Source organism: Bufo bufo, chromosome 2, assembly GCF_905171765.1.
Source record: "Bufo bufo chromosome 2, aBufBuf1.1, whole genome shotgun sequence".
Taxonomy (NCBI): domain Eukaryota; kingdom Metazoa; phylum Chordata; class Amphibia; order Anura; family Bufonidae; genus Bufo; species Bufo bufo.
In genome coordinates this window covers 723,416,980-723,541,404 of record NC_053390.1, presented here as the reverse complement: position 1 = coordinate 723,541,404, position 124,425 = coordinate 723,416,980, and the positions used below count along the sequence as shown (strand labels likewise).

Below are 124,425 nucleotides of genomic sequence, written 5' to 3'. Positions count from 1 at the left end.
CCACAGCCACCCTCCATTAATCACAACTATTGGAGTTCCGAAAAATAGCCAAGTGCTGGCTCAGCTATTTCCCGCAGTCCCATAGCTGTGAATGAAGAGGTGGTCATGCTTGCACAGTGCACTTTTCATTCACTGGTATGGGACTTTAAAAATAAACAAGCACGCTCACTTTGCTATTTTTGGAACTTTTATAGTGCTAAATAGAGAACATGCCACACATGCTTGGCGTGTTGTCCTAAATTTCTGGGGCCCCATTCTCTAGATGGGAACTGGTCCCAGAGATGGGACCCGCAACTTTCTGACATTGGTGGCATATCCTAGTGATATACCATTAATGTCCCAACCCCCTGAAGGCCTGGTAACACACAGACAGTTTTTAATATGCAGTGAGGTCCGTATAGAGACAATTGTCTCAAATAGTATCCAGGCCTGTGTTCTGAAACACGGAGCAGAACATTGATTGCCCTTGGTTCATTTGGAAAAATGGAGGTGTGAATTGCACTTTTGGCTTGTATAGCTTCATATACAGTCCATTGCGCACAGGACAGAAAACACGCCTGTCTGAATCAGGACTAAGTTTTGTTTTAAATCCTTGTTTTTAGGGATTCATTTGTCACATACCAAAGAATTTAAAGGTTACCCCACTTGACAGAGAGATAAGGCGCTCTCTCCCCAAGGAGAGATAGTACCCCCCCAAACAGTGTCCCTTAGTTTATGGAGCTTACACACCACTTATAGGTACATTACCACACTTCATTCAATGGCAGCTTTACTTCAGAACAGCTTGTTTTCTGGATGACAAGGCGCTGAAAAGATACCTGTTGGGAAGATGTGCTGCAAATTTACCACATTCTAAACAAGCTTTGTTGGGTAGAGGTATCATTACTGTACAGGTCACTGGAGTGGCCAAAAGTCAAGTTATCATACTGGAAGCATCCATTCAGATTGTAGTCATAAAGGGGTACACTTGCTTGACAATAGGTAGTTTGTGGCATTCAAACCATGCTAAATTGGTATTAAGAGGCTTAATGTGTGCCAAGAAGAGCTCCCTCTTGCCATTACCCTACCACCAGCCTGAACTGTGGACACAAGCTGGGATGGATCTATCCCAAATTCTGATCCTACCATCTATACAGTATAGCAGAATAGATCTTTTTCCTCGTGCACAGTGCCCCTTCGTATAGACAGCTTATATCACCACCTGTAGGTACATAACCATCCCTGAGCAGGAGATTACTTGCTTTCATCAGTTTTGTGATATGTCCACTATTGCCTTAGTTTCCTATAGACAGAAGTAGAACTTGTTTTGGTCTTTTGGTATTATACCCTGTCCAAAAGGTTTAATGTGTTACGTCAGGGTTCCTCAACTCCAGTCCTCAGGGTCATGTTTTCATGATTTCCTTAGTATTGAGCAGGTGATATAATTAGTGTCAGTGCATCAAGGACTTACCACAGGTATTTATTCTGTGGGATATTCTCAAATCATGACCGGTCAGTGGGCCCTGAGGACTGCAGTTGAGGAACACTGTGTTAGGTGTTCGGTGATGCTTCTCTGCACACTGCTATTGTGATGCATGGATATCGCAGATACTGTCTGGCTGAATACGTTTGATTATTCTCCATCATTAAAGAGGCTGTGCCAAGTTATTAACTTATCCTCTATCTACAGGAGCCTCTGATCAGTGGGGGTCCAACTGCTGGGATCCATATCAATTAAGAGAAAGGGTGCCATTCCCCTGAATAAATGCAGCAGCTGGTGGTTCATGACCACTGCCGCTCAATGGCACTGCCGAAGATAGTCAAGTATAGTGATGTACTCAACTGTCTCAGGCGGTCACACAGAGAATGAATGGATCAGCAGTGGTCCTGCCTCTTTCTTAATTCAGGGGACCCTTGATTTTGTGATTGGTGACCTTCACTGATAAGCCGCTTATCCACAACAGTGTGGATAGAGGGTAAGTTAATGACTTTGCACAACCGCTTTAACAAGGCATCTAGATGTTGTCTGTTTTGCACCGCATACTCTCTACATGAAAACCACAGATTAGGGAAGACACTGAAAGCTCATCCGACATGTTTCTTTTAGTAAATGCTCGTATTTCCATGAAATAACAATTTTGATGCATCTTTTCTCATAATGCCTCATTCACAAGACCATATTTTTGGTCCGCGCCTTATCTGCATCTTTTACCAATCTCACGCAGACCCATTCATTTCTATGGGACCGCAAAAAAAAAAAAAAAAGAACATGTCCTATTCGTGCGCCATTTGCGGACTGCAAAACGGATATGGCAGTGTGCTGTTCCTGGCCTTAGAAATTTATGAATGAATTGACAACTGGGGAATAACAGTCACCTTGTCTAGCACTGTCGGCACTGACTGGACAATGTCATACTGTGTAGACACCCCCACAACTGGCAACACTCTGTTGTCAATGCATTCAGAAATTTCTACTAGGAATGAGAGGAAAAACAGCACAATACAGAGGGCTAAACCTCCAGAATTGTTGGGAAAGACTATGATTCATTAAAACTGACAGGTCCTCTTTAAACCCCACTGTCCAGCACCAGCAGGCATCAAAATCATTCACATTTCATCCCCAAAGGAGGAGGTCACTGGACACATATTACACACAGGTTCAGATTATCTTGCTAGTACTAGAAATTGTGTTTAGTGCATTATCAATTCTCTCTTTGGGTTTCAAATCTAGGATGAAAAAAAAAAAGTCATTACATTCACTATGTAACAAAATTGTGGCACATCTTATAACATGGCGAGTTAGGCCTCTTTCACACTTGCGTTGTTGGGATCCGGCGTGCACTTCCGTTGCCGGAGGTGCCTGCCGGATCCGTAACAACGCAAGTGTACTGAAAGCATTTGAAGACGGAACCGTCTTCCAAATGCGTTCAGTGTTACTATGGCACCCAGGACGCTATTAAAGTCCTGGTTGCCATAGTAGGAGCGGGGAGCGGGGGAGCGGTATACTTACAGTCCGTGCGGCTCCCGGGGCGCTCCAGAATGACGTCAGAGCGCCCCATGCGCATGGATGACGTGATCCATGTGATCACGTGATCCATGCGCTTGGGGCGCCCTGACGTCACTCTGGAGCGCCCGGGGAGCCGCACGGACGGTAAGTATGCTGCTCCCCTGCTCCCCGCTACACTTACCATGGCTGTCAGGACTTTAGCGTCCCGGCAGCCATGGTAACTATTCAGAAAAAGCTAAACGTCGGGTCCGGCAATGCGCCGAAACGACGTTTAGCTTAAGGCCGGATCCGGATCAATGCCTTTCAATGGGCATTGATCCCGGATCCGGCCTTGCGGCAAGTCTTCAGGATTTTTGGCCGGAGCAAAAAGCGCAGCATGCTGCGGTATTTTCTCCGGCCAAAAAACGTTCCGTACCGGAACTGAAGACATCCTGATGCATCCTGAACGGATTACTCTCCATTCAGAATGCATTAGGATAATCCTGATCAGTATTCTTCCGGCATAGAGTCCCGACGACGGAACTCTATGCCGGAAGACAATAACGCAAGTGTGAAAGAGCCCTTAGCAATGCACATAATATATTCTACAGTCACACTTCTAATGATAGTTTTTCATTTATAAATGCTCATTACACATCTAGAGTGTATTGATTTTGTACGTTAATAAGATGAACTAGTAAGTCAGATAAAATAATCAAATGTTGACATCCTTGAAAACTATTCATATTACATGTAGAGACGAGCTGGGGTTGTTTTTACTTTTTGATCTTCAGACAATTATACAGTGGATATACAAAGTCTACACATCCCTGTTAAAATGTCAGGTTTCTGTGATGTAAAAAAACGAGACAAAGATAAATAATTTCAGAGCTTTTTTCCACCTTTAATGTGACCTATAAACTGCACAACTCAATTGAAAAACAAACTGAATTCTTTTAAGTAGAGGGAAGAAAAAAATATAAAAATAAAATATTATGGTTGCATAAGTGTGCACACCCTTAAACTAATACTTTGTAGAAGCACCTTCTGATTTTATGACAGCATTCAGTCTTTTTGGGTAGGAGTCTATCAGCATGGCACATTTTGACTTGGCAAGATTTGCCCACTCTTCTTTGCAAAACCATTCCAAATCTGTCAGATTGCGAGGGCATCTCCTGTGCACAGCCCTCTTCAGATCACCCCACAGATTTTCAATCGGATTCAGGTCTGGGCTCTGGCTGGGCCATTCCAAAACTTTAATCTTCTTCTGGTGAAGCGATTCCTTTATTGATTTGGATGTATGCTTTGGGTCGTTGCCATGCTGAAAGATGAAGTTCCTCTTCATGTTCTGCTTTCTAGCAGAAGCCTGAAGGTTTGTGCCAATATTGACTGGTATGTGGAACTGTTCATAATTCCCTCTAGCTTAACTAAGGCCCCAGTTCCAGCTGAAGAAAAACAGCCCCAAAGCATGATGCTGCCACCACCATACTTCACTGTGGGTATGGTGTTCTTTTGGTGATGTGCAGTGTTTTGGTGCCAAACATATCTTTTGGAATAATGGCCAAAAAGTTCAACCTTGGTTTCATCAGACCATAACACCTTTTCCCACATGCTTTTGGGAGACTTCAGATGTGTTTTTGCAAAATGTAGCCTGGCTTGGATGTTTTTCTTTGTAAGAAAAGGCTTTCGTCTTGCCACTCTACCCCATAGTCCCCATAGCCCTACTTGCTGGTAGAAAGGTGATTAGCATATCATAAAAGTACGTTTTTTGCTAAATCTACTGAACGAAAATTATTAATAACATAATGTATGGCAATATGGCAGGATAGGGATTATCACAAAAAAAAATAATGAGTTTAGTGGGGTGACAGAAGCCCTTTAATGTTGCTGTAGGCCTCTTGGTAGCCTCCCAGACCAGTTTTCTTCTCGTCTTTTCATCAATTTTGGAGGGACGTCCAGTTCTTGGTAGTGTCACTGTTGTGCCATATTTTCTCCACTTGATGATGACGGTCTTCACTGTGTTCCATGGTATATCTAATGCCTTGGAAATTCTTTTGTACCCTTCTCCTGACTGATACCTTTTAACAATGAGATCCCTCTGAAGTTTTGGAAGCTCTCTGTGGACCATGGCTTTTGTTGTGGGATGCGACTAAGAAAATTTCAGGAAAGACCAACTAGAGCAGCTGAACTTTATTTGGGGTTAATCAGAGGCACTTTAAATGATGGCAGGTGTATGCTGACTCCTATTTAACATGATTTTGAATGTGATTGCTTAATTCTGAACACAGCTACATCCCCAGTTATAACAGGGTGTGCACACTTATGCAACCACATTATATATATATTTTTTTTTTCTTCCCTCCATCTAAAAGATTTCAGTTTGTTTTTTAATTGAGTGGTACAGTTTATAGGTCACATTAAAGGTGGGAAAAGTTCTGAAATGATTTATCTTTGCCCCCCCCCCTTTTTTTTTTATATCCACTGTATATGTGCCTGTCCTGACCAACAGTCTAGATGGCACCACAGGTAAATGTCATACCGAAATGTAATGATGTATAGTGTCTTCTATAAACCTATCAAAAGCCTATACAGACAAACTAATAGCCCAAACAAAATAAGGCAACAAATATATATATAAAATATATCAATATTTATTAAAGGTGAAAAAAACGAAAAAAATGAGGGGGAAAAGGGGACAAGATGTAAAAATCCCACTGAACCCTGCAGAATGGAGGCCACACAGGTTTACAGACAGCCACTATGGGTATATATTGTGAAAAGAATCAGGCCACCAAGGGCCCCTAACCCCTCAAAATAAATAGCCTGGTTGTAGAAAAACTACAAATATCATAGCACACTGAGCACAAGGGAGATATAAACCCCAAAGATATTAGCTAATAATGCTGCAATATTACGTTTGCAAGACCAGTAACAATATCAGCTAAGTACTTGCATATCATGGTAAAATACACCTTAATCAGTTACTGGCACTAATATAAATAAGGCTACTTTCACATTAGCGTTTTTTGGGGATCCGTCATGGATCTGCCAAAACGCTTCTGTTACAATAATACAACCGCACGCATCCGTCATGAACGGATCCAGTTGTATTATGTCTTCTATAGCTATGACGGATCCATCTTGAACACCACTGAAAGTCAATGGGGGACAGGTCCGTTTTCTATTGTGTCAGAGAAAACGGATCCGTCCCTATTGACTTACATTGTGTGTCAGATTGACAATGAATGGGGACAAAACTGAAGCATTTCCTTCCGCTATTGAGATTGTATAACGGATCTCAATACAGGAAAACTAAAACGCTAGTGTGAAAGTAGCCTAAGCAGTAACTCTGCAGCACAAAGTGGACAAGTGTCTATATTTATGGGGTGAGTCGGGAAAGATAGCTGTTGGTCAACAGCTATTGAAGTTGCATGGGCAACTTGAGACTATTGATAATTATAGGGGTATTCCAGTTGTGACAAGTTATCCCCTATCCACAGGATAGAAGAAACTATATCGGTGGAGGTCCACCACCGATCACCAGGATGGAGGCCCCATACCCCTCAAATCAGAGCGGTAGGTCGAGGATGCGCACTGCCACTCAATTCTTCTCTATAGGAGTTCGGGAAATAGGCAAGAGCTGTACTCAGCTGTCTCTGAAAATGCCATAGAGTCGAACAGAGTGGCAGCACGCATGTTCCTGTGGACAGGGGATAAGTTGTCACAACCGGAATAGGACTCCCACCGACCTGATATTGACCTATCATAAGGATAGGCCCTCGATATCAAACTCCTGGAACGCCACTTCAAGCATGACACGTCTCAGTAAACAGGTTCCATTGAGTCTCATACACTGAATGCTTAAGATGCTCCCTAGCTTTCATGATCCTAAACTAAACTATAGATATTTTCTTTATACAAGACCTAAAACAATAGAAACAATTGAAGAATGAGCATATTCTAAATGATGAGAATGATAGTCATGTTGCATATTACCGTATACTCAATCCTGATAGAGGTTTATCTTTTCTTTTTTTTTTTAATCACCTGAGATCTATTTGGCATGAGCTCCGTTCAACGCCAGTATAAAATGCTGAAGTTGTATTACTACCGGATTTTAATGAGGCATCTCATGCCCGTGCACAGTACCATTAGATGTCCTTGCCTCCTTGTGTGTTCAATTTTCAACTACACTTACAGAAGGGATGTCAAACTCGTGACCCTCCAGCTGTTGCAAAACTACAATTCCCAGCATGTCCTCATAGCCGGAGGGCCACGAGTTTGACATCCCAGACTTACAGCAATAATACAGCTTGGAGTGAACAGCACATGTCCAGATTGTTGGTTTCAATCATAACCCTGTGGTCACACCTAGGTAAAAAAAAGAAACGGCTAGGTTTGCATGTAGCATTTTTTGTTATATAAAAAAGAAATAAACACACACATCCAGGGAAGTGATGGATATCCTCTATCTCTATTCATTGTAATGCCGTGGGCTTCTATGACCAGTGTTGAAGAAAGGCAGGGACACAACAAAGTCACCTCAACACGGTTTATTGCTTGTTCCAGCCAACTTACAGTTCAGTACAGCCAGGTCAGGTAATCAGTCCATAACATCTAAAATAAATAATGCAGGCTCGGGTCTCCTTTAGATCCGTACACAGGTCCGTGTTGCTCTACACGTGCCTTGCCCTTAGTGATCTGTAGCCTCTCACTCATACAGACACACCTTGCATCATGCTGCTGACTTTTAAACACAAAACCTGTACAAAAGCCACGTACAAAACCTGGAGTGAACCGTGGGGAGTAAGCACCCACCCAGCTCTTTGCTCACTCCCAGTAAAAGCCAGGCCCGGATTAGCTGAAACCAGCTATGCTAGTTAACAAGAGCGTCCACCATCTATTCTAGTGGACGCACAAGCTAACGGCTTTTACTCCACCAAGGCCGGGTACCTTGGCGGCACGTCTCAGGTGAACCACAGCAAACCTCGATATGCATCTCCTTAATAGGTTTCTTGCACCATTTTCAGAAATACATTCCGTCCTTTATATTTGAGGCCTGTCACTGCCTCACATCATGTACAAAGAGGACAACCCCTTTATATAAGTGGCAATTACTGCATCAGAAAATCACGCCAACACACAGTAAAAACACATTTGGTTTTTACAATGCAGTTTTTTTTTTTTTTTTACTGGGCCGTGTACATCTAGCCAAAAGATCTTCATGTACATCGATTTCTTCAGCTTTTATAGAAGTAGAGTCTATGACAGTATGACTTGCATGGTAGGCAGAAACTGGGACTGGTATATTCAGTTCAGATAGGACTCACTGGTAAAGTAGAACACACAACTGCATGAAAAACATTATTATTCTTAATATACACTAAATTAGGCACTTATAAAAATTATAATAAAGGTATAACTTGGACAGAGTATATACTGACTTGAAGCCTTCTGTCTATTATGCACCAGATCAATTAGGCAATAACAAATAAAACCAGGTCTGGCAATGAAAGTGTATAAGTCACAACAGGAATCTTATGCTACTTTACATATAATATGGCCATGTAGAATTTAAATATAAGGCTTTTTGCTACCCTTTTGTTTTAAAGCAGTTTTCCATAAACAACACTGAATCCGAGTTCCCTGTGTCAATGGAGCAGTGGTACACATGCATGACCATTGCTCCGTTCACTTCTATGGTACTGACTAGTGTTGATCGAGCACCAAAGTGCTCAGGTGCTCTGGCCGAACACATCGGGATGCTCGGGTGCTCTACCGAGCACCCGAGTATAATGGAAGTCAATGAGAGAACCCGAGCATTAAACCAGGCACCCCCTGCTCTGAAGAGGAGAGGGTGCCTGGTTCATAGGAAAAGGTCAGAAATTGATGGATACACCACCGAAATGGTTCGGGAACAGCATGGGGAGGATGTCTGAATGCATCTTGGACTCCCAGGTCGCTGCTGGGAACAATGTTGTCCAAGTAGTACGCCACTTTTACAGACTGTCAATAATACGCACCAAACCGAAGATAAAATCGATTTTAGAGGAAAAATTGTTAGGAAACATTATTTCCTGTATATTTACTTGTATATAAAGTGCAAGTCCTGCCAAGAATTACAAGGAAGAGGCACTCCGATACAGCCTGTATATCACATAAATGAAAGCCTCATTCACATTGTGGTACAATTGTTCAGGTAGTGGGACTCCTACACTCATAAAGCCTATGCACGAAGTGAAAGGTCTGCCAAAAATTACAAGGAACCGGCACTCCAACACACCCTTTGTTACACATAAAGGAGGGCATCATACACAGCCTTAAAAAATTATGATTGATGGCCTGCTGGTGACCCTCAAAAACATTTGGAGCAAGGGCCTGGTGATCTGACCATCTAAAACATTATGGGCAAGGGCTTGCTGCCGCTTTGGTGACTCTAGATAACCTGGGGCCGATCGCACGTCCCTGTGACGGCGACGATCCATTCGGATGTCTGCCCTATCAACTTTCGATGTTATTTTCAGCCCAAACAATGTAGACCATGGGTAACGGGGGAATCATGGTTCAATTCCGGAGAGGGAGCCTGAGAAACGGCTACCACATCCAAGCAAGGCAGCATGTGCGCAAATTACCTATTCGGTATAATTAGGTGAGGGCCTGCAGGTGAGCTGACTTTGTAAAAGATTGTAGATGCGGGCCTGCTGGTGAGCTGATCCTGTAAAAGATTTTAGGTGAGGGCCTGCTGGGGAGCTGACCCTGTAAAACATTATATGCGAAGGGCATATAGCGAGGGCATTATATGTGTCGAATAAGCATGTGTTGATATGATGTAAGAGGAGATGGACGATGAGAAAAGGAAGATTCAACCATATACCCTTGTTTGTGGTGGAAGGGGTGCATGGCAATACAGTGTATTCAGTACATTATAAACAACACATTTAAAGTGCCTTTATGTTCATCAGCTTTCCTCTGGTGGAGTCGAGAAGTCATGGTCAATCCAGGCCTTGTTCATTTTTATAAGAGTCAACCTGTCAGCATTTTCAGTTGACAGGCGGATACGCTTTTCTGTTATAATGCCACCAGCAGTACTAAATATCCGCTCAGACAAAACGCTGGTGGCAGGGCAGGGCAGGCCAGCACCTCCAAGGCGTAGAGCGCCAGTTCGTGCCACGTGTCCAGCTTGGACACCCAGTAGTTGTAAGGCACTGAGGGATCATTGAGGACGCTGATACAGTCTGCTATGTACTCCTTCACCATCTTCCAAAATGTTTCCCTCCTTGTGACACTAGGCCGCGCATCAGGGTGAGGGTGCTGGCGGGGTGTCATGAAACTGTCCCAGGCTTTAGAGAGTGTTGCCTGTCTCTGTTGGAACTGCTGTGTGTTCCCCTTGTCTCACCTGCTCGGTTGGCCAAGGAACAACGGACTCTGCCACCAGAGTTGTCAGATGCAAATTTTTGGAGCAATTTTTCAAGAAGGATCTTCTGGTATTGCACCGTTTTGCTCGTCCTCTCCACCAGAGGAATGAGAGATGAGAAGTTCTCTTTGTAGCGGGGGTCGTGAAGGGTGAACAACCAGTAATACGTGTTGTCTAAAATGCGTATAACGCACGGGTCGCGGGAAAGGCAGCCTAACATGAAGTCAGCCATGTGTGCCAGAGTACCAACAGGCAAGACTTCGCTGTCGTCATTTGGAGGATCACTCTCAATCTCCTCATCCTCTTCTGCTCACCCACGCTGAACAGATGGAATTAAACTTCCATGGGTACTACCCTCTGTAGCGGAGGAAACAGTCTCCTGCTCCTCCTCTTCATCATCCAATTCGCGCTGAGAAGAGGAACTGAGGGTGGTCTGGCTAACATCCTGTGTAATGTCTTCCCCTATTTCCACCTCTTCCACATGCAAAGCATCGTCCTTAATTGTGAGCAGCGAGCGTTTGAGTAGACACAGAAGTGGGATGGTTACGCTGATAATAGCGTTATCGCGGCTCACCATCTGTGTTGATTCCTCAAAGTTTCTTAAAACCTCACAGAGGTCAGACATCCATGCCCACTCCTTGCTTGTGAATAGTGGAAGCTGACTGGACAGGCGACGAACATGTTGCAGCTGGTATTCCACTACTGCCCTATGCTGCTTACAAAGCCTGGCCAACATGTGGAATTCCAGCGCGTGCTCACGTCGCACAACAGCCAGTGAACTGGCAATTTCAAGCACTGCTGCAGCATTGACAGACCAGCTGAAGCTGTCGATGACTTGCGGAAATGTGCACACACGCAGCGCATCTTCACCGGTAGCTCAGGCAAATTGGGGTAGGTTTTGAGAAACCGCTGAACCACTAAGTAGAAGACGTGGTCTAGGCATGGGTTATGTCTGAGCTTGCCGAGCTCCAAAGCCGCCACCAAGTTACGGCCATTATCAGACACAACCATCCCTGGTTGTAGGTTGAGTGGCGAGAGCCATAGCTCAGTCTGGTCTCTTATCCCCTGCCACAGCTCTGCAGCGGTGTGCTGTTTGTCCCCTAAGCATATCAGCTTCAGCACGGCCTGTTGCCCCTTCCCCACTGCAGTGCTACACTGCTTCCAGCTACCGACTGATGACTGACTGGTGCTGCACACGGATAATTCGGAGGTGGAAGTGGAGGAGGAGGGGGAGAAGTGGGGATTGGCGCCACTAACGTAGGTGGTGGCAGAAACCCTGATGGAATTAAGGCCCGCAATCCTTGGCGTTGGTAGCACCTGTGGCATCCCAGGGTACGACTCACTCCCGGCCTCCATAATATTCACCCAGTGTGCCGTCAGGGAAATGTAACGTCCCTGGCCGAATGCACTTGTCCATGGTTATGTGGACCTTCCCAGTAACTGCGTTGGTCAGGGCATGTGTGATGTTACGGGACAGGTTGGTGTAAGGTGGGCACGGGACACCTTGAAAAAGAGTGGTGGCTAGGGACTGCGTAACGAGGGACGGCCGCCGACATCAGGCTGCGGAAGGCCTCAGTGTCCACAAGCCTAAATGGGCAACATTTCCAGGGCCAGTAATTTGGAAAGCTGCGCATTTAGTGCTATGGCCTGTGGGTGGGTGGGTATTTTCGCTTGCGTTCAAAGGCCTGGGGTAAGGACATTTGGATGCTGTGCTAGGACACGAAAGTGGATGTGGTCGCTGATGGTGCTTGCGAAGGTCCAGGGCGTGTCCGGGCCTGCGCCTTTGACAGGGGATTGACCAGCACATAACATAGGGGAAGAGGAGGCAGTGGTGTGACCTGCAGACACAGATTGTGGACCCAGGCATTCACCCCACTTAATACGGTGCTTGGATGCCGCGTGGCATGCTGGTGGTGGTGAGGTTGCTAGTGTTCACTCTCTGGGTCATTTTCGTATGGCACAGGTTGCAAACTACTATTCTTTTGTCATCCGCACTTTCCTCAAAAAAGCGCCATACTGCGGAACATCTACCCCTTGGCAAGGGAGATTTCCGCAAGGGGGTGCTCTGTGGAACAGTTGCGGGCCTGTTAGGTGTGGCCCGCCTTCTCCCTTTTGGCACCCCACTGCCTCTTCCAGCCTGTTGCGGTGCTGCAGATCCCTCCCCCTCTGCACTGCTGTCCTTGCTAGGCTTTTTACCTTTCCAGGTTGGGTCAGTGACCTCATCGTCGACCACCTCCTCGCTCTAATCATCCTCCTGATTTGTTGACCTAACCACAACCTCAGTGATTGACAACTGTGTCTCATCCTCTTCATCAACCTCTTGAGACCGTAATTGCTGTTGACTCATTGGCAACTGTGTCTCATCATCGTCCACCTCATTAAACACTAATTGCCATTCCCCATCATGTTCTTGTGACTGTGGATGCTCAAGAGGTTGGGAATCAGGGAACAAGATCTCATATCCCTCTTCAAGCGTGCTTGGCGAGAGGGCCAAATCAAGTAATGGCGATGAAAAGAGTTCCTCGGAATATCCGAGTGTGGGATCTCTTGTTTGGCCAGGCTGTACATGGTGGGAGGAAGGAGGATCAGGGTGAGGATTGTGTTGACCAGACTCCTGGCTACTGAAACTGGACTTGGTGGAAGACAGGGTGGTGCCTAACTGACTGGAAGAATTATCTGTTGCAATCGCACTGGGCTGACTTCGAGAGCGTTGTCCTGCGCCGCCCTGCAAACTGAGACATGAAGCTAGGTATCATGGATGATTGTTTTTCTTGTGCTCTGTCAGCAGGCACAGTTTCTCCGCGCCCAGGGCCACGGTCTCTGCGTGCACTATCAGCATCTCGGCCACTTCCCCGTCCCTTACTGCTCCCCTTCTTCATTTTAAATGTGATATATGTTTGAAAGTATGTCACACGTACAGTAGCGTAGGATTTTGAAGTGTATGCGCAATTTTTTTTACAAAGGTATTTGTGATGAGGAAACGTTATATAGGACAGGTACCACAGGTAATGTCACTGTTCGCAGTGTCTACGGAAAAAGTACACTGGATGTCACTGATATTTTAGGGCTGCGCACACTTTAAACAGGAGATGTGGCGCAAATAATTTAACTGTCCACAGAGGCGTATTACACGGTATTTAGCGCAGGATGTGCTAAAAATATATATTGCTGCTGTTACACACAATAGTCCTTAAAAGGACTTTTGGGTCTCTGAAAAGTTTTTTGTATAAAAATCTTCCTATTACACTCCCTACACTGTCTGTCCCTTCCTGTGCACAGCTCTCCCTAATACTGAGCAATTTAGCGGAGATTGCGCTACAAACATATATTGCTTCTGTCACACACAATAGTCCTTACAAGGACTTTTGGGTCTCTGAAACATTTTTGTACAAAAAAAATATTCAATTACACTCCCTACACTCTCTGTCCCTTCCTATGCTCAGCTCTCCCTGACTACGAATGAGCCGAACATGAGTCATCTGGTATTATATAGCACCCCATGACGCGTTGCGGCCAGCCAATGACTGTAATGCCAGTAGCCAACATGGTTACTGGCATTACAGTGAGGGCAGTACTTACCTACATATTTATTGGCTGCGTAGCAGCCAAGAAACATGCTGGGAGGAGACTCGAGCATGGCGCTTGAACACATGCGGTATTCGGCCGAGTACCGCCATGTGCCGAGCATAGAGATGCTCGAGCCGAACAGGTGTTCGGCCGAGCATGCTAGATCAATACTAGTACTGACATATGGCCAAGAACCTTACCCGTCAGTCCCATAGAAGTTAATGGAGCAGTGGTCGCACATGTGTACTACCGCTCCATTCACAGAGGGGACTCTGCTCTCCTGATCAGTGGGGGTCCCAGCTGTTGGACACCCAATGATGATCCATTTATCTCCTATCCTGTGGGGGTAAAATCCTTTTAAAGGATAACTGTCATATTTTCATCAAAAAATCAATTTTAGCATATGTTACTGCTGCAGCAGCATTATGCATAAAGCAATCTTTAGTTTCTTCACTTACCACTGTATTCCTTGAGTTTTTCCCCTTAGTTACGGCTGTTTTGAATCCTACATTGTGAGGATCTTCTCAAGATGGCTCCTCTGCCAGTTCTCTAAAGGCCAAAACTGCATTCCCTTAGGTCACATACAAACTTGCTCTAGCCATCAGCTTCCTGCCAGCCTATCAGATTGGATTACTGAGAGACACGCCTCCTCACTCTGAAGCCTAATGCAGGCATGCAGTGTGAAGGACCGCCCCTCTGTCTTCCTAGCCGGAGACAGATGAGCCATAGCAACGGTCTTTTAAGGGAGCAGTGGAAAGGGACAGGAGGCATTAATGAAAGCTGTTATTATAAGGTAATTACAGATCTTTTGGCAATCATTGACAGACTAACTCAGGTATACATGCCTAGCTCTAATAAACTAGCAAATAAAAATATATGACAGTTATCCTTTAAGTCTTATGATTTTCAATCCAGTGGTTTCCTGTTGCTTCTCTCTGGTCAACCAGCTTTCCTGTAATGGCAAATCTTCCTACATGGACAGTGCTTTCACTATACTGTCACTCACTTACTTGTATTTAATGGCATTTTTTATTTTATTTTAGAGGGAAATGTTTTGTAACATCTCTGCATAATGGAAGCAGACTTTCTGAGAGCTGCAGTAATAGTTATTATCACCAGATTTCTACTATACTCAAATCTCCTCTGTAAATACGCAGAAAGTACTTGCAAATGACATCTATAGTCTGTGAATTACCATCAAGCTTGCATACAGATAGCACAAGCAGAAAAAAAACATGAAACAATAGTGATCACAGACTTCTCATGTAAAATACAGTTCAGCAGATAACACTGCTCTCATTTTCTCTGGACAATACCAGTCGTGTGGGACACACAGTTATCTTTTCAGTTTAATAATACCGTCGTGTATAAAGCTATTAACATGTAATGTTGTGCAGTTTATGTTGTTATTGTATTTTTTTTTTATTTTTCAAGTACAATGGTTGGTTTCTTATAAAATATCAGTTTGGACTAAATTATTAGCAAGCAAACATTAAAAAGTACATAGTCACTGTCATCTCCATATAAAATACGTTGACATTCAGGATTACGTTTAGCTAAACTTTGTGCAAAAAGGTGTTTTGGAAAAAAAAGTGCAAGCAAAAGATATAACAAAATTCTTATATGTGTAATTTCTATTTCAGTTTTGTCTGACTGTTATAAAGAGGTCCTTAAAAAAACACAAAAACTTCAATAAAAAGTATGAACTTTTTGAATGGATGTTTCCTTGTATCTTTTAATACAGTAATATAGTTATACAATGTAACAGTTGTAATACTGCAGTGCCCTGCTAGGGGCCATGCAGTAAAACTGACCGTACACTGGACATGAAAGGGAGCAATGTCTTATGTGGGTTCTTCACCAACAAGGATGAGGTGACTGAATGGACTTTCAATTGCACAATCCAATTCTATACTGCTGCATACAAAAATACTGCACCTTGATCTGTCAATAACTATACCCATATAATAGACTAAAATTAGGATTACGTTGTAATGTTTGACATTTAAAATTGCATAAAATATTAAAGGGGTTGTCTCCCTTCAGCAAATTCCATTTATCATGTAGAGAAAGTTAATACAAGGCTCTTACTAATGTACTGTGATTGTCCATATTGTCTCCTTTGCTGGCTGGATTCATTTTTCCATTATTTTATACACTGCTCATAACCAGGGGTTACGACCACCCTGCAATGGTGGCCGTGCTTGCACACTTTCGGCTAAGTTCACATCAGCATTCAGCCTTTCCGTTCTCCTGCTTCGTTATAGGAGCAGAAGAACGGAAAGGATGGATTTGGCAAATAACTGAGCTGAACGGAGCCTACGGGCCCCATAGACTATAATGGGGTCTGTTAGGTTTCTGCTCAGAGGAAGATTTTTGAAGCGGACAGAAAAGGTCCTGCGTGCACAACTTTCTCCCGCTTCAAAAATCGTCCTCTGAGCGGAAACCTAACGGACCCCATTATAGTCTATGGGGTCCGTAGGCTCCGTTCGGCTCAGTTATGTGCCAAATCCATCCTTTCCGCTTTTCTGCTACTATAACGAAGCAGGAGAACGGAAAGGCTGAACGCTGATGTGAACTCAGACATAGAAAAAGGTGCCGGCCTCTCTAGTTGCCGGTACCATGGGTGTGCGCATGGGCCTGCGCTTTTTCCTATAGTGTGCAAGCCCGACCAACACAGCTGGATTGTAGGGTGGTCGTAACCATGGAAACGAGCAGTGTATAATGTACTGAAAAAAATTAATCAAGTCAGCAAAGGAGGCAATATGAACAATCACAATACATTAGTAAGTGCCTTGTATTAACTTTCTCTACATGACAAATACCATTTGCTGAAGTGACAACCCTTTTGACTAGTGTTGGTGGGAAAAATAAGTACAGCACACAGACGACCTAAGGACAGACAGACCTCTCGCTGACCGCTTCCCGCACATTTGCTACCAGTCACCGTTGCCCTGTTTAAGACTAGGGTTCTACTTTCACATTTGATTGCAAGTTAGTTTCAGTAAAATTGCAACATTTGCACGGGTTACGTTCCTTATATAAAAAATTCTGTAGAATGGAATCTTAGGGCCTTCGTGACAAATCCGGTCATGTCTTGCAACTTTCTTTCACATAAGGAATATTATAGCGATTCACATGTCCACATGAAATCCAAATTTTACAAATTACTTGACATTCACGATCAAGTCAAAACAGTAAACTAAATTGTTCCTGCAGCCAACCACCAGTCGGCTGCCATACACAACGGGGGAAGAAAATATCTCTCCGTCCAGTGCATGCTGCAGGATCAGAAGTCCTGAGTGAGCATCCAGTATCCACAACTTTCCATCTGTAGAAGGGACAGCCAGCAGCTCCGTGTTCCCAGTGTGTGGGTTGGGAAATGTCAATGGAGTTGCATACACTGGTGAGCTGGTCCTGTATCTCCATAACAATTCACCTTCAGCACTACAGCAGTAGATGAAGCCATCGTGTGAGCCGAATGTGACGTGCCTGGCGAGAGTGGAGATACAGGGGGAGGAGAATATCGGCCCATCGGTAGTCAACCGCCACAGCTGAAGAAAGGAAGAACATTTGATGAAAAGGAGTATTTGGTAACAATTTACTTATGTATGAACCGGTCACTATTTCCTCCTCTATGAAACAGAGTATACAGGGCATCTCGACAAGGCTAGTCATTTGTACACAATGCTTCATCATCACATCTCATGGAGAAGACCTACATCTACATTCTCAGCTTTCTAGTCAATAACAGCAGGTAGTGGCTCGCCCACCATGTGATTAGACACTCGGCATGTCTGGCAGGAATCACAACATGTCTCATTTGTATAGCAGTAAACGTCCATGTCTCATGGACAAGGGGAACGGTGCTTCCCTTGGAGAGGGGCTCCCATATTCTTTTTTGTTCATGGGAAATGCAAGTGTAAAAAGTAGTAAAATGAAGACAGGTCATGAGAGATGACCGCTCATTTTAACCATGGGGAGCGAGTTGGACATCTAAAATATTTCATGCTGTGTTTCTACATTAGAAACAGCAATAGAAAGGAAATTACTGGGGCTGTCTCATGAAGACAACCCCAAATGCCCTATTAGGGGATATGGTTGTCAAAGAGACTCCCCCGCTCTGGTGGACTCAAACCATCCGGATATGACTTTCAAGGCTATCAAGACCTGACTGGACTGCTGCATCTTCCCTTAGAAAAATCAGCTATTTGTTGGGGGTGTCCAAAGCCAGATACATGCTTCCTATCAAAAAGGGGTTTATCCATAGTAAGGCAAACCCTTAAAATATCCTGCAGTGCGTGGACATTGTTTCTTAGGAAAATTTTTGCAAAGGACTGTCTGGCAAGTGGTTTTAACGTCTTTCACTTAATGGCTCTATTATATCTTCCACGCGGTAACATGTGGAAGCGCATGAAAGGGCTTCTATGTGGCCGCTCCTCAAAAGATGGGACATATCCTATACTTTGCCACAACATGCGGACCACTGACCCATTGACGCGGCGTGCACACGGTTGGCATCCGTGTTTTGCAGATCTTTGGAGCGCAAACCACTTATGGTCATAATATTTGACATGCTCATTGCGTCCCTACTAATGTTTTCATTTGTAAACTTGGTTATCCATACGGATTCCCACATTACTCACCTTTTCACCCATATGACTGAAGCAGTAGAAATTTGCATCAACACAGCCAACAAAAACGTGATTCTGGTTACAGGATGGTGAAGAAAAGATGGGCTTGCCTAGCTCAATCTTCCATATTGTTTTTCCTGTGACCTATAACAGTAGATGCTCAGATAACTTACGTCACCAATAAATACTAGTAATGTCAGTTACAATTAGTCTATATGCTTCATAAAGGGGTTGCATCAGTTCAGCAAATTGCATTTATCATGTAGACAAAGTTAATACAAGTCACTCAGGGTACTTTCACACTTGCGTTGTTTGATACAGGGCCTGAACTTGCCTGATCAAACTGAAAAATGCATTGCAATACCGGATCCGTTTTTCCGGTGTCATCAGGCAAAACTGATCCAGTATTTTTTCTTCTTCACATTTTTAAAGGTCTGCGCAATACTGGATCCGCCAATGCGGCAATTTGAATGCCGGATCCGGGACGAATACATTCCTATGGAAAAAAAATGCCAGATCAGGCAAGTGTTCTGTTTTTTTGGGCCGGAGATAAAACTGTAGCATGCTGCAGTATTATCTCCGTTCTGAAAAGTAAAAAAGACTGAACTGAAGACATCCTGATGCATCCTGAACGGATTGCTCTCCATTCAGAATGCATGGGGATATGCCTGATCAGTTCTTTTCTGGTATAGAGCCCCAAGGATGAACTCAATGCCGGAAAAGAAAAAAGCTAGTGTGAAAGTACCCGTAGTAATGTATTGGAATTCCATAACCCTTGGATACGAGCAGTGTATAATGTGATGGAAAAATGAATCCAGACAGCAAAGGATGCAATATGGATAATCACAATACATTAGTAAGTGCCTTGTATTAACTTTCTCTACATGATAAATGCCACTTACTGAAGCGATGTATGGTCTCACATTGCAATGTGGAACAATTTCAAGTAAAACACGCGGCACTTAACCCCTGCCTTCCAGTCGTAACATCTCCTCCCCACGTGAGGTGTCGAAACCATGAAAAGATGTTTTCTTCTATGTGTCTAATGGCTTACATTTATAACTGCCCCATTTGATAACAGTTCCATTATGGGTTAACTACAGTGAAAACCTGATAATTAATACAATTTGGCTCTGATGTTTGCCAAGTGTCAGTTATGCCGCAGCAATATTGGTGCAGCCATATATAAGCTCTAGTACGTCAGTAATGTGTCTCTCTCTATAATGCCTCATTCACACGTCAGTGTTTTAGTCAGGGATTTCCCTCCGTGATTTTGGGTCAAAACCAGGTGCGGCTCTAAACACAGAACAGGTGCAGATCTTTCCCTTATACCTTATGTCTGTGGAGGCTCCAATCCTGGTTTTAGTTCTCAATCACTGATGGAAATCACTGACCAAACACTGACGTGTGAATGAGGCTTAAGAGTGTTTGAAGAAAACTGGGCAGTATGGTAGCTCAGGGGTCAGCACTGGTGCCTTGCAGCGAGGGGATCCTAGGTTAAAATGGGACCAAGCCATCTGCATGGAGTTTGTATGTTCTCTTCGTGTTTGTAGAGAATTTAGATTTAGAGCCCCATTGGGGACAGAATTAATCTAATGTCTGTAAAAGCGCTGTGGAATATGTCAGCGCTATATAGTGTAAGTGAGCAAAATAAATAAAAACTGGAAAAAATATTCCAGGTCAGGCAATTTGAACATTGACTTACTGGGTTAAATGCCAGAACTCGTCCTCCAAGTGTAGCTACATATAAATGATGTGGTTCTGTACTAATACAAGGAGAAGAAAACACTGCTCCCCCGTCACAATGAGCTTTCCAGACACACTGCTTTACCTGAAACAAGACACAGTCATAGTCACAACTCATCAATGCACTGGTCAGATTTCATTTCAAGCCTCCCCTGGGCTCCTTTCTGAGCTGCTCTCCACGTATGCTCTTCTACTTGGGGAATCACACAGCGCCAGATCTGCCTTTAGTTTAGGCCTCATACATTAATCATACTTCAACCATTTATTCCTCACCTGTACAATTATTAAAAAGATGAATAAGGAAGGGGAATTATGTATAGGGTTTGTATTTCAGTGTCCTACGCATGGCCAGGATAAAAAAAATGGCTAAAAAGGAGGGGGTGAAATAACCCAAAACATTTTCCTTAAAATAAAAAAAAATGGAACACAACTGGTCTGTCTGCCATGATTATAACTGGGTAGAACAATGAATGATCCATTTAACAAGTTAGATGAGATATCCATTAATTCATACCTCAACGTCCAAAGCGTAAAAGTACTGATCATGTGACCCAACAAACGCCAGCCCCGACACGGGATCTATGACAGGAGAGCTCTTCACGGCATTGCCAGTGGTGAAGATCCAGTGGTTTTCCCCGCTGGTCCTCCTCATTATATAGATACCGCCATCGTAGCAGCCTGCAAACAAACCATAACGACTGGCTAGTAACCACCATCACATCCCTTTCTTAAAATGTCCATTATACCTAGAGTAAAGACTATTAGCAAGAACTAGAGAGCTATGGATTCTTGTCTCATATACTTCTCATTATATAACAGAACATTAATGAGGTGCAACTGGAGAAGCTCTTTCCAGCTAAAGTAAAAAGGATTGCCTGTAATTATAGCTCCAGGCCCTCTACTGTCTAAATGATAAAAATCTTCATCAGCCATTAGTTCACATTAGCGTCATAGTTTTCCCATTCATAAAGAGCCATGACCGCTCTACTAGATCCATGTACACATGGCTCCCGATAAATGCTAATGAACCTTGTCAACTTATAACGGGGTCCATTAGGAGTTATGCAGATTGTACTATTGTTTCCATCCACCAGAACCTTCATTTCCCTCATTTCTGGGAAGGCTGGTAGACAATGTGGATTCCACTAAATGTCACACCAACTTTCCTAGAATCTCAAATCACACGGATGATGAGGAAACATAGGTGCAGGAAGGATTATTGCATAACTGAACACATATGCATTTGGATAACCCTTATACCACCCCATTTTGGTTGACACCCAACTTCTCTAGAAACAGATGAACTAAAGGGGCTTTCTCATGAAGTCAACTTCTTTCTATATGTCTTATTAGGGCATATTGATGTTATGGAGGTGGGTCATCCAATCAGGAACCCCCTCTATGAGCTAGGCGAGCCAATTGTTCACCATGTAATGCCGTTCCCCTGCAGCTGGTTGCAGCTTTAAAGGGGTTTTCTGTGAATTCTTCTGTTGTTGGTTAAGCCCTATAGTGTGTATAAACTTACCTGCTGTCCTCTGCTCCAGTCCTGTACCCTGGCTCGCCTTCAATCATCTTCTGGTGCCCTGGCTTGTTTACTTCTACCCAGGGCACAGGCATGGTCATGTGAGCTTTTGCAGCGAATGATTGACTTCAGTGGTGATGTACCCCAAGTGACACATCCTGCTGGGACACATGCTGCTTGGGGACACATCACCACTGAACCCAGATGTTGCATGCAGCAGCGCACTTGACCATGTCTGTAGCCTGTTTGGAAGTAAACGAACCAGCTGGAAGATAGCCGACTGGAAGATAGCTGAATGGAAGCCAGGGTGCACGACTAAGGCCCCAGGGACTAGGTGAGTAAGACCCTTTGATTAGGTCATACATGCTACGGGGCATAATTAAGAACAGAAGAATTCCTGGAAAACCTCTTTAAGGAACCGAGATCAGCTGTAATCAGCCGATCATTGCTGTAGTTTCAAACTGAAAGAGTATGTATGATTTAATAAATGACATTACTGCTATTCTCTTTACCATTTGGAAGATAGCCTGCACATATGGTATAATCTCAATGACAAGGTTCCTCTCATTCTTACCTACGAGGATGAAATTTCCACATTTAGACACTGCAGCAGAAGATTCCACACGATCTCCCAGGATTCTCTCCCACACAACTACACCTGTGTCCAGGTCAAGGGCTTGCACTCTATGTGAATGAGATCCAATGTATACAGTCCTTGTGGACTCTTTATTTGTTGATATAACAAGGAGAGGTGAAGCATCCACACATTTATCTGTGTCTGATGCCCATCTTTCTTGTAGAGTAATTTCCAACTCAGAAGATGCAGTTGGCTTTGTCCGCTTAGCTCCTGAATTACTGAATTCTGAAAACCCTACTAGATCTGGACTTATCCCATGTGCTACTTCACACTGCCGGCCAACTTGTTCAGAGCACACATTTATGAACAGTCTGTTGCCTCGGCTCAAAGATACAAAGGGTGTAGAATCCATTTGCAACCTCTGAGCTTCAGCTTTCCTTTTAGTCGGGTACTCCTCCCTCCTAACATCTACACTGGGATTACCATGGTTTTCTGTGGCATTTACACTGGTGTGGTTCTGTAATTTCTCCATGACTGGAGAAGTATGTTTAAGGATGAGTCTGTGAACATCCAGGAGAGTATCACTAAGGATGGCTTCTAAAAGTCCTGGGACAGATCTACCAACGAAAGCCTCCACTTCTTCATGGAACCGGATCGCCTTTAAAGAGTCACCACCACTGAGCAAGAATACAGAATCTTCAGAAATGTCAGAACATCCTTCAGGAAGTCCCAGCGCAGACTAAACAGGAAAGGAGTGAGAATATTTACTGCAGAACTCTGATAAACTAGAGGAAGACAAGCAGGATACAAAAAATACAAGCCAAACCTTCCATAGGTCCTGCAAGCCATGCCACAAGTCATCTACGTGTGGCAACTGTGAGTCCATCTTTTGCCGTAAGTGGTCAGCATAAATTAGCTTTAATCTAGAAAGGTCTATTTTACCTTGACAGACAAAAGAAAAAAAATTTATGTGCCTTATTTTACATAGAAATACGATTCAATCACAAAACACTTCATGAAATAAAAAAAATTATCCAGCACCCATTATCAGTATGAAAAAAGAAATGCCCCAGTTATCTGGTATACAAAACCCATTTCCAACTACCCTTAGGACATTCAGGGGAGAGCCTCATGCATAACCATCATCTATTCACTGGAGGACTCTGCTTTACATGAACAGCCAAGTGATTTCAACAGGCACCTTGTTATGTACATCTTAGGGAGCCATTTTTTTTTTATTAGTGCAATATACTCATTAAGAGCTAAAAATATTTTTTTCAATTGGTCTTTATTACAAATATGAGTCATTTTCTCTGTACAGAACTGAGATGCTCTTCTAGCAGGATCTGAATTTTCTCTCTGCTCCATCAGGCAGGGAGCTGACAGGCTCCTTATCTAAGCTCTCTGACCTTATAAACACTCATCAAAGCTCAATTCTTATCTTATTGTTTACATAAGATACTTACATACATTTTTATGACCTCTTAGAAAATTAGAGATAAGGATTATTAGAAGACCGGCACAAAGTGAAAGTAGGATGCACACAGCTAGAAAAACAGTTAAGCCTTTGTGACAGAACAGCTCAATATTTTTAATCAAGTCCAACTGAAAAAAATATTTTTAGCCCCAAATGAGTAAAATGCAATCATAAAAAAAAATTGGCCCCAAAGTGCCCCATATCCGTTAAATCCTCAAGATAAAAACTCACATTTACAGAGGGGGGAACTGAACGCCTACGTGGCGACCATCTTAGCTTTTCAGCTGTCAATTCCAAGGATCTTACTTTGCCATCAAGATGGCCGCTCTGCTTCTCAGATTACCTGATGCACACTGTACATTTCATACTCCAAAACACTATCTGCTGCCCTCAGATTGACCAACACTCTCATCCAAGAGCAGGGCTGGAAAAGCAGGAATTGGCTTGGACTAACAATGCACAGTGTGCATCAGATAGCCCAAGAAGCAGAGCGGCCATCTTGGAAGACAGAAAAGGAGCCCAGGAATAGGTGGATCTGTAGCTGAATAGATGCACAGGGAAAGTGTTCTATTTGTTACCAGGTAAATATAATTTTTCTTCTTAAAACAGTCACTTTAAAGAGGACCTTTTACCAGGATACATGTATTGAAATAGTTATATTACCTTACAGTGCGGCCCCCCGTGATGTCTTTCCGCTTTTTGGGCATTCCAGTGTTGTTTACAGAAGGACTGGTCACTAGACCCCCATTTTTGGTTTGCTTTGGCACGTGTGGTGTTATTGTGACACCACCATATGTAATATGTATTACAAATAAATGTTAAGCTGTACAGGATTGAGATTTACAGTGATGAATAATACTTAATTTAGTGCAAACCACCCTTCTCTCTTTTTTTCAGGGATTTGCTCCACCAGAAGAGTAGACACTCAGCTTCTTTCAGGTGAAGGATAATATCATCCCCTGCAACGCTTGGGAACATCTACTGCTCATATGCCAATAGGGTAATCTGCCTGGCAGGAGCAAGCTTACAGGGCCAGAGGAGATGCCTGGCTCTGTCGATCAAGGAGGTTGTGGGGCATAGCCATAAGTGCCGAATGGAGGAGCGCTGCTGTGCCAAGGGGGAAAGTGCCCATCCCTCAGTGCACCAAAGACCTTATTTACAGAGCAACAGATCTGAATAAGCGAGGCATTGGTTTACTCGGCAGGCTCAACCCCCCATAGATTATGTCTGTTTAATAGGGTTGATGCTGATGAGAGATGTTCTTTAAGATACTCCATGGATTTGGAACAAATTTTTGAGGCAAAGTAAGCACCAATAGGTTGAGTAAACCTAGAAAAAATATCTAACAATGAACCAAGTTTATCATTCTTGAAGTTGCATTCTGAAAAATGTCTGTTTCTTGCAGCACCAAATTAATACTACATAAATCTATTTACTGTATCTATCTATCGTATCTATCTATCGTATCTATCTATCTATCGTATCTATCCATCCTATCTATCTATTTATCTATCTATCGTATCTATCTATCTATCTATCTATCTCTACATGCACACATGTAATTGCTATGCACTTTCCTGCACACAATATTTAATGACCAAACAAATCACGTATGGTGGCCACAGATCCCACAAAAATTACTGGGATCAGCAAACAAGTATCCAATGTCTCTGCACATTTATATCCCACTGCATACAGTAGGGTAGGTAAGGTAAGTAATGAGGAGCACTTACCATGCTTTGTATGTGGCAAGGAGTCCACCAGAACCAAATCGTCAGGCAATGCATAACTCAGAAGATCACTCTGCATAAGTCTCCATAAGGACTTTATTTCTAAGGGTCTTTTCGGCACAACGAATATGACTAATAATTGTTTGGCCTTAAACCACATTACTGCGCATGATTCCACAGGTTCAAGCCTTTCTACCACCTGAATCATGAGGGAAAGAAAAGTCACTTCTACATTTCCACATGGTGCTCCCCAATGGCTTTGTATATTGATGCAGCCCTTTCATACAGAGCAGACTGCCCACACTGTGACTGGAGCCTCCTCTTCCACCACTGACCCAAGAACACCATTCTGTACCAATGTTTAACAGAAAATACTTTTAGAAGTTGTAGTGAGGGAATGACATGTGTAGTCACTAATCATTAAACACCAAGGCTTTATGAGTGTTTCTGTTCCCTCGTCACACATGGAATAGCCAACTGATGTGTTAGGAACAAGCACACTCCTAAAACTAAAAGTTGGCCAAACCTTCCAATTTCAGCAGTGCCAGCCAAACATCTAATGAGCAAGGCCATCTTTATGACAGGTTTCCAGAAGGATCAAGATTTTAACATGCCCGATCTTTTTGTTCTCAAGTAATATTCCCTTCTCCCTATTAAAAACATATGGACTCTTGGGAAACCCAAGTGTGCATGTGAATGGGGGGCTCGAGAGGAATAGCTGTTGGCCAACAGCCATCTAATGTATGTGGCCATCCTAAGAGCTCATTTGTAGCTTGATTCAGTAAAAGTGGAGGACAATTGTGACTTTTACCATTACAAGGTGTCATCAAAGGGGTTCTCTGGGATGTTCATACTGATGGCCTATCCTCAGGATAGCTCATCAATAGGAGATCGGCGGGGGCCTGACTCCCAGCACCCCTGACAAGCAGCAGATTATAAGAAAGCCATGGCACTCACTGAAGCTCAGCACCGTGGTCTCCTCACAGCTTACCAAGCATTGGGCCGTCCATTGGATAAAGGCTTTCCATGGTATCACAGCTCAGCCCCATTCACGTGAATGGGACCGATGAAAGTGAGTGCCATGGCCTCTTCATACAGCTGATCGGTGGGGGTGCTGAGGGTCGGACCTCTGCCAATCTGATACTGATGGCCAATCTTCAGGACATCAATATCAGAATCCCAGAGAACACCTTTAAACAGGACCGGGTAACTCTAGAAATGGATAACAGTAGAGAGCAACCATGTGGGATTTTATTTTTATTGTACAAATTTGTATATTTATTTCCTTTTAAAGTGCCTCTGTCTGCATGATCGACCCTAATAAACCAGCCTGGTAAGGTTGCTCATGCTGATAAAAACAATCCCCTTATCTGTAGCTCTGTCCCTAATAAAAATGCTTTTTTATTCATAGCAATGGAGCACTGGACATCTCACCTAGCCCTGTCTTCCTGTGCCTGCTCCTCTTCAATCACAGGACCAGCAATCTGGTGCCTGCGCTGTATCTTCCAGTCTCCAAGCAGCACAGATTCCAAATGAGCAAGCGCCAAGACCTGGAGACACAGCGCAGGCACGAGATGACAGGTCTCAGAGCTTGGAGAGACACGAGAAGAAAGAGCTAGACAAGACATCTAGCCCTGTCAATATAGGGATAGGGACTAAAGCTAAAGGGATGTAACAAACTGGTGCTCCGAGGGCCCTGGCTGGCCCCTCGGTGGTCCAGGTAGGTAATTTGGCCACAGTCATAATAAGGGTATCGTTTTTATCAGCGTGATTAACCCTACCAGGCTGCCTGCCTTTATGCCTGGTTTAGTAGGGTTGATCCTACTAACAGATGGTCTTTAATATCAGTGTGCATTTAATTTGTGGATAAACGGTCATCATATTAAACTAGAGTTGCATGGTATGCTAAGCATAACCTTTACACTGATATACCTGACACTATTATATATTGATTTATTATCTTTCATTAGTTTATAGGTTTTTTGAAAACCAGTTTCCATCAGTTTAAGTTGTTGGGGGATTTTGGATACCTAACCAGTGCACTGATCAGTGAGCTGATCCATCCTGTAAGGGGAAAATCTTCAATAAATGCCAAAACACACACAATATCGGGATAAGTGATGCTCCAGTAACCCAACGTGATCCACAGACCAGGCTAAAGGTGGCCATAAACGTTAGATGAATGTCGGCTGAACCAATTTTTTTGGAACAGATAACCATTTAATTTGTGTAAGGGTGTCTTGAATCTCCGATCAAGGCAGATGTTGGGGGGGGAAGGGGGTCAGCACATTGTTTTTGCCCTCCCCTTATTACGAACAGATGTACAATTAGCTGAGCTGGGCATGCATGTATATGGAAGCGTCGGGAGAAATAGCTGATGACCAAAACCTGAAGTATATGGCCACCTTAAGACGACAGACTCAATTGAATGTGAAAAATGAAGTTGCATCTGCACAGGTCACATACCTGCTGTACATACTCCGTATTTAATCTCTTGCCATGGCGCTTAATCTGGTTATCTTTGCGTCCCAAGTAAAACATGTTCCCATCTTGCAATTTCACCCAGTCCCCCGTTCCTCTCATTTTTCCACAAGGCAGGACCAGCTCCCCATCCAAAAAGCATACTCGCTGTTTACCTCCTGAAAGTGGACAGAAGTGATAGTCAGCATTAATACATAACCTATGTATCTCAATTGCTCCGCAAAAGAAGCGGAAAGTGCACCCATGTCCTTTCCTCGGCCCCACAAAAAACAGAACCTGTCCTATTCTTGTGAGTTTTGTGAACAAGGATAGGACATTTTTACAGAAAATAAAAGAAAATGGTGCCCTGCACTCGGCTAGGATCCGTTTTTTTGCAAACCACAAAACAGTTACGGCTGTGTGCAACCGAAAACATCTAATGGTTTACTGATCAAATTCTTACATTAAAAGGGGTTGTTTCATCTGGGACTTTGATGGGATGTAGCTAGAATATGCCATCAAAGTCAGATAGGTGCAGGTCCCTACTCGAGAGCACACTGCGTATGCATGGCCTGCTCTCTATTCATTTCTATGGGACTGCCGGAGATGGCCAAGCTCTTGGAAAGGCTTTGGAGGCCGGTGCTTGCTATCCAGCACTGCAGGGGGTGAAGGAGGCACCTACATGCAGGCTAAGGTATGTCTGCAGGTAATGTAGTAGGTTGTTATGCCACTACATGTGCGTGTACGGTAATACTGAATATTTTGTACGAAGCAGACCACCCCTTAAACAGAACACTTAGTGTCCATTCACACGTTTGTATGTGTTTTGCATGGACACCGGCAATGTGCGTTCCACATTTTGCAGACCGCACATCGCCGACACTCTCATAGAAAATGCCCTTCCTTTTCCGCAATTGCGGACAAGAATAGGACATGTTCTATTTTTTTGCGGAACGGAAGTGCGGATGCGGACAGCACATTCAGGCTCCATTAAAAATGAATGGGCCCGCACCTGTTCCACAAAATTGCGGAACGGATGCGGACCCATTTTGCGGACATGTGAATGGACCCGTAGTCTACAAATGTACCTGTTTTCTGCCTGCAAGCTCCTGAACAAACAGACTTGCCGAAACCTAACAGAGATTGTCTTCTCCATGTTCTGCTACAGACTGATCAAAATGAGAGACTAAAATGGGCAAGGGTTGACCTCTCACATAGGGAGGAGGGGGAAGCTGCTTTCCCGATTAAAAACCCCAGTTAAACTGGGGCTACACAACGGACAGCACCCCATTTATTTTCAGTGGTTTATCATTGTACTCTATGAGAATGATGTTAGTTGCTACTATGACGTGCAGTCTACCAGGATTCATAGAAAATAGAGTGCCGTCTACTATAGGAATCAATGGGGACATTAAATTCACACACGATGTGAGGTGGACGCCTCATTTATTTGCGGTAGATGCTGTCTGATGGACTATGCTATCTACCACTGTGGAGACATATGCAATACTAAGTTGTATATGTTCCCATAGGAAACAATAGAGAAAAGACTTTCATCTCTTAGGATAGAAGATGCAGCATATGAATAGGCTATCTGCTGCTGATGTCTTCACTGCTGTGGGCATACAGAATAAGAATCAGCTGGGAAATAGTACAGGAATCAATGGGACACAGATACTGCCAGAGACCACAGACTTGAGCGGCACCCGATATTGTCTAGGTCTGCATATCCCAAGACTACGGGGCTCACTTATTAACTAATATACTCCACTTTTGTGGTGTATCAGTCGCAGATTTTGTTGCACACCATTTACTGGTAAAATCGGCGATGGAAGAGGGCGGGGCGGCAGGCTTGTCTCAGTAATCATTTTCTACGCCAGTTTTTGGAGAAGGAAATGGCTTAAATCTACGGCAGCTGGTCCGTCACACGTCCTGCTGGAGGAAGCGCCCAAGTTATGTAGAGGCCTGCGCCTTCCTGTAACTTTGGCGCTTCCTCCAGCAGTCCAGACACACGTAATAAATGAACACCCATAGTCTGTCATTCAGATAATCCTTTGTATCATCCTCCCACAACTTCTATAGGATAGGCAGCAGTTAGATGAAAGTTACAGGAATTAACTATTACTCTACCCAGAAAAACCTGTCCTTCTCCTTCTTCAACCCTCACATCGTCATCATTCCGGACTTCTACCATCGTTCCATGCAGGGGGCTGCCAAGGGGCACTGAATCACTGAACGTTTAAAAAAAATGAATGAATAAAACAGAAACATTAGCAAAGATATTTAAAAATACACTACAAAGTTCAATCCTGATGGCCGAGAGCAGAGAAAAGGTAAAACAATGACGTGTCAGCGGCCAGAGGGGCAGCAGATCTCCGTACTTTCAGTGACATCTGTTCACAATCTAAAGGCCGTTTTTGTGGATCTGCAAAACACGGATACCGACCGTGTGTGTTCCACATTTTGCGGACCGTCCTGCCCCTAATAGAACTGTCCTATCCTTGTCCGTAAAACAGATAAGAATAGGACATGTTCTATTTTGTTGCTGGGCCACGGAAAGGACATGCGGATGAGGACAGCACACGGGTGTGCTTTCTGCATCTTTCGTGGCCCCATTAAAGTGAATGGGTCTGCATCTAAACAGCAAAAAAAAAAAAAACAGATCAGATGCAGACCAAAAATACGTTTGTGTGCATGAGCCCTGATGTGTATAGGTACCAACAGTCTCTGATAACTGTCCATCCCAAGTGAAAACTAAAGCGAGTATTGGCCACATTACCCAGTAATGTACTTTTGCTTTCCTCTGGAATGAGTGGATATAGGTGCCAGTGCCACATAAATACCATAGGGCAGATTTATCAATGGTTTTACATAATAAAAGTGGTGTTTGTGCTATAATTTGGAACTTTTTAGAATTGATGGAGATTGTCTGCAATGTTTAGGAGTATATATTCTGCACATTTTACTCCAGCTGAGTACAAAGATTGGCGTAATCTGCCCCAATGTGTTTAGCAGAGGGAAACGTACATAGTAATGGAGTAATAAGGCGTGACAGTTGTTGAACGAACAGCTATATAGGGCAGGGGTGCACAACCTGAGGCTCAGGGGCCACAAGCGGCCCTTGTTTCCATTCTGTGTGGCCACCAACCATCTGGTAACAGACAAGACTTTCTGTGTCTCGTTGCAGCTCACGTGTATTTTACCAACTAGAAAAGGTTGGGCACCCCCGATCTAAGGTCTATATGCACATTTACAATTGATGTTGATTTAGAGATTGTGCTGGGATAGTGCATGAGATCTCATTGGAATACAAGACTTGTCTATCACTTGTCATCTGCTCTGAATTTATCCACATAGCTGCAAGTAAAGGATGCCTTGAATGTATGAAGAATTTTACAGTACCCAGATGGAAAGTTAAGCATGGTCTCTGGGACTTCAAAATAAGTTGCCCAACTTGAAACTTCAGTGACGCCATAAAGACTGAAGATGCGTGTCTTGTTGCCAGGCTGTCTCCAACTCTTTAAGACACTTAGAGGTGGGAATTGTTCTCCTCCAAGAGCCAAAAGTCTTAGGGATGTTTCTTTGGATAGCACACAAGACCAGATTGAATGAGTACCAAATCTTTTCAAAAAAGTGGGAGTGACCTAAGGAAACAAAATGTTACAAACAATAAGACACACAAAAAAAAAAACATTCAACCATGAAACAAGACCAACTAGTGACTTCAAAAAATCCTAACCATACACCTGGAAGTATGGCATCTTCACTACAGATCTGCCATTCCTGATTTCCTCCTGCCTGTCCCTGGTTGGAATAGATCATCAGAAAATGACCTATAGTTTAAAGGTCATCTATCTGCAGGATCAATTCCATTAAACTAGACATATTACTTGGTAGGGTTGTTTCTGCTGACGTTACCGTATTTATGGTTCCACATGGCACCTTTCCCAAGAAATTTATATTTTATTAACAAGCAAATAGGGTCACTGGAGCGCTGAGACGCTGGCCTGAGTCCTCGGGGCATCACCTCGCAGCTTCGTCTATACCCCCTCTTTCCCCTAGATTGACTGGGCCAGACATCTCACTGGGCTCTGTATTCTTAAGCCTGCACTGCTGTTCTGGTGCAACAGATACCTACTGCGCATTAAACTGAAGGGGACACTACGACTGTGCAGTATAGCGTCCATCTGCCAGCAGTTGCGTACGAGTGGCAGTTCCTGCGCAGTCACAGTGATGCAATAGTACGTCAAGGTGTGGCAACTACCTCAGCACCTCGACGTACTGTTAATAAGAAAAGTTGGATGACATTATTATATCTAATAATTCATCATATGTGAATCATAATGATTTTTCATATATCCAAATGACCAATAAGATGCCAAGAAGAGCATCAAGAACTGATCAGAAGGAAGTTGCAATTGTGCAGTCTACAGGAATCACTGGGCAACATAAATGGCGGGCACCGGGTAAGAAGTCTTCTGTAAGTGGATTTATGTAAATGTTGCACTGAAGCTGAAAATACCTCTGCAACCTACCTGCAGCACAGTCACTTTATGCTGGTGGAACAGCAGATCGCACAGCCGCGGAGGCATCATTTTGAGGGGGTCTGGCAAAACCAGAAGACAGGCTCCAGTAGATAAGGCCATGAAGATCTCAATAACAGATGGGTCAAATGTTAGAGGTGATGACAGCAACACAACGTCATTTGGTGAGACATCAAAGATGGATCTGCAAAATAAATCGATATTCTGTATGGGGTACTAATGTGACATCTCCATCTACATTCATTAAAACACATATGGTCAAAGTGGAAGAGGCCGTATAAAGCAATGCTACAATACTGAGCCTGGGATTTTTTCACTGCATTGCTAAAATCCTGCCAATTTAGTTGCTTAGAAACCCGGCTTCAGATGCACTAAATATTATCTGAGTACATCACGACTGGAAGATTAAATGTTCCTTTCCAAGGAGCTTGTCATGCAAGGCTGACAATTCATCCATCACCATTTGTTCATATGTGAGGAGATGACAGCGCTTGTCACAACGACTAAAGGCACCAAAAGAGTGAAAATGTACCCCAAATCAGCTAGGAAAACTCCAAAAATTAATCGCCTGTCCCCTGCTCTGCTCCACAATGTAACGCCATAGAAAAACGATATACAACTGACTCAGCATTACATGATCCTGGCTTATGAATGGGGAGCAATACCAGCCGTACGCAAGTAGACCACGCTGGTCCTAACCCAAACCTGGAGATCTAGTGGGGTGCCTTCCAGGGGACAGGCCGATTTCTATACAGGTGCAGTATGTTCTTACTCAGCCACCTGTAACAGTAAAGCAATGGAGCAAATAGCTTTGAATAAAATGATCCTGCCGTTTTGTGTCTACAGCCCCTATGCAGACCTATGTGTCTGCACAGAAGAAACCCTGGGCTGGCTGACCCTGCAGTCATAATCTGTTCTCTTTTTCTAGAGGAAGAAAACTGCGGGGCAATTCCCCCCCAAAGTGCCAGGAGAAGTAATAGTACGTCATGGAGCGACCTGCTGGTGGAATGTTATTCTACATTCACTGAATTTCTCAAAAAAAAAAAGGCAGAATTCAGGTCAGGAAGGGAAAACTGTGTAAGTCAGCCCTTCATACAAAAGAAAAGAAATGCCAAGGAGCACGTATCCAGTGACGGATATACAATTCTGAATTGTACTACTGATAGAGACACTATACAGAAAAATGTGAGGTCCTTTGCGCACATTTTGCCCAAAACGTGAGTGCCCACCAAAGAAGCAACCCTGCACTAAACAGACTCACCTTTTGCTGAATTGTAGATTTAGAGGGGTGGCTGCCTCCATCTTGGCCGTGCCCCGTATCCACCCATCTGTCCAAAGTTTATAATTAGAGCAGAGTGTAGCTGCCTGGATCCCACTTTCTCTGGAGACCTAGGCCCAATGAGAGGTTAGTCCATTTAGTGGAGGGTTCCTTCTGCAAGCCTTGGCACTGGAAGATGGGCTCACACACGTTGACCAGAATGTAAGCTAAGAACCTCGATTTCACGTGTTTAATGAATATATATATATATAAAGAAAGGCAACTTTTCTGATGCGCCTGTGTTCCTTATAAAATGAAAAATATATATATTTTTTTCCTTTTTTTAGATCGTTGTGCTGAGCGACATGTCATTTCTCTGTTATTCCTCCCAGAAATGTATGAATAAATTGACCACTGGTCTTTACCATTCCTCTGGTCAATGAGGTAGGCTTCCTAGAGACTTTGACCATGTCCAATTAGTGCTGGCGGAGAAAGAATGTGAACAGGCATGCCCCAATGACTAGGTGCGTGGTAACAGCCCATTGTGAACTTATTCATACATTTCTAGGAGCTATAACTGAGGAATGGCACAAGGCAGAGGTCTAAACGAGCCAGAATAATTCTATTATGGAGAATGTCAGACATGTCAGGAGAGATGCCAGGTCCTTTTTTACAAATCAGTAAAAGAAGACATTAGGATACATTGTGTCTGCTGCTTTTCACGAAGCTTGCTTACCTTAGATGAAGAATATTTGGCACAATGCAGCAGTGTGGTACGCTGACTATTTTGGGGGTGCCCGTTGTCCCAGAGGTGTGCAGAACATAAGCTAAGCATTGTCTGTCTCGAATGTCAATGTGCTCTTCATTCTGCAAGCTCTTGGTATAGTCTCTGTCACCAGGTATATGGGGGTCTACTTCATTATTGGCCTCTGCTTCAACCCTTATCTCACTTGTAACAGCCTCAAAAAGTGTAACGTGAAGATGCTGGACCGTGGATGACTCCTTTTCAGTCCAACCAGGTAGTAACTTGAACATCTAGGAGAAGAGAAACCATAAATAATACTTGAGCGCCACTCACTTAAAGGGCATCTGGTATCTATAAAACTGGCTGAACTGTTACATGTGTGAAGGCATCTGTGTTGGTCCTATGTTCATATGTGCCCGCATTGCTGAGAAAAGTGATGTTTTAATATATGCAAATGATCCTCTAGGTGCAACTACCGAGCCCTCTGCACTTTGATTATGCCTGCCTGGCCCTGTCAATCAAAGTACAGAGGGCGTCACAGTTGCAGAGAGAGCAGAGTCTCTAGGTGTGTAGACAATGCGGGCACATATAAACATGGGACCAACACAGATGTCTTCAGCTGCCGAGCACACATGTAACAGGTCAGCGAATTAATAGGTACAAATCTGCTGACAGATGTCCTTTAAAGGGGGTTTCTAGTACATTTATATTAATGGCCCACAGATCAGCTGTTCTTCAGTAGTTCCAGCACTGGACTACATAGCCCCATCCACTGTGTAGTAGACAGAGCAGGTTAATGCAGCGCTGCTCCCATTCACTTCCACTGGAGCAGAGCTGAAGTAACCAGCTTTGTCCACTAAACAATGGATGGAGATGGGGAGTTCTGCCGCCAACTCCCAGTGCTGTTGTAGAACAGTGGTGCTGAGCGTCGGACCCCCACCAATCAGATACTCATGGCCTATGCTAATGATAGTCCATTAATATAAAGGTACTTAAAAACCTCTTCAAAGTTAGCTTAATCTAGTGGGTGCTGTGTGGCGCCATAAGCTAGAGTTTGGGTGCTATGCATTATATCCACTTACTAGTTCAATTGATCAGGACAAGCTCGATCTTTTCACCTCTACACTGCTGATTCACCAAGAGAGGCTGTCAGGCAGGGCTTCCTTTACACTGCGCTCACTGCCAACCTGTAAAGGTCCGCTGCTTTATGCCTTTAATAAGCACCTTGAGATGCCCACCTGGCAGGCTTACCTTAAATTACTGTCCATAGGGCCACTTACACTGTCACATCTAGTTTGTTGAAAGTGTTAAGTTTCCAGGCCAGGCTGCAATGCGTGATAGCGCTGTGTGATTGCTGCCAAGCTGCGTCTCTCCTTCTCTGCTGGCAGTGCCGTGCCAATCTAGCTCCAGGCTCAGAAGCTGAGTCACATAAGACAGGCTGGCAGCCACAGATACAGGGTCAAAAAGCAAAAGATGTCTAATTTGCTTTTCCGGCAGTATGACTCTAGCTGGCAAGCAGGTCTCCAGAGGAGGGCACAGAGAGGCATAAAGGGAACCTGTCACTAATTTTACACTGCCCTATATGAGGGCAGTATAAACTGATGACAAAGACCTGGCTGTATACCAGCTGCTTTCTTAAAATCCAGGGTGAGAACCTCCAGTGGAAGCCAAGCACTGGAGTCCTGATGTTCATGAGCTGATGCAATGTGAAGAAAACCTTAGACCTCTCACATGTCAGTGAATCACGGATGTGCACTGTCCGTGGTCTCCACGGACAGCAAACGTCTCTACTGACCTTGAACAGTCACTGTACTTTCACACAATTTCATTTCATAGGGCTCATGCACACGACTGTATGTATTTTGTAATCCGCAAAACACGGATCTGCAAAAATTTGCATGATGTTCGTGTTCGGTATTTTGCAGAACGGAACAGCTGCGGACGCGGAATGCACAAGAAGTAACTTCCGTGTTTTTGCGGACCCATTGAAATGAATGGTTCCGCATACGGTCTGAAAAAAAAACTAAAAACGGAAAGAAAATACATTCGTGTGCATGAGGCCTAAATAGACCAGGGATCAGCAACCTCTGGCGCTCCAGCTGTTCTAAAACTATAACTCCCAGAATTCTTCTTTCACTTCTATAGGAGTTACAAGAACAGCCAAGTGTGCATGCTGGGAGTTGTAGTTTCACAGTAGCTGGAGTGCTAAAGGTTGCTGATCCCTGTAATAGAGAATGGTGGTTTCCAAATCACTTCAATGGAAAAATCTGCCTTCATCCACCTGAAAAACGAGATTTTTGTGAAACTCACCTGTAAAATCTCTTTCTCGCGTAGTTCATTGGGGGACACAGGACCGTGGGTATAGCTTGCTGCTGCCACTAGGAGGCGACACTAGGCTGAAAAGTGATAACTCCTCCCCTGCAGGCTATACCCCCTCCAGCCTGGAGAGAGCATATCAGTTTGTGCCCAAGCAATAGGAGTAGGAGAAAATAACCATACGGTAAACAACCAACAACTGACCAACGCCAGTCGGATCAAACCAGAACTGGGGCCATACTGGCTCCACAACCGCCAACAATCACAGCAAACAGAAATTACTGGGTGGGAGCTGTGTCCCCCAATGAACTACGCGAGAAAGAGATTTTACAGGTGAGTTTCACAAAAATCTCGTTTTCTCGCTGGTTTCATTGGGGGACACAGGACCGTGGGACGTCCTAAAGCAGTCCACGGGGAGGGAACAAATCACATGCCCATGGAGAAAAAACAGCCTCGAGGATGCGTAACTCACTGCCGCCTGCAAGAATTTGCTGCCTAGAACAGTATCCGCCGATGCCTAGGAAGGCACCCGGTAAAACTTGACGAACGTGTGCCCGGAAGACCCAGATACTGCCTTCCACACTGGAAGCTACTGCATGAAAGAGATGGACCCGAGAAGCGCTGACCGCTGGTCGGGTGGGCCAAGACTCAGCTAGGCGCTGCCTACCCGAGGGCAGAATGCCCGAGCAACCGTCGAACGGATCTATCTGGAAAACATCCTTTGGAGGCCGTCAGCCTTGACAAGGACCCCAGAATAAGAATTGGTAGAAGTCCGTAGGGCTGTAAGCGCTAGGCAAGGACAAGCAAGCTCAGAAGCCAAATCACCTGGCTGATGGAGAGCTCGGTCCGAGTACTACGAGGGAGAAAGAAGAGAAAACCATGTCTGTGAGGCGTGGAAAGGCGACCACCTTCTGCGAAAAAAGAGGATCCTGGACGGAACACTGCCCTATGTTCGTACTTAAAGAAAAAAGTACGTACCAGAAGGCGTATCAATTCAGAGAAAAAAATAAAAAATAACGCCACCAAACAGCTGGCTCCTGGCCGCAGCTGTGGAATCAGAGCTAAAAGGCCAAGTCCGTAGCATTCACCTCTGTTCCAGAGAACGGCCCCTAGGGAGCGGAATATTGGTATACCAACGCCCTTATAGCCATAGAGGCTGGTGGTGAGATTTTTAGTGAGAGAAGCTGCCTGAGAATCACTAAGAAACATACGCCTGAGCCAGGCGTGCCCCACTGCAGGCCAAAGTACCAATACCACACGGGAAAGGTAAAGTAAAGCCAATGTGAGCACCGCTAGTGATGGGAAGCCCCGTCAGTGACCATATTTCAACAAAGCGGCAACGCTGCCTGGAAGGCAGATGAGTGGAACAAAGATGAGAGAAATACTCTTGCCAGGTGAAGTTCGACCACGACGTCCAACGCCTCCGCCATACCCAAGGAACCCTGGACCCGTGAAAAAATAGAGATGGGCTTCCAGAGTGAAACAACCCATGGCTACTGGTCAGCTAGACAGGAGGATAAGGAGATCAATTATCCACAACAAGGGGAGACCGGAAAGGAAACGTGTGATCCGTACTGGGGACGAAACCCCTACTAGCGGGGGATGTCGTAACAGACACCCGCTCTACCCGTCTTAGGAAGGATCTCAGTCCACCCCCGGAATGAGCAGTGAAAGAACAACCACCATTGGCTTGAGGTGATATCACTGACATCTGAAGAGAGGTAGCACCAATGGCGTTACGGTATGACTACTAGAATCCAGGTCCCGCTTAGAACGGCAATCTAGTGTTGACGAGTGCCGTAGGGACTGATCTACCCAGTAGAACGCACTCAAAAGGTAGGTGCCGATCAGCCATGGTAACTACACCATCGCCACACCCGGGCCGACGACAGAAGGACAATAGATAATAATAATAATGAAGAAAGACCGGCACTCACTGTAGTCCTCTACAAAAGATGATGACTATTGGTCACATACAATACTCTGTGACGCGTTTCGGCTCACATCAAGAGCCTTTCTCAAACATATGGATATGGATGTGGCAGAAGGACAACAGTTGTCAGAGCCACAGACCCTTATTGGTAGTAAACCAGAAAGAGGCCAGAACTAAAGCCCATTCCCATGTGAGACTGGAGCTCTACAGCGTCTAGTGGTGATGTGATACTCCGCCTGAAGGGAGGCCCTACAAGGGAAGCCCCAAGAGTAATGCTCACGCCATACTCCAGTCGAGGATGTGACTCAAACACCCCTCGTGCGGTAGGGGCTACCGCATGCTCCGCCAGCGTGGACATGAGGGGAAGGCCTGAGGACATCCAGTAGAAGTTCTGGTATCAAGCTGGCCCAGTTAGTAGAGCTAACCTTAAACCCTCCACCTGACAAGGACGCTGAACAGGAGCAACTGCCGAATTAGTACCAGGGTAGAACTCCTACCTGAGGGGGGTTGTCTCGCTACAGCGATTAGGAGCATCTAGCGCTAGCGTGAAGACTACCCTGCGAAGGAGAAGCCGTTGTAGTAGCCACTGCCGATTGCCAGCATAACGCCCTCACCTAGATAAGGATGAGTGGTGGACGAAGCATCCGGAGTCGGTGAAATATTCCGCTTGCCGGATCTTGATCACAGTACTCTGTGCAGTGTGAATGATCTGAACGGTGGAGGCTCATGGGGATGGGGAGCCTCTAGGACACATAAGGCTGAGTGACTCCCTTGAGAGCACAAAGGCCGACATTCTGGTGTCTCCAATAAGTGCATGAAGAAAAGAGGGATACAATATGGGAGTATCCATAGTATCCAGTGGCAGTATCCATATGCCACTAGATGGAGAATATCAGGCACCAGCGGTACCGACTGTTGCCACGGACCACCTGTGAAGGAAACCAAGGCATCTAGAGTCGTGGCGTAGCTGAAATACAGCATGCAAAGATGCATAGTGATTCCCCCGTTACTGGATCGTTTGTAGAGGGTAATGCCATAGGAAGTATGTGATGGCAAATGGGAGATGGAATAGCAACCAACGGAAGCGCAAACCCCCTGTTAGGGAAGGGGGTAGCGGGATAGTCAGAACCGCAATCTACGGAAGTGTAAGTACCCACTCAATGGAGGGGGAAAAATCTACGGCAAGCACTGCGCCCAGTGGCGGTGCAAAACGCTTTACCTATGATCGGGAGTCACACATCCAGTAAGTACTGCAACCGAGGTAGTGCAAATACCTCACCCATCGAAGGGGGTAACGACCTAGCAGGAACTTGCATATGACAAGTTCTGTACTCTGTGTGAAGTGCCATCATCCCACCCCAGAAAGGGTGTAATGCGTACGTAAACACTGCGACAGCAGTGAGAATGCCATAATGCCACCTATACAAGAGGTTAATGTATGCTGACGATACCGAGCCCAGTGGAACATCAATTCCGCCACTCACAGAACGAGGGCACCTATGGCTGGCATTGAGACCAATGCTAGTGAGGTCAGTCCACCTCAGGAAGGAGGTAATACCCAAATTAAGCACTGTAGAAGTGTAAATAGTGCCTAAGGAAGGGGTTAATGCATACACCAGAACCGGTTAGCACAGACATAATCTAGGAAAGATAATCCGGATTCATGTCAGAGTCCGAATAACTGTCCTGCTTCGGCCCGCTCGTGCACAGTTCCACCTCTCAGCCTCTAGCCCATGGCTGTTGCAGGCTGTGGCGGTGTTGATATAAGAACCAAACTACCCCGGAGGTGTAATAGAACTAAAGGTCTGCTTACCGATTGCGCAGACGGTGCTCTATTAACCAAACGACCCAGGAGGGTGGATTGGGAACTTCCAGAGGTCCTCCGCTGAGTTGCGCAGGAGGAGAAACTCAAACAGACGCCCCCGGGAGGGGGATGGGAAGTTTCAGTTGTCCTCAACTGGATTTGCGCAGTTGGATATTTGCGCAGTTGTAGCACCATTAACCAACCGGCCTCAGAGGGCGGATTGGGATCCTCCAGATGTACTCCACTGGATTTATGCAGTTGGAGCATCATCAACCAAACGGCCCGGAGGGCGGATTGGGGACCCTTCGGGTGTACTCCACTGGATTTACGTAGTTGGAGCATTATCAATCAAACGGCCCAGAGGGCGGAATGGGAGTCCCTCAGATGTACTCCACTGGATTTCGCGCAGTTGGAGCATAATCAACCAAACGGCCTCAGAGGGCGGATTGGGATCCTCCAGATGTACCCCACTGGATCTATGCAGTTGGAGCATTATCAACCAAACGGCCCGGAGGGCGGAATGGGAATCCCTTAGATGTACTCCACTGGATTTGCGCAGTTGGAGCATAATCAACCAAACGGCCCGGAGGGCGGATTGGGATCCTCCAGATGTACCCCACTGGATTTGCGCAGTTGGGGCATAATCAACCAAACGGCCCGGAGGGCGGATTGGGATCCTCCAGATGTACCCCACAGGATTTGCGCAGTTGGAGCATGATCGACCAAACGGCCTCAGAGGGCGGATTGGGATCCCTCAGATGCACTCCATTGGATTTTGTGGGCTGAGGAATGCAGGATTTGTATGGGCATAATTTTATTTTTTATGATATGGAGAGGAGGTCAGGAAGGGTGGTATACTGTAATATCAAGGCACATTGTGCCTGCAGATAGAAACCTAGAGTGAACAGGGGCCTGAAATGAGGGAGGAAGTTCCGGCCTAGAAGGCCGCAAAGCCGGGGACTAAATTATCACGCCGGCTGACGGGACTCACCGCTAGTCAGCACAGCGCGTCCCTGGATTGATATCTGGAATGCGGTCGCCTGTGTCCACTGACCGCGTAAGCCCATCAGAGGAGTAAATTAGCGTGGCCGGAGGGAAAGGAAAGAAATGAGACGGTAGGCCCGAATAAAGCCGGGGCCTAGATTTTGCGGCGTCCGGCCGAGTAGGGGATCCGTTCTCAGAGGGCGGATCGGATGCGTCGTTTAGCCGACCGGGAAGCCCACCCGGTCGGTCGGAGAGTGGGGGGACCGGAATAGGGCGCAGAAGGCGCCTGTTTGTAGATGGAATGGGATTAACCCTTTCCACTGAGGTGAGCTGGGCGACGGGTGGGGGATTCGTTACCCCCTCAAGAAGGGGCCATGTGAGGGGGACAGGGAGGGACAGTAAAACTCACCTGTCTTCATCTGTGCTCTTCACCCTTATTCTTGTACCAGCAGGGCCACCCCACGACCGCTGGCACCAGGCATCAGGGGTCCATGTAGAGAAGGGCTGTAGAGGAGGTGGCCCTCTTGCTGGCGGGAAGCAGGGGAGCGAGGCTGCCCTGGTCCGCTTTGTCTTCTTGGGGGAGGCAAGGCGGTGGAACAGGCAACATCGGCCAGCCTCCCAGGGAGACAGAGACGCAAGCGAATCTGTGCCCCTTAACCTAAAGAAAAAATAAAATAAATTAAAAACAAAATTGTAAAAAAGAGCCACCCTGCGAAGCAGGGAGGTCTGCCTCCTACGACACTAAGCTAAAAACTGATATGCTCTCTCCAGGCTGGAGGGGGTATAGCCTGCAGGGGAGGAGTTATCACTTTTCAGCCTAGTGTCGCCTCCTAGTGGCAGCAGCAAGCTATACCCACGGTCCTGTGTCCCCCAATGAAACCAGCGAGAAAAAGCTGTAAAGTCATGGCCACTAGGGGTCTCACTTCCACCTAACATGCAGTCTATCTATTGTCTGATGTCATGCAAGATCCTGCCGTAGTAAGACAGACACTAGGGTGAGAGGAAGTGGGGCCCTGTCAGAGCTAGCTAAGATCCTGAGCCTGATAAAAGAACTGCTTCTACACAGCTTCTGAACACTACTGGAGCCTCCTGCTTTTCTGTAAGTGTGATCTCCCCCTCCTTATCTGTTGTGTGAGCTCCAGTGCTGAAAACAAACATAGTAGGAAGTAAGAGAAAGGACTTCACAGCAGTACTGTGTTGGCAGATTTCACAGAAGAGAGACACCTCCTGCTTCTGAGAGAAATGCATCTAGCTGGGCAACTGGAGCAGGAAATAATATGGCTAAAAACATTAGAGAAGCCCAAACATGATTATACAAAGAAGCACAGCCATTATGCAAATCCATTATCGGTAGAATACGGATGACACACGGGGAGGGCAAAAAATAGACACATGGACCGTCCACAGACGAACCACTGACCATCTTATCATGGATGTCATCACGGACATATGAATGTGGCCTTGGAAAAAGAAAAGAAAGAAGCTTTTTTTTTCATTTGCAGTTAAAGAGGTTTTCCGAGAGTTTTTTCTCCTCTGGATAGGTTATCAGTATATGGTCGGTGGGGGTCCGACACCCGGGACCAACGCCGACCTGCTGTTTGAGAAGCCAGTGGCGCTCGCATCAGCACCGCGGCCTTCTCCAGCTTTCCATAGGCCAGTAACATCGCGTTCATCAGTCACATGGCTTAGGCACAGCTCACCCAATTGAAGTGGATGGGGCTGAGCGCGTTATCAAGCACAGCCACTATACAATGTACGGCGCTGTACTTGGTGAGCAGAGAGAAGGCTGTGGTGCTACTGCGAGCGCTGGTGCCTTCTCAAACAGCTGATCGGCAGGGGTCCTGAGTGCCGGATCCCCATCGATAGGCAATAGGTCATCAATAAAAATAAAATCTTGGAAAACCTCATAAGTAAAGGCGGCTGAACGTCAACCTCAGACACAGCCTGTGGAAATGGGTGGTGCTGTTTCTGGAACAAAAGCCGGAATTAGACTTACCGGTAATTCATTTTCCACGAATCCACCATGACGGCCCAGAGAGATTGACCCCTGACCTCTGTAGGGGCAGGAACAGAGATAGGTTTAAAAGGACCCCTCCCACCACCATTCACCAGTGAGTTCCAGATTATAGTGCCACAACCACCGGTTACGAGTGAAACAACTCAAAGTGTTTTTTTTTTTTTCCTTTCTTCTTGTAATAATTTTTTTAGGGCGGGATATCATGCCGTCATGGTGGATTCGTGGAAAATGAATTACCGGTAAGTCTAATTCCGGCTTTCCACTTCACCACCATGACGGCCCAGAGAGACATAACAGATTATATACGTCTTAGGGTGGGGCAACGGCCTGAAGGACCTTGCCACCAAATGCGAGGTCGGAAGACCTGGATAAGTCGAGCCTATAATGTTTAATGAAGGTGTTTACATTAGACCAGGTTGCAGCCCGGCATATTTGATCTAGGGAAGCCCCTGCCCTTTCAGCGAAAGAGGCAGATATAGCTCTTGTGGAGTGAGCCCGAATTACCTCTGGACAACTGATGCCTTTGATCTTGTAGCAGTCTGTAATAGTCTGTTTTACCCATCGGGCAATGGTAGATCTGGAAGCTGCCTTCCCCTTATTTTTACCACAGAAGAGCACTAGTAAGTTGTCCACCTTCCTCACGTCTCTAGTGACCTCTAGGTATTTTAGTACTGTTTGTTTGACGTCCAGGGTATGGAAACATTCCTCTCCAAAATTTTTAGGATTCACACAAAAGGAGGGAAGAATGATCTCCTGGTTTCTATGGAAGTCTGTTACTACCTTTGGCAAAAATGTCGGGTCTAACCTCAAGGTAATACGATCCTCCTGCATTGTGAGATATGGTTGTCTTATTGACAATGCTTGGATCTCACTCAGTCTTTTTGCTGATGTTATGGCTATAAGAAAAGCCACCTTCTGAGAAAGATTCTTCAGGGAACTTGCGTCCACGGGTTCATAAGGTGGACCTGTGAGTCCTCTAAGGACAATGTTTAAGTCCCAGGTAGGCACCTTTGATTTGAGAGATGGTCTTAGTCTGGCTGCGGACCTCAGGAATCTTTGGATCCATCTATGGCTGGCTAATTCGGAATCGAAATAGGCACTAAGCGCTGAGACCTGGACTCTCAGGGTAGAAGGACTTAACCCTAACTCTAGTCCCTTTTGAAGGAAATCCAGAATCCTCTGTATATTTGGTCTGGTTTGGTCTGGGGCTTCGTCGCCTGACCAGGTGCAGAATCTTTTCCAGATCTTAAAATAAATGGAGTTAGTCACCTTCTTTCTGCTGGCCTTCAAGGTAGATATAACGCCCTCAGAGAGACCTCTCTGTCTTAGGAGGTTGGACTCAGGATCCAGGCCGAGAGGTTGAAGATTTCCGGATGAGGATGGAGAACCGGCCCCTGGATCAGGATATCCTTTCTCCCTGGGAGAATAAATGCTTCCTGTGGGGAGAGTTTGGTTAGAATAGAGAACCAGCTCCTCTTGGGCCAGTACGGGGTGACCAGGATTACTCTGGCTCTGTCCCTGATGATTTTTTGGAGAACCCTTGGGATTAATGGGAACGGAGGGAAGGCATATGCAAGGTCCCAGTCCTAGTGCAGGGAGAAGGCGTTGATCGCTAGGGGCCTGTCCCTTGGGTTTAGGGAGCAAAAGGTTGATACCTTTGCATTTATCCTTGTAGCGAAAAGATCTACCACTGGAAGGCCCCATCTCTGGACAATCAGATTGAAGATCTCGATGTTTAAGGACCATTCTCCCTGGTCTATGGTAGTCCTGCTGAGGAAGTCCGCCGCACAGTTTAGGCTTCCTTTTAAATGAACTGCCGATATTGATTTTACATTTTTTTCCCCCAGAGGAAGATTTTTCTGGACAGACCTTCCAGTCTCTGAGACCGTGTGCCCCCCTGATGCTTGAGGTAGGACACGGTCGTTACATTGTCTGAATAGACCTTTATATGTTGGTTCCTTAGTTTTGGAGCGGCTGTTCGTATTGTTTCCCAAACTGCCCTGAGCTCCCTGTAGTTGGAGGACTGAGCTGCAATCTTCAGAGGCCAGTCTCCCTGGTAGAGATCGGAGTAGATTTTTGCACCCCACCCTTTTATGCTGGCATCGGTCTGAATATGTACTGCTGGGGTCTTGAACCAGACCATGCCTTTGAAATTAGTAGAAAGTCGTCTAGATAAGGGACGACCGTCACCCCCTGAGGTCTCAGGGAGGCGACTATCTCTACCACCAGCTTCGTGAAAATCCTTGGGGCTGAGGCCAGCCCGAAGGGGAGAGCCACGAACTGGAAGTGGTGAACAGACCCTCTGTGATCCTTTACTGCAAAACGCAGGAACTTCTGAGACTGGGAGTGAATGGGAACATGATAATATGCGTCCTTCAGGTCGATTGTACAGAGGGACGCGTCCCTTTGAATTAAGGGGATGGTAGAATTTAAAGATTCCATCTTGAACCTTTTGTAGATCACAAATTTGTTTATCCTCTTGAGGTTTATGTTCATGCGGAAGGAGCCCCCCGGCTTTTTTTACCAAGAAAAGGCTGGAGTAGAACCCCCGCCCCCGTTGTAGCACGGGAACCGGAATTACTACTCCCAGGTCCAGGAGATTCTGGACCTCCTTCCAGATCTGGCTGTGCTGAAAAGGAGAAGGGTGGTGAGAAATCAGAAATACATTCGGAGGGGGGGAAGATAACTCTATCCTGTATCCAAACTTGACAAGATTTTGCGCCCAGAGGCTCGGAGAAGTCTGCTGCCACTGAGCAAAATGTTGGGATAGTCTTCCCCCTATCCTGGCGTCACTGTTTCTCACCGCCCTTGTTTTGGGGATTAAGGAGGTACCCTCTACCCCTCCCCCCTTTTGGGTAACTCCAACGTCCGGATTTACCTTTACCACGAAAGGAACTATTCTGGGTATATTGACCACGAAAGGAGGGTTTCTTTTTAGGGGTTTTATCCTCAGGGAACCCTTTCTTTTTATCAGTAGCCTTCTCGAGGATCATGTCTAATACAGGACCAAACACGTATTCACCCGAGAAGGCTATAGAACACAACTTCATCTTGGAAGAGATGTCTCCCGACCAAGATTTTATCCAAAGTGCCCTCCGGGCCGCATTGGACAAAGCTGCATCCTTGGCTGAAAATCTAATTGTCTCTGCGGAGGCGTCCGCTAAGAAACCCGTGGCAGATTTTAGCAAGGGAATAGAATCTAGTATCTGTTCCCTGGGCGTTTTACTGCCTAGATGACCTTCTAACTCATTCAGCCACAGGTACATAGACCTGGCGACTGAAGTAGCGGCTATGTTTGTCTTGACACTAAACATAACTGCCTCCCAGGACCTTTTTAATAAGCTGTCAGCCTTCCTTTCCATAGTGTCCCTTAACTGACAGGAGTCCTCAAATGGAAGTGAGTTTTTTTTTATTGACTTTGGCCACCTGGACGTCAATTCTAGGGACCTCGTCAAAATTTTTTGAGTCTGACGGGTCAAATGCAAGGCGGTTTCTGAATTCCTGGAAATTCCCAGCTTCTTTTCAGGATGGGCCCATTCATCCATCACCATCTCCTTAATGTTTTCGTTTATGGGGAATACCCTGGAGCGTTTGACCCTCAATCCCCCAAACATCTCTTCCTGAACTGTATGGGGTTGCTGAATGTCCTCCACCCCCATGGTATCCCTGACAGCCTTTAAAAGGTCACTCATCTCACTGGGAGTGAAGAAAAAATTTCTAGAGTCCTCGACGATCTCGCCCTCAGATAGGGGGTCGTCGTCCTCTTTTTTAGAGGATGAGGCATTGTCTTCTAAATCCTCATAGTCAGAGGGAATGTTCGCCCCCCTGGGTCTTTTAGGTGGGCGAATCCCCCTGGTATCCTCACGGAGGGAGGCCAGTGAGGACCTAACCTCCTCCTGAATCATGGATCTAAACTCCTGCATAATTGAGGGCTGTTCGTCTCTCACTAATTTAGCAATGCAATCCTTGCAAAGTTTTTTAGTATAGTTCTCAGGGAGCCTGACGGAGCACTGGATGCATCAGGCGGTCCTCTTTCCTTTTTTTAAAGTAAATTTGGCCTAAAGTGAGAGAGGCAGCCCATTAAATTTATGTCAATCTAGTATAGGAGCATAAACTAGATGCAGTATACCAGCAGACCCACCAGGGGCGCATCCCCCCCCCCTGCCACCTGTGAAGCTGCCGACTTGCCCAGGTGGGCTACTCACGCAGGGGCGCTCGGGAGCGGTCTGCTCCTGCTGCTGTGGCTCCTTCTCCTGGTCCGACATGTTCCGGTCAGAGAGTGATGCAGAGAGCGCAGCGGGAAAGTGCTTGTTAGCATTTTTTATAGAAGCCCGTCCACTTCCGGGTTTTGCCGGCGGCCCGGAAGTAACCCGGCGGCCCGGAAGTGACGTCAGACGCGCGCGACAGCGCAGAGCGTCTTTTCGGTCGGCTACTTCACAGGGAGGTTTCCCACAACAGGGAGCGTGACCCTGGCGTCTCCCTGTCAGCTTTAGAACAAAGTCCGCCGGAGAGCAGGGAACGCATCTCTGGGTGAAAGGACCCGCAAGGGAGGCAATGAACACCACCGATGCGGTCACCCAGGTACTCTAAAATAATAAAACGAGGTCCACTTGACCTCCCTGAAAGCCAGAGAGGACTTTTCTCTGTCCTGGCCACTATAGGGGCAGGAACACACTGGTGAATGGTGGTGGGAGGGGTCCTTTTAAACCTATCTCTGTTCCTGCCCCTACAGAGGTCAGGGGTCAATCTCTCTGGGCCGTCATGGTGGTGAAGTGGAAAACAGACCTTTTTTAACAATCCTCTAGGCCTGATATCAGCAATTCGAACATGATGCTCCGGGAAAAAATAAAAAACAGAATTTATGTAAGATTCAGAGGTCCAGTAATAAGAAAAACAAACTGTACCCATCTACCAGCAGTAATACAGTCTCTTTGGGCAATGACATCTCAGCATAAAGGACAGATATTACACCGCCATTCCCACATCTTTACTTTACACCATGTAGTCTATATGTTTCTGGCAGGTCTCCCAAAAGTAACATAAGCAGAATTTTGTAATAAATCTCAGTATAATGGAGAAAATGACATGAACGACAAAGTATTAGCAAAGTTCCTTATTGATCTTACTTACCTCAACTTTGTCTTTCTCCACAAGCACATGCTGTATCTTACACCGCTGCATTAAGGAAGATGTGAAGGACGATGGAGCCCCGGGATCTACTGGAGAATACGCAGCCGGCGCTCTTAGAATCCTATGCAGAAAAAGACTTTGAAACCAAGCTCCATGTAGAGAACACGGACGTTAAAGGCAATGAAATTATTGGGTACCCTAGAATCCAGGATGGCAGATGGATGTTTGGATGGCAGTAGAGGCCAATAGTTTTATTTTCCAGATTATGGGATTTCAGGAAAAGTGTCAGCTCTTCAGCCCCCTGCAGCATGTCCTGGTATGTGCAGTATATTGGATTCTTGTTGTATGGTTGAAAACATACTGCTTTCTTGTCTCTATATAACACAGCCGCCTGCACTACAATATCATGCAGCGTACCCGCCATCTGGAGATCAGCGACCTGGAAGAGAGCATAAAAACATCAGGTGTCATCAGGATACTACAGATTCTGGAGAGGCCGACACTTGCTCTTGAAGGGGTTGTCTCTCACTTCAGCAAATGGCATTTATCCTGTAGAGCAGGGATGGCCAACCTGAGGCTCTCCAGCTGTTGCAAAACTACAACTCCCAGCATGCCCAGACTGCCTTCAGTTATCAGCCTACAGCAAAGCATGGTGGGAGTTGTAGTTTTACAACAGCTGGAGAGCCACAGGTTGGCCAGCCCTGCTGTAGAGAAAGTGAATACAAGGCTCTTACTAATGTATTGTGATTATCCATATTGCTTCCTTGGCTTCATTCATTTTTTCATCACATTATACGCCTTGTATCCAGGAGGTACGACCACCCTGTAATCCAACAGTGGTGGTCGTGCTTACACGCTATTGGAAAAAGCACCGGCCTCTGTCGGGACCGCGGGAGTGCGCATAGGCACACATGTGCATTATCTCCGCTGCAGCGGTGGCCATAACCCCTGGATATGAGCAATGTATAATGAGGCAATATGGACAATCACAATACATTAGGGAGTGCCTTGTATTAATTTTATCTGTAACAATACTATTAGCTGAAGAGAAATGACCCGGCTTTGTCCCACATTTGACATTCGTCACCTATCCTAAGGACAGGTGATAAATGTCATCGTGGTGGGCCCCACCCAGGTATCCTGAGCCAACCTGTTCCCCCTCACTGCGCAACCGCAGTAAGGAGAAGATCGAATGGCAGAAGTCAAGTATGTGCGCTCCCCTTTGCAACACTCCGGAACACCCTGAGCACATATTTGACCACTGCTATGTCCAAACTCCTCCTCATTCCAATCATGCAGTGAAGAGCAAAAGGGGTTTCGGACCCCTGAAAGTAGTGCAATATGTGCTGTATTCCTCGACACGGCATGCATCTGTTGGGCAATAAGGGGCAGGCTTAGGCTGGAATCACACATGCAGTTTCTGATGCAGTCTTTTGAGCCAAATAAGTCTGCATCCAAAAAGATAGAAGAAGTACAGGGTGGGCCATTTATATGGATACACCTTAATAAAATGGGAATGGTTGGTGATATTAACTTCCTGTTTGTGGCACATTAGTATATGTGAGGGGGGAAACTTTTCAAGATGGGTGGTGACCATGGCGGCCATTTTGAAGTCGGCCATTTTGAATCCAACTTTTGTTTTTTCAATAGGAAGAGGGTCATGTGACACATCAAACTTATTGGGAATTTCACAAGAAAAACAATGGAACAATGGTGTGCTTGGTTTTAACGTAACTTTATTCTTTCATGAGTTATTTACAAGTTTCTGACCACTTATAAAATGTGTTCAATGTGCTGCCCATTGTGTTGGATTGTCAATGCATCCCTCTTCTCCCACTCTTCACACACTGATAGCAACACCGCAGGAGAAATGCTAGCACAGGCTTCCAGTATCCGTAGTTTCACGTGCTGCACATCTCGTATCATCTGAAGGCAATTATCTATGCTGTGAAGATACGAGATGTGCAGCACCTGAAACTACGGATACTGGAAGCCTGTGCTAGCACTTCTCCTGTGGTGTTGCTATCAGTGTGTGAAGAGTGGGAGAAGAGGGTTGCATTGACAATCCAACACAATGGGCAGCACATTGAACACATTTTATAAGTGGTCAGAAACTTGTAAATAACTCATGAAAGAATAAAGTTACGTTAAAACCAATCACACCATTGTTTTTCTTGTGAAATTCCCAATAAGTTTGATGTGTCACATGAACCTCTTCCTATTGAAAAAACAAAAGTTGGATTCAAAATGGCCGACTTCAAAATGGCCGCCATTGTCACCACCCATCTTGAAAAGTTCCCCCCTCACATATACTAATGTGCCACAAACAGGAAGTTAATATCACCAACATTCCCATTTTATTAAGGTGTATCCATATAAATGGCCCACCCTGTATAACAGAAAGACTGACACTTCTCTGCTCTTTGTATTCTGTGTTCAATCTAAAAAAATTAAATAAAAACTGCACCAACGGTTAAAAGGTCTCTTTTTGCCATTCTAGCACTGGCTGGCATAGTCATATGATGGCATGGGCAAGTAATCCCTGCAGCACAGTAAGGGAGTGTCACAACAGGACCGCGGGCGTTAGAACGGATCTGTATATTTGTTATTATGCACCATAAGCAGCTAGCAGGAAAAAGGATTCAACCTGAAAACCCCCTTTAGGCCCCTTGCAGACGAGCGTTCCTCCCACAGCGAGTCCGCATTGCAGCACCCGGCCTGACCTCCCAGCACTGATGGGATTCACATAGCATTATATTGATGTATGATGCCATGTAACCATTACAGTTCTGGAATGTTTTGGATAACACTGGCAGCATTATGCCAGTGTTATCCAATACCTTCCAGAACTGTAAGGGTTACATAGCATTATAAATCAATATAATGCTATGTGAATCCCAGCAGCGCTGGGAGGTCAGGCCGGGGGCTGCGATGCGGACTCGCTGCGGGAGGAACGCTCGTCTGCAAGTGGCCTTACGGTACAACAATTTCCGCATCAGATCCACACCAAAATCCGCATTCGCGGATTTTGATGCGGTCTTGCCCTCATCTCACCCTTTGCATTGTAAAGGGAAATCTGCACAAACAAATTCAAAATCTGCCTGGCAGTTCAATTTCCACAAGGAAAATATTTGAAAAATTGTACATGAGATTTGTCAGATCTCATTCACTTTTCTGGTATTGTATGAGGCTGCGTTTTTTCCGCACAAAATCCACATGTGACCGGCACCATATGCAGGTTGCTATAAGAGTACAGCCACGCGGCGTGGATATGCTGCAAAGACAGCTGATATTAGATAAACTCATTCACATGCTGCGGAATATTCTATAACAGAACCTGCACATGACCAGATCTGTGGTGCAGATTGTAAATCCACATCAAGTCAATTTGTGCCGCGGTTTCAGCCGCGAACTCTGCACTTTGCAATGCAAGGAGCGAAATCACTGGCAATTCCCCCAGCAGATTTTCTGCAACAAAATACGTCCTGCGTGGGCGTACCGTGAGGGCAGGTTCAGACCTAACTGATTGGCGCTGTACAGAACCAGCAAAGTGATGAGCTTTCAGCAATCATTAGCCACACGTGGCAGAAAATGACCAGTGGTGTGGATTTTAAATCTGCGGCATGTCAATTTACACCGCCGATTTCTCGCTTTCCAATGCAAAGAACGAAGCCGTGTCTAATCTGCAGCATTTTAGCAACAAAATCAGTGGCAAAAACGCACCTACCCTAAGGCCTCTTTCACATGAGCGAGTTTTCCGCCCGGATGCAATGAGTGTAGTGAACACATGGGGGGGTCATTTACGATCAGAAAAAGGTCTACAAAGGTTATTTGTGCCACAATCTGCAGCTTTCTCCGCTCACGCCAGGTCTAATAAAGTGGATGTGGTGTGAGCCTGTCTCATTCATCACTTTCTACGCATGTAAGGGATCATTCAGACGGCTGTATGAATGAGACCGCATCCGTTCCGCAAAATGGTGCGGACCCATTCATTTCAATGGGGCTGCAAAAGATGCGGACAGCACACAGTGCGCTGTCTGCATCCGTGGTTCGGCGGAAAAGATAGAACATGTGCTATTCTTGTCTGCAATCGCGGACAAGAATAGGCATTTTCTATTATGGTTGCGGCCATGTGCGGTCTGCAAATTGCAAATCCGAAAAGCACTACGGCCGTCTGAATGGGCCCTAAGACAGCTAAAAAGCTGTCCTACATTTAGACCGCAGCTGGATACAACAAAGTTATGTAGAGGCCAGCGCAGGGGCTTATTAAGACCGGAGTCTAAAACGCCGGTCTTAATAAATGACCCCCATAGCATCTGGACTGAATCCTGAATTCAAGCGTTGTTTATCGCTGATCATCTCTGCGTTCAGGAAACATCGCAGCGTGTTCTATATTGCGCATTTTTCCCGCAGCCCTGGTTCCACACGTGAATGGCGATGCAATGCGTTTTTCAGTGATGGTTGCTAGAGGTGTAGATTGTTACTCTTCAGGTTTTTTTTCACATGCACGTGTGCAAAATTATCAGTTTTTTCCTGAACAGATCCTGAAACAATCTGTATTGCTTGCGTGAAAGGGTTAAAGGTTGTCCTGCAAGTATTTTTTGTATTTTTATTTTTTTGAAGTTCCAGAATGCTTTAAGGCCTCCTTCACACGAGCGATACGGATTGTGTCAGGATCTGATGGTTTGGTCACAAGGTCAATCAGTTTTGTCTGCGTTCAGTGTGTGCATTTTTTCCTTGCAGGTTGCATGTGTTTTTCACGGACGTGAAAAAAAACGTAACAATAATAATCGACCTCTCCTAGCAATCATCAGGGAGATACGTATTGCATCCCCATTCACTTCTGTAAAGCCAGAGCTGCATGAAAAAAGCACAATATAGAAGATGCTGCATGAAAAACAACGCTCATGTGCACACGCTCTGCCCCATAGAGAATTAATTAGTCCGCACCCATTCCTGATAAATGCAGAACGGGTGCGGACAGTTTATTTATTCTAAATAAACATTAACATGATGATGTTTTCAATGCCTGGCCCTGTCAATCAGGCCTCATGCACACAACCGTAGTATTGATACAGTTTTGTACATGAGGCCTTAAAGTGCAGAGGGCGTGGCAGTTGCAGAGACAGCAGAGCCTTTAGGAGTAATGACAACGCCCCCATTGCTCCTAGAGGCTCATTTGCATGTATTAAAACATCATTTTTCTCAGCAGTGCGGGTACATATGAACATGGGACCAACACAGATGTCTTCAGCTGCCAAGCGCACATGTAACAGGTCAGCCAGTGTCATAGGTACAAATCTGCTGACAGATGCCCTATAAACGGGTTGTCCGGGATTTTAACACTAGACCGTGGAGGTCGGACACTCTGCACCCCCACTGATGCGGTTATCTTGTAGTTAGGAGCAGCACTGCAGTTATCAGCTCGGTCTACTACACAATGGACAAGGCTGTGCTGACTATGAGGTAACAGCTGATGGACAGGGGTGCTGGTGCCGGACTCCCTCCAATCAGATATTGAGGTATGGGGGCCTCCTAACCATATTGGCTTCCTGCAGGGCATACGCCACAGCTAGAGCGGTCTGCCAGCGTCTTGTTTCTGTCTTCAGTGAAAGAAACATGCATGCTCTGCCAAGTGTGCATGTTAATGGGGGGGCATGCACTTATGGCTCTAGAGGGGCGGCCACAGCTGTATCCAGTCTAGGCAACCATCTGCAAGGTAAGTGAATGGGCAGCAGAGACAGCAGGCATCACTCTCTGATCCTGGCCGTTTGCTACAATGTATCAGCCTGGACTCCAGTCCACATTCACAGAAGGCCTGTCTGTAAAGGATGAGGCGAGTGCACACTTCTGAACTCTAATTCATTGCACTCACACTGTCCCCCAGACCTGCAGTGGCGGAAACCCAAGTACTGCTGGCAATGCATATAACATAATGAGGTTACCTTCCCCAGAGCATTATACACTCTGCAGACACTTGCTGCTAAGGAGCCTACCTAAGGACCGCAGCTCCATAGGAAATAAATACATGCAGAGTATAGTGCGCATGCGCCGGCTTTGCTCTTTGGTCCTCGCATGACCCGGAAGGGATAGCTGACAGTCCTATAGTAAACGAGAGCATTGCGTCTGCGCGTGTGTGGTGGCGTCTGCTGCGCACGTGACCCGGAAGTGAAATTCAAGTGAAGGATGCAGCTTTGTTTCCGTAGTAACAGATAACTTTACTGCCACCGGGGTGGGATGGACGAACTCGGTAACATCATGAACGGCTGCACATAGCATCCATATCCAATGCACCCGAAGCTGCACATGAAAGCTCCTATATATGTATATATTACAAGGATTGGAAGAACCAGTGCAGCTGTGGGGAGACTATAACTCCCAGCATACCCTGGCAGCCTGCAGCCCCCTAGTTGCAGTGTATATATATGCACCTGCACGCCCCCTCCTTTGTCCAGTTTGAGCTCATGCTCTGTGTTTCTTCTTGTAGATCAGGCCCCTAGAGATGACCATGACATATTTCTAACCATGCAGAATGTAAAGGAGGAGCCCGTGGATGCTGGTGAGTGTGTCCACACTGACATGCAGTAGGTTGGCAGCTTTATATAGTGCCGCCATAGTCTGCAGCTATTTACAATGGGGGAGGTAACAAACAAGCAAAATGAAAATAGATCAAAACAAAAAAAGAGTCCGAAGAAGAGAAGTCGCTGCCCAGAAGAGCTTACCGTCAAAGTGGTAATGAGAGATACCTGTGGATGTTACTAATACTCCTCGACTACACACAGTACATCTAGTAAACGTTGAAGGGGCTTTCCGAGAGTAAAATATTGGTGACCTACCCTCAGTACAGGTCATTCATATCTGATGGGTGGGGTCTGACTTCGGGCACCCCCACCGATCAGCTGTTTGAAAAGGCTGTAGTGAAGGGATGGCACCCAGCGGCTCTCCGGCTGTTGCAAAATAAACTCCCAGCATGCCCAGGTGGCCTACAGCAGGCATGCTCAACCTGCGGCCCTCCAGCTGTTGTAAAACTACAACTCCCACAATGCCCTGCTGTAGGCTGTTTGGGAATTTTGGGAGTTGACGTTTTGCAATAGCTGGAGGGCCGCAGGTTGAGTATGCCTGACCTACAGTTATCAGCCTACACCAGGGCATGGTGGGAATTGTAGTTTTACAACAGCTGGAGAGCCGCAGGTTGGCCACCCCTTCTGCTTCAGTGAGTGGGGTGCGGGCTCTTCCTAGGCCAGTGATGTCATGTCCATCGGTCACATGGCCTAGGCACAGCTCAGTCCCATTCAAGTAGTGCTCGTTAGATCTTTTGGATCACCTACCCTTTGGATGAGTGAAAAATTCTTATGGTGGGACAACCCCTTTAACTGAGCTTTCCTTTTTATTTCATGTCATTGTTTATTTAGGTGCAGTCAGCGGCAGATCACAAGAACAGTATTATTCTTATCTAGAAGACACTGACTTCAAGCAAGGTACTGTATGTCATCTGAGGCCATGGTCTACTAAACAGCTGTCTTACCAAATGTACTCATGCTGACGTCCTGAAAAACATAGGTGCCATCTAGTAACCAGTAACATTCCCATTATTTAGACGGAAAAATAAAACATGCATTTTTTTCTAAATTTAAAGGGCATCTGTCAGCAGATTTATACCTATGAAACTGGTTGACCTGTTACATGTGCGTAAGGCTCATTTGCATATATTAAAACATCATTATTCTCGGCAATGCGGACACATATGAACATGGGACCAACACAGATGTCTTCAGCTGCCAAGTGCACATGTAACAGGTCAGCCAGTGTCATAGGTACAAATCTGCTGACAGATGATTGGTCTTCCGATACATCATACGAGAAGAGCACATTGATGAAGTCTATGATCTCAGATCACCACTGATTTGCAAATTTAAAGGGATTGTCCAGCCTTGGTGTGGACAACACCTGGGACCCTCCCCTGTCTCATCTAAATATAAAAGAACTCAACTGCGTGTGGTTCTACTGCTACTTTGTTCCCTGCCACTTCTGGTCCCCACAGAACCAGGAAGCGGCTTGGTCCCATGACTGATGTGGCCAGTCACAGGCCCCAGTGTTCACAGTGGCTTGAACATTATGACACAGCAGTGATGTACCATTCTAACCACTGTGACTGCTGAGGCCTGTGATTGGCCACAACGGTCACAGGACCAAGATGTTTCCTGGTGCAGCAGGGATTGGAAGGGGCCTGGAACACAACAGAGGCGGGACTGCAGACAGGTGAGTAGGGTTTTTTATGTACAGTAGGACAGCAGGGGTTGTCTTCTTGAAGGGCAGACAACTTCATTAAAGGGGTTCTCCGCTTTTGCTATAGTGATAGAATATAGTCATCTGGGAATAGGTAATCAATATCAGATTGGAGGGGGCAAGACTGCCGGCACCCCCACCAATCAGCTGTTTGAAGAGAAAGCAGTGCTCATACGAGCGCCATGTTCTCTTCTCTGTTTATCTCCTCGCCGTCTACACTGCAGCGCTGAGCAGTGTAGTTACAGCTCCTTTGTCCCATTCACTTCAAAGGGATGGCTGTGTCCTATTCCAGTGAATAGGATGGAGCTGTCCCATTGAAATGAATGGGTAGGAGGAATTGTAATTACACTGCTCACCGCTGCAATGTAGACGGCGAGGAGATAAACAGAGAAGAGAACATGGCGCTCGTATGAGCACTGCTTTCTCTTCAAACAGCTGATTGGTGGGGGTGCCGGCAGTCTGGCCCCCGCTGATCTGATATTGATGACCTATTCTGAGGATAGGTCTCCAATATAGCAAAAGCGGAGAACCCCTCTAAACAGAGCTGTTAAACCTCTTTAGCTAACTAGCTTACTGAATTATGCCAGTTTTTTGTTTTTTTTTGCTGGAAACAAATGTAATACTTTCATATGAGTGATAAAAATATTAATGTTACTTAAAGGGGTTCTGCACTTTCATTTAACTGATCATCTATCCTCTGGATAGATCATCAGCTTCTGATCGGCGGGGGTCCGACACCCGGGACCCCCGTGATCAGCTGTTTGAGAAGGCAGCGGCGCTCCAGCAGCACCGCGGCCTTCTCACTGTTTACTGCCGGCCCACTGACGTCACGACTAGTATCAACTAGCGTGGGCGGGGTTAAGCTCCATTCAAGTGAACAGAGCTTAGCCCCGCCCACGTTAGTTGATACTAGTCGTGACGTCAGTGGGCCGGCGGCCCGGCGGTAAACAGTGAGAAGGCTGCGGCGCTGCTGGAGCACCGCTGCCTTCTCAAACAGCTGATCGGCGGGGGTCCTGGGTGTCGGGCCCCCGCCGATCAGAAGCTGATGATCTATCCAGACTCAGAGTAAAGATCATCAGTTAAATGAAAGTGCAGAACCCCTTTAATTATTTACTTCATTTTTGCATTTTTCACTAGAGAATGCCCCTGAGCTGGAGGGTGGGGTGGATGGCGAGATCAGAATAGTGTCGATAGAAAGTGCAAAGGAAGCCAACAACTGGGTTGACCATGACGTCAAATCACTGCTCAGTGTATGGTCAGATGACAGAATCCCCCATCAGCTGAAAGGTACGACTTGTGAACCAGTGTAACCAGCTCAGTCTCAGTGGAGTTGTGCTTTACTGTATACTAGGCATTGCCTGGGTGTACAGCTATATAAAAATTTTAGGATCAAATACTCATTGTTCTCTTTGGCCCAATTGGAGAGGTAAAGAAAACATTCACCATTTGTTAAATCAATTATTTATGGGGGGGGGGGGGGGGGTTATTTTTTATTTAAAGTTCCTGTTACACATTAGTTCATTGTTGGCCAAATCAGCCGTTCTCTTTCAGGTGCCTCTTTATGGAGGAAATATCTTTGCACCTGCCCCTTTGTATAGAGTCTGTGGGATCTTACATCTCCCCTGCGTTGCAGTCTGCTTCTGATTTGCCTGCAAGTGCTGTCTAAAAGACCAACTGTTTGTTGCCCATAGCAACCAATCACAGCCCAGCTTTCATTTTACAAGGTTGCTACTGTGGTTCTCCAGCTGCACACAATTACAGCTCCCATCATGCTCCGACAGCCGGTAGCCATTAGGACATAATGGGGTAGTTTTGCAACAGCTGGAGAGCTACAGGTCGGTAAAGTGCTGTCAGAAGCAGTATAGTAAAATGAAAGCTGTGACTGGTAGCACATACAGCATGATGAGAGGTCATCTGAAATGCAGGGGAGATGAGAGGCAGTGCATCCGCAGTTACTGTTACAAAAAGTTTCACTAAATCTTTATATGTACTTTATTAAAACCTGTTGCAAATGCATTGAAATTAATTTTTCTAATATACTTTAGTTTTCCCAGCAAAATAGGCACCGGAAGTCAGCACTCACATACAGCACTGTGTATGGGAGTACAGACTGTACAAGCACGGCTTTCCTAAAGCCTGGCATAAATGTGCTATGTCAGGCTTTAGCAGAGCGGGCAAAGGCAGAAGAGCAATGTCTTATGTGAGCTCATGTGAGAAACTGCACCTCTGCCTGTCCCTGCTCTGCTAAAGCTTGACATAGCCCATGTATTCCAGGCTGTAGGAGAGCAGTGCTGGTTCTAGAAGTGATGCTGTGGCCTTTACAGCGCTCAGTGCGGCCGCAGGGGAGTCCGTACAACCAGGGCCGATCCTAGGGTCACAGGCGCCTGGGTGCAGAAATATTTCTGGCGCCCCCACATGGGCGTGGTTATCTTACTAACTCCTCCCCTTTACAATGTTTCTATGGCAACAACTTCAGCCCCCAACTTCAGCCCCACCAATTTGCTTTGACAATAACTTAGTCAACGGCTTTGACAAGTCAAAATAAATGTCATGTGCCAGTAGCCAGAGCCCCCCCATATCATGTGCCAGTAGCCAGAGCCCCCCATATCATGTGCCAGTAGCCCCCCTTATGTGCCAGTAGCCCCCCTTATCATGTGCCAGTAGCCCCCCTTATCATGTGCCAGTAGACCCCCTTATCATGTGCCAGTAGACCCCCTTATCATGTGCCAGTAGACCCCCTTATCATGTGCCAGTAGCCCCCCTTATCATGTGCCAGTAGCCCCCCATATCATGTGCCAGTAGCCAGAGCCCCCCCCCCTTATCATGTGCCAGTAGCCAGAGCCCCCCCCCCATATCATGTGCCAATAGCCAGATCCCCCCCATTATCATGTGCCAATAGCCAGATCCCCCCCATTATCATGTGCCAATAGCCAGATCCCCCCCATTATCATGTGCCAGTAGCCAGAGTGCCCCCATATCATGTGCCAGTAGCCAGAGTGCCCCCATATCATGTGCCAGTAGCCCCCCATATCATGTGCCAGTAGCCCCCCTTATCATGTGCCAGCCCAGTAGTCCCCCCTTATCATGTGCCAGCCCAGTAGTCCCCCCTTATCATGTGCCAGCCCAGTAGTCCCCCCTTATCATGTGCCAGCCCAGTAGCCCCCCTTATCATGTGCCAGCCCAGCCCAGTAGTCCCCCCTTATGTGCCAGCCCAGTAGCCCCCCTTATCATGTGCCAGCCCAGTAGTCCCCCCTTATCATGTGCCAGCCCAGTAGCCCCCCTTATCATGTGCCAGCCCAGTAGTCCCCCCTTATGTGCCAGCCCAGTAGCCCCCCTTATGTGCCAGCCCAGTAGCCCCCCTTATCATGTGCCAGCCCAGTAGTCCCCCCTTATCATGTGCCAGCCCAGTAGCCCCCCTTATCATGTGCCAGCCCAGCCCAGTAGTCCCCCCTTATGTGCCAGCCCAGTAGCCCCCCTTATGTGCCAGCCCAGTAGCCCCCCTTATCATGTGCCAGCCCAGTATTGTACCTATATAAAAAAATTAAAAAAAATAATACACTTATACTTACCTCCAGCAATGCGATGCGATGCAGGCCGCCTCTTCCGTCTGTGTCCCTCGCTATACGGCTCAGGCGACGCGATGACGTCATCGCGCCGCCTGCACCGGCCTCTGATAGGCTGCCAGCACTAAGCCGGCAGCCTATCAGAGGAACAGGAGGGGACACACCTCTCCCTCCTCTGCCGCAGCACAGGCATCTGTATTGCAGTCCTGAGGACGGCAATACAGATGACTATGGAGATGAGCGCTTCTGCAATGGAGGCGCTCATCTCCTGCTCTGCCCTGCCGCCGGCCGCGGCCGCCCCCACTTGTCACCGGGGCCGCGGCCTTGCGGCACTCGGGCTTGCCGGCCCACCGGGAAATTTCCCGCTATCCCGGCAGGCCAGTCCGGCCCTGCGCTCGGCGCCTTTCGGGTGACAGCGCTACAGTACACAATGCCCGCAGGACAAGGGACTTCTTCCAGGAGAATAACATCACTCTTTTGGCCCATCCTGCGTGTTCCCCTGATCTAAATCCAATTGAGAACCTTTGGGGATGGATGGCAAGGGAAGTTTACAAAAATGGACAACAGTTCCATACAGTAGATGGCCTTCGTGCGGCCGTCTTCACCACTTGGAGAAATGTTCCCACTCACCTCATGGAAACGCTTGCATCAAGCATGCCGAAACAAATTTTGGAAGTGATAAACAATAACGGCGGAGCTACTCATTACTGAGTTCATGTTTGGAAGTTGGATTTCTGTTTTGGGGCGTTTATTTTGTTTTTGGAGGTGTGGTCCTAAACTTTTGATCAGCTGAAAAACAGCCTGTTTCAGTTTATTAGTTGTTTTCATTAAATTTAATGCTCAAAAAATGTTTTGTCTCACTCCCATTTCTTCTTGTTTCATGTTGAAGCTCTACTTGTAACCTTGTTAAGATCCAGCCATGCTAAATATGATTTTTTGCCATTTTTCAAGTAGTCTTAAACTTTTGATCAGGACTGTATATTACTTTATTAGAATCTTCCAGAACACTGGAATTGACATTGTGACTAGTAGATCTGTATTTCTGCTGCCCTCCCTTGCTGGCTGCATGTAACATGCCTTTCCTCGTCATACATCATCAGGGTCTATTCACAAAGCTTAAAATACATGTGGGAAGAATACACAGATACAATAGATGTCAGATTTGCCAGAGTGTTCCCGTGGATTTTGGCGCAGAATGCATGGCAAAATCTGTGCAAAGTTTGAACACACCCTAAATGAGTGTAGCTGCTAATGGAAGTGTTAGATCTGGCACTGTAGGAATACATGCAGCAGTCAGGTTGGATGGCTGGAAATTCTAGAAGGTAAAGATTAAGAAAAAAAAACAATAATTACTAATTTATTTCATTATTGACCACTTCTGGCCCGATTTTTACCTTTCTTTAGAAGCTGATGAGAACTTTGTGGGTGGCAGTGAAGCTCAAGTATTTGCTTTACGAAACAAGAGGAGGGGATGTCAGAATGGTGAGATTATGCTGCATGTTGCTATAGTGTTATCATTGTATATAATGGGGGGATTTATCACACCTTGGGCTTTAGAAAGTCGCAAAGTAGGGGCTATGCAACTTTTTGGCCTTGCTTGCAAAAAAATAAAAATTTGCGACTTTTTACATTTTTACACCACTCAGTCCAGTTTTGTAGGGTGTTTTTGTAGGTAAACTAGTTGCAAAAAAAGTATCAAGCATCACACGTCAGTGATTTTGAGCCAAAACCAGTGCGGGTCTAAACACAGAACAGGAGCAGATCTTTCCGCTATACCTTATGTCTGTGGAGGCTCCAATCCTGGTTTTGACTCACAATCATTGATGTGTGAACGAGGCTTTAATATGAACACATGATTTATGAGCGACCTGAGACTAAGAAGTCTCTTTTGTTACATGACTTTTTTTCTTTTTTGTTTTGCTTGACGAAGGCTACTTTCACACTAGCGTTTATACTGGGTCCGGCAGGGTTCAGAAAAAAACGCTTCCGTTACTGATAATACAACCGTCTGCATCTGTTATGAACGGATCCGGTTGTATTATCTTCAACATACCCAAGACGGATCCGTGATTAACTCCATTGAAAGTTAATAGGGGACGGATCCGTTTTCGCATCCTAGGACGGAAAGCAAACCACAACATGCTGCGGTTTGCTCTCCGGTATGAGAACGGAATGCATTTTGAAGCAATCTGTTCTGTTCAGTTACGTTTTGTCACCATTGACAATGAATGGGGACAAAACTGAAGCGTTTTTTTTCCAGTATTCAGACCCTAGGACGGATCTCAATACCGGAAAATATTAACGCTAGTGTGAAAGTAGCCTTAGAGAAAACCTGTCACACTGGAAATAGAGTCCTATCTGCAGGCAGCAGCGTGTTATTGAGCAGGAGGAGCTGAGCAGACTGGTATATATATATCGGAAAAGATTCTATCAAACTTATATTTTATTGATCTAAAACCCTGCTCCTTCTGGGTGTAGGAGTCCAGTGGGCGGTGTCACCTAGTGATTGACAGTTATCACCATGCATGCTGATACAGGGAATGTCAATCAGTGCGTGAGATATTTATCGGTATAGATTTTAAACTCTACTGAAATCTTCTGCAACCTTTGGCTCCCTAACTACTGTCAAACAATGCGTACCAGGGAAACCACAGACCACTACTGCTGAAGTTGTCAGGATTGACACACATTATGTGATATAGTGTCCCCCCATGGCTTTAGGTTGGCTTGCAGCCTGAGGACGACAAGCCTAGGTTAATATTTTCTAATAATTGTTTAATACTGTAAGGGTAAGCGATCACGTGTAGGATTTATTTGTGGACAATCCGCACTGAAATCCGCAGGTGTTTGCAGGGAAATCCGTGCGGTCAATCCGCATCAAATCCGTGCAGATTTGGAGCAGATTTTCTGCATGCGGATTTTACTCTCCCCATTGAAGTGAATAGAGAAAATCCGGTCAGAAAAAATAAAATAAATTGACATGCTGCGGATTTAAAAAACCTAGTAGAACCGAAAATAGTTTCTCAAAGAAATGAGAAAATCATATGTGAGCAATAACTCAATATATCCGAAAAACAACAAAACACATATGCATGAATAATATATTTTATTAAATAGTCACATAAAGGACAACAACATAGACAATAATGAATAAAATTGATGAACAAGTAGCAGTAATGTGGTGGCACTGTGGACCAGCGCCACACCAAGGTACCAGATGGTGGGTCTATCCCCTAAGCATACGTCACCTGTTAGTCTGAGTAAGCCTAATGGCAAATAACTGAGATAAATGATCTCATATCCAGACCAAATAGTGGCGTAAGCTTATTTAGTAATATAAATGTTACCATGCTAGCCTCGTTATAAGTGTGAATGGGTGCAGTGTGTGGATGATATTATTCACACCAAGTAGCTAAATGAATTGCAACATGCACCCAGCACCTAAATACACAACCAGCATGGAAAACATACATAAAGTAAAGTAAAATATGGGGGGAACCAACCTGGAGACCTGGGTGAGTGCACCCCTGACGCGCGTTTTGCACAGCTTCTTCAGAAAAACCGCACCGTAGGTCAAAATCAGCACGGAGAAAAAATCCACATCGTGTGCATGAGTATTTTTGAATGTACATAACCTATGGTGCAGATTTTCCGCACGCAATCCTGATCGTGTGCATTCACCCTAAAAGCTATTATGTTAATGGAGTGTCTGGACATAAGATAGAAATGTCAAAATTTACCTAAACATGAAAAACTGAATACAATGAAATCACGCTTTCCGACTAGAGAAGAATTTAAAGGATTAGTTTACAAGGGGAGGGGCGAGGGATTTGACTAGAGTGGGATCAAAATGGAAAACTGTTTTGTTCATTTTTTCAATAATAATAAGGCGTATATTGTAATAGTGCCTCGGTGAGTTGATTGGCGGGCAGGGGGTGAACTGCGGTGAATCTCGTGAAGCAGGAGGTCTTATGCACTGAACATGTCATGGGGTTGCGGTTGACTATATTCTATGCAGTGAATGAACCTTCACAGTATTATCTTCTTGTTTAGATCATCAAGTTCCATCCAAAAAACCGATTTCTGCTGACATAAGAAGTCGTGTTCCGGTTGAACTCTCGTCAGGGATCCATGTCAGTGAGGAAGTAGGCGGGATTCAAGAAGTACAGAACTTTATTGATCAGCACAGTGTCTGTTTCAAGGATCAGTCAGAACACCACAGATATAAACCTCAGGTGCATCTCTCATTATGAACTTAGCATGGTGGTCACGTATTCCTGTGATGTCATGTATGCGGACATGCTTGTTTTACCTTTCAGATGTCGCACCTGCCGACACGGCTTACTGGAGACAGCATTCTTCATCGATTAAGCAAGCGTGGCCACCCCTCCTCTGGCAGGCTGAGGAAGGTCTGTAAAAATATCATATGTTTGCCTGCTGAATACCCAGAGGATTACTGCACATACAGAGTTCCCCGGGGGACGGAGAGAGAACAGCTTGCCATGCTGGGACTGGTGGGGAAGATCCTCATACATTCCTCCTGGAACTTTGAGAATTTCAGGACTGAAGTGATTACCCTTTTCCGAAAGTGTTTTTCATGTTCAGACGAGGAGTTTTCATTTGATTTCCTCCAGGTAGGGGTTTTGGTGTACTTTATATTATCATTCGGTATTATTTCACAATTGCTGGAAAAAGTCCAGTGGACGCCAATGGCTGTTACATCCATTGTTTCAAAGATGGCGGTGGTCATGATTGCACAGGCACATGATTGCACAGGCACCAAACGCTTATAGTGCCAGAGCAGAAGAGGGCACAGCCAGAGAGGTGGCCAGGTGGATAAAAATCGGGTCACCTCTGCCATCTTGGGAGCGATGGATGTGTCCACTAGTTACCCCCCAGCAGTAGGGGACCTAGAACTGGGCAGCTGCATTAAGAAATGGGGGCGTCTTCCAGACCAGTACACACCAGTAGTGGTCAACCACGTTAAACAATCTACACTTTATTAAGTTCAACACATTGGCACAGTTGTCGCATATATTGCATCCATTATCCGGAGGGCGGGAGCGGCATACTTCATTGGACTCCTCCTTCACTCTGCTAACACTACTGAATGCCATTACAGGGGTTTAGATTGCTGAAATCAACAGGTCTGTCGCTACACTGGGCTGCCCTCAGTGACCGCAGCATATGGGAGCTGGCAGGTTCCCTTTAAAGGGGTTGTCTCACATCAACAAAAAGTATTTATTATGTAGGGGAAGTTAATACAAGGCATTTACTAATGTATTGTGATTGTCCATATTGCTTCCTCTGCTGGTTGGATAGATTTTTCCATTGCATTATACACTACTCGTTTCCATGGTTACGATCACCCTGCATTCCAGCAGTGGTGGCCGTGCTTGCACACTATAGGAAAAAGCACCAGCCTAGGAGCACTCCCACCATCCCTGCCACCACAGATCCTATAGTGTGCAAGCACGACCACCCCTGATGGATTGCAGGGTGCTTGTAACCATGGAAACGAGAAGTGTATAATTTGATGGAAAAATTAATCAATGCAGAAAAGGAAGCAATATGGACAATCACAATACATTAGTAAGTGGCTTGTATTAACTTTCTCTACATGATAAAGGGTTTGTCTCACTTCAGCAATTGACATTTAAGTGTTTATGGATGTATATATTTGTGATGAATTTATATTCCCACACTTTGTCACGTGATCTTGTAGGTTAATTGTGTCTGTGATGTCTTTACAGTGTCTACCAGGGAATCGGAAACTGATCAAACCAAATGTGTCTGCCACTTTTAAATGGAGTGGTGTCGCTATTATAAGCCTGGCTGCACAGGGCTCATTGTATGTCAAAACGCCACACACACTTGCCGCACCTGCAAAGGTAGGTCATTGAGCTTTTATATGCCTTATAATGAGGACATAACTTGAGGTGTCAGTTTCTTGTGCTCCCAACAATTTGGGCTTTGATTTCTGATTGATGTAATCTTTACTGCTAGTCTCCTTTCACCATCCCCATCACATACCACACTTGAAATATAGTTTTCTGCTGCCTTTGTAGAATATGTTCTTCAATACCAAGCGACGTCTTCCTGATGCTGAGAGTGAAAATATTGCTTCAGGTAAGATCTCTTTTTCACCTTAAAGACAACCTGTAACCGCTCTTGACATGTCTGTTTTAGTAACTACTTGCCTCCCCCTCATAACCATTCTGGAGCATCATCTCTTCTGACTCTATGATGTATCATTCCTCTATTATTCCTTCTAGACGTTATGAATGAATTGCTAGCAGTTTGCAATGAAGGTCCAGATGGGTGTTACCAGTTGGAGGGGGTGTGTCCCTGCACAGTCTGACACTATCCAATCTGTGCTGCTAGTATCATTAGTTATGTACCTCCATGGTAGGAAAATCATATAGGTTCCAGTTGTCCACAGCCTTTGTCTGGTATTAAATCTTTAGGTGCACAAAACGGGAGCGTACACAAGATGACGTCCGTATATATCCCTGCCATACAGCAGCAGATTTTCAGAGCAGCATGGTATGAGGCTTGTTTGTCAGCAGTAGATTCACCAGTCTCAGGCTACTTTCACATCTGCGCTTTGGTTTCCGGTTTTGAGATCCGCCAGAGGATCTAAAAACCAGAGCAAAACGCTTCCACTCGATTTAATACATCAGGATGCATCCGTTCCGTTCCGATGCGGTTGTATTAAATTGTAACTGAAGAAACAGGATCCATCACTAAAAACAATGTGTAAGCCAATGGGTGACAGATCCGGCACCATTGACCTACATTATTTTTAGTGCCGGATCCCATTTATTCATTTTCGCTAACCGGACACAAAACCGCAGGTCACAAACCGGAACGGAATGCATCCTGGTCTGTTTTGTCCCCATTGACAATGCATGGGGACAAAACTGAAGCACAAATGTGAAAGTAGCCTTACATAGGTTTCTAAATGCAAACTTCTGGGCAGTTCTACAGAAGCCAATGAATAAAGCAGCATTATTTCTTTTTACAGCTTGCCATTTTCCTTTACACCAGTGAAGATCAATGTCTATGTTCAGTTACCTTATTTGTATGGTATAAGCCTATTTTATTTTACATTCCTGATAGACAGACAGATTGCGGAAATCAGTCAGCCAGGGGTTTCTCCCCTCATACACAGCGTCGATGAGAAGGAGGATTCTCAACACTGCACTGTAAAAGACCTCAGGGTTCCCCAGCATCAGACTCTGGTTGGTATAAACATTGATTCTACTGATTAGACTGCCTTTTCTAGTTCTAGGGTAAATGCACGCTTACTGGAAATGCTGGAAATTCAAATGAATGGCACAAGCTGCAGTACCCTCCACAGCCACTCCAAGTAGAAGGCATGCAGAGTAAATTGTGGGGAGGCCACAGTGCTCGCCCAACCGTTGTGGCCCCTTCAAACGGCTAATTGGCTGGGTTGCCAAGAATCCAATCTAATTTTGGCGGCCTATCGTAAGATTAGGCCATCAATATTGTGAACTCAGAAAACCCCCTTTAAGGAGGACCTTTCACGGTTTTGTTTTATTCAAGATAAATACCTTTATTTGCGGGGTACCCTGCCATCCTGCCTGTTGTTTGTTTGTTTTTTTTATATAAAATATGGCTCCTGTGCCCGCCCTGTATTTTTCCCGCTCAGTATGTTAATACTGAGCATCGGTACAGGGAGGAGACGCCAGGGTTTCTCAATGGGCGTCTCCTTCTCCCTGGCTGTGCCGCGATCCAATCACAGTGGAGAGCGTCACAGCCAGGGAGAAGGAGACACCCATTGAGAAACCCTGGTGTCTCCTCCTCCCTGTACCGATGCTCAGTATTAACATACTGAGCAGGAAAAATACAGGGGAAGGGGGGCCACAGGAGCCATATTTTATTAAAAAACAAACAAAAAAAACAACAGGCAGGGTACCACACAAGTAAAGGTATTTAACTTGAATAAAACAAAACCGTGAAAGGTCCTCTCTAAGTACTCTGGTTCTTCTGTGCTGATCAGTCCTTGTTCAGTGTGACTTCAAGTAAGGCCCCATGCACACGACCGTTGTCGTCCGTGATCCGTGTCCGTAGGCTACTTTCGCACAGACGGATCCGCAGATCCGTCTGCATAACAGCTTTTTCAGATCTGAGTTTTCACATAGTGAAAACTCAGATCCGACAGTATATTCTAACACAGAGGCGTTCCTATGGTGATGGGGACGCTTCAAGTTAGAATATACTAAGAACTGTGTACATAACTGCCCCCTGCTGCCTGGCAGCACCCGATCTCTTACAGGGGGCTGTGATCCGCACAATTAACCCCTCAGGTGCCGCACCTGAGGGGTTAATTGTGCATATCATAGCCCCCTGTAAGAGATCGGGTGCTGCCAGGCAGCAGGGGGCAGACCCCCCTCCCTCCCCAGTATTAAATTCATTGGTGGCCAGTGCGGCCCCCCCTCCCTCCCCTGTATTAAATTCATTGGTGGCCAGTGCGGCCCCCCCTCCCTCCCTCCCCTGTATTAAATTCATTGGTGGTCATTGCGGCCCCCCCTCCCTCCCTCCCCTGTATTAAATTCATTGGTGGCCAGTGCGGCACCTGAGGGGTTAATTGTGCGGATCACAGCCCCCTGTAAGAGATCGGGTGCTGCCAGGCAGCAGGGGGCAGTCATGTACACAGTTCTTAGTATATTCTAACTTGAAGCGTCCCCATCACTATGGGAACGCCTCTGTGTTAGAATATACTGTCGGATCTGAGTTTTCACGATCTAACTCAAATCCGATGGTATATTCTAACATAGAGGCGTTCCCATGATGATGGGGACGCTTCAAGTTAAAATATACCATCGGATTGGCGAAAACTCCGATCCGATGGTATATTAATAGGGACTCCTGACTTTACATTGAAAGTCAATGGGGGACAGATCCGTTTGCAATTGCACCATATTGTGTCAACGTCAAAAGGATCCGTCCCCATTGACTTGCATTGTAAGTCAGGACGGATCCGTTTGGCTCCGCACGGCCAGGCGGACACCAAAACGACTTTTTTTTACTTTCCTTCATGTCTGGTGATCCTCTAAAAATCAAGGAAGACACATGGAAACAAAAACGGATCACGGAACAACGGAACCCCGTTTTGCGGACCGTGAAAAAATACTGTCGTGTGCATGAGGCCTAATATGCACCAAGTGAGATGATAATCTGTACATAAGTCTTAAGTCTCACACATGTTTTGTTTCATTTTAAATCACTGCAGGCTCAAGATCACACTGATGAAACTGCATCAAATACAGGTTTGTGTCATTTTCACTATATGCTTCTTCTGCACTGTCTATAGGCCTCCAAATAGAATTTCTTTGAAAATGAAAATTTCTTTGAAAAAATGTGCATTAAAGGGATTGGCCCTTCACACACCTTAGTAGCATATCGCTATATTGGCATAACCCTCCATTCATCTATATGGCAGTGCTGGCAAGTACCAGCTCGGCTATTTTCCCTGCAGGTGAACAGAGAGGTGGTCACGCTTGTGTGGTTCGCTCCAGAAATAGGTGAGCGCACTCGCTCAGCTCTTTTCGGAACTCCAATAGAAGTGAATGGAGAGCACGCTGCACATGTGCAGTGCGCCCTGCTTCGCTTTGAGGAGATAGGTGGGACCCACACTTGTGTGACATTGGTGGCATATCCTAACAATACTCCACCAGTGTGAAATGGGCCAACCCCTTAAAATGTAGTTTACTGACTTCTGTCCACAATTTAAATGGACAAGTATACCACATGGAATACCTTTTTTGTGGGACCCCTGCTGTGACAAAAAAAGCCTAGACAGTTATGTTTTTCTTTACATTTAAAAAAAAAAAAAAAAAAAAAAAAAATATATATATATATATATATATATATATATATAAAAAAATAATAAAAAAAGGTATACCATGACCTTCCACCCCCAGCTGGGCCATGCTTTACATTAATGTAATGTTACATTTTCCCTGTCTTCATGAGACAATGCCATCAATCATATAGCCGAGTGGCACAGTTTTTTTTGTGCATGGGTTTAATGGCTAGAAAATCTTACTTCACTGATTAAAGTTTGCAAAATTATGGGGATAGTTTGAAATTCTGAAATGTGTAATTTCATGGGTCTACTCCTATTCTAAATGTTATATTTAGGTTTCTATTACAGCTAAAATAAAAGCAATATACAATAAAATGTATTCTATATCGCCAACTGGAAGCACCGGGATCCAAGTGCAGAAATCAAAAAGCACAAAGCATCGTACTTGTCAATTAAAGGGGTTCCACAAGACTTGAACTATCCTCTGTATAAGCCATCAGTTTCTGATCATTCCTTGTCTGACCCACAGGACCCCCACTGATCAGCACAATTGTGGGGGGGGGTACTATTTCTCCTCATGGTGAGTGAATATTAGGAAGTCTTTTAGACCATGCAATGCTTCTCTAGAAATAAGGTTTGCAAACCTCTTCCCAAAACAGCGCTCCAGATGGCGACCAAAATGGTCGCCAATGCGCCTTGAAATTGCAGATGGCGACAAGACTTTTTAGCCTTGTCGCCATTTGCAACAGGGCTTCCGCGCTGTAGCTGAATATTGTGGTGGGGCATGGGAGCCAATAATACTTGCTCCGCCTCCCCAGCGCAGGCGTTCGCTCAGCAGCACAGGGGAGAAAGAAGCAGTCTCTCCCTCTCCCCTGTGCCGCTGCTGCTGCCTCCAATGAAAAGACAGAGGGGAAGAGGAGGGGAGGGGCTGTGGCCACTATGCCACCAATGATGTTAACTCACCCATTAATTCAAATATAGGAGGCGGGTGCTGGCTGCAGAATCACATAGCTGGCACCCAACCTCTATGACAGGTAGCTGCGATCCGTGGCAGTTAACCCCTCAGGTGCCGCTAGAATGGAGAGCTGCCATGGCACCCCCAGCTGGGTCATGCTTTACATTGAATGGCCATTCTGTTATGAATAGCAGGACTCATCAGCTCACGAAGTGCTGTTTAATATAAGATTTTTAGCAAAACAGCTGGGTCGACTAAAGAAAGTGATCCAGTTTTGTTAAGAGAATCTGTCACTAGTTTGTGCTGCCCTTAGTTAGGGCAGCAAAACACTGGTGACAGATTTCCTTGATAACAGGCCTTGAAAAATAACTTGTGTAAGCCAAACCAGACACACTTCTGCAGACAGCTCTTTCAGGGTGCTTGCCCTTCGTTCGTAGAGAGCAGAGTACTGGTTTGACTGTGTGAGAGGCCTTTGCCGGGTATCTGGGGAGGTACTATTTCTCCTCGAGAGTGCTTGTTCAGGGGATGTGGCGCTCATCTGTACAAGCAGCTCTGCTAGATATTGCAGGTTGTTCCATTTACGGTATATGGGATACGCAATCAGTGTTCTCATTCTCGGAAACGCCTTTACTATCTTGCTCTGATTCAAGTGTGTACTGCTTGTCATTCTGGTAAATATTGTAAAGGATATCTCTGGAGGCAGACTACTCCTGTGAAACTTTTAATTAGGCTACAGAAATATCGCTATTGCAGCAGCAGAGAAGCCATCATCCAACAACTTGCAGGACATTTTAAGACTTGGCTTCTTATTTCAATTTAAAGTCTGATAGCTCTTTGGTATTTTTTAATATATCATTCAAATCAGTGTCAAAAGTAGAGCTTTCTTTTTAAGAGTCACCTTGGTGTATATTTTTGTGACTTTTTCATGTGTGCCATTGTTTTTTAATGGAAGGCCAGAGACCTACTGAGAACCCATACCAGGGAATAACTAAAGAGATGTGTGAAGTTCCTCAGCATTCTGGAAGTTTACTGACGGAGTCCACAGACGAAATATCTACAGGGAACACTGCCACAAAGTACTACGCAGAGGGCAAATCCTTCAACATGACCAACAACTTTGTCTTTAAACTTCTGCGAGATGCAGGTGGGACATTTCCTCTTAAAATCATAACTGCTCGTGGAGGAGATCTGGACATTTAGTTCAGTGCTCTGAGGTTGTACCTGAAATCATATGCAGATAACAACCCTAAGCACAGAGACACATGTACAGTAAAATCTGAATGAGGTATTTGCAGATAAATGATTGCTGATTGAAGATTAAACTTTTCTCAGGTATCAAGACAGCACTTCTGAGGAAAGTCAGTGAGAACAGATTTGTCACCTGCGGTTGTGAAATAATTCCCATTACATGGGGGTGCTGGAGGATAGCCACGGGCATGTACCTCAAAAGACATCCTGATGCTGAAGGAAGCAGGCTTTACCCTCCCAGGGTAGAGATGTTTTATAAGGTAACCTTTAGATATAGTCTAGGTCTCTAGGATATAAATGCTGTGTAGGTGTACTGTGCCAAGATATCTAAGTAGTTTAGAAGCTATGGTGATTCTTGGTGAAAATGAGCCTTACTGAGCAGGGGGTATTCTCAGTGTGATCATGACCATTGTCAGATGTTATATTTCAGTGGGAAGAATAATTAAAGTAACACTCTACTTAAAGCGGTTGTCCAAGTTATATTTATTGATGACCTATCCTCAGGATAGGTCATCAATATCAGATCGGCTGGGGTCCGGCACCCCCGCCGATCAGCTGTTTGAAGAGGAGGCGCGCGCCGTGCCAGCGCTGCCTCCTCTTCATTGTTTACCTGCTCGCCGTTGCAATTACACCCAAGCTGTCCCATTCATTTCAATAGTATGCCTCCTATACACTTGAAGAAGAGGAGGCAGCACTGGCACGGCGCGCGCCTTCTCTTCAAACAGCTGATCGGCGGGGGTGCCGGGTGTCGGACCCCAGCCGATCTGATAATGATGACCTATCCTGAGGATAGGCCATCAATAAATATAACTTGGACAACCCCTTTAATTAAAATGACCTTAAACATAACCCTTTATAGCTGTTCATTAAAGAAATGGGGGAAGATTTATTATACCTGTTGCACATTTTTTGCACAGAGATTTGCAACTTTTTGTCCCACGCTTGCCACGTTTCTTAAAAATGGCCGGGAGGGGGCAGGATCCAACACATTTACCATTACTTATGGCATTATACTGGCACAAGTAATGCCCAAAACCTATGCCATCTCTGTGCTGGCCTAGTCAAGATGTGCCAGAATTATTAAAGCAGTTGTCCAGTTTCAGGAGGAAACCAGACAACTTTTGCGATACACCTGCATTAAAGAATAGATAGTTTCTTACTTGACTGATCCTGAGCCACCGCTCTGGTTCTCCAAGCTGAGCTCTGTGTACCCAGCTGCATCGGTGACTTTACGTCCACAACATGTGACCAATGAAGCCAATCACAGGCCTCTTCAGTGCCCAAGCTTACTGCTTTGCTTGCAATAAGCTCGGACACAATTGGCCCCTGCATCTGCTCAAGACTGCAAATACATGTAAGCTCTTCCCTCTTAGAGAAGTTGTCTGGGCTTTTTCTGTTGATGACCTATCCTCAGGATTGGTCATCAATATCAGAACGGTGGGGGTCCGACACCCAGCACCCCCGCCGATCAGTTGTATGAGGAAACGGCGAAATGGTGCAATTTCACTTGCATTTATAATGTATACGTTGTCCTAAATGTGCTAGATGGGGGACACCAGGTTACCATATGTAATCAGCTGTACTGCACTTCTGGGTTAAAAGCGCTAGCAATATATTTAGATGCTCAACATCACAGAACCATGTTATTCATACTGTACCCTCATAGTGATCACACTAGTAGTGCAGGCATATACATACCTCTTTCACTATTAAAGAGCCCTTCATCTTCACAGAATCACACTTTTTGGTATTATTATACTTTTGTGTAAACTGTTTTTTTTAACAGGATGATGTCCATGGTGATGTTGTGTGTTCAACGAAGCAATTATTGGCCTCAAAGATGAACTCTGCAGGCCTTTCCATTGGTCAGTCTGAAATTGACATCATAAATCACAGTGTGGTGGCCATGTTTGAAATTTTGGAAAAAGCTTGTTTGGCTGCTGACTTCATTCTTGTGAACATGAAGGTGTGTACCACATAAAATGGAAATATCCATTCCTCTGTCTTAAATGAGGACTGCCATAACATACCTACTGTATATATTTAAAGGGTGTTTGTCATCAGACAAGCCCTTTAAAGTTGAGTTGGGGGGGTGGGGGATAACTGAGTCCACTACAGGTTTAATCAGATGTTACCTTTTAGCCACACACACTACACTTGTTTTGGTCATAAATTTCTCTTCCTTCACATACTCAGGTTCAGTTTGGTGTGGACCTGGACAATAAAGAAATTGTCCTCGCAGACGTCATTGAATATAATTGCTGGCACCAGAGTCAATTAGAAGACAAAGGGCAACAGGATGACAAGCAAGTGAGACTCAATTTATCACTGTTCTAAATAGAGTAGAAAGAGGATTCAGCATAAACGGCTCTCTGTGGGAATACCGAGGACCCCTCTGCTATAATGTGTCTGCCAGAACATTTACTGTATAAACCGCCCTCACTGTAAGGGCTCATTCAGACGGCCGTATGCTGTCCGCATAAATACTGAATGCTATCCATTTTTTTGCGGATCCGCAAAAAAAAACGGATAGCATTCAGCATTTTTGCGGACCCATAGACTTCAATGGGGCCATGTCCTGATTTTCACGGACAAGTATAGGACATGTTTCATTTGTTTTGCGGAACCGTGGAATAGAAAAGGGCCCCATAGAAGTGAATGGGTCAGCATCTAATCCGCATTTTTGCGGATAGCATACGGCCGTCTGAATGAGCCCTAAATCAGCTTGTGTAGGTTGTAATTCAGAAGCAGAATCGGAGATCTAAAGCATTTAATGCACCTACACCATGGACGTGAGCTTATCATCTAACAGTATGCAGCAGCAATCTGAAATGTAAATGCCATTATTGCCTACAGTGCCTTACATTAATATATGTTCTACATTCTCCAGCATCCGTTAAGTCAGAGAGGCCAAGGAAGAGTAGTTGTCCTGATGGAATCCACATCATACCTTGTGCATTGTGAACAAATTAAGGCATCATGTGCAAAGTACAATATCCCATGTGAGCTAAGGGTGTCGTCTGCATATAGCGGACCCGGGGAGACACTGGATATAAAATCACAATATGAAGGTACATTACTGCTGCATGTCCAAGGCATAGAATGTTCATTTTATCCCATGATACCAAAGGGGGTATGGTCCAAAAGTGGCATGCACAAGTAGATAGTGCGGCAGATGAGCCCCACGTGTATCACTAGCCATAGAGAGAGGCTCTGGTTGAAGACAGTGATGCAATCATATGTAGCTCTTTATCTACTCATGGATGCCATTTGCGGACCATGCTATACCCTGTGGTATTATGGGATGAATTTAACAATATGTTCATAAATTGTCAAGTTATTTAGTATATGAATTTGAGCACTTTATGAATGAAACCGACTTCTGTTTGTAATTTTGGATTTGCGCATTTTAAGAGTAGGTTCACACAGAATATTTTGGGGCAAGTTTTGAGGCTGATTTTCTGCAGAATAATGTGCCTCACTACCTTCTCGAAAAAAAACTCTGTATGAACTTACCCTAATGGTGTCCAGGTATTTGATATTTATGGCGTATCCACAGGAGAGGTCATTAATATCTGATCGTTGGGGGTCCAACTGCCTGCACCCACCGCCAATCAGCTGTTTGAAGAGGCCACAGAGCTCCAGCCTCCTCACAGCTTAGGCCTGTTTCACACTTGCTAATACTGGAAAAAACTGCTCCGTTTAGTCCTTATGCAATGTGAATGGAAATAGATCCATTCATGTATAGTGACTGTGCTTGGTATTGCAGCTCAGGCCAATTCACTTGACTAGGACTGAGCTGTGCCTAGGCCATATGACTAGGGCTGCAGCTATCGATTATTTTAGTAATCAAGTATTCTATCGATTAATCCAACTATTAATCGAGTACTCGAATAAGAAAAAACTAATTAAAAGAATGTTTTGCTTTATAAAAATGAATCAGACCCCCCCCCCCTCCCCAGTGCCATCAGCTGCCCCCCCAGTGCCATCAGGCTCCCCCCCAGTGCCATCAGCGTTTACCTCCAGTGCCGCCATCTCCCCCTCCTAGCCATAAGTCCCCAGCGCCAGTGAACTAAAATACTTGCCTCTCCTTTAGGGGGCGCTGCCGACACTCCAGAGATCTTCCATCTTCTTCTTCATGCGCTGCACTGGGACCTGACGTCACACAGCTTCAGGTCCTATCGGAGCAGTGAGTAATAGCAAGCTCTTCACTCACGCTCTGTGGTCACATAACACAAACGAATCCTCGATGCAAAATATTTGCATCGAGGAGTTTTTTGTTTCGAGTAACTCAATTAAATCGAGTAATCGTTGCAGCCCTACTTGATATGACCGATGAACGTGACATCGCATGGCCTAGGAAGAGGCTGCAGAGTTCAAACAGCTAATCTAAGGGGGTGCCTGGATTCAGACCCCCACCTGATTCGTGAGGATAGGCCATCAATATCAATATCGTGGCCAACCCTTTTAACCTCCTTAACGGTATATCTTTAGAAGGTTAGCTCCACATAGCAAGTATTGATACTGAATGGGATTCTCTGTAATCCAGTAGGTTGGGATTTCTGTCATGTTGTGGCCATGGTAACTAGAAGGGCGTAACGCGACCATACTTCTTTTCATTAATTGTGATGTAATGCCGCATGATTGTAATCTTATGTTGTACAGCCACAAGATGCCGTATAGCCCTAGCCTTCTGGTCATTATGAGCCTTATTATGGACTAGTACTGTTGTAGGGTCACTTCATTTAGGTAATCTCTTGCTCTATCTATTTTTTTTTTTTAATGTTTTTATTTTTGTTGTATAGCTTGTTTTGTGCAATAAGGAAAAAAAGATCCTTCTTCAGTTGTGAAGGATTCTGAGTGTGCATACGTGTATTCATGTGTTGCCTTTTTCTGTGTTCTATGTAACGTGTAGCTGACGCTTGTATTGTTTTCCCCAGGAGATGGCACTCCTACAGTTTTTATTACTGTAGCCGGAAGAAGTACCGGTTTGGCATCTGTACTTTCTGCTAACACTGCCTATCCTGTCATTAACTGCCCGGCTGTCACAGCAGATTGGAGAGCTCAAGATATGTGGTCTGCCCTCAGCGTCCCAGAGAGTATGTGCCTCATCTCATCCGATTCAGTTCTTAACAGTCTGCTGTAAAACATTATGGAAAATAAAATGCGTGCCCCTGACGCAGAAGCATATCATGGTCTTCTGAAATGAGGGCAGAGTAAGCGGCTTTTCAGGTGACCATATCCGCAAAACACGGATACCAGCTGTCTGCATCCCCCATTTTTCCCGCACTATGCCTATTCTTATCTGCAAAACAGCGCAGAATAGGATGGGTTTTTTTGTTGTTTTTTTTGTAGGGCTGCGAAACGGACATACGGATGTGGAGAACCCCATCAAAACCAATGGGTCCGCATCGGATCTGCAAAAAAATGCGGATCTGATGCGGACCAAAAATACGGACATGTGAATAGCCACTAATAGTGTAAGCAGACTGGATATCTCATACGGACTGTCTAAATATCCCCTTTATAAAGTTTCTGGAACCCATGGTACCTGTCTCTTCTCAACATTTCAGTTGGAAGGGGCTCTTTTCTTTAAACGGCTCGTCTGCTTTGGACATTCCCTATGAATTAGAAGGATCCCCTAACAATAGGCTGATCACTGGGTGTCGCACTCGTCATTTCTGGGAACCTGTCACAAAGTGTTCACCCGCTCTGCAGTGCCCTATGCAGAGTCATGTGGGCAGTCCTTGTCTCCTGATACATTATTACGATCCAGCACTTGCAATGAAGCAAAGTGCACCAGCCTTGGAGCCATCTGAGCACTGCGCATCCGCCGGATGCCACAAGCTTGTTATGATGTTTCCTGGCCTCTCAGCCATCAATTCAAGCCAGGACTGCCTGACTTGTCAGTAGACTGGGACCGCACACATGACTTTCCACAGGTAATTAACATACTGAGAGCAGTACTTTACAAATATGCTTCAAGGGATGTTTTAAAGCGGTTTTCGGAGATTTTGATACTGATGCCCTATCCTCAGGATAGGTCACCAGTATCTGATTGGTGGGAGTCCAACACCCGGGACTCCGATCAGCTGTTTGAGAAAGCACCGGCGTTCCAGCCTTTTTTGCAGCTTACCAAGCACAGCGCCGTACATTGTGTGGCGGCTGTGCTTGGTATCGTGCTCAGTCCCATTCACTTCTATGGACTACAGGTAGTGCTCTATAACAGAAGTGAATGCGCATTACCACTCTATTCAGAGAAGGGTTTGGGGATCAGACAGCCCCTCCATGATCCAAAATGTATCACGTATCCTGTGGATAACACCTTTAAGGTGCCTATACACATTAACTGATGCCAGTACAGTCCAGTTGCCCTCGATCCCCTCTTCCCATTGAAAACACATACACTCCCAGACCAAAAGAAAATGCATGCAGCAAGAATGTATTAAAATACCTTTTTTTTTTTCATTGTGATGTTTTCTTCTGTCTTTAATACTCTCTTTTTACCTTCCAGATCTTGGATTTTGCACTGTGTTGTCTCCTCAAGCAGCAGCTCAGTTTTCTGCCCATATCTTAGGACTAAGTAGCCACCAGTTATGGTCCAAGCTGCGCTCCTGCACTCTTAACAAGTGGATCTCTGTGAAACAAGAGGATGAGAAGCTGAGGGACAGCAGCATGTGATGTCCGTCTTCTCTTCAGCCCATTCACTATAACAATATCTTCAGACTGTAGAGCATTTCTATGTGGATATTACTTGATTAGACTGACAGAGATGTAAGGACTCCCAAACCCAGTCTCTGCCTTCTGTCTCAAGAGGGATGATGGGAAATACTTGGTGCCCCATTTATATTTATTGCTTTTATATTTAATATCTTGTAAATTTCTCATAGTAACATTTTTCAATAAACCATAAAACATTTTTCTTTACTTGTACCACCACTTACGGGCTGCATTTTCATTCTCTGCATGTTACATGAATACAGTTGTCAGACGTGTTGAGGTGAAGCTACATGGCAGACAGTGAGAGAGAATGCTCATATGCCACCCTGTAATTTGTCACTTCTTCTTTTTAAGAAACTTGGGCTTCCCTAGCCCCCCCCTCCCCCTCCAGATTTCTACAGTTCCAATCTCTATGGTAATAAAATAATTGTACCATACATGTAATGGTTGTAACTAAAGGTTATATGCTGTGCAGTATCCAACTGAAAAGGATGTGAGGGAGGAACATTGCAACTATACATCAGCCAATCAGAATTACTGAGAACTTCTATGTACACTGATTGGCTGAGAGCCGTTGACTAAACAGGCCCCTCCCTCACATCCTTTCCAGTTGGATGCAGGTACAGCATACAGCCTCTGATGACAGAATTTGCCCTGGGCTCATCATTGTGTTGAAACAGCAATTACAGTCCTGGCTCCAACGTACGTTTCTATGAGCTTATAGTTAGGGTTGTCCCGATACCGATACTAGTATCGGTATCGGGACCGATTCCGAGTTTTCTCGGCGGTACTCAGCCGCCGATACCCCGCCCCGATACATAAATAGAATACTTTTTTTTTTTTTTTTTACATCAAGCGGGCTGGTGAGCGGTGCATAGAGGGGGCAGTGAACGGCAGCTGAGAAGGGGTGGAGAGAGCCGGCAACGATAATTATTGCTGGTATGTGACTGGGTATTACTTACTGCATGGGTGTCATGCGGCCCGCAATGAATATTTTTGCGGCCCGGCAAAGATGCAGCATCGGGAGAGAGGAGGGGCTGGAGTCCGTAACTAGGGGCGGGGCCCGGTGCAGTCACCGGGCCCCGCAGATCCCCATAACAGCACCATCCACAGATCCCCATAACAGTGCCATCCACAGATCCCCCATAACAGTGCCATCCACAGATCCCCCATAACAGTGCCATCCACAGATCCCCATAACAGTGCCATCCACAGATCCCCATAACAGTGCCATCCACAGATCCCCCATAACAGCACCATCCACAGATCCCCATAACAGTGCCATCCACAGATCCCCCATAACAGTGCCATCCACAGATCCCCCATAACAGTGCCATCCACAGATCCCCCATAACAGTGCCATCCACAGATCCCCCATAACAGTGCCATCCACAGATCCCCCATAACAGTGCCATCCACAGATCCCCATAACAGTGCCATCCACAGATCCCCATAACAGTGCCATCCACAGATCCCCCATAACAGCACCATCCACAGATCCCCATAACAGTGCCATCCACAGATCCCCCATAACAGTGCCATCCACAGATCCCCCATAACAGTGCCATCCACAGATCCCCCATAACAGTGCCATCCACAGATCCCCCATAACAGTGCCATCCACAGATCCCCCATAACAGCGCCATCCACAGATCCCCCATAACAGCGCCATCCACAGATCCCCCATAACAGTGCCATCCACAGATCCCCCATAACAGTGCCATCCACAGATCCCCCATAACAGTGCCATCCACAGGTCCCCCATAACAGTGCCATCCACAGATCCCCCACATGACAGTGCGTCATCCACAGATCCCCCAAAACGGTCACATGACATTTAAAAAAAGTATCGGTATTCGGTATCGGTGACTACTTGAAAAAAAGTATCGGTACTTGTACTCGGTCCTAAAAAAGTGGTATCGGGACAACCCTACTTATAGTGTAACATTTTTTTTTTCTAAGTTGTTGGGGAATGTTTTTTTTTTTATATATAAGTTAAGTGAATTTCTACATTTCTATTAAAAACTGTAGTGGACCTTTTTAGCAGCTCTCTCTAAATGAGTATTGTGGAGGAAAACTGTCTTTACTGCTCAGCACAATACATTACTGTACACTATGGGCCAGATTTATCATTACTCTGACAGCTCACTCCACTTTCACATATGGCTAAAGTCAGTTTTAGCCAAGTCAGATTTATGATCGGCCCTTTAAGGCTGTGATAAATGTTCTTTTAACAATTCGCATAAGATAAGCATGGTCCTCACTGGAGTGATTTTGCGCATTTTTTTGCGACTTTTTAAATTGTCGCAATAGTAAATCTGTCTAGAGATTCATTTACATAAGAAAACACGCCCACTTTCAGAAAACTGGCGAGCATAGTGCAGAGCCAATAAAATTCGCAAATTGTTGCGCAGTTTAAGCAATTGCGCAAAAAATTTGCAACATTTTCACTCCATTATTCTGACTTGAGCTAATGATAAATCTGGCCCTATGAGTATTGCGGAGGAAAACCCGTCTTCACTGCTCAGCACAATACATTACTGTACACTATGGGCCAGATTTATCATTAGCTCAAGTCAGAATAATGGAGTGAAAAAGTCGCAAATTCTTGCGCAATCGCTTAAACTGCGCAACAATTTGCGAATTTTATTGGCTCTGCACTATGCTCGCCGGTTTTCTGAAAGTGGGCGTGTTTTCTTATGTAAATTAATCTCTAGACAGATTTACTATTGCGACAATTTAAAAAGTCGCAAAAAATTGCGCAATTTCACTCCAGTGAGGACCATGCCTATTATATGACCCTTTTTGAAAAAACATGTGACTTCTGTGAAGCCGCTTAACTGAAGGATAAACTGCTACCGTCAAACCACATTTATCACAGTCTTAAAGGGCCGAACATAAATCTGACTTGGCTAAAACTGACTTTAGCCATATGTGAAAGTGGAGTGAGCTGTCAGAGTAATGATAAATCTGTCCCTATGAGTATTGCGGAGGAAAACCCGTCTTCACTGCTCAGCACAATACATAGTTAATACGGTTGAAAAAAGACATAAGTCCATCAAGTTCAACCAAGTGATAGGTGGGGAAGCGAATCCAAGAAGGAATTGAGACTCAGATTTCTACACGTTTTCATAAGCATTAAAGGGCTTCTACCACCAGAAATACTGTTATGTAGCTGACTGATATAGCGATGCGCCAATGTCAGCACTACATATCAGTATGTTTCTAACATTAGTCCCTGCAGCCGTTTTTGTTAAAAAAGCACTTTTATTATATGCTAATGAGCCTCTAGGTGCTTTGTGGGCGTAAAATCAGCACCTAGAGGCTCCGTCCACTTACGCTTTATCCCGCCCAGGTCCAGTGTTCTGCCCTCCCAGCTCCTCTTGATTGATGCCACTGTTCCCTGCGCCGTTGGCGAAATCCCGCGCCTGCGCCGTTCACTTCTGTCTTCGGTGCAGTGAGTGAAGGCCACTCTCCTGATGCCGGCTTCCTCACTGTGACGTAGTCGGCGCAGGCGCAGTGAGGAATCCGGCACCAGGATCGCATCATTCACTCACTGTGCTGATAACAGAAGTGAACGGCGCAGGCGCAGGATTTCTCCAACGACGCAGGGAACAGTGGCATCAATCAAGAGGACCTGGGCGGGATAAAGCGTAAGTGGACGGAGCCTCTAGGTGCTGATTTTACGCCCACAAAGCACCTAGAGGCTCATTAGCATATAATAAAAGTGCTTTTTTTACAAAAACGGCTGCAATGACAAATGTTAGAAACATACTGTTATGTAGTGCTGATATTGGCGCATCGCTAATGTCAGTCAGCTACATAACAGTATTTCTGGTGGTAGAAACCCTTTAATGTTGTTTACTTTTAAGAATTCATCTAAACCCTTTTTAAAACTGTCCACTGTTCCTGCTGTGACTACATCCTGAGGCAGAACCATGTCCCCAGTCAATGTCTGGGAAGTTAAAATCTCCCATTATGACCACTGTACCAGCCTGTGTCGCCTGCTCTATTTGGTTATAGAGTTGAGCTTCTATCTCCTCTGTGATGTTATGGGGTCTATAGATTACACCAAGTATTATTTTTTCAGTGTTTATATCCCTTTGAACTTTCACCCATAAGGTTTCCACATCCTCACCATCCGCACCCACAATTGCCTCTTCCACACTTGTCTTCAGATCACTCCTCACATACAGGCACACGCCACCACCTTTTCTATTGACCCTGTCTTTCCTAAATAGTGTAAAACCCTCAATATTTACAGCTGAAGATGCTTCGGGAGCAAGCCTTCCTCTAGCCTCTCCTCCTACAGGCATATCCATATCAAAGATATAAAATGGACCTTATATTACTGTAAATGTATTCTGCCCTGTCATCTGTCCTCAGTGGTGGGCGCTGATAGTGTACACTGTGTGCACAATTATTAGGCAAGTTGTATTTTTGAGGATTAATTTTATTATTGAACAACTACAATGCTGTCTGTCAATCCAAAATGTTAATAAACCTCAATCCTGAATATTTAAAGGGGTTATCCAATCCCTGAAATGCTGCACCATACGCTCGGGCTCCTCACACACAATATACACTGTTAAAAAAAAATAAAGGGAACACAAAAATAACACATCCTAGATCTGAGTTAATTAAATATTATTCTGAAATACTTTGTTCTTTACATAGTTGAATGTGCTGACAACAAAATTACACAAAAATAAAAAAATGGAAATCAAATTTTTCAACCCATGGAGGTCTGGATTTGGAGTCACACTCAAAATTAAAGTGGAAAAACACACTACAGGCTGATTCAACTTTGATGTAATGTCCTTAAAACAAGTCAAAATGAGGCTCAGTAGTGTGTGTGGCCTCCACGTGCCTGTATGACCTCCCTAGAACGCCTGTGCATGCTCCTGATGAGGTGGCAGATGGTCTCCTGAGGGATCTCCTCCCAGACCTGGACTAAAGCATCTGCCAACTCCTGGACAGTCCGTGGTGCAACGTGACGTTGGTGGATAGAGCGAGACATGATGTCCCAGATGTGCTCAATTGGATTCAGGTCTGGGGAACGGGCGGGCCAGTCCATAGCATCAATGCCTTCGTCTTGCAGGAACTGCTGACACACTCCAGCCACATGAGGTCTAGCATTGTCTTGCATTAGGAGGAACCCAGGGCCAACCGCACCAGCATATGGTCTCACAAGGGATCTGAGGATCTCATCTCGGTACCTAATGGCAGTCGGGCTACCTCTGGCGAGCACATGGAGGGCTGTGCAGCCCTCCAAAGAAATGCAACCCCACACCATTACTGACCCAATGCCAAACCGGTCATGGTGGAGGATGTTGCAGGCAGCAGAACGTTCTCCACGGCGTCTCCAGACTCTGTCACGTCTGTCACATGTGCTCAGTGTGAACCTGCTTTCATCTGTGAAGAGCACAAGGCGCCAGTGGAGAATTTGCCAATCTTGGTGTTCTCTGGCAAATGCCAAACGTCCTGCACGGTGTTGGGCTGTAAGCACAACCCCCACCTGTGGACGTCGGCCCCTCATATCACCCTCATGGAGTCTGTTTCTGACCGTTTGAGCAGACACATGCACATTTGTGGCCTGCTGGAGGTCATTTTGCAGGGCTCTGGCAGTGCTCCTCCTGTTCCTCCATGCACAAAGGCGGAGGTAGCAGTCCTGCTGCTGGGTTTTTGCCCTCCTACGGCCTCCTCCACGTCTCCTGATGTACTGGCCTGTCTCCTGGTAGCGCCTCCATGCTCTGGACACTACACTGACAGACACAGCAAACCTTCTTGCCACAGCTCACATTGATGTGCCATCCTGGATAAGCTGCACTACCTGAGCCACTTGTGTGGGTTGTGGACTCCGTCTCATGCTACCACTAGAATGAAAGCACCGCCAGCATTCAAAAGTGACCAAAACATCAGCCAGGAAGCATAGGAACTGAGAAGTGGTCTGTTGTCACCACCTGCATAACCACTCCTTTATTGGGGGTGTCTTGCTAATTGCCTATAATTTCCACCTGTTGTCCTTCCCATTTGCACAACAGCATGTGAAATTGATTGTCACTCAGTGTTGCTTCCTAAGTGGACAGTTTGATTTCACAGAAGTGTGATTGACTTGGAGTTACATTGTGTTGTTTAAGTGTTCCCTTAATTTTTTTGAGCAGTGTACTTACCTTGCTCCTGGTGCCCGCACCGCCACAGCTGTTTCTCCCCGTGCACGGATGAATTATTATTATCATTATATTCCAGTGAAATCTGCCCTCCGAAAGCCATATAGTGCACTTTCCATTTCAAGCACTGCCGTCCTCCCATACAGCAGTTTTCAACCACATATGAGGTGTTTCTCTGACCTGCAGACTAATAAATATTGAGGTTTATTTTGCTGTTAACCCTTGTGTCACGATACTAGTGGAATACTGCTGGAATCCAATGGCAGGGACAAGGCCTGAACATAGGAAGCACCGGAGTCTTGAACAGGAGGTAACAGGGTAAATCGCAAGGAGGAGGAACAAACCGGAGAGCAAGTTCCAAGCGAGAGGACTGCACAAGCAGGAGCTCAAACACAATACTCAAGCAATTAGTAACAGGCTTGAGAGGTTTAAATGTGAAACAGGAAGTAAGATGGCACCCAGCTGAGACACAATCCACCATCTTAACTGAGGTAAAACTTGACAATCTGAACTAAACAGACATAGCAGGATGATTCCTGACACCTTGCTATGTTACAGGAAAAATAGATTAAAATGGCAAATCTTCAAAAAAAAATTTTTTGAATTCACCTCCATTTTCCTTTAATTTTTGTGGAACACCTAAAGGGTTAGCAAAGTTTGTAAAATCAGTTTTGAATAACTTGAGGGGTGTAGTTTCTAAAATGGGTGGTTTCAATTATGTAAAAGTCATTTCATAGCTAAACATTTTTTTCAAAAAGTTGGTTTTGGAAACTTTCATAAAAATTTTTGAAATTGCTTCTAAAATTCTAAGCCTTCTAACATCTTAAAAAATATGAGATTTACAAAACAATGTCAACATAAAGTAGACATATGGGGGAGTCTATCCAGTCTTAAAGTCGAAAAAAATTGAATTTCTTTTTTTTTTTCTTTTCAGAATTGACTCACATTTACCACTAACATGAAGTACAATGTGTCACGAGAAAACTGTCTCAGAATGGCATGTATAAGTGAAAGTGTTCCTAGGTTATTACCACATAAAGTGACATGTCAGATTTTCTATATATGTATTTGTATATTATTTTGTTCTTTGTAACTAATCAAATTTAACAGCTTTACCATGTACTTACTGCATCTGTAGTTGCTCCTTTCTCAGATTTCACTGAGGGTCACTGACTAGTTGCTATTATGTATCCATCCCTATATTTGTACCCTGTACTGATCAGTGGATGGGAGCAACAGCCTGCTAAGAAAACTCAGTGTAAGGCCTCTTTCCCACAGGCGTGTGCGCCCCGTGGTCGTGCTGCGGCCTGTAAAATGCGGGTCGCAATGCACGAGCACAGTCCGTGGGGCAGCCGCAGCAGATCGCGGACCCATTCACTTGAATGGCTCTGCGATCCGGCCGTTCCGCAAAAAGATAGAACATGTTCTATATTTTTGCGGAACGGAAGTACGGGACGAAACCCCACGGAAGCACTCTGTAGTGCTTCCATAGGGTTCCGTTCCGCATCTCCGGATTTGCGGACCCGTTGAAGTGAATGGGTCCGCATCTGTGATGCGGAATGCCCACGGAACGGCGCCCGTGTATTGCGGATCCGCAAATGCGGTCTGCAATACGGCAATGGGGCGCACACGCCCGTGGGAAAGAGGCCTAAGGCAGTGGATTAGTATCACTGCTTATTGCCCTGCCTAGTGAGCTCTACCCCCATAATACATTTGCTCATATGCTCGACGCATTTCTACGTGGATATAACATCCCACGTTTCCTCAGAAGCAATAAGAGTTGTGCTGCAATGCCAGTTAATACATAATGACCGCACTGTTACGTGAAGGCATCGGCGCTGTGATGGCTGTAAACGGCCCAACACACGCCGAACTCATATAATCTAAACCCCTCACTCCGGAGGTGTGCACCATCGCGAGAGAACAGTCAGAGATGGAGGCGTGTCAGCTGACACGCCTCCCGAGCCGGCAACGCGAAAGATGAGGCATAACGGCTCCGGAGGTAAGTGTATGCGCACTCAGGTGGTAGGGGGGGGGAAATCAAAAATGCGGCTTACAGTAGTACAGTGCAGAGAATGAATGTACATGGGTGAAACCACTTAAGGGGGCGGACCCCTGTGGAGGTCACTGTCAAGGGGGTGGTATGCTGTAAAAGTCACTGTTAAAGTGACTTGTCCTAAATAAAGCATGCAAAAGAGATCGCCTCATTGAGTCCTTTGGGGTTCACTGTACGTAATTAAAAAATCCATTGCTTTTGTTTACGGAGTAACAACGCGTCAATGTCACCTCCGCGAATTGATTTTTTAATGTGTACATATGTACTACCGTCATGGTGATCACATAAGTGACGTGCTACAGATGTCTCCCGGTTATTTCTGATATCAGATAGATGTTCAGCTATACGCCTCCTTAGTTCACGCCTGGTCTTGCCCACGTATTGTAGACCACATTGACAGGTAAGAAGGTAAAGAGCTCCCACTGATGTGCAGTTAATGAAGGAGCGGATAGAATATCTTTCCCCTGTCACCTGACTGGTGAAGGATGCACCTTTCATTATGTTGCCACATATTACACAAGAGCCACAAGGGAATGTGCCCGTAAGTGTGTTTTTAAACCATGTGCTTGATCTCAGATGTTGATATAAACTGTGGACTAAGCGGTCACGTAAGTTTGCGCCACGACAGTACGTAATGGACGGACGTTCAGACATCAAATCTACAATATCTGGATCAGACTGCAAAATGGACCAATGCGTCTGCAGGATCTTACGCACTTGTCTATGTACTTTGTCGTATGTGTCATATGTGTTCCTTCTGTGGAAAGGGACTAAGGACAGGTTTGTCCAATTTGTGGTTGAATTAAATGTGAATCAGCTCGGCCTGTTCTGTACGTTTGATATTAATGAACGTGAAATTACGCATTTTTGATTCCCCCCTACCACCTGAGTGCGCATACACTTACCTCCGGAGCTGTTATGCCTCATCTTTCGCGTTGCCGGCTCGGGAGGCGTGTCAGCTGACGCGTCTCCATCTCTGACTGGTCTCTCGCAATGGTGCACACCTCCGGAGTGAGGGGTTTAGATTATATCAGTTCGGGGTGTGTTGGGCCGTTCACAGCGCCGATGCCTTCACGTAACAGTGCGGTCATTATGTATTAACTGGCATTGCCGCACAACTCTTATTGCTCCTGAGGAAACGTGGAATGTTATATCCACGTAGAAATGCGTGGAGCATATGAGAAAATGTATTATGGAGATAGAGCTCACTAGGCAGGGCAATAAGCAGTGATACTAATCCGCTGCCTTACACTGAGTTTTCTTAGACTAGTTTTGGTGGTACTTTTAGTCCAGCTGCCTCTCGGCGTGCACTGCCGTGCTGCCGCCGGAATTCTGTGCTAGGATTGTCCTTCTGTATTCGTATGTCTGGCAACCCTGATAGATAAGGGAACGCCATGTATAACGATCATGCTTTAGAGATTCCCACGAGGTGATGTTTATATCCAGGGACTTGAGAGAGGCTTTCAGTGTATCTTTGTATAGCTTCTTTTGCCCCCCATGTGATCTCTTACCCATCCATAGAAGATCTGTCTAGGTATGCGATGGTCTGGAATCCTTACGACGTGGCCTGCTTAGCGCATCTGGGCTTTCATCAATAAGGTGTAAACTGATGGTAAGCCTGCTCTGGAGAGGACTTCTATATCTGGCAAATTATCCTGCCACTGGATCCTCAGGATCCTATGGAGGCAAGTCATGTGAAAGTGGTTCAGCTGTCTAGCATGTCTTTTGTATACTGTCCAGGACTCACTAGCATACATCAGGGTGGTTAATACTACCGCCTGGTAGACTTTAAGCTTTGTAGCAAGGCTTAGGCCACGGCGGTCCCACGCAATGGTCGGCAGTCTGCCGAATGCAGAACTTGCCTTTGCAATTCTGCAGTTGACCTCGATGTCAATTGTCCCTGCACGGGAGAGTCTACTGCCAAGATATGTATATTGATCCACTGCATGTAGCTTTTGTCTTTTCACTGTGATGGTAGATTCTTGATATTGGGCTTTCGGAGCTGGCTGGTACATCACTTCAGTTTTCTTTGCGTTTATGATGAGGCCAAAGTTGTCACATGCTGCTGCAAATTTGTCCATACTAGCTTGCATTTCCTGCTCTGATTCCGCATTAAGGGCACAATCGTCCGCAAAAAGATGCTCACGAAGCAGAGTCTCTTTTACCTTGGTGACAACCTGGAGTCTTCGTAGGTTGAACAATTTCCCATCGGTTCTATACCTCAGATTGATTCCCAGTGAACTGCTCTGAAAGGCATCTGACAGCATAGCTGAAAGCATAATGCTGAACAGGGAAGGCCTCTGAAGATTCACAATTGCTCAGGACACGAGCCGCCATACTATCATGGAATTGCCTTACCATCAGAATGAATCTGTCTAGGCATCCAAACTTCGACATAATGCGCCATAAACATTCACGACTAACTGTGTCAAAAGCCTTGGTGAGCTCTATAAAGCTGGTGTATAGTTCACGATTTTGCTCCTGACATTTCTGCTGGAGCTGTCGAGCTGCAAATATCATGTCCATCGTGCCACGCTCTTTGCGAAAGCCACACTAAATCTCAGGTAGCAGACCCCGTTCCAGATGGTCAATCAGATGATTTAGCAACATTCGTGCCAAGATCTTGCCTGCAATTGATAAAAGCAATATTCCTCTATAATTATTGCAGACTTGTCTATTTCCTTTCCTCTTATAGAGGTATACGATGGACGCGTCTTTCAGTTCCTGAAGTATGGAACCTTGATTCCAGAAAGACTGGAACAATTGGGTGAGTTTTTCAACAAGCACTGCACCACCAGCCTTATAGACTTCCGCCAGAATTCCATCAGATCCTAGAGTTTACTCTGTATAGTCCTGCGAGTGTTGATAAAAGCATTTTTCTTTGTAGTTGACGACGGGTCATTTTGCTGAGCATGGTGAAGGCGGTTTTTCGGCTAGCTAGCCTTAATCTCTTCATTGCTTTCATCAAACCAGTCCCGTCGTTTCCTGCATGCGGGTCTAAGAGCCCTAAGCGCAGACGAATGTTCTGGAAACATTCCTAGTCCTCAGCACTTTAGTGTATTTGCAGGTTCGTGAGTTAATTGTTAAGATCTTTTACCTTTTGTTGATAAATTAAGGAACGAGATACAGGATACCAAGAGGAGCAAGTGGCAGCGGGATGCCATGGATTACAACACGGGGAATGTGTATAATTGGACAGACAGTCACCAGCCCCAATTGCGAAATCTAAAAATGGGAAAGAAAAATTTCACCAAGGAACCGGCTCAAGTGCAACAGAAAAATTTCATTCCAGGGCCTTTTTTAGAGAATCTATCCAACCAGCCAGGAAGAAACCAACCTGACGTGGGGGAAGAAGGCGACATAGATACCAACATAAAAACCAGGAGCAAAAAAACACAAATGAAGAAAAGAAACGGACAGACCTAAACATTGTGGTAAATATTTCTTCACATGTTTTATCGGACACACAAATGAAGGTTTTAGCCAAGGGATTGAGCTTCTGTCCCAATGTAAACAATGTAAACACTGATTGATTTACATCAATTCTTCCGCAGACTCAAGCTCAAAACCTGGTTTGCTACTCATGCATCACAACAGAAAGAATGTATTACCACTGAACTGAGATTGAGTGATTTTGATTTATTTAACAAGAGTAATTTTATTTCACCTACATCATCACCGGCAATTGAGTTATTTATAGATGCTGTTTTGAAGGAGGTTCATGTTTTGAAATCTAGGCAAACAATCGCTTTCGGCACCCCAATATGACACAAGTGGAGTGGCGTGCGATTGAGGAGTTAGTCCATGACCACGGCCTCACCATCAAGTCTGCTGACAAGGGTGGTGCGATTGTGGTCATGGACACTCAACAATATATAGAGGAAGCACATAGACAATTACAGGATGAGACAATATATCAAAAATTACATACTGACCCAAGATGGGATATAGAAAGAAGGATCCAAAATATGCTTCAAGAAGCGTTGACAGCTGGGTTCAGTGATACCAAATTAAAGGAGTTTCTTAAAGTGACACACCCAATGACACCTATTCTTTATTTACTACCAAAGATACACAAAAATTTAAAGAACCCGCCAGGGAGACCGATCGTCTCAGGGAGGGGTTCTTTATTGTGCAACATCTCTATCTTTCTAGACAAAGTTTTACGCAATTATGCTGTGTCATCTCAGTCATATATTCAAGATACTACAGACTTCCTTAATAGATTGGCAGATACTACACTTCCACCCAATATAATTTTGGCCTCCCTTGACATCACTAGTCTTTATACATCGATTAGACATAATTTTGGGATTGATGTGGTTAAACAGGCCTTGACATGTTCCGCATATTCTGCGGGATGTCAGGACTTCATTTTGCGGTTATTCAATACAGTTTTGACATGTAACTATTTCCTTTTTGGTGACTTCTTTTATCTACAGAGGAAGGGGACCGCCATAGGGTCCAATGTGGCCCCTACTTATGCCAACATGGCGGTCTCCTTCCTTGAGGAGACATTCATCTATGTGTCGCCCCACTTCCGACATGTTCTGAGGTGGTGGCGATATATAGATGATGTCTTCTTAATCTGGACTGGTACGGAGGACCAGTTGCTTAAATTTTTTCAGTTCCTGAATACGATCGATTAAACATTAAATTCACCTTAGATTATTCAAGAGAGGAAATCTATTTTTTAGATACCCATATAACAGTGACAGAAAATACCTTATCTAATGTGTACTCTAAACCAATGGATAGGAATACATTATTGTGTTACAATAGTGCACATCCGAGAGCTATGGTAAAATCACTACCATTAAGCCAATACTTGCGTGCAAAACGCATAGTAGCAATGATCAAGAATTAGAAGTCACATTAAACAAAATGTCGAAGGCTTTTCAGGACAGAGGATTCCCCTCATCTCTATTAAATGAACATTTAAATGTAGTACAAGACATGTCACGCACTGAGCTCCTAAAGAAAAAAGTAGATAAGAAACGAACAAATAGAATTCCACTGGTAACAACGTACACGGAGGATAGTATACAGATCAGACAGATCATTTCCAAACATTGACCCATTTTGAGGAGTGGGCACGGAGACAATGAAGAGTTTAATTTCCCCTTCCCCCCTTATGTCATACAAAAGGGCAAAAAATTTGAAAGACAAACTGATACACACTGATATAGGCCCACAGAAGATGCGTGGCCAAAGTTTTTTACGCAGTCAAAAGATGGGATGCTTCCCTTGTTTAAACTGTGAGAACTGCCGCTATATACACAAAGGAAGTTTCTTTGTACATCCTATTACACAGAAAAAACATTTTATTAAACATTTTTTTTACCTGCGAATCAACATTTATAGTGTATGTATTATGGTGTCCATGCAAATTGCTGTATGTAGGGGAGACCTCCCTTGATTTCAAAACCAGAATCAATCAGCACAGATATACGATCCGCAAAAGACGTATGGACCTTCCAGTACTTAAGCATTTTGTGGATTTGGGACATAAAGAGGGAGATTTGAGATGTATGTTAATTGACCATGTCCCTACCCCAAGAAGGGATGGGAACAGAAATCTCCTTTTGAAAAACGGGAGATCCATTGGATCTCTAAATTGAATACATTGAGGCTGAATGGGTTAAATGTAGACTATAAACCTTGGTTATTTTCCTAAATGAGCATTTTTTGGGATTCTTTCTTTTTCTGAACCTGGATATGTTATTGGTGCTCCTTGTGACTAACAAGGTGATTTTATATGTCTTTATCTCTTGCAGAGAATGGGGAGGATAAGTTTAGTCTGGAAGAGAAAGCGGCGAAGTGTTGGTCATTCGGGATACTAATTATTCATACAAGATTGTACAGTATATATGGAGAGCGAGGCATTTCATTTGTTCTCCCATCAAAATTTAGTAGCATGCTCATTACGATCTGTTCCTTTATTTAAACAATATATGTTTTTTACACATTGACCGGGTGAGACTGCGACCCAGACTTTGATGCTGCGCCTAATTTTGGGGGATTAAGGTTTTTTTGTAATTTTTGTGGTCACTGATGGATACAACATCGGATAGATGACTAGGGGTCGACCAGTGTGGGTACATGTCCTGACCAAGACTATATGATCTATCTAGGCATTGTCCTCGGAATCAACGAGATGTGACCCCACATTGTAATTTTGGATATCTAGGAATGGATGCCCAGTGAAAGTGGTGGATTTCCAGTGTGTTGCCGTGTGTCACACCCACATGACATATACCTTGGAGTCCCCATATGACTAGGGGACTACATGCTATGGGTGACCTACAGTGCGCTCAGGATGCACGCACGAAGTTGCCATTACACTGTTTATTTGATTTTACATCTACCACGGATCCACTACACTCCTGGAGGGATGCTGATTGTCCGACATGGATACACAGTTTTAACAGGTGTTCTGGACCCGCTGCAGGCGGTACTTCCGCAATATTTATTTACATACATAGGATTTCTGGCCAGGACGTTTATATGTAATTACACACTGTATCGACCCTACGATATCTTCGATGACTTAAGTGATTCCTTTATATAGCATCTTGAATCTCTCCCCATTGGGCGCTGCATGGAGCCGGATCCTGTGTCTTACGTGTGCAAAGTGTACATAACTTGATTGGCTTCTTGGTCTCTATGGTGTGGCTTGCGGTTCATGCCTCGTTTCTTGTGGAACGCAACACACACTGAACTGTGTAACCTCGCGAGACCATTAATGAGGTCATGTGACATTCGATTCCCGATCATGTGATGCGGAGATCCGGAAGTTTGAACAGGTCCTTTGACATACACATTAAGAAAATCTATACGCCGACATCCACGAGGACCACATCCCCGCTTTCTCTATGACTTCCTTCCCCATGCATTTTATTTTTATTCCATACACCTGCACTAAGGTATTTGAATCTTATCACACGTATGAACCAGATTATAATCATGCTAATCTTTTATGAATATATGAATTTACGATGACTAGATATACTATGTCACATGCGATATTTTTTATATATTTTGTATGTTATTGGACTAATTAGAGTAATTAATGACTGATCATGTGAACCTGTATAAATATGCACATTGCACAATTATGTCTTTTTTTTTGTAAATTCTCTTTTTATTAAATTTTCCATTTAAAATTAACATATCACGAGAGGAGGACACCCCGGGACGCAGCCCAAGAGAGTTAGATCCATAAGGCATGAGTGATACAATAGTAAAAACATAAAGTGCTATAAGAAGTAAACAGAAAATATGTAACAGGAAGGCACCAAGGAAAATTGAATGGCAAATATTCAATACCAGCATATGCCGGGCGATATCAGGGTATTCCTTCATTAAAGGTGCAGCCCAGTAAACAAGAAACATCAGGTAGTTCGTAGGGGGGGAAGGAAAGACCAGGGTAAGAGGGGAAGGGAAGCGAGGGGGGGGAACAGAAATAGAAAGACAACAGTCTAGAAAGAGTGGAGAAGGAAGGAAAGGCCAAGAGAGATAAACAAGAGCCTCACACCTTATGCAGCGAGAAGAAGTTTATAGTCGTGGGTAGTTTGAAATGTCATCCAGCTTTTCCATGTCTTAAGAAACTTATTTTCGGTGTTCTGTAGCGAAGCGGTTAGATCCTCCATCCTCATTATTTCCTGAATTTTACCCAGCCACAGAGACATCGTAGGCACAGTCGTCTGCCTCCAAAGGCATGGGATACATGCCCGAGCAGCATTGACCAAATGTTGTATCACATATTTTTTATAAGTCGCCATGGATAGGTTGCACTGGCGGAGCAGGAGTATGCTGGTGATTTCGGGAGGTCGACCGTGGTAAATTTGGACGTGACCTGCCACACCTTATCCCAAAATTGTGTTAGTGCCCGGCATTCCCAAAAGATGTGTAACAAGGTCCCCCTGGTTTTGCCACAGCGCCAGCATAGTGGAGACACTGTAGGAAATATGGCATTCAATCTGGTGGGTACACGGTACCATCTAGGGAGTAGTTTAAACCCTGCTTCCTGTATGTTAGTAGCTATAGAGGTTTTATGTGCGCACAAATAAATCCTGTCTTTCTGCTCAGTCGTGAACGTCACTCCCAGGTCCTGTTCCCATTGTGTCATGTATTTTGGGGGGGGGGGGGGGGGACCCGAAGGAGAGTTCAGGAAACAGTACATGCTGGAGAGAGTGTGTCGGAAGATACCCCTTTGATCACATCGTTTCTCAAAGTCCATTTTGTCTCTAGCGTATAAAGACGCCTGTGGTAGCGTAGAGAGGAAATGGCGGAGTTGTTGGGACTGCCAATCAGTCAAGACAGGTGTATTGGAATCCAGATGTGGAATCGTCCATGAGTCCGTCACGATAAAGTGATGTGCCCGGAAGACATTGTTAGATAGTAAAGTCCTGAAATCACCCTGTTCAAGCCCAGGTGTAAATTGAGGATTTCCCAAGATCGGGTACAACGGCGAGGGTGAAATGTCCGCATTATCCACAGTGGAGGAGAAGGAGCGAAGGGTCGTGCCAATGGTTGGATGGAGACGTGCTTGTAAGGGGACATGTGCGTCCAACCACGGTGTCGCCACCAACGGAGTGGGGATAAAGGATTGTTCAGTTTGAACCCACTGTTTATGCGAACTATGCCGGCACCAGTCAATGATGCGCATTAGGTGCGAGGCTTTGTGATAGGCCACGAAGTTCGGTAGTCCTAGACCTCCACTGTGTTTAGGGCGGAACAAGAGGGAGCGGGCAATCCTTGGGGCTTTCCCCGCCCATATGAACCGTGTGAGCATTTTTAACAGTGTGTGAAAGAAAAGTCTGGGAATGTGTATAGGGAGCATTTGAAAGAAATAGAGTATCCTAGGAAGGATGTTCATCTTAAAGATTGAGATTCTCCCGAACCAGGAAAATGTACCTGTATGCCACTTATCTAGATCAGCTCGCATTTGGCGGAGCAGGGGGGGGTAGTTCTCTGGGTAAAGATCAGCCAGTGTGGGGGTTAGGCGAATGCCCAGATATTTTAAAGAGGATCGCGCCCATTTAAAAAGGGAAATCCGACCGACAGGTTGCCAATCATTGCAGCAGGTAGTGTGATATTAAGAGCTTCCGACTTCTGTAAGTTGATTTTATAGTTCGACAAGTGGGGAAATTCTGGGGTTAGAGAGGAAGAAAAGCAGATCGTCCGCATAAGCGGCAACTTTATGGTGGGGTGGGTTCCCCTTATTTGTACACCCAAGATATCTGGATTCGATCTGATATGCCCTAACAATGGTTCTAGGCAGAGGATGAAGATTAGAAGGGAAAGGGGACACCCCTGTCTAGTCCCATTAGTAATGGGAAAACTGGCAGAAAACTTGCCGTTCACTTTAACCGAGGCAGAGGGGGTGGAATACAGGTTATGGATTCTTGCCATCATGGTGTCCCCTAGGCCTATGTATCTCAGGGTTTCAAACATAAAACGCCAGTTCACCCTGTCAAATGCTTTGTTGGCATCTGTTGAGAGCAAGAGCATGGGAAGTTTAGTCGATACTGCATGGTATATTAGATTGATGGCTCTGGTGGTGTTATCCCTGGCCTCTCTCAAGGGCATGAAGCCAGTCTGATCTAAGTGTATGATGTGTTGCAAGTATGGGATCATACGGGTAGCTAAAATTTTTGAGAATAATTTAAGATCCACGTTAATTAACGAGATCGGGCGGTAGCTCTGGCATTGGGATAAGTCTTTCCCCTCTTTGGGGATTACCGAGATGTGCGCCCTGAGGGTATCTGGCGGGAGGGTCTGTATAGTATTAAAACTATTAAAAGCAGTTAGGAATTGTGGGGCCAATAGGTCATTGAACGTCTTATAGTACGACAAGGGCAGGCCATCCGGGCCAGGGGCTGTTCCTGTGCGGGATTCTTTAATGGCTAGAGCTAATTCTGTATCAGTTAATGGCGACTCCAGCGCGTCAATCGCCTCAGGAGGGAGGCGAGACATGCCAGAAGCGGAGAGATAGGTTCGTATGTCCGCAGTGTGGCCGTCTGGATCAGTGCGGGAAGCGTCAATGTTGTAAAGTGAGTGGTAATATTGCCTGAAAGTATCAGCCAATTTCGAGGGCAAGGTGACTCGGTTAAGTGAGTTGTCAGTCAAAAAGGGGACATATGAGCTCAGTCTGGATTTGCGGAGTGCCCGTGCCAGCGTCCTGCCTGGTTTATTCCCATGCTCATAATAATGCCTGCGGCATTTGACCATTGAAGCTCTCGCTTTGGACAGGCATAACGAGCGGATCTGTTCTCTTAAGAGACGTATTTTGGTTCCTATTTGATCAACCGGGGTGGTCTTGTGCTGTCTATCAAGAACATGTAGTTTAGAAATCAATGCAGTCAGAGTGGCTGTCCTCTCTTTTTTGAGGCGGCCCCCTAGTTTAATGAAGATCCCTCTGATAAAGCATTTATGAGCTTCCCAAGTAGTAATCAGGCTACTTTCCGGGGACACATTTATGGAGAAGTAGTCAGTCAGTTCCTTGCGGATCTCCGTCTGCACCTGAATGTCATGTAAAAGGGCTGTGTTCAGACGCCATTGCCAGGCCCTAGGTTGATGAGTAGGCAGAGAGAGAGTGATAGAAATAAGGGCGTGATCTGAGAACATTATCGGATCTATATGGGCCCCTGTCAAGACTTCCAAGTTGGAATGTGAGATAAAAAAGTAATCGAGTCTAGAGTATGTATCATGAGGAATAGAGTAGAACGTGTCGTCCCTAGAAGTTGGATGTAATGTCCTCCACGTGTCCAAAAGCTGATGTGTCTGTAATAAATCTTTAACCCTAGTCTGTGAAGAGCGGGAAAGGCAAGAGTGTCCCCTTGAAGAGTCTACAGTCGCGTCCAGTAGTAGGTTAAAGTCGCCCCCCAAGATCAGGACCCCTTCTGTAAATCAGTGAGAGTCTCAGTGAGTCAGTGAGAGTCTCATCTAGGAAGGGTATCTGATCCGAATTGGGTGCATAAAGTGTGGCAAGTGTGATCTTTCTACCCGCTAAGGTACCTTTCACGAAGAGGGAGCGTCCCGCTCCGCACAATGATGTATTGTCACTGCTTGAGAAAGATCCCAGCAAGCGGATCGAAACGTTGCGTGTCTGGTGAATAAAGCCGTTATACTTAATTTTACTCCTTGGATGTGCTGTGGAATTTCTTCATCTATATTGTTTGGAGGGGGATCGCCTCCTCAGCCGCAGGCACTCCACACTTACGCAAAAAACTGCAGTGCTGCTATATTGGGATTTGCCAATGTATTGACATTAATCTTCTTTATCACAACACTGTTTCCCTGTGGCCGCTTCTTAGGTTTGATGTGGATATTTAGTTTAGAGATGATGAGTCTATGGTCAGTCCAGCAGTCAGCACTCGGCACGGCCTTAGTTACTCTTCCATCCGGTATGTCTTTCCTCCGCATTATGACATAATCAATTAGATGCCAGTGCTTGGAGCGTGGGTGCATCCAGGAATTCTTTTTGCAAGTAGGTAGACGGAAGATGGTATAAGTAATGACCAAGTCATGAGCAGCACGTTTCAATAGTAACAGACCATTGCTATTACATTTGCGGATTCCGTTTTTGCCAATGACGCCATCCCAGATGGAGTGATCGGATCCCACTCTCGCATTAAAATCACCAAGTAGAATCATTCTGTCAGTGTGCTTCACAGATGAAAGTAAGGCATCGAGATCATTATAAAACTTGTCCTTTACTTCATCAGGATTTGTCATTGTGGGTGCATAGACACTGATCAGCGTAGCTTGTTTTCCACGTAGTAATGGAAGTTGCAGTGACATGAGCCAATCATTTACATCCTTAGGAAGATTATCAAGTTGGCGAACAAGATGATTCTTAACCACAAAGCCAACTCCAGACTCACGACGTTGATCACTGCCACGTCCACACCAAAATAATGTATAGCCGCCTCCTGTTTCTGTGAGTTGACCTTCATTTGCTAAGCGAGTTTCACACAGGGCCGCAATGTCTAATCTTGCAAGCTCTCTAGCTACCAAAGCTGTTCTTCTTTCTGGGCGATCTGCTGATGGGTTGTCTTAAAGCGTACGTACATTCCATGTACCAATAGTAAGTGGTAATACCTTTTGTCTCATCTTGGGTTTTGTATTTCGACCGCATAAAATGGGATTCCCTCCAGCCGCGGTAAGCTGGATAGGGTTTTGAGATAAGCTTAGGGCACCTTTTCTAGCCCCTACCTCATACTACGGAGGTGAGCAGTGTTATCCTAAACAGGGCTGCTCAGTCACTCAGGTAGACGCCGAATCCAGCTGTTGCTTCGTCAGCATGAAGACGACCATTAGACCTGAGCCGCCTGTGTGCAGGTCCGCGTCCATAGCTCCCAGTGATTCCACACCTGCTGCTTCATCGCTCGCCTATCGCCACAGGACTTTGAACTGGTCGAGATGTTAAGACTTGCGTGTGAATTGGATTTGAGTGAGGGAGACATGCGCAGAGTCAGCCTTACTCTCTCTTCCCAGGTTGCATCTTGCTCCAATGGTAGGACAAAAGTCGAGACGGTTGGAGATGGGCTGGGCGCAGTGGTTGACCAGGGCTTCTTTTGTGTCTTGCCGTGCTCTTAGCGTACCAAATCACTTGCAGATACTGCCTTCATAACCGTTGGTCCTATTTAGTAGCTCTCATCCTCTCAATCCGCCAGAGTCTATCTTCACATGCTCGGGATAGACAAATATCTCTGATAACGAAGGTCAATAACCCGACAGCTACTTAACCTGGTTTGGCCAGCCTGTCGAAGCTGTTGCCCGGGGTGTGGCCGCTGCGCATATTACAGCTGCTAGGAGCCACAGGTGAGAGCTGAGTGTCAGGTGGGGACCAAAGGTGTACGAGCTGCCCTGAAAAGAGTACAACATGCCCTCCACCAGAGGTTCTACCCCTCTCTGAACACCCATCAGCAGTGTACACGGTATCATCACCAGCAGTGTACAGGGTGCCATCACCAGCAGTGTACAGGGTGCTATCACCAGCAGTGTACAGGGTGCTATCACCAGCAGTGTACATGGTACTATCACCAGCAGTGTACATGGTACTATCACCAGCAGTGTACAGGGTGCCATCACCAGCAGTGTACAGGGTGCTATCACCAGCAGTGTACAGGGTACTATCACCAGCAGTGTACATGGTACTAGCCCCAGCAGTGTACATGGTACTAGCCCCAGCAGTGTACATGGCACCAGCCCCAGCAGTGTACATGGTACCACCCCAACAGTGTACATGGTACCAGCCCCAGCAGTGTACATGGTACTAGCCCCAGCAGTGTACATGGTACTAGCCCCAGCAGTGTACATGGTACTAGCCCCAGCAGTGTACATGGTACTAGCCCCAGCAGTATACATGGTACTAGCCCCAGCAGTATACATGGTACTAGCCCCAGCAGTATACATGGTACTAGCCCCAGCAGTGTACATGGTACTAGCCCCAGCAGTGTACATGGTACTAGCCCCAGCAGTGTACATGATACTATCACCAGCAGTCCATGATACTATCACCAGCAGTGTACATGGTACAAGCCCCAGCAGTGTACATGGTACAAGCCCCAGCAGTGTACATGGTACAAGCCCCAGCAGTGTACACAGCGCTATTGTACCAGTACTCTCAGTGGACACAGCAGCAGCATCTCCCCACAGAAGTTTCGCGGCCTCCGCACAGCGCTGTTACTCCGCCCCTGGCGGCCATTCTCCTGACGATATGCTAATAAATATTTGGAGTCTGTGTGTGATTGGTCGGTAGCAGTGGGCGGGCCCGGGGCCTTCCTTATTAGGCCGCTCCCCGCTCGCTCAGGTCGTGCTGTGGCGTCCTCCTCAGCCCGCGGCTCGGCTCCTGCTTAGTGGCGGTAATAACATCATGTCGCCATGTGCTTCTCCCCCTCATGTCTGCTCTATAGACCGGGGGCTCGGTACAAGTGACGCTCTTTACAGGAGTAGCACTACAACTCCCATCATGCCCTGTCAGCTCTGCATACCTCCATGCTCGCTTTATTAGGTGTTAGTGATGGCGCCGGCTTCATGTGGTTTAACCCTTGTGTTTCTTTTTGTGTTTAGATAGACTGTTCCTAAAGAAGATGGAATCCACTGGAGGTAAGTGTCCGGGACCTGGGGAGCACGTGGTGGCCCCGCGACCATCCTGTCATGGGACATGGGGGGGGGGGGGGCTGATCACAGGAGGCAGATCGTGAGGTGTCAGTGACTGACAGCCCAGTGTTCAAGGGGTTAAAATCTGGTCAGGAAGGTGGGCACCAGTTGTGTCCCTCCAGGAGGCAGGCTCTGTCACAGGATCAACCCTTCCCTCCGGGCACATAGCCTGGTAGGGTTGATGATGCTGACAAAAACAATACCTTTCTTTTTTTCTGTTGTTGGTGGAGAAAAATGTAGTTCACACACCCTGCCTATAAATTGACAGCGCTAGACCCCCCTGAGATCCTGTGCACACCTGTGTCCAGAACTGCGCTAGCGCACATCTTCGTTCCTGACTTGTGAAGCGCCGTCATGTCATTGAACCTGGAAGTGACGATGTGTGCGCACTATATACATCTCAACAAGTCGGGAATGAAGATATGCGCCATTGTGGACTCGGGTGTGCAGGCGCGGGATCTCGGTGCTACACCAGAGGGTCTAGCGCTGTCATTATGGAGCACCCGGGGTGTCGCTGCTCGCACCGCATGAGCCTGCTTCCTGGTGCTCCAATACTTCATTTGCATATTTTTAAAAGTTCATTTTTCTCCACCACTGACAGCAGAAACAAAGGTATGGTATGTGTCAGCGTCATCAACCCTACTAGGTGCCCGGCAGGGAAGGGTAGACCCGGGTGACAATGTCTACTGGCTTTACCGTATTTCAGTGTAAATGCCTTGCCATATCTGCAGGGTACATGTGGATTCACTGCTAAATCTGCAACGTTTCTTTGCTTTGCATGTACATTTAGGGCCCATTCACACAACTGTATCTTATTTTTGTCCGCATCTGTTCCGCAATTTTGCAGATCGGATGCGGACCCGTTCATTTCAATGGGGCCGCAAAAGATGCAGACAGTATATAGCAAGGGTAGGCAACCTCCGGCACTCCAGCTGTTGTGAAACTACAACTCCCAGCATGCATACTTGCTCTGCTCTTCTAAAAACTCTTATACAAATGGATGGAGCATGCTGGGAATTGTAGTTTTACAACAGCTGGAGTGCAGAAGGTTGCTGATCCCTGGTATATAGAGTGCTGTCTGCATCTGCACTTCCGTTCCGCAGCCCCGCAAAAAAGATAGAACTTGTTTTTTTAAATGAATGGGTCCGCATATGATCCTCAAAATTGCAGAACGGATGTGGACAAAAAAAATAGTTGTGTGAATGTGCTCTCACAGGGAAGGACACGCTGATCCGCAAAATGCAGAACGCTGACGGCCGCTATCTGTTTTGTGGTTGTGTGAATGAGCCCTTATAAGGAACCTGTTACAAGATTAGAGGCGACTAGACCACCAGCCTGTCCTTATACATCCGAGGTCTAGCGGTCCAAGGATGTCCCTGTTTTACAGTTATGTAGTCAAGTGTCGTCCGGTAGCAGCAAAGTGGATGAGAGTTTGGGAGTTCTCATCCTCACGCTATGTACAGAAAACACAGGAAAAGGTGCATCATTAAGGATACAAAATCCGCAGTGTGAAGATTTACAGTGGGTTTCACCCTTTGCAATGGAGCGGGTGAAATCTGCTGGATTTTCCGCATGTAATACCTACAGCTTGGCTGTGGAAGGGCAGCAAGATCTACAGAGAATCCAGCCTCACTGTTACCTGAGATGAGTCTGGTGCCTGCAGAGGACAGCACTGTGCCTGCGCTGAGAACTGTTGAGCATTGTGTGGGCCTCATGAATATGGAGTTTGGAGCCCTCTAAAATCCATCCCTGATCCATAGAGGATACTTGCTGTGTCTTCCAGCGACATGTAAATGTATAGCCCCAGATTCACCGGCAGTCAGGCAATCGGTGGTCAGAAGTATGAGCATTATACATTAACGGCCTCATCCACATGACGTGTGTACGGTATTCTGCACTCCGCCACATACAGACCTGGTCCTTGTACCATTCGCATTTTTACTTCCGTATGTCTGTTCCGCCAAAAGGTTGTCTGCAAAATACGGACCACAAACCCATAGAAGTCAGTGGGTCTACAAAAAAGGTGTACATGATTTGCAGACCTCAAAACGGTGTGCATGAGGCCTAAAGCTACAGATCCCAGGTTAATGGGACCTATCTTGTGTAATTGTTAAAGGTATTCTCCAACTTTTTGTAACTGATGACTTATCCTCCTGAGGCCCGGATCCCCTGCACTCCTGTGGCCGTGCGTTCTTCTCACTGCTTACCCCGGGCCGGTGACCATTGGTCACATGGCCTAGGTGTAGCTGAGCCCTGTTCACTTTAATGGCACCTAGGCCTTGTGACTGGTGTTGACGAGAAGGTTTTTTTTTTTTTTTTTTTTTTTTTATATAAAGTAATTTTTATTAAAATTTTTCCAATTCGTACGGATAGACATACATCAAATATATATTGACATAAACAAGTAAAGACCCTACTTGGGCACATTAATACACAAAGTACAAACTTAAGAGTGTAAACCTAACCTGCACCGCGCCACAATGTCAGCTCATTTTCCTCCTCCACACATCTTGAGAAACCTCTACCTCTCGAGAAGGTGTTTTTGAACATCTGTTAGGCGGGTTTGTCGGACTCCCACCGATCAGATGCTGATGACCTATCCAGAGATAAGTCATCAGTTACAAAGTGTCGGAATACAGCTGGACAAATAATTGGATCATTGTCAATGTGCAAAATTGACATTTCTGTATGTTAATGGGTCTCTTTCTTCCCCACTAAGAACTGAGACTTGGCAAGAAGCTAAATGAAGGTAAAACTAAAGAGGTGTATGAGCTCCCGGATCACCCCGGCTGTGTGCTCATGCAGTCCAAGGATCAGATCACTGCTGGGAACGCAGCCAGGAAGGACCACATGGAGGGGAAAGCTTCCATCTCAAACAAGACCACCAGCTGTATCTTCAAACTGCTGCAAGAAGCTGGTAAGATATAAGTTCTCCTTGTGGGGTGCAGTGCCGACCTTCATGGCACAATAGGCTAGCTATAAGCCGGATCTGAGGCTGTCTGAAGGACATCTGTGGAGACTGGACATTCTGGAGAGTGAAGGTCTTCTCGTCCTGTATTGAAATGTTCTTCTCAGGGGTTCTGGATTTCCTCTTTACGTGGCCTGTATGATGAGGCTGTGTCAGAAAATGTTTCTAGTTGTCTAGAATGGTGACAAGCCAGGTAACCATTACATGCTGGAAGCATAGCATTAGCTTATGTGTCCGACACGGGACATTTCCCTCACATTACCTATGCATTGACACCTAGCAAATAAGCATTGCGTGTCTGCTGACAATCCGGGGGGGGGGGGGGGGGTGTTCTGTATTCTCTACACTCTAGTTTTCTTTAAATGTTTTTGCAGCTTGAGATCAGATGGTAAATTTTATACTTCCTTTTTTTTTACCCTTTTCCTCAGGTATCAAGACGGCATTTGTAAAAAAGTGCAGTGCCACCGGATTCATTGCCACGCACTGTGAGATGATCCCGATAGAATGGGTTTGCAGGAGAATAGCCACAGGCTCCTTCTTGAAGAGAAATCCTGGGGTCTCTGAAGGATACAAATTTTATCCCCCCAAAATTGAGATGTTTTTCAAGGTTTGCTTTAAGGCTCTGCACTCATGTTATTCTCTTGTGACTTGGAGGGCTCGTCACGTCCTCATTGAACTGAAAATGTTCCCCACTAGTTGGTGAACTCCATCACTCTGTGTTTTGAAGGGGTTTTCTGGGAGTAAAATTATCAAAATGACCTATTATCGGTATTAGAGATGAGCAAAGTTCAGTAAAATTCGACTCTGCTGCTTTGCCAAATTTTACAAAAAAAAAATCCACTTTGTTACAAATTACTTAGTCACGGACTGCATTTCTTTGTAAGTAGTAGGTGCAATGACAGGGAGCAGCGATTGCACCACTTACCGTCATTGTACCCCTGAGATGCCTCATTCATAGTTGATTGTGGCATCTGACAGTAATAATACAGTGTAAAATTTTAAAGCAAGATGGCAGAGGCTGGCCTGTCGTGAGCAAATGGATCAGGTAATTTTATTTATTTTTTAATACACTATTTCAGATTCAATTGGTTCGCTACTGCGAAGTATGAAGAAATTCTGCTTCGTGACTAATCAAATTTATCCAGAAATTCGGCTTGAAGTTCACTTTGTGGACTTCGATCGACTCATCACTATCTGATCAGTAGGGGTTCTTACACCTGGTACAGACACCAATCAGCTGTTTGAATAAGCAACTGTGCATTGAGTGTAGTAGCCTCTTCACAGCTCACCAAGCACAGTGCTGTACGTTGTATAGTGGCTGTACTTAATATTGCAGCCCGGACCCATTCACTTGAATGGGATTGAGCTGCACCATAGGCCTTGTGACTCATGAATGTGATGTCACTGACCTAGGAAGAGGTCGCTGTGCTCCTTAGAGTGCTACGGCCTCTTCAAACAACTGTTTGTGTGGTGCCGGGAGTCAGACTCGCAACGATCAGATGTTGATGACCTAGTCTTTATGATAGGCCTTCAGAATTAAACTCCTGGAAAACCCCTTTAAGAAACGTCACATCATCCATTGACAGTGAACTGTGGAGACCACCCACCAAGCAGTTCAATAGTATTGGCTTGATGGAGGTAGGGCTACAGGAAAAAAAGACTGCACCAAAACCAGTGAAGAAGTGACTAAAGGCTGATTTACACGACCGATCCAGGATCTTGTCTGTCGCTGCATCTCTTGGACCGACTGCGGCTCTCTTGACCTTAACTGATTGCACTAGGGTCCATTCAGACGTCTGTAGTTCAGGGTCTGTATCCGTTCTGCTATTTTGCGGGACGGATGTAGGCCCATTCATTTCAATGGGAACGCAAAAAATGCGGGCGGCACACAGTGTGCTGTCCGCCTCCATAGTTCCGTTTTGCAGCCACCCCCCCCCCCCCCCCCCCCCAAAAAGATAGGCATTTCTATCGCAAGGCCGGCCATGTGCGGTCCGCAAAACACTTGCGGATGTCTGAACGGACCCTTATAGTGGTTTATGACAGTCAGTTCCTATCAGATCACTGGTCTATTACAGTGTACTCACATGATGTGCGATTGACCCGCTATCTGATGGGAACTGACTCTATCATAACACTTATGATGCAGTCAGTTTGGGTCTTGGAGATGTGGGGGACATACAGACCATGTTTCCTGGATCACGCATGGTTTTGTGAATCAGTTCAGTGAAGAAATAACGTGTCCTTTTAACATCTGCTTCTCTGTAGACTCTTTTATGGTTGCCACTTCCACAGTTTAGTCTCCATATCATGGTGCCTATGCAGACATTGTATTATCCGTTCCTTTTAGGGAAGGTGGATGGTGAAGCAATAAATGAATCTTGGGAATAAATTGTCTTGTACTCCATCTTTTTATTATGCCCTTTATATCTCTTCTGTGTAGTTGTGAAAAACAAATGTGTTTTATTGTAGGATGATGCCAATAATGACCCTCAGTGGTCTGAAGAAATGCTGATAGCTGCAAAACTAAATTGTGCTGGGCTTGTGATTGGTCAGGCAGAGGTGGACATCATGAGCCATTCCACAGTGGCCATCTTTGAGATTCTGGAAAAAGCATGGTCAACCCAAGACTGCACCCTAGTGGACATGAAGGTGAGATGTATAGGGTTGGAGGTGTAGTGCTCTGCTTTCTTTGTCACTACTTTATCCTGTCCTTGTTTGGATTCATACCTTTTTCCTAAACTTAGATTGAGTTTGGTGTTGATGTGACCAAAAAAGAAATTGTCCTTGCCGATGTGATTGATAACGACTCTTGGCGTCTATGGCCCGCAGGAGATAAGACCCAGCAGAAGGATAAACAGGTATTTATCATATTTCCAGCATATAAGCTGATTGGAAGTTAAGCGAGGCCATGTAGTGACCACAGCTTGTGTTGTCACTTCTTTATATGTTTTGTCCATGCCACAATGAATAGAGCATGTGAACAGAAGGTCCTGGTTTAATGTTCTCAGAAAGGTATTGCCCCAGATGGTGGCTCCACTGCAGGAAGTCCTAATCTCATTTCTGTGTGTGAATGTAGCTGATTTCACCTTTTGTATTTATTGCACAGAGTGAAATCTTCATAAATTGGTGCCCATCGAGGTATGTGTGGGTTTTGTGAATCCGTTCTATAGTGTGTGGATGAGTAAAATCTCCAGTTTCCTGCTTCTGTAAAAGCTGCAGGTTTTCCACATGCAATTCACCTGTGGAAAATCCACAGCATTTACGCCATGTGTGGCCATACCCTAAAGAAGACTTGACTAAGATGGAAATGTTGTAGTTCATTCGTTACTTGTGGTTTTTGTCTCTAGACTTACCGGGATCTAAAGGAGATTACTCCAGAGGCTATGCAGATGGTGAAAAGAAACTTTGAATGGGTTGCAGACAGAGTGGAGGTAACTTCTTCTAGATGTCCTGCTTGGACGTTGAGGGAATTCATCTTTTCATATAAAACTGAGAACACTTGTGTTTGAGTGGGGGGGTGGCAGTTCTTCTGTTCGTGAGATTGTCTGCTGGAGGGCAGTTTCTTGTCGTAGAAATGATTTAATGCAATGGCAAATTATTTTTATGCCTCTCCCAGGATTAAAGGTAACCTACACTCTTAAACAATTTTATTAAAACCTATTCAAAATTGCATATAATGAATTTTTGTAATATACTTTATTCATTATATATTTTTTCTGATGAAATGGGTATATGAGTTAGATTTATGCATTGTAGCTCGGTATGATCGAAGTGTGCCGTATCTGACTGTAATTGTCATTTGGTTAAAATTTTCATAATTGTATTTCCTAAGCTCCTGCTGAGAAGTGAAAGCCAAGGAAGAGTCGTCGTGTTAATGGGGTCAATTTCTGATCTAGCGCACTGTGAAAAAATTAAGAAGTCGTGTGCAAACTATGGCATTCCCTGTGAACTGAGGGTGACGTCTGCTCACAAAGGACCTGATGAGACTCTGAGAATAAAGGCTGAGTATGAAGGTAAGATCTGCACTAGCCCCCTAACGATGACCACACAGAACAGGGGCCATAAAACAGCTTCTGTAGTGCTGGACCTGAAGCTTAATTTCATACATGGGGGTCAAAGAACCCTTTTTTGAGAACATCATAATGAAATGTAAGCTGAGGTGATAATTTCCCAACAAAGTGCATGAGCTCATGCGTAATCATTTCTGTGGGGCCATGCACACGTCCGTCGTCCTCATCCACAGATCTGTGCACACATTCCTGTGTGTAGTTTCAGAATAACCTTTTCTATTGATGGGAGTGAGCAAAAAAAAAAAACGTAACGCACGTCAAAGCTGTCAGTTTTTCATGGGCCAAGTCTTGGATATGGCTGTGTGCATGAGGCCTTGGGCTTCTTGTACACAAGTGTCATGAACCCATAGTATCCAGCGCCACCCACTTCAGGAACCCAGCTACAGATTATAGACCGCTGAAGAAGGCCCTGAGAGGCCAAAACGTCCAGTCGCCACATTGATTTGTGCATGACTGCCTTATATACCCTGTATTTGCACTGGATCGTGCTGCAATTTTCTACTAGATTACGACTAGCAAGTCCTTGCTGGCACCAGCAATACGGTGTGCGGTACTCGAAATTTAACAGAATGAACCCATAGTATGGCACCTATACTATAGGCCTACTGTACCAGCAATTTTATTCAGGTAGGCATGTGTACTACAGACCCATAAGGACTCGTGCACACATTGACCATATCTGCAGAATCTTGAAGCAAAAGTCAGGAGTGGATGTGACAGTATATATCTTTTTATATATTTTCTGTGTTCCAGATCCAATCCTGGTTTTGCCATCAAAATACTAATGAGATCTGCTGCAGATTTAGTTGTAAATCTATTAACATGGTGTTTCTAGTTGTATGACTGAATTAAAGGCCTGTAACCTATAAAACTGAAACACAGTGGGGGAGATTTATTAAACTGAGAAGAACTGGCTTAGTTGTCTATAGCAACCAATCAGATTCCACCTTTCGTTTTCCAATGGAGCTGTGATAAATTGAAGGTGGAATCTGGTTGCTATGGGCAACTAAGCCAGTTCTACTTCTACATCCATTTGATAAATTTCCCCCCTCCCAGTATGTTGACTATTGCCCAGCTAGGAGGTCTTCAGAGTGTCCTAGTGGGATGTGTGCTTTTACTGTTGCGATCTAATCTTCTGGTTCTCTTAGGAGATGGCGTTCCCACAGTTTTTGTCGCTGTTGCTGGTAGAAGCAATGGCCTGGGTCCTGTTCTCTCTGGAAACACTGCTTATCCAGTTATTAACTGCCCCCCAGTTACTCCTGATTGGGGAGCACAGGACATCTGGTCGTCTCTTCGAATGCCCAGTGGTAAGGGGATCCTCTGGAAAAATGTTAGTCTTGTATAATGCTCCGTGTCTGACAAGTGATTATATATTCTTCTGCCTCCTGTCCAGGGCTTGGATGTTCAACGGTTTTGTCTCCAGAGGCAGCGGCCCAGTTTTCGGCGCAGATATTTGGCTTGAACAATCACTTGGTTTGGTCCAAGCTGCGTTCTTGCACTCTGAATACATGGATTTCTCTCAAGCAAGCAGATGCCACGCTGAGACAGTGCAGCAAGTAACCTCGCTCCTGATCAGATCTTCATCTTCATTGTACCATTAAAGCTGCGTTTTTTTTTTCCTAGATATTTGTGTCTTGATTTATTTTCTTCTATCACGTAAATGTTCTCAGTAATGGAGGTAAAGTCAAGGCTGCCATACTTGAGGGCAGTGGATGAACATGCCATTTCTTCTGTAGTCTGCTTGTCCTGTGGAAAATAACCTGCTAGAAGCTTCCTCCAGTTGTGATGCAAGTAGGAGAGAACAATGCATCCTGAATCCTACTGAGTGACCCAATACTAGTAAACAGAGGTAGCCCTATTGAAGTATAGGTAGCTATAGAGCATTGATCACACACTAGTTAGCGGGTTTTTAATGTTTGGATTTAATTTTGTTCTGGGGCGAGCTTTGGATATGAAAAAGCGAGACCTTGTACGTACATTGTATTCCATCACTTCGTTCATGCTATGGGTGCTTCTAATAGCTGAATAGAACTAAGACATGTTCCTTCAGATGGCTTTGAGAAAAAGTTACAACAATTTTTAAACAAAGACAAAAGTAGCGTTGTGTCTTCCCCTCGGTCTAGAATCTAGGGTTCAGTCACAATTCCATATTTTTACAGATGCCGTTTGATTAACGGGTCTTTTCACTCAGTGAAAAAAACCTCAACTGTGGTTTCTCTTTGCTGCCGTATCATCAGTCCAAGTAAGGCTTCAGAAGGGAGTGGGTTTGGGAGACTGGACCCTATAAAAGGAGATCGGGGAAGCCTACTTGTAAGAAGTAATGCACACAGCTGTGTCTGATTTTTTATTTTTTTCCGGTCTGCAAAAAATGGATACCTTTCCTGTGCGTTCTGTATGTTTCTCACGCCCATCAATAGAAAGTTTGATTCTCATCTACAATTACAGCCAGGAGTATGACTTTTTTGCTGATTGGGTACTTGGATTTGTGGGGGAGGGAAAGATGTGTGCATGCGTAAATAGATCCCCAAAAAAACAGATGCATCCTGTTTCTCACTCCCATAAATAGAAGTATCTGCTGGAGTGCTTCAGAGAGAGTAGATGCTAGATTTAGGATAACTAATGATTAGTGTTGAGCGAACTTCTGTTTTAAATTCGGCGTCTAAAGTTCGGCTTCCAGTTAGCGGAGAATCCCGATATGGATTCTGAATTCCGTTGTCGTCCGTGGTAGCGAAATCAATAATCGGCCATTATTGATTCCGCTACCACGGACCACAACGGAATTCGGAATCCATATCGGGATTCTCCGCTAACCGGAAGCCGAACTTAAAACAGAAGTTCGCTCAACACTACTAATGATGAGTTTAGGAGTAAGGAGCCTAAGACTGCCAAGAAAAAAATGGCACATTCATAAATGCTATAGCCTGCAGTATTGGAAAGGCCATATTTGATCAACCACTGCAAAAAGAAGGTGGTGGCTAGACGTCTGGGTCTTGAATGTCTATGCAAGTATAAACTACCAGGTGCTACAAAATGTGGATCCATAAGGGTGACCTCACGTGGAAAAAAATCTGCAGCATATAGACCTTTCCCATGTTATCCTATGGCAGGGATCAGCAACCTCGAACTCCAGATGTTCTGAACCTACAACTCCTAGAATGCTCCATTTGCTTCTATGGGAGTTGTGAGAAGAGCCAAGCTTGTTTGCATGCTGGGAGTTGTAGTTTCACAGCAGCTGGAGTGCCGAAGGTTGCTGATCCTTGTCCTGTGGGGTTGAAAACTGTCAGTCCCTGCCCTGTGTTCTGCTGTGGAAATAATGTGTTGCACCCACAACTCATCTAAAGCAGAATGGGGGTCATTTATTATGACTCCTATGTCGGGAGCTGGTGTAAAAAAAAAAAAGTTGCTCTGCCTCATTTTGTGACTTTTTGAACAAACGTGCCCCTAAATTTTGGTGCACTTAAAGTATAATTTTTTTTTTTTGTGTAGGGGCAGTGATACAGAACATTTTTGTAATATCCTTTACTGTACATTTCTATTAGAAAAATAGCTTCAAAGTGGCCCATTTTGAGACTTAGCAACGCTCCTTTGTCTTCTGTTTATATAACAGTCAGTGTTGGCAAGTCTCCTCTGTTAGGCCTCTTGCACACGACCGTATGCCCTCCGAGACATGCGGTCTGTGAGTGGCCCATATGTCCCAGAGCAGCATTGATCGGGAGCACACAGCATCATAGATTACAATGATGCTTTGCACATTGGGCTGCCCGCAGGACTATTGTCCCGCGGGCGGCCCGACTTGTACAGTATCACAGTAACCCATGATGCTGTGGGCACGATCAATGCCAATCCGGGACATATGGGCCACTCACGGACCGTATGTCTTGGAGGGCATATGGTCGTGTGCAAGAGGCCTTATGTAAACAGAAGACAGAGGAGCTTTGTTAAGGCTCAAAATGGGCCACTTTAGAGCTATTTTTCTCTTTTGCCTATGACAGCACCTCTGGAGAGACTGCCTCCTTTTCTGGACAGGAACCAGAACGCCTTTTAAAAGAGGGGTCCTCCCCTCTACTTCGGTTTCCTGTCCTAAGAGGCAGGAAGGAATCAGATCACCTATACACTATAGAGCTGCGGGGGCCCGGTGATGAATGCGGTTAGGAGGGTTACCCCAAGCGGCGTAAGTCTCCATGGGGAGCCGCTGCTAAGTCTGGCCTACAGAGTCTCTTCTTCCCTGGACCTGGGGGGGTTTGTCCCTTCTAGGTCTTCTGCGAACCTCTACAGCCGCGTTCGGCTGCCGGCCTGCGTGTGGTTGCATTTTTGGGTACGCTGCGGAAGTGGAGGGAGCCGGCAGCACGTGCCGAGGACAAAATGCCCAGCCAGCTCCCTGCCATGTGGAATGAAGAGTCTGCAATTTCCCATTCTGGCTGTGTTAAGAATGGAGCAGGTTCAGCGCGCTGAGACCACTGACACCACCAATGATACATCGGTACCACGGTGGGGTAAGGTAAGAGGGGTCATTCCCCATTAGATTTTAATTTAGTATTGCTTATGGGGTTATGTTTGTGCCTGGGTGTCTAAGGAGTCTTCCAAGAAGACTTCCAGAGCTAAAGAGAGGGAGTGTGCGGTTTGTAAAAAGAAGCTACCCTCTGCATGGGTTAAACCCCTTTGTCAAGGATGTGTCAGCAAGTTAATGGAGGAGGAAGCTTCATCCTTGAGCAGTATTAAGCAGATGATCAGGGATGAAGTCAAAGAGTTGGTTAGCGGATTGATTAAATGTCACCCCGGTACTTCTGCTGCTGCATCTAAAGATTCCCCCTCCAGTGACTGTGATATTCTGTCTGGGATGGAGGAAGAAGGAGAATTCTTCTGAGGACGAGGCTGCTGGGAAACCTCTTTTTCATACTGAGAACACTAACTCCCTAGTAAAGGTGGTCAGAGCTACTATGGGTTTGGATGATCAACGACCTCAGCAATCGGTTCAGGACTCTGTTTGAGGCCCTGGGTCATAGAAAGAGGAAGGTTTTTGATGTACACCAGAACATTCAGGCTGTGATCGCCAGGGAATGGAAAAGACCAGATAGAGGAAGGAATGAAAAACTTCCTGTTAAACTGAAATATCCGTTTGAAGAGGTCTCTCCCCCCCCCGAGATAGGGCCCCAAAGCTGGATGCTTCCGTAGCTAAGATGTCCAGAAAAAATCTCTACCCTGGGTTCCCTTAAGGACCCAATGGCCAGAAGGGCAGAGGTTTACTTAAAGAAAAATTGGGAGGCCTCTGCAGCAGCTTTTAAACCTGCTATTGCCGCTACCTCTGTCGCTAGGTCCCTTAATGTGTGGATGGGAGAGTCCCACATTGAAGGGGGGTACCCCTAGGGGGCAGTTGCTTACCTCCTTCCCCATTATAAACAATGCCCTAGATTTCTTGGCTGATGCCTCTGCGGATTCCTTAAGATTCTCCGCCAGGGCCTTATCCAGCTCTGTCCGTAGGGCTATTTGGTTAAAGGGCTGGAATGGGGATTCTTCCTCTAAGGCTACATGCACACGACCATAAGTGTTTTGCGGATCCGCAAAAAAAACGGATGATGTTCCGTCTGCCATCCGTTTTTTTTGCGGATCCATTGTACTAATGCCCATCCTTGTCCGCAAACTAGAAAAAAATAGGACATGCACAATTTTTTTTGCGGAGCAACGGAACCGACATACTGATGCGGACAGCACACGGTGTGCTGTCCGCGTTTTTTGCGGACCCATTGAAATGAATGGGTCCGCATCCTATCCGCAAAAAAACCAGATCGGACACGGAAACAAAATACGGTCGTGTGCATGAGGCCTGAGGCTAAGCTTTGTGCTATCCCATGTCAGGGTGAGTTTTTGTTTGGCCCAGTCCTGGACGACCTTTTAGAAAAGGCTTCCAACAGAAAAAAAGAGTTTCCCTCCGCTAGTCAAACCCCTAAGAGATCTTTCTGTCCTAGATTTAATAAAGAAGGGTTTAAAGGGAAGGAAAGAGCTAAGCAGTTTTCTGGTGTCACTAGGAAGAATGAGTTTCTTTTTCCCGGGTCTGATGCCTCTAAGAAACAGTCCCAATGACGCCAGGCCCCCGGTCGGAGGTAGTCTGTCTCTGTTTGCAGATTGGTGGCAGCAATTTTCCAACAGTGCTTGGATAAACTCGGTGGTAAGGGAAAGCCTAAGGTTAAATTTTCAGAGCATTCCAGAGGGGAGGTTTGTAGTCACAGATTATCGGTCAGATCCAGCAAAGCAGTCAGCTATCATTACAGAGGTTCTCTCTCTAATAGAGAAGAAAGTATTGATAAAAATACCAGAGCAGGAAGTGACAAAAGGGTTTTACTCTCCCCTGTTTCTTGTCAAGAAACCAAATGGTTCATTTCGGACCATAGTAAAGTGCTTAAATCGGTATCTGGTGTACGAGAGGTTTCGTATGGTGTAAAACAAAACATGCAATGCAACAGCTCGCTGCAAACCAAATAAAGTACAAAAATGCATAATGATTGCTAGTGCTATACTTATAAATAAGAGATGCTTGGCAAGTCATTTTGTACAAAATTATTTGAGCTTGTCTGCCGCACGTCAAGGTCGATCTCTGTAAGACGGGTTCCTAACACTAAATTCTACCTGTTATGTGCCATGACAGCTGCCATACAATTCAGGGAGTGTAGGTTCCACATGCATGCTGGGCCTGCTTTAATTTCTGTCATCTTTGGTGCAAAAATGGCCTCCATTATATCCAAGGAATGCAGGTACCAACATGCATGCCGAGCCCACTCCACACCACTCCTGGTGCCAAAAGGCCACCAAAGAATGCAATGAGAGTCCACACTGGAGAGCAGGCTAAGCTATATACTCACACTAATTAAAATCAGCCTATGGGGCAGACAAGCTGGTTTCGTATGGAGTCCACCAGGTCAGCAGTAAGCAATCTTTTCCCAAACTGCTTTATGGCCACTGTGGACCTGAGGGATGCATATTACCATATCCCTATCCATCCCAGCCATCAGAAGTTTCTGGGGGTAGCAGTCCAATCGAATCAGGAAATACTTCATCTTCACTTTCAGGCCTTACCCTTTGGACTTTCGCAGGCTCCGAGGGTGTTTACAAAAATCGTGGCAGACTTGATGGCCCATGGTATGGTCATCATACCTTACCTGGATGACTTTCTTCTAGTGTCCCAATCGCATCGGGCCCTTCAGAGACAGATTGCCTGGTTGAAGGAAGTTCTAAAAAAGCTAGGATGGGAGATAAATCTAGAAAAGTCCAGTTTATGTCCAAGTCAGAGGTGCAACTTCCTAGGAATGATTCTAGACTCCAGAGCCCAGAGGAGTCTGGTGCCCCTTCAAAAGGCCTTACTGATCAAGTTCAAGGTCCAACACATTTACTCACACCCCTGGCTGCAATTCCAGGAGTAGAATGGGCCCAATATCATTCAAGAATACTACAACTTCAGATTCTACAGGAATGGGACAGATATATACTCTCACTGGACTCTGAGATATCTCTATCTCCTCGGATTCTGAGCTCCCTGAGGTGATGGATGAATTTAGAGAACCTTCAAAAAGGGGTTCCGTGGATCAGAGAAGCGTTTCTTCCTTTGACTACAGATGCGAGTCCATCCGGTTGGGGAGCCCATGTGGAGTCCCTTCTGTTGCAGCTCCCAGTCTCACAATTTCAGAGAATTAAATGCTATCAGGTTAGCTCTAATACAGAGCCTTCCTGTTATCTGTGGCAGAAATGTTAAGATCTACTCGGAAAACACAACTGCCATAGCATATACAGTCAGGTCCATAAATATTGGGACACTGACACAATTCTAACATTTTCGGCTCTATACACCAACACAATGGATTTGAAATGAAACAAACGATGTGCTTTAACTGCAGACTGTCAGCTTTAATTTGAGGGTATTTACATCCAAATCAGGTGAACGGTGTAGGAATTACAACAGTTTGCATATGTGCCTCCCACTTGTTAATGGACCAAAAGTAATGGGACATAATAATCATAAATCAAACTTTCACTTTTTAATACTTGGTTGCAAATCCTTTGCAGTCAATTACAGCCTGAAGTCTGGAAGGCATAGACATCACCAGATGCTGGGTTTCATCCCTGGTGATGCTCTGCCAGGCCTCTACTGCAACTGTCTTCAGTTCCTGCTTGTTCTTGGGGCATTTTCCCTTCAGTTTTGTCTTCAGTAAGTGAAATGCATGCTCAATCGGATTCAGGTCAGGTGATTGACTTGGCCATTGCATAGCATTCCAATTCTTTCCCTTAAAAAACTCTTTGGTTGCTTTTGCAGTATGCTTTGGGTCACATTGTCCATCTGCACTGTGAAGCACCGTCCAATGAGTTCTGAAGCATTTGGCTGAATATGAGCAGATATTATTGCCCAAAAACACTTCAGAATTCATCCTGCTGCTTTTGTCAGCAGTCACATCATCAATAAATACAAGAGAACCAGTTCCATTGGCAGCCATACATGCCCACGCCATGACATTACCACCACCATGCTTCACTGATGAGGTGGTATGCTTAGGATCATGAGCAGTTCCTTTTCTTCTCCATACTCTTCTCTTCCTATCACACTGGTACAAGTTGATCTTGGTCTCATCTGTCCATAGGATCTTGTTCCAGAACTGTGAAGGTTTTTTTAGATGTCGTTTGGCAAGCTCTAATCTGGCCTTCCTGTTTTTGAGGCTCGCCAATGGTTTACATCTTGTGGTGAACGCTCTGTATTCACTCTGGTGAAGTCTTCTCTTGATTGTTAACTTTGACACACATACACCTAGCTCCTGAAGAGTTTTCTTGATCTGGCCAACTGTTGTGAAGGGTGTTTACTTCACCAGGGAAAGAATTCTTCGGTCATCCACCACAGTTGTTTTCTGTGGTCTTCCGGGTCTTTTGGTGTTGCTGAGCTCACCGGTGCGTTCCTTTTTAAGAATGTTCCAAATAGTTGTTTTGGCCATGCCTAATGTTTTTGCTATCTCTCTGATGGTTTTTTTTTTTGGTTTTTTTCAGGCTAATGATGGCTTGCTTCACTGATAGTGACAGCTCTTTGGATCTCATCTTGAATGTTGACAGCAACAGATTCCAAATGCAAATAGCACACTTGAAATAAACTCTGGACCTTTTATCTGCTCATTGTAATTGGGATAATGAGGGAATAACACACACCTGGCCACGGAACAGCTGAGAAGCCAATTGTCCCATTACTTTTTGTCCATTAACAAGTGGGAGGCAAATATGCAAACTGTTGTAATTCCTACACCAGTCACCTGATTTAGATGTAAATACCCTCAAATTAAAGTTAAATTTAATAATGCAGTTAAATCACATCTTGTTCGTTTCATTTCAAATCTATTATGGTGGTGTATAGAGCCAAAAATGTTAGAATTGTTTCGATGTCCCAATATTTATGGACCTGACTGTATCTGTAATGACCGGCGTCACGCACAGGGAGGGAAAAGGAAAAGCCCTGCCCAAGGGAGAGGGAAAGGTGGTGACCCCTGACTCATCTTGCGGCTGGCACCTGACTGCCCTGACGTCCCTAGACGGGTTCCTCACCGTGCGGCGATCACGTGCCTAAACCGTGGCTTTCCCTAGAATGAGCCCTAGATAGTGAACGGGCCGGTAGGATCGCTAGTCCGCACCACTGACACTAAGAGGGAAACACCAGGGAGAGGACAGACAATACAGACAAACACATACACCCAGGTGGGCGACCACAGCAGACCACAAAGGTCCAACAGGGATCCGGAGGGTAACGTTCTGGACCAACAACCAGAGAACGCAGCAACACAGCTCCAGAGGGTCAGTATAGAAGTCCAGGCAGGAAGCTCTATATCTGGCAACCAGAGAAGTGTGAGAGGGGAATATAAGGAGGTTGGAAGTGCTGGACAAGGAACAGCTGAGGAGAAGGAGCTACGGATCCCTGAGTGAGCCAAAAAGGGTTGCAAAGCAAACCCAGAAAGCAACCATAAGGAAACAGCCCTATCTTACATAGAGCGCGCAGCCAACCGCTGTGACTTCCTGACCCCGGGTATAACTGAGTCAGGCGTGGGTCTTGACACCCTCGTGACAGTACCCCCCTCTCTACGAGGGGCCTCCGGACACTCAGGACTAGGTCTCTCAGGATGAGAGGCATGAAAAGCCCGAACTAGCCTGTCGGCGGTTACCTCAGATGCAGGAACCCACATTCTTTCCTCTGGACCGTAACCTCTCCAATGCACCAGATATTGAAGAGAGCGGCGGACCCGACGAGAATTAACAATTTTGGATATCTGAAACTCTAGATTACCATCCACAACAACAGGAGGAGGTGGCAGCGGTGACGGTTCTAGAGGTGGAACATATTTTTTGAGTAACGACTTATGAAAGACGTTATGGATTTTAAAAGTCTGAGGTAGCTCCAGGCGAAAAGCCACGGGGTTGATGATGGCTACAATTTTGTAAGGGCCAATGAACCTAGGACCCAGTTTCCAAGAGGGAACCTTTAATTTAATATTCCTAGTAGACAACCACACATAGTCATTCACTCCTAGGTCCGGACCTGGCGACCGTCTCTTATCAGCCATGCATTTGTATTTACCTCCCATATTTTTCAAGTTAGCTTGCACCTTCTGCCATACCGATGAAAGAGATGACGAAAACCGTTCCTCTTCGGGAACCCCAGAAGACCCCCCCTCTTTGAAAGTACAGAATTGGGGATGAAAACCATATGCACCAAGAAATGGTGACTTGCCAGTGGATTCCTGACGACGATTATTTATGGCAAATTCAGCTAACGGTAAATATGATGACCACAACTCTTGGTTTTCAGACACAAAACATCTTAGATATGTCTCCAGGTTTTGGTTGGTACGCTCAGTCTGCCCATTCGACTGAGGATGGAAAGCTGAGGAAAAGGACAAGTGTACCTCCAAACGGGAACAAAAAGCTTTCCAAAATTTAGAAAAAAACTGGGTACCCCGATCCGAAACACCATCGGAAGGGACCCTGTAAAGCTTCCCAATATCACTGACGAATACCTGAGCAAGAGTCTTAGCATTAGGTAGTGCGGGTAACGCAATGAAGTGTACCATTTTTCTAAACCTGTCCACTACTACCAAAATAACTGTTTTACCCGCAGACAAAGGTAAGTCAGTGATAAAATGCATTGACAGATGTGTCCATGGTCTATTGGGAATGACGAGTGGTAATAGAGACCCTGCAGGACGTGTATGTGAAACTTTTGCGCGCGCACAGGTAGAACAAGAAGACACAAAATCCAATACATCCTGACGCAACCTTGGCCACCAAAAACGACGAGACAAACAATTTCTCTGAGGGGCAAGAGACCGGGGCGTCCCCCTGGGCCTCTAACACCTTCCCCTCCAGAGCAGAGTGTACCGCAGAAACAACCACTCCTCTTTGAAGAATGGGTACGGGATTACTCACATTACCCCCTCCAGGGAAACAACGAGATAGTGCATCAGCCTTGGTATTCTTTGCCCCAGGACGATAGGTAATAACAAAGTTAAACCTGGTAAAAAATAGCGACCACCTAGCTTGTCTAGGGGTGAGACGCTTAGCTGATTCGAGGTACAGAAGATTTTTGTGGTCCGTAATCACAGTGACGGGGTGGACTGCCCCCTCTAAAAAGTGACGCCATTCTTCAAACGCTAGTTTAATAGCTAATAGTTCCCTATTGCCAATATCGTAGTTCTTTTCTGCTGCAGATAGTTTTTTAGAAAAGAAAGCACAAGGACGCCATTTGCCAGGAGACAGACCATGAGACAGCACTGCCCCCACTCCCACCTCTGACGCATCTACTTCAACAATAAGAGGCTGAGAGACATCAGGTTGGACTAGTACAGGTGCCGAGGTAAGCCTCTCTTTTAGAGAGGAAAAAGCAACTTTAGCGGCGTCAGACCATTTAGAAAAATCAGTCCTCTTCCTAGTCATGTCAGTAAGGGGTTTTTACAATAACTGAATAATTTTTAATGAATTTCCTATAGAAATTCGCGAAGCCCAAGAACCGTTGCAGAGCTTTGAGGTTCTCAGGAAGATCCCAATCTAAAATTGCCTGGACCTTCCTAGGATCCATACGGAAACCTGACGCAGATAAAAAATAACCTAGGAATTGTATCTCCTGAACGGCGAAGACACATTTTTCAATTTTAGCATATAATTCATTCGTCCGTAGGACCTGCAGTACTTGTCTGACATGCACCTCATGTGTTCTCAGATCAGACGAATAAATTAAAATATCATCTAGGTATATTACCACAAACCTGCCGATTAGATGACTAAAAATGTCATTAACGAAATGTTGAAAGACGGCAGGAGCATTGGTCAGACCGAAAGGCATAACTAGATTTTCATAATGCCCCTCAGGGGTGTTAAAAGCTGGCTTCCACTCATCCCCCTCCTTGAAACGAATCAGATTGTAGGCCCCCCTAAGATCAAGTTTGGAGAACCACCTAGCACCCGCAATCTGGTTAAACAGGTCAGGAATGAGAGGAAGAGGGTATGGGTCTCGGATGGTTATCCGATTTAATTCGCGAAAATCTAGGCAAGGACGCAGGCCCCCATCTTTCTTTTTAACGAAGAAAAACCCTGCAGCCACGGGTGAAGAAGAGGGTCTGATGTGTCCTTTAACCAAGCTCTCGGAGATATAATCCTTCATGGCTTGTCTCTCTGGACCCGAAAGATTACATAACCTGGTCTTGGGTAATTTTGCGCCGGGAATAAGGTTAACCGGGCAATCATAAGGACGGTGAGGTGGTAACTTCTGACAACCCTTTTCAGAAAAAACATCCTCAAAGTCCGAAATAAATGTACGTAGGGTAGTTATGGAGGCGACTAAGCAATTGCTATTTAAGCAATTTTCTCTGCAATGCTCACTCCACTCCGATATCTCCCTGCCCTGCCAATCCACCACTGGATTGTGCGCTACCAACCAGGGAAGGCCCAGCACTACCGGAGTGGGAAGCCCCTCCAGAACATAACATGAAAGCATCTCGTTATGGTGGTCCCGTACCCGAAGGTGTAAATTATGAACAATGTGGGTGAGGAGCAGAATCAATAGCGAATATGGGAATAGGTCTCTGTAGCGTACAGAGAGACAAACCCATAGTGCGGGCAAAATGGGCATCTATCAAATTTACCCCTGCTCCACTGTCTAGAAAGAAAGAAATAGTCTCCGTCTTAACACCAAAAACAATAACTGCTGGCAACACAAATTGCGATGTACGTATGGAGGAAACATATACCCCCCGGCTGACATCCTCCACACAGCCTGGGGTTAGTAGTTTTCCGACGGTCTTTTGTTTCTGAGGAAAGAAGGACAGACATTAATGAAATGACCCCTCTCCCCACAAAAAAAACAAACCCCACGCCTACGGCGAGCCTCAGGAGGACGGACCTGACGAGTAGTTCCTCCTAGCTGCATAGGCTCGTCTAAGTCTGTACAGACTAACTGCTGCTTGGGAGGGGTTACCAATTGCTCCGGTTTTTTCAACCTGTCCCTAAGGCGTCTATCTATTCGGATAGAAAGGGACATAACCGCATCAAGGGAAAAGGGGGTCTCATATAATGCAAGCGCATCCTTAACCCTTTCGGATTACCCAGAGCAGAACTGACTCCTGAGAGCCGGCTCGTTCCATTGGGTATCCGTAGCCCACCTACGGAAGTCAGAGTAATACTCCTCTACCGGCCGCTCTCCTTGTAGGAGTCTCTGTAAACTTGATTCAGCCAGTGCGACTCGGTCAGGGTCGTCATATATGAGACCCAAGGCCCCGAAAACTCATCCACTGACCGAAGAGCCTGGGAATCAGTGGGTAAAGAGAATGCCCAGGATTGCGGGTCCCCCTGCAGCAGGGAAATAACAACCCCCACCCGCTGTTCTTCATTACCAGAGGAGTAAGGGCGCAGTTTAAAATATAATTTACAGGCCTCACAGAATGTCAAAAACTTGTCCCTTCCCCCAGAAAATCTGTCAGGGAGAGGGACCTTGGGTTCCGCAACAACCTGGTTACCAGTAGCAACCGCTGGGCTTGCGGTCAGTTGTAATTGCTGCTGTTGCTGGAGGACCGACGCCTTCAATCCTGCCACCTCCAAAGACAGGCCATGAAATTGTTTGGACAGAGCAGCAATTGGATCCATACTGGATTCTAAGTAGGTAAAAAAAAAAAAAAATTTTTTTTTTTTTTTTTTTTTACCTACACAAAATAAGGGCCAGATATAATGTAATGACCGGTGTCACGCACAGGGAGGGAAAAGGGAAAGCCCTGCCCAAGGGAGAGGGAAAGGTGGTGACCCCTGACTTACCTTGCGGCTGGCACCTGACTGCCCTGACGTCCCTAGACGGGTTCCTCACCCGTGCGGCGATCACGTGCCTAAACCATGGCTTTCCCTAGAATGAGCCCTAGATAGTGAACGGGCCGGTGGGATCGCTAGTCTGCACCACTGACACTAAGAGGGTAAACACCAGGGAGAGGACAGACAATACAGACAAACACATACACCCAGGTGGGCGACCACAGCAGACCACAAAGGTCCAACAGGGATCCGGAGGGTAACGTTCTGGACCAACAACCAGAGAACGCAGCAACACAGCTCCAGAGGGTCAGTATAGAAGTCTAGGCAGGAAACTCTATATCTGGCAACCAGAGAAGTGTGAGAGGGGAATATAAGGAGGTTGGGAGTGCTGGACAAGGAACAGCTGAGGAGAAGGAGCTACGGATCCCTGAGTGAGCCAAAAAGGGTTGCAAAGCAAACCCAGAAAGCTACCATAAGGAAACAGCCCTATCTTACATAGAGCGCGCAGCCAACCGCTGTGACTTCTTGACCCCGGGTATAACGGAGTCAGGCGTGGGTCTTGACACCCTCGTGACAGTATCAATCGGCAAGGAGGTACAAAAGCTTAGGGCTTCATGTCCCTTACCCATCAGATATTCAGGCTGGCAGAGGCTTCTCTATCTTCTCTTTCTGCAGTGCATCTCAGGGGCTCGGACAATGTAAAGACGGACTTCCTCAGTCACCACCTGAGCCAGGGGGAGTGGTCCCTAGATCAGAGGGTTTTCAACCAGGTCTCAGCGTTATGGGGGATTCCGGAGATAGATATTTTTGCCACCAGATCAAACAAAGGTAGAAGTTTTCTATTCCCTATCTCCGGGAGAACATCCGAAAGCGGTGGACACATTGTCTCAATCTTGGAGACTGGGTCTTCTCTATACCTTTTCCCCCCTAAAAATGAGACCGAGGGTTCTCAAAAAGATCAGAGAGGAGGAGGTGACTAATAGTTGTAGCTCCCTTTTGGCCGAGAAGAGTTTGGTTCTCCTGGTTCCGCAGGATGTCAATAGCAACCCCGTGGGTTTTGCCGGACAGTCAGTAGCTTCTGTCTAAGGGTCCAGTCCTTCACCCAGAAGTAAAAAATCTACATCTTACTGCCTGGCTCTTGAGAGGGAGATTTTAAAAAGAAGAGGTCTTTCTAAAGAGGTAGTTAACACTCTGTTGGCCAGTCGAAAGAAGGTTACTTCTGAGATCTACAGTATCTTAGAGTTTGGAGGGCCTTTTT

The 124,425-nt window shown here is 45.4% G+C and overlaps 3 protein-coding genes across 9 annotated transcripts; 2 read left to right on the top strand and 1 right to left on the bottom strand.

The window, feature by feature from the left end:
• Positions 1-16,168: 16,168 nt before the first annotated feature.
• On the bottom strand, positions 16,169-54,894 carry AASDH (aminoadipate-semialdehyde dehydrogenase). Of its 5 annotated transcripts, XM_040418820.1 has the most exons (15): positions 54,769-54,894; positions 49,021-49,262; positions 48,824-48,944; positions 34,631-34,929; positions 32,628-32,820; positions 31,495-31,736; positions 30,223-30,323; positions 28,099-28,271; positions 25,636-25,831; positions 23,252-23,367; positions 22,423-23,164; positions 20,841-21,004; positions 20,286-20,411; positions 18,593-18,724; positions 16,169-17,500 (listed from the first exon to the last, which is right to left on the bottom strand). In XM_040418820.1, the coding sequence occupies exons 2-15, from the start codon at positions 49,245-49,247 to the stop codon at positions 17,114-17,116; spliced, it is 3,219 nt and encodes a 1,072-aa protein (XP_040274754.1). In that variant the 5' UTR covers positions 49,248-49,262; positions 54,769-54,894; the 3' UTR covers positions 16,169-17,113. The 5 variants fall into 5 exon arrangements, with proteins under 5 accessions (XP_040274754.1, XP_040274756.1, XP_040274755.1 ...); XM_040418822.1 differs by lacking the exon at positions 20,286-20,411; XM_040418821.1 differs by lacking the exon at positions 54,769-54,894 and having other exon boundaries at positions 49,021-49,366.
• Positions 54,895-54,991: 97 nt separating this feature from the next.
• LOC120990192 lies at positions 54,992-79,937 on the top strand. Of its 2 annotated transcripts, XM_040418816.1 has the most exons (18): positions 54,992-55,073; positions 55,311-55,382; positions 56,236-56,301; positions 58,247-58,396; positions 62,077-62,154; positions 64,726-64,907; positions 64,992-65,306; positions 66,426-66,563; positions 66,741-66,801; positions 67,795-67,916; positions 69,932-69,968; positions 72,415-72,606; positions 72,795-72,970; positions 74,497-74,676; positions 74,907-75,020; positions 75,601-75,781; positions 77,651-77,809; positions 79,225-79,937. In XM_040418816.1, exons 1-18 carry the CDS (start codon positions 55,061-55,063, stop codon positions 79,389-79,391), a joined length of 2,403 nt encoding a protein of 800 aa, XP_040274750.1. In that variant the 5' UTR covers positions 54,992-55,060; the 3' UTR covers positions 79,392-79,937. The 2 variants fall into 2 exon arrangements, with proteins under 2 accessions (XP_040274750.1, XP_040274751.1); XM_040418817.1 differs by lacking the exons at positions 77,651-77,809; positions 79,225-79,937 and adding an exon at positions 77,260-77,407.
• A 21,497-nt stretch (positions 79,938-101,434) lies between these two features.
• Positions 101,435-110,490, top strand: PAICS (phosphoribosylaminoimidazole carboxylase and phosphoribosylaminoimidazolesuccinocarboxamide synthase). Of its 2 annotated transcripts, none has more exons than XM_040418815.1 (10): positions 101,435-101,530; positions 101,743-101,774; positions 104,548-104,745; positions 105,225-105,403; positions 107,266-107,445; positions 107,541-107,654; positions 108,144-108,227; positions 108,629-108,809; positions 110,015-110,173; positions 110,260-110,490. In XM_040418815.1, exons 2-10 carry the CDS (start codon positions 101,759-101,761, stop codon positions 110,424-110,426), a joined length of 1,278 nt encoding a protein of 425 aa, XP_040274749.1. In that variant the 5' UTR covers positions 101,435-101,530; positions 101,743-101,758; the 3' UTR covers positions 110,427-110,490. The 2 variants fall into 2 exon arrangements, with proteins under 2 accessions (XP_040274749.1, XP_040274748.1); XM_040418814.1 differs by having other exon boundaries at positions 101,436-101,530; positions 101,739-101,774.
• Positions 110,491-124,425: the final 13,935 nt, after the last annotated feature.

Coding starts and splice junctions, on each gene's coding strand:
- AASDH (XM_040418820.1), bottom strand. CDS start 49,247: ATGGCGGGTACGCTGCATGATATTGTAGTGCAGGCGGCTGTGTTATAT. Junction 48,945..49,020: donor CTGCCATCCTGGATTCTAGG/GTACCCAATAAT, acceptor TTTTCTGCATAG/GATTCTAAGAGCGCCGGCTG. Junction 28,272..30,222: donor AGAAGGACAGGTTTTTCTGG/GTAGAGTAATAG, acceptor GTCCACTTTCAG/GAGGTAAACAGCGAGTATGC.
- LOC120990192 (XM_040418816.1), top strand. Junction 69,969..72,414: donor TGAAACTGCATCAAATACAG/GTTTGTGTCATT, acceptor TTTTAATGGAAG/GCCAGAGACCTACTGAGAAC. Junction 75,021..75,600: donor GGCAACAGGATGACAAGCAA/GTGAGACTCAAT, acceptor TACATTCTCCAG/CATCCGTTAAGTCAGAGAGG.
- PAICS (XM_040418815.1), top strand. Junction 107,446..107,540: donor GCACCCTAGTGGACATGAAG/GTGAGATGTATA, acceptor TCCTAAACTTAG/ATTGAGTTTGGTGTTGATGT. Junction 108,228..108,628: donor GGGTTGCAGACAGAGTGGAG/GTAACTTCTTCT, acceptor GTATTTCCTAAG/CTCCTGCTGAGAAGTGAAAG.